This window comes from Neomonachus schauinslandi, chromosome 2, assembly GCF_002201575.2.
Source record: "Neomonachus schauinslandi chromosome 2, ASM220157v2, whole genome shotgun sequence".
NCBI lineage: Eukaryota > Metazoa > Chordata > Mammalia > Carnivora > Phocidae > Neomonachus > Neomonachus schauinslandi.
In genome coordinates, this window is record NC_058404.1 from 20,530,050 (window position 1) to 20,674,228 (window position 144,179).

Here is a 144,179-nt window from a genome sequence, read left to right on the forward strand (position 1 = left end):
GCAGGGGGAGCAGGAGAGGGAGAAGCAGGCTCCCCGCTGAGCAGGGAGCCCGACGCGGGGCTCGATCCCAGGAGCCTGTAGTCAGCAGACTACAGTATAGTGTAAACGGAAACTTTTATATGCCCTGGGAAACCACAAAAATTTACTCCGCTCACTTTATTGCAGTGGTCTGGAACCAAACCTGGAGGATCTCCGACCTGTGCCTCTATTACTTTCACACCATCGAGTTGAAAAATGGTAATTCCAGCCATCATTAGGTTGGGGACTGTCTGTACATTAATTAGGTATATAGAAGAGAACTCGAACTCAAGCTTTATAATGCAGTTCATTTCCAAAATATCCAGATCATAACTTTCTGTAATTTGCTGGCCCAGGGTGGTTCTGAGTCTGGGCAGATGAACTTAAAACTTTGTATGAATCAAAGTATTTAAAGACATAGGATTCCCCGCTGTTCCTTAATGGAAAATGAGCCAAGCAGAGACACCAGTGATGCTGAGGAAGCAACCAGATGTATAAAGACGGCCAACGTTAATGCAGTGATTAGAGCTGTCTGGCGAGAACAAGAAAGGACGGCCCCTCTGGACAAGGCAACTGGGCAGCCATGTTTGTACAGTGAGGTGTGTGATATCCAGAGCCAATTATTTCTCACGGGTCAAGAACAAACCATATTAAGTAAAATGGGAAAATAAACAAGAAACATGCCAGGCTAACTCTGGGTAAATATGAGAGTATTCTCTACATAGTATATGAAGTAGATATAATTAAGAAAGAATAGACTACAGGGGCGCCTGGGTGGCTCAGTCGCTAAGCGTCTGCCTTCGGCTCAGGTCATGATCCCAGGATCCTGGGATCGAGCCCCGCATCGGGCTCCCTGCTCCGAGGGAAGCCTGCTTCTCCCTCTCCCACTCCTCCTCTGCTTGTGTTCCCTCTCTCGCGGTCTCTCTGTCAAATAAATAAAATCTTTAAAAAAAAAAAAAATAATAGACTACAGCTACAGTGGAAGAAAAATGGGCTTGAGTTTGAGAAGTCTCCTCCCTGGCTAGTTACTATGTCACTATTTTTTATGTCTTCTATTTTTTTTTGGTTGGTTTTTTGTTCTGTTTTTTTACATTTAAAATTGTTAAATAAGCCATAATTCTGGAATAATTTCTAAGGCATAAATGATTGTCCGTTTAAATGAAAATGCAGTTCATGGTTGTACGGAGGATAGACATTTATTCACAGTGAAAACGCACGTACCCAGAGTGAATGTCACAAAATACAAAGTCTGGTGAGCTCACTGTTGTTAAGTCGCCCAGTCTGGTGAGCTCACTATTGTTAAGCATTCTCTCAACCTGCACAGGTTCTCTCTCACTCATTTTCACCTTTTCTCCCTTTTTTATCTATTACCCAAGTTTCAGCTTAAAAATTAACAAATATTAATGCTTAACCTTTGAGCAGTAGTTACTAAGGGTAAAACAAGTTATCTGATCTTCAGCCCCAGGTATTTCAAAGCGGAATTATCTTCTAAAATAGAAAACAACAGTACATGACAGCAGCTATAACGTAAGTCAGTCAGTGAGATAAGGTTCACAGGTGCTGGGAAAAGAACTCAGAAGTACAGGTCTTCCACTGGACCGAACTTTAATCTGCATGTAGAGAGACACGGCCGTACGTGTGTAAGGCTCGGCTTGAGTGCCAACATGAAATTCTCCCCTGTCTGTTCAGAGTCTAGAAAACATAGAAGTATAGAACTTGAGTATACATATAATCTAATTTATTGTTTCAGTTTCCCAGGCCAACTGGGTAAGAATTCCTGATTCTGAATGATAGTTCTCTGAATAGGTTTTCTTTTATTAATGTTGGAGATCGATACCTCACATAATTTAATTAGCAATACAGTGAATGTCCTCATAGGGAAATTCCTCATTTAACACTCCCTGATTAGGTGTTATAATTTTACACTGAAGTATAATGCAACTAAGAATTTTAAAGGAATACCAACCAACTTCTTTTCTTATGGGGTATTTCAGTAAATTGTTAATACATTTCAAATACTACTAATTGAAACTAATTCTATGTATTTTATTTAACAAAAAACCTGTAAGACTGACTTAACTGTTAACTGGCTCTGTGAAGCCTTACTTGGGTATATGGCAAGTTTGCGATCTAAAGGTAATTCACCTTTTGAAAAACTGATTTACTTGGTGATAAAGATATCCCATAGATGTTTACTACTTAATACTTCATCTGCAAATCTGCTTCTCTGTTACGATACACAGAATCAACTGCTATCTCAAAACGCAAGTTTGTCTGAAGGCATGCAGAGCCTTAATATTCTGGTACATAAAATTTAGTTCTATAATCCCTACTTGGAACGGTTTGGTTTTTCATGTAAAATTAATCACAGTGTTACTTGTTTGTGCAGGAATACTCCCTAATTATATAACACTTTTTTTTTTTTTTTAAAGAACATGGCAACAGATAGCAACTGAATTCTAGAAAATATTTATCTGATAATTATGTAAGTTCTAAGTGTTCTAAATTTACCCAATTTGAAGAGAATATTTATATTCTATAATAACTTCACCAATATCCAGGATACCTTTATAACTTGCCCTATTCTTGCACAGGAATAAGATATGCAGGTATCTAGACCCAACAGCAGTAACACTGATATTATTTGGAAGCCTGGCCTGATGGCTGGTCTTTATATTAAATTCTGTATGTCTCTAACTCTTGCTCTTCTCTAAATCTCCTAATCACATTGAACAGTGACTTATTGCATAGCATTCAACATAATTTCCAAAAAAGGTACTTTACAGGTAAGTCCAAACTTTATTTAAAACTGCATCTTAAATTTAACGATACCAAATAAAACAAAGGGAGGAAAAAAAAAAAAAAATGAAAACAAAAAAAAAAAAAAAAAAAAAAAAAGGAAAGAAAGAAGAAAAACAAACAACCCCACAGTGTATCAAGGCTTCAATCTGTCCAGAATTCAGTTTCTGATGTTTTAAACAGCCAGGGGCAGAAATTAGCACACCTATCAAGAATGCAGTGTCAAACTAATTTACATTTTTATACAGATCAAAACAGATGTTTATTTAGTGCCATGTTCATATATGCATTGACTATGTAAAGCGAGTTAGATGAGCCTCTGAAGACATCTCATACGCTTTGGGCTCCCACTGTTTCTGAAAAACAGAATAATTAATGCACTATAAATTACTGAATTTTAAGACATTACTTACTAGAATTTATTATTGTCCTCATACATTAAAACTTTTAGCATAAAGTTATAAAGTGAGGGTTTCTGTTTGAAGATGGCAGACTGAACAGATACTTCCTGTCTCTTAAAACTCCACCAGAAAAAAAAAAACTATGAAACTGACTAAATGCTGACCAAGAAGAGTAGCTATGAGGGAGAGCAGGCCCGGAGACAACAAATCCCTGGAATGCTCAAAGCAGATGGAGGTGCAAGGAAGGGGGGCGGGGCTCAGCCTGGACCCACTAGGAGGGACGCAGGTGAGGTTAGCTGAAGGTTTGATATTTAGTCTGCCCTTCTCTTCACCCATTTCTAGGAAAAACAAAAACTGATGATAAAGAATAACAAAAAGAAAATCTCTGATTTTGATGCAAGACACATTCTCCTCTGAGTGGCCCAGGGGTTGTGCTATTAGATCCATAAAGAAGGAAATCTGGGATTATCACTTGACTCTGCAGTGAGTCATGTTTACACAGAATGGTCTTCAGAAAAAGTAAAGAAGTTTTAACTATTACAGTTACAAAAAGGTGTGTTGGGTTTTATAACTTTAATGTAAGAAGATGAGTAAAACTGAATAGAGAGGGGCGCCTGGGTGGCTCAGTTGGTTAAGCGACTGCCTTCGGCTCAGGTCATGATCCTGGAGTCCCTGGATCGAGTCCCACATCGGGCTCCCTGCTCGGCAGGGAGTCTGCTTCTCCCTCTGACCCTCCTCCCTCTCATGCTCTCTGTCTCTCATTCTCTCTGTCTCAAATAAATAAACAAAATCTTAAAAAAAAAAAAAAAAAAAAACTGAATAGAGAAAGCAGAAGAAAAAGGGAGTGGCAGCTGAGTAATGACCAAAGTTGATGGAACTGTAAAACATATATATTTAAAATAACAAAGGTAGCACAGAGAAAAACCAAAAATAATAGTGAAAGGATAGGTCCAAATGCTCACTTTTCATAGGGAAGACAAGAGATGTCTGAATTTTTTAAGTTAAGAAAAATTGTATCATTTAGAGATACAGAGGGTCTCATCCAAAGGAACTAAAAACCAATAGTTAAAAGAAATGGGCTCCCGCCAGTTTATCATGAATTCTTTTGTACCTTTCCTTCTTAAAATTGTGCTTCTGTTACCTTGCTAAAACTCAAGATTTTAAAAACAGAAATAAATTACCTGATAGTATCACTTTATAAATTAGGCAACAGATCTAGACTTTTTACAGAATTATGCTTCCCTTCCAATATTTGGATTAAATCTTCCAAGTGCTAGTAGTGGATTTAAAAAACAAACTGATGGTATCAAGGTTCATTAATTTTTCACTATGATATGGTGTAACTCTTACCGGGTTCCTTTAGTGTCTGAGAATTCCCAGCTAATTCTTCAACCTGCATTTCACATAGTATTTCACCAGATAAATGGTTTTTCTGTTCTTCTTCTACCATTTTCTTTCTTAGATCTGCCTTTGGAATGAAGAAAAAACTGAAAATCAGTTTTCATCCCAGTAGTATTTGTCATATAAAGACAAGTTTAATTAAAGAGAGCAAAATACCTCTGAATATATTGTCAGTTTAAGTGGTAAATCTTCAACTTTCACAAAGTCTTCTTCATCAGATTTTTGACTTATGTTACCAGATTCTGCTTCCTGTAAGATAAATTATATTTAATGAAGGCAATCCACTCTAACTCTGGATCTAAGTCTTTAAAGTCATCCATGCCAAGGATAAAATGGATTCGTATATACAAGCATACATCAGTAATTCTGTCCTATTTGGTTTTTTTCTGTGTTCAGCTCTATGAATAAAGCAAAGCTGGAGTGCACAGGAAGGGCCATGTACTTGTAGCTGTGGGCCATACTGCTGAGCGTTTCTGTCCCCATTTGAAAAAACAAAGAGCCAGCTTATACAGGTTAAAGGAAGAAACAGTAGTTACACTGAGGGCTAAAACCATCAGAACAACAACTCTGGTTTCCTGATAATGTTTACGGAACGCATCAGCGTGTATCCAGCAGAATTTACATACAGGCTTTCAGTATCAACTCCGTGGAAGCTGAGAAAGATGAGGTATGAATCTAATAACTCACTTTTGTGATCACTTCAGTGTCTAAAACTTGAATTCTTTTATTCTCCTAGTTCTCCTTTCTGATTTTTAATAGTACCATTTTACCAATTACCCAAGTAGAAACCTTAGATTTTTCCTCCTCTTTCAACATTTCTCACCCATCTCTCTCATTAAGCTTGTACTTGGTTCCTATGGTAAGGGAGCCTCCTAATGTAGCATCCTTGACAACAGTCATCAGTCATCAGATTCATCTTCAAAAACCCTGACTTTGGCCATTTGACTTTCTTGTGCAAAGCCCTTCAGTAGTGTCCCCTGCCTAAATTTCAAATTCAAGTCCCTCTATAATCAAACTTTAAGTTAATTTCACTTGACTGCCTCCTAGAGCAACTCTATGCACTCATTAAATGACAGTAAGAATAAGTCTAACAGGTAACTTTCAGAGTTGTAAATGGTAATTTCACTGTTGGTGAAGCCATCAAAATGGTTAAATTACTCTTTCTAGTAATGGTTTTGAAATATTATAGGCTTCCTTTCTGAGAAATTAGGAAATCATAACTGTAACTCTATCTTTAGGAAGAAAACTAATGTTAATTAAAAAAAAAATGAAACACTCTATTTAGATCTAAAAGTACATTGTTATAAATTCCTCAATTTTTGCCAACAAGAGAAAGTATATAAAACACAATCCAAGATCCAAAATATAACCTACATGCTATAAAATTAAAGTGAAACAAAAACGTCAGAGTAAAACTCAGCTTACGTACCTACATCCTAAGTACAGATTTGCTACCATATATTTCCATCATTTACGGTAAGGAGTCTACTGCTGTCAAATCGTAAACTTTTAGGTTTATCAAAGATTTATGAAATGTTCTAAAATTGTTGAGATGTCAAGCCTGGGCACTGTAAGAGATTAATGATGATTCACACATCATCTGTTCAGGTCTGACCTTGAACTCTCTCAAGGTTGCCACCTAAAACTCAAAATCTGGGTCATAAACTTATAAAAAAGTAGAACAGCTTTTAGGTTTTGATATATGATCATCTTAATTCACTATCACCCTTCTGTTCAAGTGTAAACTAAGTTTAAGTAAGAAATTTTTTTTGGCAGTTTCTAAACACAAACACAAACAAACCTAAACACAGTCTGTGTTTACAGACTGAAAATGTTAACCTGAAAAGGAAGAAATCCGCATAGAAATGAAATGTAGATGATACATACATAGTCATTCACTAACACCGGAGATTCAGTATCAGGACTTCCAGCCAGAGAGCTCTCAGGAGTTTCCTGAGCAGATTTAACTTCTTTGACTGTAGGCACCAAGGTTTCAATTTCAGTTAAAGGTAAAGGCAAAGGGTTAGGCTGTTTAGATGAATCAATGGTAGTGAGAGAGTCCTTCTGGACAGCGCTATTTAAAGGTTGCTCGTTTTCCAAGATATTGAGGTAACAGGGTTTCACGGGAGTGCTATCTTGGTCATCTGTCATCAAAAGAAAGTCTCAACTTTAGTGTAATGCAACAGTTGTTAAATTTCACTATTATACCAAATAGTATGTATGAGTGAGTAATCAAGACCTTTAAGACTCAAAAGACAACTACAAATTTTCCTTATCAATGATTCCTAAAACTAGTTGATCAGATTCATCTGGGGATGTTTTAAAAATCAAATTCCTGAAATCCACCCAATTTCTAATGAAGTATGATATTCATGAGTAATACCCAGGAATGGGTATTCAAAAAAAATCCCCCATGTTTGTATCTAAAGAGGTTTTCTTTGAAGACTTTTTCTGTGTGTTTAATTATTTGTCAACTTTTCTTGAGCAGCTGTTTGCAGAAACAAAGCCCTCGTGTTTTCTATAAAGGATTTAGGGGAAGAAGAAAAGACATACCTCAGGTCCAAAATACCTTCAAACTTACATTAGCTAAGAATTTAGATTTTTTTTTTCTTTAGCTTTTAAGCACATAAAGGGCACTTTAAATAATCTTAAAATTGATTTCTTTAGATTTAGATTTCTTGCCTTTACTAGTAGTGGGTTCTTGTTCTGATGAGAAATTTTTGCTTTCTCCTGATTTTTCAAAGCCATGTTGTAGTACCTAGAAGGAAAAAGTGATGTCTTAATAGCAGGGCCTAAAATATATGGCCATTATATAGGAGATGGTTAGGAGTGTATAGTGTCTGTCCAACCTGAGACCTTCATACAAGGGAATTTAAAAATATCTTCTGAAAGTGTTTCAAGAAGGAGGCTGTAGTTGAAACTTTAAGATGGCTAAGTAAAATGTTTCATTTTCTTCTTAACCTCAAAATAATAGAGAACTAGAGTATTACGGATTCCACTATTTTTTTAAATTTTCTTTTTTTCAAATCAGACTCTATCTTGAAAGAAACTAAAAGATACCCATTTATATGTAGATGTTAAGTGAATGGAAGAAGAACTGACCAGGAGGGGAGAAAGCTAAAGCCAAGTGCCTTCAGCAGGAGGAGAAAACAAAATCAGATTCACCTCATGCTTGGAAGAGGAATACAGTGGTGGATGAAAAGAGGGTGGTGCTGGTGGTTCTCTGAAGCTGTTAAAAGAAAATGCAAACATCGAGGTTCCCTCCCCCAACTTTAACAGAAAATGGGAGATTTTGGTAAAAGTGAACTAGTGAGCCTCAGACCTGGGGGTTGCCAGGGGTAAGGGTGGGGTGCAGAAAGCACAGATGAGGACAGGATAAAATGTCATGCTGAAAACAGAAGGATTCAGCCCAAGTCTGTATAGTGATGGGACCCTCAGCACCACTCCCACATCGAGCTCCTGAACACAGGCAGCCAAGGAGGTATAAATACCTCCTCCCCGGCAAGAGGAGAATGGAAGACCCTTCTTTGGAGAAACAAACCACCCCAGAGAAAAGACCAACAGGTATTAACATTTGGGATTTTCTGTCAAAAAGCTATCTACCCAGGCGCCCTACAGTGAAACCCAGAACAACCCCAACTGGCTTTCTGGTGTATCATTTTTTAGCATTAACACTGAAGGTACCACAGACATTTGAAGAAAGCCTCCAGGTGGGTAAGAGAAGATAGTGCTTCTTTTAACTAATAGCATGCTATAAAAAAGTAATCAGAAAATAAAAGTATTTAGAAATTAAAAATATGACATTCATGTAAGTTATTAGTCAAAGAAATCTCCCAGAAAGTAAAACAAAAAGAGCAAGGGGACGATAAAAGGAAGAGAGAAGAAAATCAGAAAATCAACCCATGAGGGCTAATGATGTCTGATAATATTAATTCCAAGAGGAATGAAAGGATAAAATGGTGGGGAAGCAATACAAAAAAAGAAAATTTACCAAAATAAAGGACATGGTTATTGACTGCTTACAGACCCACTGAGTACTCAGTATAGTGAATGAAAAAAGATACACAACAATGTCTATCACTGTAACACTTCAGAACTCCAGGGGGGAGAGCTCTAGTGTGGGCAAGAAAAAAGAATACAAAGAATCAGAACTGAAAAAGGCATCAGCCTTCTCAGCAGACGCACTGAAATGTTTCAACATGGAAGAATTTAAGATTTTCTTAGACCTATAAAGTCTCAAAATATTTATCTTTCATGCACTCTTTCTCAGAGAGGTACTAGAAATGTGCTCTACCAAAATGAGGCAAAAGGAGGACAAGACTGGATTCCAGAAACAGATGGAATAAAGAATGACAAAGGGGATTCCCAGGCTGCTAGCTAGTGAGCAGGTCTAATGAAGAGCAAAGCCAGGATGGAGCAGGAAGGACAAACTGACAAACTGGTACATGCAGAAAAGTCCCCTGAGAAGTTTATACAGCTGTTGTTGGGCAGAACAAAGACTTGGGTATGTGGTCAAAGAAAATCAAGCAAATAAAAAAATGGAGACAATTATTAATTTCAAGTGAAAAAAATGTATGAGACTAAGCAATAAACAGTATTTGCTTAGTTCAACAGTTGGTAATATTTATGTAGTTTGTTTAGATCTATGGTTAAATGTAGATTTAAGCAAAAGATACAATTAAATGAGGATAGGATTAATATAATTAAATGAGGAGTAATTAAGTGACCTAAAAGTCTTCACCTACTATAATAGGAAGTCAACAGAGAATGTCATACTATTCAGAAATACAGAGTTATGTAACCAAAGAAATCATACAAAGTGCTACCTATGGGACAAGATGAGGTGGAGGTAGGAAAGGGAATGATTTTTGTTATATACTGTTTCCATGTATGACTAGGAAATACATAAAGATACATGAAAAATCCAGATCTTCTAGGTAGGTTGACCCCCCACCCCCCCCAAAAAAAAGATTAAAGTGCTTTATATATAAGCATTGCTAAATATAAAAATAAACTAGTGTTTGATTGAGATTTCAGTAAGGATATTAAAAAGATTTGTTTATTCATGAAAACGAGAATAGGGAAGCTGTAAATTCTGACATCCTTAAAAAGGATCTGCCTTCAGGAGTTAAAGAAGATTGGGGAAGATGTGCTAGTGTGGACTGGAATACCTGATCATCGTGTTCAGTTTCTTCTATAGCTTCGGTGTTAGCCTGAAGTGAAGTCTGGACGTCCACAGGTCCCTCTTCAAATTCTTCTATTTCTTCATCCTCATTCTCATCTTCTCCACTTCCATAATTAGTCAAAGCCTGAGTTTCAGCTTTGGACAAGTCTAAGTTGATTAATACACAGTTTTTAGTAAATTTTCAGCACTAAATCTTAAGAGCTGCTACCAGGTACTGCATTCCTGCATTGCCCAAGTCCTTTACATACAATATCTGAAAGCTTCCGAACAGTAGGCAGTAGAACGCTGTGGTGCAGAAAGGACAGGGCATCTGGTCAGGGCCACAACAGACCGTTCAGAGTTGTTGGACACCTAACTCTACTTCACTACAATCCACCCAAATGTTTGGATAAGTGACCTATCAAGAGCCAACGTATAAACCCAGTACAGAGCCTTTACACTTACTAATAGACACCGGACATTCTTCACTTTCTTCATCTTCCTCTTGATCAGAAACATCTGATCTCACATTTTTGGGACCGTCATCAACATACATCTCAGATGTCTGAGTCTGCTTAACTGTTTCAGTTTCATCCTTGTCCTAGCCACAAATACACGTAATGAATTCCTTAAAATACATTTTAAAAGGTATATAGTAAGCTCATCACATGATCTAATAAAAAATACAAAAAGTTGTTATTTTTAAGAGAAAATAAAATTTTGTCAGAAGAAAGGCCATTTGATGATAAAGCTTTCTCTCAAACATTAAGGTAAAAGCTATTAAAGTTATTTATCTTTTGTCCCAAAAGCATTGTTTTTAGGCACAAATTAATTAGCCACTTACTTTGTCTTCATCATCAATTTCTCCAACAGGTGAGCCATGATCTCCTTCAAGAATCCTTTTGGCCTTATGAGCAAATTAAACAGAATTCAGGGGTGACCTTTCAGCATTATACTTACTCAGTAACTTTAACAAATGCTGCAGTTTTTGACCACAGTCCAAAGAGTTGAATGCTTTTTTAGAAATGCAAATTCAACTCTTCCATTGAAATCTTTTAAATTAGCCAAACAAAAATCAACACTGCTTACCAGACATCTCCCTGAATAATGAGCATCTCAAATTCATTAATTCCAGAACAAAAACCTTGACTCCTCCCCCCCCCAAAGCCCAGCCTCCTTCAGTCTTCCCAATCTCAGTAAATGGCCCTTCATGTACCCCATGCACAAGTCAGACACCAGGAAGCAGCCTGGACTCTACCTGTATTATCCACATCTAAACCCTAAGAATGCCTCATTGCCTCAGTCGTCAAAATGGATCTGCTGGTGCGCACTCGGAGCTAAGTCACATCATTTCCTACCTGCACTACTGCCAACAGTCTTAAAACTCGTCTCTGCTTCTATCTCCTCTCCTACAATTCTTACACAACACGGTATCTAGACCAATCTTTTTACTGCACATGAGATTATGTCCCTCCTCTATTTCAAAATTTCCCATGGGTTTCCATCATGCTTAGAATAAAATCAAATAGAAGGTCCTTACCGCTGTTGCTAAGGCCCCATAGTTTGGCCTTACCTACCTAGGTGACCTCATCTCCTACACTCTCACCTCTGATGAGGTGTTCCTGCTACCCTGGCCTTCTATAGGTTCTCCAAACTGCTCAACCCTGTCTCAGAGTCTTTGAACTTACAGTTCTCTCTGCCTGGAATGTTCTTCCCTTTCATCTTCATTATAAACTCCTTTCTTGCCTTAGTTCATACTTCACCCACTCAAACAGCCTCACGAGACTGCCTATCTTAAAGTAGTCTTTCCAATCATTTATTATGGTTTTATTCTGTTTTATTTTCTTCAAGCTCTTGGCAAAGACTGAAATGATCTGAAACCTATCTATGTCTAGAGTGAAAATATTAAGAAAAGTGTGAAATGGATGGCTTGACTTTTATCTACTTTAGATTTCAGGGAGAAAGGTTACCTCTTTCTGTTTTGGGTCTTGACGTGCCTTCTCATGATTAGAGAGTCAAGAGGAGGGAAAGGTCTAAGAGAGAAACCTTCTGGTATGCCTCAAGTTGAGGGGAAGAATCCCATCCAAGTTCATATGTGATCAAACTAATTTAATAAGGTATAAGAAGCTACTGAGATGTGCAACCAAAGTCCTAACTTGTAAACAAGCTTGTGTGTTGGTTGGGGTGATAAATACACCTGGTAGATCTGAGATCTGTCAGGGTTGAAAGAGCTACTGCAGACAGCTGGTCAAGGACAGGATCCCAGTCCTCCTCTCTTCTCTGGAGACGTGAGTGACAACAATGTAAGACAGCTGATAATTCCTGTCACCAATTCCTGTGTGCATTCCTGATCTTTTAGCCACTGCTGTCACATCTGAGATTCAGTATGTGGCTAGCATATGTACTGATTTAGGTAATCTGATTAATTGCTATTACTTAGAAAATATGTTAGCTGAGGTCAAGTATGGTTTTAGTTAATAATGATCAAGCAATATATTTTAATGCTAATTATAACTAATCCTAAATTCAAAATGAATGTCATTTACCTCTTTGGCATAGGACTGTATCACTCCAGCTGCTTCTATTTTCCTTTTGCACCTCTGTTTGACAGTTATACTATTGTTATCCAAATCTTGCATGAGCTTGAAGAAAGCCAATTCATTAAACAACACTTCAGATATCTCTACGAGAAGATCTTCTCCACAGTCTTTCAGTTTTCTGCCAGCAAATTTTGCCAGTGAATCCTATTCAAAGATAAACCATGTAATTTTAAGATTATAGTAAACTTCAATGTGGGTAGAGCAATACAGAGGATTAACAAGTTTAAATTACAATACTCACCTAGGGAAAAACAATTTTATTATTTTTAGTATGAAAAAAGCTAAAACTAATGGCTAAGATTACTACACAAAGAGTAATATTTGTTTTTAAAGATTTTATTTATTTATTTGAGGGAGAAAGATTGTGAGAGAGCATGAGCAGGTAGAGGGAGAAGCAGGCTCCCCACCGAGCAGGGAACCCGATGCGGGACTTGAACCCAGGACCCTGGGATCATGACATGAGCCAAAGGCAAACGCTTAACCAACTGAGCTACCCTGGCATCCCATTCTTTTTTTTAAAGATTTATTTATTTATTTTGAGAAAGAGAGAGAATGCATGAGCAGGGGGAGGGGCAGAAGGAGAGGGAGAGAATCTCAAGCAGACTCCCCAATGAGCATAGAGCCTTACATGAGGCTTGATCTCAGGACCCTGAGACCATGACCTGAGCAGAAACCAAGAGTTGGGACGTTTAACTGACTAAGCCACCCAGGTGCCCAAGATAGTAATATTCTTTAGTGATACTAACCTAAGTAGGAATCATGCCAGTCTCCTCTAAAGAGTATACAAAATGAAAAGAACAGGGCAGGTGATCATCCGTAGATTTAGTCCCTAATTAATAGAACTGGTGGCCACAAATGAGTAAATCAGGGGATACATATTTACCACAGTGAGAAGCTGAGGTGCCCAGGAGGAAAATACGAAGTCCTCCCTTTCTCAATGTTAACATCAGAGTACTTCTCAAGTTCCCCCATTCTATATAAGCCAGGCAGTCATTCTAATTTAAACTTTTTCTTCAGAATCAATTTAAAAGCAAATGTTAGTCCTATTCAAGTTGAAATACAGCATCATCAAATAAATAAGTCAGCTATATTCTAGACATTTTTTATAAAACTGCATTTCTTTTTCTTCCTAAAAATATGAGCTATGCATTTTGAAAACCAGCAAACAACTATGTTCTGTGTCTCCTCCCTCCAAAAAACCGCCTCATCTAGCATAATTGTGGAAGAAGTGCAAATGTGGCTGCCTCATAAAAAAAAAAATTCACTGAATAGGTTTCTTAGAGAAAAAAGTAGAAGATAGTATTTTAAGCTCTACCTCATGAAAAATTTTCAGTAGTCTGGGCAAGATTTACTGTCAACTAATCTTTATTCTTCTCTAGGTCCCTTTGTGGGAAAAAAAAAAAATCAGGAATGGGATATAAGAAAAGCAGCCAGATTTTCTCAGAAAAAAATCTTATTTTCAAACTAATACTTTGGCATCTGTCTCAATTATGTAACAGTAGCCAAAACTGAGGGAGGATTGCACAGATCTTGAGAAACAAAAATATTTAATTATAAAGGATTTCTCTTTGAGCCTGATTCTAGAATGGAGTTATTTCTTTCTGTAGGAATAAACTAACTACTTAAAGTTATTATTATTTTTTTAATATTTTATTTATTTATTTATTTGACAGAGAGAGAGTGAGAGCACAAGCAAGGAGACAGAGGGAGAAGCAGGTTCCTCGCTGAGCGGGGAGCCCGACATGGGACTCAATCCCAGGACCCTGGGATCATGACCTGAGCCAAAGGCAGCCGCTTAACCAACTGAGCCACTCAGGTGCCCCTACTTAAAGTTATAAAAACATATTTATCTAAAAATTATCCTAAACATTTTTAAACTGCATAACAAGAGAGATGTCTTACAGTCCTTATAGATGTGTTAGTTACAATTAGATTAAATAGAGCCAGCATGACTTAAAACCTATTATTGAATTTATACTTTACCTTAATAAAAACAAAATGGAAAATTATAGTGATGGAAATTTGCATCAAACCTCGGGTTTTAAAAGTTATTAATAGACAAAGTGATAATACTTTCTCTAAAACCAATTTAAACACGGGAATAGGAGGAAGTAAGGAACAGTTTTATGGGAAATTTTTGTAATAAAGATGAAAAGAAAAACATATTTCCTAGTTTGGAGTAATAATACACATCACTGAACTATCTCAATGGAAAAACAAATCAGTGTACTGAACTGTAAAGATGTTTATTATATGAAGTAAGGTATCCTTACTTAACAAAGGGATCCACCTCAGCACTATTAACATGCCACAGGATGTTAGTACCACCCACTTCCTACCTGTGTGACAAATGTCTGCGGGCATTGCAAAATTGCCCCCAGTTGAGAATCATGACCTTAACATTAATTTAAAGTTACTATTACAGCCTAAGAAGTCTCTACAATCAACAGATGGTTTCTGGTTTCTAAAACTTCCCACACCGGAAAAAAATTATTTTAGAAAATATCATAGAATATCATAGAATACTTCCTAAACAACCCTGAAATGTTCTTACTGGGTAGGAGAAAAATCAAGACAAAATTTTATTATAGTTTGGCTAGGCCTTAGAGATGAGAGAGTCAAAGGAAGACATAGGCCCTAATACAATTTTTTTTTTAAAGATTTTATTTATTTGAGAGAGAGAAAGAGCAGGGGGAGAGTGAAAGGGAGAAGCAGGCTCCTCACTGAGCAGGGAGCCCGATGCGGGGCTTGATCCCAGGACCCTGAGATCATGACCTGAGCTGAATGCAGACGCTTAACGACTGAGCCACCCAGGCGCCCCATAATACAATATTTTTTAAAACCAGATAAAGGAATAACCTAAAAAGGTATTGAAATGTCATCCCCAATGGATACCAGAATGGACATTTATTTTAATAAATTGCATATTGCCAGAAAATGGCAAAAAAAAAAAAAAAAAAAAAAAAAATCCCAACTAGAGGGTATATGTTGGTAAGTCATACAAGTATAAACTCTTACCTGTAATATACTTCCCAATTGTTTATGAAAGAACTTTACAAATTCTTTGCTCTCATCATTTTGCTGGGTGAGAGTCAAAACCATACGTCTTACTGAAGTTAGAAGTTGAGAAGAGCATACTTCATCCATGTGCTCCTGAGAAAAACCCTAGTTGGTTAGGATGTAAACTTACCTATTGTTTAAAAAATATTAGTTTCACATGAGACTGTTTTTTCTTGCATAGATGCTACTCAACTTTCAGATACACATTTAGAAATATCTGTTCATAAGAGCCAAACTCCTGCACTACACATGTTAAGGGGTTTGTACCTTTTGACCCACCACAGCAGGTTAACAGCTGGTAAAAAGAAACGAGCTGATTAAATACTTTTCATTACTTCCTTCCTGTATCTTAAGGGGAACTACTCATGCCCTTGTCACCATAGTGCCTGTCTCCCCATTTGCAGTTCAGTTCATTCCAACTGCACTCTTACAACTCACCTCATGCATCTTCAACCTCCGCTTTCTCAGCCCCGTTCAGCATTATGGACATTCTGTGCAGTGCGGGAGGTTCAGCAGCACACTCGGGCCTCCACCCACTAGATGCCAAAAGCACCCTCCACTCTCCCAAGTCCTGAGAGCTAAAACTGTATGTAGACACTACAAAATGCTTTTAGGGTCAAAATTACCCCCAGTTGAGAACCACTGTCCTAACTTTCCGAACAAGCCTTTTTGGGCGTCTCCTCTTCTCCTTCATCTTCCTTTAGAAGCACGTGCAAACTACCTAATAATCCAAATCATGGTTCACTTTTGGAGGTGAGTCCATAAAACACCCACATCAAGTACCTCAAGGTTCTCATCCCTCTTCTGGGCCACTAAACTCATTTGGGCAGGTCTTCTAACCTTTACTCAGGTAAGTTCATGTTCTGATTTTTTTTCTATAGAAATGTATGAAGTGAGGTGGCTAAACTAGATGATTTCTAAGATTCCTTAAATTGAAGGAATTAAGTCGTTTTTTTAAAAAATCATGTGACAGAGCAGGCAGTTAAAAAAAAGGACAATAGTCCCTTGTCTTCAAGAGATCAAATACCAGAGGAAAAAGTCAGATACATGAACAATCAATCACTACATGCTATTCACTGTCCAACAGATGATACGTTTTAATTCCAGGGACTGTTTCTTATTTATCACCTAGCACAGTGGCCAGCTCACAGGAGACACTCATTACTTGCTGAATATACTGGTATCTTAAAAGCAGCACACACTAGGTTCTGCAAGGAGTTATGGTAGCATGTTAGAAACAACAATTATCTCTGAAGAAAGGATATTTCTGCCAAGCAGAGAAAGAGTGAAGGAATTTTATATTTTCAATGACAACTTGTACAAAGGGCTGATATATGAAAATGCAATGGCAGGAACAGGAAATGCTGAGTAACCTGAAGTGAGTGAGTGAGTGAGGGGACCAGATGGAGTGGGGAGAGATGGAGCTGGGGAAGTATACGAGGTCCAGTAGTGAAATCTCTTGAAGGCTAGGGAGTCTGCTTAGTAAACATTCATTTCATGCCTACCATGACAAGCTGTCTAGGCAAAACATGAGGATCTGAATTAAGGTTATGCTATTGGAGAGAGGAAGGAAAAGTGACTGCTCTTAAGGGGAAAATCAATTTTGACTCACTGGTGATAGAGGGTATGAGAGTCAAGAAGTCTAGCTTAGGTGACTGGATATAATGCTGACATTAACAAAGAAGTTCTATGATCCTACCAAGAAAGTCAAGATTTGAAGTGAAATGAGACATAACAAAATAGTTAAAATCAGATCATTAGTTCTACTCATTTTGTTGGCCTCAAAAGCTTTTTGAAATGCTAAATTTAGTAAGTGAATATTTATGAGGGGCTATCAATTAAATCAGACACAAAATGGTAAAAGCAATAAAATTTCCTAACTGTAGATGACTGCATTCCCTAAGCATAAACCTAAATCATTTAGATGTTTTTAAACCTTAGAAAGTAACTGTACATACTAAATAAATATTGCTAGCCGTATACGTAATTTTACCAAAAAAGACATGCTTAAAAGTATTTATTGGATCACTCATGATAAAATAAAAATGTAAAACAAAAAAGGCAACACTTATCTATGCCTAAGATGAAAGCAAGTAACCGCTTACACAGTTTAAGTCAACTCACCTGAAGGAATGGTTTCAAACTCTCAAATATATCTACCCATCTATCTACATGAACATATGCACATTCTTACAACTTACAGGAGGTGAGTACATATTTTACAAATAACGGGAAATAAATTTACAGAATAACTGATGAAACTGATGTGTTTTTAGCTTTCTTTTGTTTACCTGTTATTTTCTGAATTTACTACAGTGAAGTCTTTTGTAAGAATTAAAGAACAAAACGCAAAGTATTTATTTTAAAAAAATTACTGCTTACCTTCAAAAAAGGAATGACTTCTTTCATAATGGCTTTAATTTGCCGGTCCAGCTGCTGAGTATCAATTCTAGGACATGGGACAGTAGAAACTTCGCTTACAGGTTGTTGTGAACCAGGATTTTCAACAGGAGTTTCTATTTTTAAAAAGAAAATGATTTGTTAGCAAAATAAAGCCTGTGACATTATAAATACACATTTATTCAGAATTCTAAATATTAAAATCTGATGATTTTACGCTAATACAAAGGAGCATTTATGTAGTTTTAGCACCCTTAATGACTAAAAGAAAGTGGCAATAAAATTATTATATATCAGGTGGGGCTATACACTTTCTTTACATATGGAACTGTAGTTTCTGTACTTTTACTCAGCGGAAGAACACACCTTCTGAGTTAGTAACCGTACTCCTGGCGGCAGCACCATCCTCATCAAGAATCCTGCAGGTGCATCTTCTGTTTGGGCTACCTTCAGCCTCAGTCTTCATACGCTCGTATTCCCTCATTCTGGCTAATGCCTGATCTAAGTGAATCACAGTGTTACCTACATATGAAACAGAAACATTGAGAAAATATAAAAGCAAACTTTATCATGTATTCCTCAAAACATGTTAAAAAAAACAAAAACAAAAAAACGTCTAACTGTAGGTAAGGAAAAGTAGCTTTACCAAGTTCCAGACACTATACTAGTTTGGTGACTTGGCATACATTACTCTCTTAGACTCTGAGGTCCATATTGATTTCACTAGTCATCATACTGCTTCATGTAAAAATAAATCCCAAGATGTCACCCAAATTCTGAGGAAAAGGATCCAACTGAATATAAGCAAGTAATAAGGAAAATGCCTAAGAAAGAGATTTCCCAGTTTTCCTTTGTCCACTTCAGACAAAGCTAGTGAAGGATTTTGAGGAAAAAAATCAGTAAATGAAACAAAACAGATAGGACTCAAAACCATTTGGTAACTCAGAAAGGGGGAATAAACTCAAGGGGAAAGGGAGATCTTTCTCTAAAATGATCAGTTTAGACTTGACAGGTATTTACTCAGAAGGGAGCTAGGCTTAGAGTCCATGATAGTCAGGATAAGACAAAAGGAAGACTTACTGCTTTGGTAAAAGGTGTGTTATCTAGTAACAGGGCAAGGCTTGGCCCTTTTCTTTGTAGGCGGCCTTTGGAATTATCTAAATCTTGTTCTCATCATATGAACAAACACTAGAATAATAGGACTTAGATCCTTTTATCAACTGAGTGCCCTGGAGGTCTGAATGATTGAATCTCAGTTATCTCTTGATAGGCTACAGCCAGGAAAATGAATCGGTACCTATACATTTTTCTTTTCCCTACTCTCCTTTCCAAGTCTGGGACTCTGGGTTTTCTTCTTCCCTTTGAGTTATACAACCCTCCAAGCTTCTGTTTTACTAATGACGAAAAAAAAAAAGCACAATGCATCATGCACATTCAGTTACCTGGGTTTCTCACTAAAGATTATCTATGCTAAGAAATTTCAGTTATTGCAAATTATGAAGTGAATATTGTTATTGAAAATGTGATTGGATGAGGCCCTGATACCTCTGACTTTTTCCCATTAACTAGAAAACCTTAAAGGATGACCTTTCCCTTACAGGAAGGAAATTAACATTTCTTCAGTTCCTATTATACATGCTAGAAAATTCTATATATTTTTCAAAGAACATAGAGCAAGATAGGTAGGACTCCCATTTCCTTAGAACATGTAATCAGAATGATGAGATGATTTGCCAAAGGCTAAAGAGTTAACAGGAGATTCCTGACTTTACACTGAGAGACTTTGAAGTCCAAAGTCTTTCCACCACATCTTAGCTTTTTTGGACTTTTGTTTCTTAATCAATGTAATTCAAAGACTGTATTAAAGTCATGTTCTAAGATTATAAAAAATTCTGCTTACCTAGATCATCTGTTGCAAAAGGCTCAAAATTTGAAGATACAGACATGACGCTAGCATTATCAGCATCATTTTGCTCACTTATTTTATGTGTTTCTCTCTCAAAGTTCTTCTCAAAAGTTTCCTAAGTTATAGTTTAAAAAAACAAATAAAAATCACTAATATTTCTTTTAAAAATTTTATGATGAAGATTAAAAATTTAACATAGAAACTAGGTATTTGCATAAAACTACATACTTAAAATTGGGATATAACCGAAGTTATTAAAGGTTGAACAGTCACAGAGAACATTAAAATATTAAATAATCTTGCAGAACATATGTCATTAAGTAGATAAAAATACACAGAGCCAGCTACTAATTAAATTCTAACTTGGAAAACTAAACATTTTAAATTATTTCTACACCCTCAGGGAAATTTTCCCATCTCCAAAGCCTAACAATTACTAGGACCTTACTATATCTGGTTTTATCAGAAGAAAAACATGACAGCATCATTCGTATTTTTTTTAAATGAACTTTATTGAAACATAATTTACATACAACAGTGCACCCATTAAGTGTACAGTCTGATGTTCTAAAAATATATATATATACACCCATGTAACCACTTTCCCTAAAGATAGAGACCATTTCCATCAGCCCAGAAAGTTCCTTTGTATCCCTCTGTAGTCAGTCTCCACTACACCCCACTCGTAAGATTTCTATCACCACAAATCAGCTTTTCTGGCTCTAGGACTTGATATATAAATGGAACCATTCAGAATATACTCTTCGGTGTCTGGCTTCTTTTCTTTTGCTCAATAGGCTTCTGACATTAATCCATGTTGTCATGTGTTTCAGAAGTTCATTATTTCTGAATGGCTGAATAGTATTCCATTGTAAGGATATACCATATTTTGTTTATCCATTTATCTGCTGATGTTCCGGTTTGAGGCTATCATGACTAAAGATGCTATGAACATTAGAATACAAATGTTTTGTGGACATATGTTTTCATTTCTCTTGGATGAATACCCAGAAGAAAAATCCCTTGGTCACATGCCAAGTTTAGGTTTTTTAAGAAACGGCCAAACTGCTTTCCAAAGTGGTTTTACAATTTTGTAATCCCATAAGCAGTGTGAAAGTTCTAATCGCTCTACATTCACACCAACATTTCTTACTGTCAATCTTTTTAATTTCAGCCTTTCTGGTGCATGTGAGGAAATTTCTCATGTGGTTTTAATTTGCACATTGGCCACCATTTATAGATCTTTCTTTTATGTAGTGCCTGTTCAATCTCTTGCCCCTATCTTACCGAGTTGTTGGTCTTATAATCAAATTGTCAAAGTTCTTTATGTAGTCTGGATTTGTCATTTATATAGTCATTATCAGATATGTGTACTAAGATTATGTTCTCGTAATGGTGTCTTTTGAAAAGCAGAGGGATTTTATTTTTAATCAAGTCTAATTTATCATTTTTTTCTTTTATAGTTAAAGCTTTGTGTACCCTAAGAAATTTTTGCTTATGTTAAATCAAGAAGATTTTCTTTTAGAAGTTTTCTAAGTTTTAGCCTTTTCAGGACTTTAATTTCAAAATAATTTCTGTGTATAGTGTGATTAAGGGGAATCTCACATTCTAAAACTCATTTCACAATTGTGTTCTTTCTCCTAGCTATTAAACTTTTAAATTTTTCTCTTCAATTATGAAATGAAAGCTCTGTCTCTGATTAAAGGAAATTCAGGCATTACAGAACACATTTTAGGAAATGGAACCATTTTGTTGCTCCTTCAATTAAAACTGGAAGGTAGATGTGCCTTTGCCATTTTATGGCACATGGAACAGAAGACACAAAGTGTTTCTTCTTCTTAAATTTCAATTCTTCATCCCCCCCTTTGATTTATAATTCCTGGATGCCTACTTTTACTTCTCTCTTTCCTGGCCATGAAAGCTCTTACACACTCTGAAATGTGCCTATGCAAGCTCCATAAATGGAGCTCAAATGACCTTGGCCTGGGGCACCTGGGTGGCTCAGGCGGTTAAGTGCCTGCCTTCAACTCAGGTCATGATCCCAGGGCCCTGGGATCGAGCTCTGCATCAGGCTCCCTGCTCAGTAGGGAGTCTGCTTCTCCCCCTCCCTCTCCCTCTGTGATCTCTCTTGCTCTCTCTCTCAAATAAATAAATAAAATCTTAAAAAAAAAAAAAAAAAAAGACCTTGGCCTAGGAACACGAAGAATGAGAGTATGTATCTGTCCAATATGGAAACCACTAGCCTGTGGTTATTTATATTAAAACTTAAAATTTAGTTCCTCGGTCCCATTAGCCACATTACAGGTGCTTGATAGCCCCATGTGGCTAATGGCTACCATTATTAGACAACGCACATATAAAACATTTCCATCACTGTAGCAAGTTCTACTGGACAGCACTGCTCTAGATGTGTGGGTAGGAACACTGGATGTTGTGCTGCTGATGATTAAATAGCATTAATAAAGGGAGGATGTTAACATTAATGATGAATTTAAGTTTTGGATGAAAAATTAAAGAACTGATTTAGTTATTTAAAAATAATACTAAGTAGAGTTATTTGTGCCAAGTCTATATGGTTACAGATTGAGTCTCTGTGTAACCCCCCCACCACCACCACCACCACCAAATTCATGTTTGAAGCCTTAACTCCCAGTGTATTAGGAGGTGGGGCCTCTGGGAGGTAATCAAGGTTTTAGATGAGGTAATGAGGGTGGAAACCCCTTGGTGGCATTAGTGCCCTTTTAAAAAAAGAGACACCAGAGCCATGTGAGGACAGAGAGAGAAGGTGGCCATCTGCAAGCCAGGAAGAGGGCCTTAACCGAGTACCAAATCTGCTGGAACCATGATCTTGGACTTCCCTGCCTCCAGAACTGTGAGAAATAAATGGCTGTTGTTTAAGCCATCCAGTCTACAGTATTTTGTTGCACCAAGCCCAAATAAGACACTTCCTTATTAAGCAGGTCAGTATCTTTAAATTTTATTTAAGTCTGTAGCAGTTATAAGGAAAAACCTTTAAAATCCTGTCAGGTTAACTTTATCATATATTGTAGCTCAATTTCCAATTTGCTATTGATGGTCAAGGCCAATGTGCTCAAATATTTTAAATTAACAAAGTAATACCATCTACATGAAATCTGGATAAACAGGGAGGCAATGGAGTTACGGGAGGCAGAGAAACCATTCATGCTCTCAGCAAGTTATTTCAGGGCCTAATAAACTTTAATGTAACCGCATACCACCTATTTATCTATACAGCCGGACCACTCTCTTCATTTTCCACAAAAATTGTATGCAATTTTCAATTAATTTAGAAACAATTACTTAATTTACATTTGACATTGTAAAGTGCATTAAAACCATATCGTTTTTAGTTTGTGTTCAGAGTGATAGAGGAGTTGGAGCCTAAGGTTTTAAGCAGAAAAGATGACTTGGGGAAGTACTGTTTTAAACATGAGCATAAGTTAAAGAGCAAGAATTCAGGAAAAGTCCTCAACAGTTATAAGGAAATTACTATACGTGGAAAAAAAAAAAAAAAAAAAAACATCTTTGGGGGGAAAACTATCTTTTCAAAAAAACTTATAATGCTAGTATATCAGCAATGGGCAGAAACACAGTAATACTGCTTCCAACTCTCTACACAGAGCAGATATTTGCTTATCAGTTATAGCACTCTTATCCCTGAAAATCCACGTACTAGAGTTGGCATAGAAATGTATTTGCTATCCGAGAACCCCATAATATCTTTTATAATAGAATCAGGGTCCAAACCTTTAAGTAGTGAATTCCAAATACCTAGGCACATGACCTCCTCACTGTCCTAGCAGTCTGCCATCCAGTCATTCACTGCCTTATGTGCTACATGGGGGCTATCTGGAGAACACAGATTACTGAGAACGCACCATTTTCCTCACCACTCTTTTCCATTCCCCAAGTTCCTTTACTTTATTCAAAATTTTCGTCATAAACTTGAATACATTAAAAATTACAATTTTTTTCCTGGACGACTTTCTTTTTTGTCCAGGCTTCTCTTCTAACCCAAAGACCTGATTTATCTTGTATTTACTTATTTTAGGGCTCTGTGATCTGACTGCAGTCTGATTTACTGAATGTCTTGAACAAACACAACAAATTTTACTAAATGTCTGTTGTGAGTCAATTCCTATGATGGGCACCAGAAATATAAATACAACTATTTTACACCTTATAATCTATCATTTATACATAATTTCTGGTATTTGCTGACATATTTTAATTGAGTTTTCTACCTCACCTCAAAATAACGTGTTACACTTTTTAAGAAAGCTAAAAACCAAGTATCGGGTATATTCACAATGTATAACTACTTATTTAACTTCTGTTTACTGCACAGTGAAATTCTATCTACGTTCATTAATCATGATCAGCTTACATCATCAGTGGTAGCAAGGCTTTCACTGGGGGTAAGTTCTGAGTTTGATGCTATCCAAGTACCAGAATTTACTGACTTTGCATTTTCTCCTTCTTTTTCATGGTTCTCAGAAATATGTCTGGATACTATGTCCTAAATAAGGAAATAAGATAGTTAGTTATGTAAAACATTTATTTTTTATCACCAATTTAAACACACAAGCAGACAGAAGAGCAAATGAATGTACCTCACCTCACAGGTTAATTATGAGGAAGAAATAACATTAAAGATAAAACACTAAAAAATTGCTCAGAGAGAGACTTTATATCTAAAGGTTACTGAAGCTATACAAGAAGTTTTAAATAAAATGGCAAGAAAGCACATGAAAAACAGATCATAATACATATGGAACAGGATGTACTTCAGTCTAAGAAAGCAACCAGATACAATCATGAAGAAAATTGGTACCAGACAGAGTAGGAAAAAGAATGTTAGGTACCAGATACCTGTAATGCATATAAAGCCCTTTGTCTCAAGTAGTCTGTATTAAGTAGCTGAAGTTCATGGAAGAGTTCAATAAGAAAATGTGGACGAGATTCGTTTTGAGAAATTAATGTAGCTACTTCAGAATATATAGTATCTCGCAAAGCTTCAAACATGGAAAAATCACTCCCGGTTTCTGGAAGATATAAAAGATCAGGAAGTTAACAGTGATAAAATACATTCCTGACAATTTCTATCACCTTGAATCATTATTCAGGTTTAAATAACTTAAATATCAGAACAGACTTAATTCTATTTTAGGACTTTTAAAGTAGAAAAAGAATCTTAAAAATTACCAAGATAAAAATAATCTCAAAAATATCAAGATATATACCATATATTAGAAATACTTAAATGTATGGATAATATTACCTAGCGTTACTCAGACCATACTTATTTCTCAAAAAAATTATCTGGAAAATTTTACACATTTCATAGGAATAACCAGTAGAAATCTTTGAGCACTTGAATGAAATAAACTAACTGCAAATAATTTTTTTTTTTTTTTTGCTAATATGAACTTTGTTACAGAAAAGGAAATTCATTTAATGTTTAGAATAAACTGAATGCTGGCAATAAAAGCTACTATTTTAAGGTCTATCTAGTCAGGTCTACTAATTCTCAAATCTCAGCTATCATGCTGTATTGATGGAAAATTGAACTTTTGAATATAACACAATATAGGTCAATTTTGCTACTGTCTTACTGCCACACTCAGGATAAGTTGGACCAGGCATGACCTGATGCACGTTTTCAGTTTCATAGAATCTAGGCATCACTCAACAATTCTGCTATATATAATTGTTGATAACACAGAATTATCACTCTTAAAGGTATACAGTCATACGTTTATTTTTAAGAATGCGAATTAGAAACTGTTCCCATTTTGAGTGCTCTATTTAAAAAAAAATCTCTGGGGCACCTGGGTGGTTCAATCAGTTAAGCACCCGACTCCTGATTTAGGCTCAGGTCATGATCTCAGGATCATGAGATTGAGCCCCACATAAGGCTCCACGCTCAGTGTGGAGTCTGTTTGAATTTCTCTCCCTCAGTCCCTACCCCCCACTCCCACCCCTGCTCTTGCATGTGTGTGCACACTCTCACTCCCTAAAATAAATAAAATCTTAAAAAAAAATCTCTTAAGTAGTTCTTCTGGCTCTCAAACTCTGTACCCTTTCTAGAGCAATAGTAGAACCATGGGTAAATACTCAGGTTCCACAAATATCTGTGACAAGTTTCTAAAAAAGAAATTAAAATGTTGAAGGTTTTAATATATTGTGATTTTAAATAAATATACAAAGATCTAATTCACCTTTTGCAAGAGAGGGTAAGAATATGCAAAGGCAATGAGGCCTAATGAAAAAACTTCCTACTAACTTACATCTTGTATCTTAATATCTTCAAACCGTAATTTCTACAAGTGTAATAATAAATAAGCAATTTCCCTATCTTGCCTCATTTATGACTATAAAATAAAATAAAATACTAAATTTCTTACTAGTTTAGAAATGTTCAAATGTGATATTATAAGCAGGAACCAAAACTATCTCTAGGAAATCTCTACTTAAAGGAAAAACCCAGATAAGAAGATATGATTTAATATGCAAACTTCCAATTTATACTATAGTTTGACCAGCTAAATTAGAAAATGTTTATTATTTCAAAGAACAAAGCATATTTAATGACACCTGTCATAGCTCTATATGTGATAAAATTATCATTCTAAATTATGTATAATTCATTAAAGATGAAATTATTCCCAAATAATGAATGACGCTGAATACATGCTTTACTGCCCACCTCCCCAGCCCTGCAACAGACAGGTGGAAAGTTTTTGCCAGTTTCTCCTCCTACTAAAATGCATTAGTGTAGGCTACAAAAATCCTTGATCTCAGTCAGGTTTCTCTGAATCCATCTTATTTTTATCCTATTTTTCAGAGTTCTTTTCTTTAGGACGTGTCACAGATTCAAGTTTTGTCTGTGCTAGATCCTTGTTTTTTTCTTTAGATTCTCCTAAAGATTCATAACAAGCTTTTATTTTTCACTTATGTATAGTGCAGGAGGCATTCAAGAATATTTATAACTCTAAATCACACAGAACCATGTTTAAAGAAAATACCTAGTGTAAAGCCAAAAACAGTATTTTGGAATCTTTGTAATTTTCCATGCATTTTTATTTATCACGGTCTTTGCATGTCACTGATTTTATTCAATGGTTTACTGGCTTATTTTTTTTTTGTAGATGTTGACTAGTAATAAAAAATAAGCAAGTACAACAGAAGTTACACACAATACTTAACACTGTAAATCAAAGCTAGGAAAAAATATTTTTGTTTCAAAAAATATTAATGCTTTTATGCATTTAAGAATTACAAAATAACTTCAAATAAAACAATCAATTATAAAAAGATTTTCTATTATCCTTATGAATGTGTTGGTTATGTTACATACAGTAACTGAAAATGAAAACAAGAAAAGCAGCTAATCTTACCACCCAAGTAAAAACTACAAATGAAAGCCTTCAGAATTTTATATGAATTCTCTTTCACTTTTACAAACCAAATGACATATAAACACTAAGCTATATCTAAAAAAATAAAATAATCAGAGCAATAAAATTAAGGATATTTAAGACTAATGGAAAAAAATTAACAAAAAGTGGACACCAAAACTAAGCAGATTGTTACCTGGCGCTTCATTGCATGCATTTCTGTTAGACTGCTGAAGTATTCTCCTAGCATGTGCTGTAGGAAAGGGCAGACATAAGGATGAACAAAAAATGTGTATGAATAGTAAAGACAGGGTCCATAATATGAGTAAGTGAATTTAAAAAAAAAAAAGCAAATTTCTTTAAAATTGTTTGCCTGAACTGAAATGTTATCACAGGTATGCTTTATAATTTGTTTAAAAAATGATCTTATTAGGGAAAATATCAAAAGATTTGCTATAAACTTATATATAAACTTAATGTGACTGATGATGACTATCATAATAAACTTCTGCCATTCACTCGTAGAAGCGTACACATCAAGGTGAACCTCCCACAACTCCTGAGGGAGGAGAGGACTGTAAAATTCAATACTAGCAGTCATATATGCTACTCTCTAGTAATCATGTAACAAAAACTACTAGTCCATGCTATAGAGAATTTCAGAGTAATGATTAAAACTAAAAATAAGTCTTTTTAGAAAGTGAATATGTAAATACCCATAGGGTATATTTACACAAGGCAAGCATTTTTTAGTGCACCAAAATTCAATCATTGTATTTTTCTAAGTAACAGTAATAAGGTCTGAAGTCCTATGACCAACTATCCATTATTTAGGTAACTTGATAATCCAATTAATTAATAAGCCTTTCAATTTAGTGCCCTTCCCCAACCTCCACCAACTGTTTACTCCTTGAAGATCTCACTATTTGATAAAGACAGTGAAAGGAGATAAAAATTATAAAACTTTGGTAAAATACTGGGGTTACATCAGGAAAATTGATAGTTTTGCCAAAAAGATCCTAGACTTAAAAGAGAAGACCAGGATTAAAACTTCCACTCTGCCATTTCTTAGCAATATGACCTTGAGGAAGTCAGTTCAAAATACAAACAAATGTGATGTTTCTTTTCTGATTACAAAAGCAATAAACACTTGTTATGAAAGGTTTAGAAAATATAGAAGAGTTTAAAGATGATAAAATCACTATTAGCATTTTGATGCATTTTCTTCTAGTCTTTATTCATTCTGATTTTTTGTTTAAACATAGTTGGAATCACAGTTCAGACAACACTAAATCCCAATATTTTTTTCATTTTTGTTTCCTTAGCATAGATAAGTACAATTACTGAGATAAAGCCATGACTTTTGAAGCCTTCCAGAAAAACTACCAATTTATGTTACTAGCTCTTTATGACGCTGGGGAAAAAAAAACAGGGATACTCTCTGACCCCATTTCCTCATCTGCAGAATGGAAATAAAACCAATTCACAGCATTATGAGGCTTAAATGAGATGAGTAATTTGTTTAATTTGTAAATAGTAAAGCATAATACAAAAGGTAGCTGCTACTCTCACTTTTCACCAAGGATTTTATTGACACCTGAGAATTGAGGGTCCCTATTTCCTGCCTCCCTCCCCATGTTTCTTTGAGATGTACTTGCTCTTTATAAATTAGGAAAGTACCAGTAGTTAAAACAGTGGAAAACACAAACAACTCCATTCATTCATTCATTCATTCGTTCATTCAATTAACACTTAGTAAGTGCCTACCACGTGCCCAGTACCATGGGAACATTTAAGGCACAAACATGAGAAGGTATTTTCTGCTGCCAAGGGACTCAAAAAAGGTGACAAAGACACTTAAACAAGTAAATACTATATAATGTGATACGGGCAACAGAAGAGATTTACACAGGCTACAACAGAAACGAAAAAGGAGAAAAGGGAAATTATCTGAGCTTCGATCTGATGCAATTTCAGACTTGCAGAATTAACATTTTGTTGAAGACTCCAGTAGAGAAAAAGGCTTACAAAGAGCAGAAAGGCCTCCTGCTGAGGTGAGAAACAGCAAGATAGCTATGCGAAAACTTCAGTTCAGTGCCATGGAAAGAGGCAACTTCAAGGCAGAGAGGGTAGGGAGAAAGAGTCTAGAGATGCAAGAAAGAGCCAAATCTCTGCTGGCCAGATGTTACATTAAGGCACTTGGACTCTCCCCTGTAAGCATGGTAAAGCCAAAGATTTTAAGCAGGGAATGATAGGATTTTACATTGAATTCTTATTCAGAGAAGATTTTCAGAATTTCAAATCAGCTCCAAATTAATGTCGACTATGCTTTTTTTTTGTTTGAAATTTCATCATAAAGTGTCAAAAGCTACTATCACAATATTAAAAAATATTTCCAGTTCACATTTCTTGATATCAAAGAATGTATACTGTAATCTCTACTTATATAAAACCTTGCACATGACAGAAAAGTATGACAGACCAATGGCTTTTGAAATCTAAGATGAAGAAGTCCTTAGATTAAAGCAAACCAAAAAAGAACATACCTGAAGATATTTCTGTAGACCTACTATATTTTATTATTTTTTCCAGCTGCTCATGATTCTTTCTGCTGAATACTTTTGCTTGAACAGGCTCTTCAGTCTGGGCTGAATGTCTGTTCCTACTTTTGCAAGGTTCACATGTGCTAGACATACTGGCACTTTCATACCCTTGAGTAAAAAAAGTGACAACTGTTATCAGTTGCAACTAACTCAAACTGAAAGGGAAATTGATTTCCATAGTGCAATAATACAGGTAACTCAATTTAGAATGCTGTATAAATAGAAAACAGTAAATACAATGTCTTGCAATAACCTTTGGAAGCATGGGGTAACAGTAATAGATTCTAACACTTCATCGTCCAATTTAGACACCACCTTCATGGGTACATCCCAACTCAAACTATACTGTAAGCCTTATATGACCCAAATCCTCTACTCGTCAGTCTCCAAGTTAACCATTTTTCAATATTAGGAAATACAAGAAAGAATCACATCCAATCTACATAAAATGTCCATAAAAGAGAGAATAATGGGCATTAGTCAGATATGTCTGCCTTCTTATAACCTGTGTGTAATAGGACTTGATTTAAAAGGTCTTACCCACTCATAGGTTATCCACATATTCTACTAAATTTTCCTTGCTATATGGCACAAGTTTGGAATTCAACTTTATTTTGTTTCACATGGATACTTGGTTATACCTACCCTATTCACAATGAAAAAAAATGCAACCTTGGTCAATATATTAAGTCTCCATATTTACTGAGGTTTATTTCTGGGCATTCTATCTGTTTAATTTATCTATTCCAATGCCATCTTCATTCTTTTAGCCATAGAAGTTTTACAGAATGCTTAAACATCTGGTAAGGCAAGTCCTATGTAGGCAGCTTCCTGGCTATTCTTAGGTATTTGTCCTTCCATATAAGCTTTTTTTTTTTCAAATTTTAAAAATAGTCCACATGGATTCAAAATGGAATCACATTAAAAGCAGTTATTAATTCAAGAACTGGTATTTAATAATTTTACACAATTTTTAAAAACATCGTTATGTTTTTTACATTTGTTCAATCTTGCTTTGTGTTCTTCAAAAATATTTACAATTTTTTATAGATCTAGTCCTTTCCTTGTTAAATTTATTCCTAAGGATTTCCCCCCCCAATAGCTTTGGATACTACTATGGGAAGACTATTTCCCCCCGCTTCCATTCTACTGAGTGTTACTATGATAGAGAAAAATATTTGCATACTTATTTCATAACCAGCTGCTTTACTAATTTACTTTAGTAGCTATTTTCCACTGTTTCCTGGGCTCTCTCAGAAAAAATTAAAATATTTCCCTCCTTTTTCAGTATTTATGCCAATTATTTAATTTCTTGTCATAGTGTTTTCCAAACAATGCTAGATAATGATGCTGGTAGAGAGGGAACCCCTGTTTAATTTCTAATTTTGATACAGATTATATTTGGAGTATTTTCATTTACAATGTTGTTTGTGACTGGCATTAGCTAACTGCTTTCATTATATTAAATATTAAATAATTGCCTTCTTTGGTGCATTTTACTTATAATTTTTATTAGGAATGACTTCAAATTTTATCTCATCTACCACTAAGGTTATATGACTTCTGTCCTTCAATTTACTGACATGAAAATTATGTTGACAGACTTCCTGATAACGAACCATGGTTACATTTCTGTAATAAACCCTATTGACAACAGTCTGATATTCTTTTTGATATATTGGCAGATTAAATTGGCTAATATCTTACTTTTGAATTTATGTTAGTAACTGAGATTTATCTATTGTTTTCTTTAACTGTTCTCTCTCCCTTTCACCTTTCCCTATAAAGGTGTCTAATCTGTTTCATATGTTGTTTCTGTTGTTTTCCTCAGATATGATGCTTGACAAGTGAAGGCTCTAGTTTGAATATAGGATTCTTGAGCTGCAGTACTATTTTTTGTCTGTGTATGGACATTATTTCACTTTCTTCTACTTCTTGTGTTGTCTGATGTCAGTTTGGTTCTTTCTCATTGTATGTAACTTGTTCTTGCAGTCTGGAAGCTTATTAGATTTTTACTTTTTCCTTGGAATTAAGGAATTTTATTAGAATATACACAGGGGTATGTGTATACTTTTCTCCCTTGCCTCCTGGCTGGACAACAGTTAGCTGTTTTGATCTGCAGTCTCCAGTCTTTCTTCATTAAAGATTCCCCTTTATTATTATTTATTTAATTAGTGCCTTTCTACCTGTTTCTTCTTCCTTTAGTATTCCCTATATATGGTATCTCCAAGATTTGTCATTAAGCCTCTAATCATTTTCTTCTTGATTTTATCTTAGTACTTTCTGTTCTGTACAATGGCGTAATTCTTCCCCTCAATTTTCTAGGTCAGTAGTCTGGGACTTACTACCAGTCATCCTCTTTTCTGAACAGTCTAACAATAAATGTGAAAATCATTTTTTCTAGTTCTACAACTCAATCTGCCTAAGTGTTATGATTTTGTTCAAGCATGTATTTCCTTCAATAATAGCTTTTACTCGATTTTACCGTTCTAGTGTTCTGCTTGTCTCCTCTCTGACTGCTGGTCCCTTTTACATGCATTTTTACATTCACTGGGCTAGTCAGGACTCTTATCTACCCTTAAGGCTGGACCCAATTGCTGGATAGCTTCACTGCATGCTGACAGTACTCGGAAGTCTCATCCTATGGTGAAGCAATGTTTTCGCTAGCAAGTTGTCAGTCTCCCATCGAGACAGTAAGAAGCTGCTTCTCTTTTCAGTCTCCTCAGCTGCAAAGGCCAAATGCTCTCCCAGATGCAAGGTAGGGAGGATGCCCCCTACTCGTTCAGTGACACCCTTTCCCATTAGTACCTTGAAGTGACAAAAAACTGCTATTCTTGGAAGGAAGGAGGTGTCAAGAGGTGCATGGATGTTGGTCCTTCAACCAAGTTTTCTCCAAGAACTGTAGAACTCTGATCTTTGCCCCTGACATTCACTTAATGAGCCAACAGAACCTAAAGCCTTCCTACTGACATTCTCCAGACCACAACAGCTGCTCTGCTAATAACAAGTAGGTTCCCAATACACTGTCAATTCATTCTCTGTAATATCCAATCTGGAGTTAACCTTCCCTTTTTAAGGCCATCAATCAAGTTGGGACTTTATCATCTCTACTTAGGTTCCTGATTTCTTTATTGGTCTCTCAGACTAAAGTCTAGCCACTCTGATCCATTCTGCATGAAACTTACTGGAAAAAGAGCCCTCTTGGGTTATTTTTGACTTTCACATAAACAGGCCCAGCAATAAGGGTATACAACTGCCAAAAGTAATAGATAAAACAGAATTCATGAAGGGTAACGATACCTCTGAGTTACACTGGCTAGGCCAGCTAGTATACCACCACCACCACCACATGATGATCATTAGCGTAAGGGCGTGACCTCCTATCCCACCCATCACTCTCTGCCTGGCGCACAATCTGTTTTTCTCAGTACGAGTGGCAGGACATTTAGAAAAAATAGTACTTCTAGTTGTGTCTCCACTTTTGGGACACGGCTCAGCTGTGACCTCTGGTGGCACCCTGGAGACCTTGCATATATCCACACAGGCCACAAAGGTAAGGACTGAACTGCAGCTGAGTCTAAGTCTTGACAGAAGGCCTGATGATCCTCCTCCTGGAGCACAGAACACAAGGACATGGGAGGTCTGTGAGGAACTGCTACGTAGCCATTGTTCACCCGCCTCCCCCTCCTCCTGTAAAGCTGTCCTGAAGAGGTTCTTATCTCCTCCTGGGTTCTGATGAAAGAGGAGACCTCGGGGACCTCTCCTTCTCACCCTCTGAGGGCACACCTCCAGACTATAAAGTGGTCTGTAGCAGCAGCATAGCACCAGCCCCTCCACAACAGGGGTCCCAACACTCATGCTGTAAGTGTCACCTGGCCTCTTGTGTTGCAGTGTTCCCCTGGTGGCCTGTGGAACAAAGAACACAGGGAGCTGGGACTCCCAGCTACTCTTACTTTCTCCGCCTATGTAAATAATCATCTCTCTGAATCTAAAAAGGACTGTTTCTTTCCTGGCCACATCTGTCAGGCCTTGCCCTTCCTAACGCTTGACATCCATTTCATCTCAATCTTCATTCGTAAACGAGAGGAAAGGGAAGAGAAAAGAAATGACAAGACTCCGGGATGGTTACAGTACATTAACAGTTCTATCCAATTTTCTAAGAAAAGAATGAGGAGGATCTAGATTATATGATCCCACTGCTCTCTAATAATAACAAAAAAAGAAACGGACCTGGTAGAGTGTAGCCAAATTAGAGGTCTGATACCTGAAGCACACAGAAAGGCAAGGAAACATGCTCAACTCAGAAAGTCTGAACTGGAATCAAAGTTTAAAAGATGATTATCACTATCACATACTTTGTAAAACCTTACTTCACATGCACTGATAATTTACCCTTAATGTATATGTACATATAAAGACCTTCTAAAGATTAAAATGCAATCTAAAGATTAAAATTACCATCACTAGAAACAAAGTTAAATGAAGATTTAGCATGCCACCTCTGAAAACTGTCCCCAAGTGCAAAAACATATACGAACAGTTCAGTCTAGTAAATCTGGGACAGCGTAACTGGCTGTGCTGCGTCTCTTAGGACAGAAACTGAAGTCCCACCATGCTGGTTTATGTATCATATCCTATTGCCTTCCCCAGCTGTTCTCATCTTCTTTTCCTGCCTCTAAAATTCTTTTCATCGTTACTACAGTTTGGAATGCCTTCCAATATTCTCTCCATCCACCTACATTTAAGACAATATTCTATTTTCTAAGAAATCATGGCTATTCCTACCCCATAAAATAGCACTGGACTAGCTCAGTGCCTCTCAGACTTTAATGGGCATATTTTCATATTAAAACATCTGTAATCTTGCTAAAATACACACTGAAAAACAATGTGTATTCACTCGGTTGGTGGAAGGTGGGACCCAAGAGTGCATTTTTAATAAGTTCCCAGAGGATGCTAGTGCTGTTTGTCCATGGTTCACACTTTGGATAGCAAGGGTTTAGCTGACTAATTTGATTTGCTACATATTAGTTTGACTCTGCATCTATTAGATTCTGCTACCAAGTCTTTGATTTTTGTGTGTGTGTATTAAAGTAGGGCTCTCACTGACAGATGGTCTTGAATGCCTGTCGAACAAATAAATGTGTATTATGTTTCTGGTAGGTATTTTTATACTCAGAAGAGAGCACATAGATCAGAATGTCAATCTTTGCCCTGAATCAAAAAAGCGGAATTGTATATACAGAATCATAATTCCTCAGAATAAAGGGGTTTCAAAATTAAATATACCAATTATTTCTAGGTTTAGGTAGTTACGGCCATTAGTTGGCTTAAGAGTTCCCTAAGACCCTGCTACTTAAAGTGAAATCCAGAGATCAACGAGACATGGAAACCTGTTAGAAATACAGACCTTTGGGTCCCTACCCAGACAGAATCAATCTGCCTTTAAACAAGATTCCCAAGGAGAAACATTAAAGTTTAAGAAGCACCACCCTGGCACACTCAACTGGCTGAATGAGAAAATGATAGATAATAAGTATTAGCGTTTCTTCATTTATTCATATGACAAAAAGCATTTCTGTAGGGACAAGGTAATAGAGAAGAAGTTTGATGAGTTACCCAAGGGGCCACTCTCTAAACATGGCCATGGTTCATTATGTACTTAAATGTTCCCTGGTGGCACCAAGAGGAATCTTGGAGAAAGCAGAGTAGTTGGATTTTCAGTCATTTGAATCACTAATTTGCTACATAATATCAGCTCCTCCCAAACCTATATAAATGATCGAATATTTTCAAAGATGATAACATGTGTGCTGAGAAAACTATCATCCCTGTTCAAATTTGCTTGTTTCACCATCAAATCAGATTCTTCAGATGAGAGCAGCAGTAGCCAAAGACATGAAGGATATATGAAGAACTGAAATGAAATAAAGGAGCAGGTATTCTTTCTTACATCCACAGTTTTCATCAGATTTTTCAAGTGTTTCATTAACCAAAAATGGCTAAGATGAATGCTGCAAATGCTTACAAGTCGATTTTTTACCATAGGGTTTCCTAGGACCTTCATATCCTTGCATATATTGGGAGCTTCCAAGAGAGAGTTAGCTGGTGTGTGGTGATTTTTCAAACTTTCCTGATTATAAATCTTAAATATTTTGTCCTTAAGCACCAAGTACAACCTCCTTGAACCCAGAACAATCTCTCAAAGCCACAGCCGAAAAGCATCCCTTGCAAACTTGAAGGAGCATCCTTTAATTCTAATATTCCAGATTCTAGTTAATAAAACTATTTTTACCTAGCATTAGACTTGAGTAAATTCTTCAAAATTCAAAGAACTTTTTTTTTTTAATGGCATTCAGTTACCACTATAAAAAGAACTTCGATAGGATATCCAATGACAAGATTCAATAAAAAATTCAATGGGTTAATGTTTCACCTTATTAACTAAAGTTAATTTCCTTAAGGACTAAGAGCAAACTTGTTTTAAAAGTGATTTCATCTATGATATTCAAAGACTGCAATGTAGTTACAGACCCAAATTTCTTTGAATGAATCAACCAAGGATGTACCAGAAGTCATAACAGAAGTGTTGGATGTTAAGATTAGATGTAATATTAAGAAAGAATAACAGTAAAAATTGGACACTGGCAATTTTTAGTAACCTATAAGATTTGGAAAACATCTTCTAAGCTCACAGTAACCACACACACAGGAAATATAAGAAGTTTTAAGAACCACAAAAAGAATAAATGTCTTAAAATATCTACAACACTAAACCCTATTTGATAAATTTTGTATTAAAAAAAACTATAAAGGTGACTAAAAATAAAAATAACTTTATTCAACTAGGTCTAGAACAGTGCTTATCCATTTAGCCACAAAGAAATGAAGTATGTCAACATGCCAGAATAAAGTTACCAACATTTACACTGATCAATATTCAACAAAGTTTAACACTTACCAATATTTTTAACTCTGCTTTTCAGCTGAGTAGAATGCCTTTTCTTACTCTTTGATTTAGGAGTTTTATCTTTAGATGCCAGGCTGGCCTGTGCAGATGCTTTCCTTGTCTTGAATGTTTTGGTTACTGTTGTTGGATCCATTGGATCAGGCATACTACTAAAGCTTTCTAATGACTCTTCATCAAACTGGTGTCTTCTCCGGCTAGTATCTAATTGATTTTTGCGATTACTATTTGCAATTTTCTCTATAGACACTGGAAATCCAGTCTTGATAAATGGTTTTTCTACGTCACCTTCTTGGTCATATAACCACGGTGTCCTACTGTTTTCCACCTCCTCTTCGGGCTGTTTTTGATTCCTTACCAATGAAAATAAATTTTTATAGATATGACATAGAATTTTAGGCTTACTGGAAAACTGCAGATATAGTTAACAGATTTAGGCAAATAAAAATATCAACAGGCTATAAAAACACTTCCACAGAACTATACATCAAATATGTAAATATTATATAGCCTAATGTACTTAATTACTTTAAACTTTTTTGAGAGAGAGAAAGGGAGAGAGAGAACCTTTTTTTTTTTTTTTAAGATTTTATTTATTTGAGAGAGAGAGAGTACAAATGAGGGAAGAGACAGAGTGGACAAGCAGACTCCCCGCTGAGCGTGGAGCTGGACACAGGACTCAATCTCAGGACCCTGAGGTCATGACCTGAACTGAAGTCTGACGCTTAACTGACTGAGCCACCCAGACACCCCAGAGAGAGAATCTTAAGCAGGTTCCACACCCAGCATGGAGCCTGAAATGGGGCTCGATCTCACAACCCTGAGATCATGACCTGAGCCAAAATCAAGAGTCGGATGCTTAACCAACTGAGCCACGCAGGGGCCCCTTTAAACTTTAATCAGACCCTTCTCACTAAACCATTTTCACTGGCAAAAGTTGCAAACAAAAGATCTAGCACTCACGATGACAAAGAGTGGGAAAGAAAAATTCAAAAAAAGGATGGGACATACAAGGAAAAAACAAAACACTTGGAGGAATAGCTGAGAAAGAGTTGTATGTCGTAGATGGTTTGGGAATATACACAAATCTATGTCACTTAAAGCAGTTCAAACAGAACTGGAATTTGGTGAAAACAATCGTCCATGCAACTCGTAATTTATTCCTCCACACATTAAGTAGAGTTTAGTTGTGGTGGTCTGGTGTCATTTTCCAAATTTTATCTGCTAAACACTGACATCCTTTAATATGTTAATAGGTATTTACTGATCATCTAAGTTTGGGAAACAATAAAGTTAAACATGTCTGCAAGATTTCTCAAAATGTTAAACATGCTAATGTACTATACAAATGTCTTAGAAGAGAACACAGTGAGCAAGATGTCCAAAATTTTTATCACAGAACCAGACATGAACAATAGTGTTCTGAAGAACATGATTTAGTAGACAGTGACCTACAGGGTTCAAATTAAGACAAGATTAGCAAACCTATAGTCTGCAGGCCAAATTCAGCCTGCTATCTATTTCTGTACAGCCTGAGAGCTAAAATGATTCTTTTTTGGGGGAAAAAAAAAAGATTTCATTTATTTATATATTTTAGAGAAGGGGGGAGGGGCAGAAAGAGAGGGAGAGAAAGAATCTCAAACAGAGTCAGCACAGAGCCCAACTTGAGGCCTGCCTGATCTCACCACCATGAGATCATGACCCAAGCCAAAATCAAGAGTTGGACACTCAACTGAACGAGCCATCCAGGTGCCCCTAAAATGATTCTTACAAAATAAATAAATAAATAAGATAAAATAAAATAAAGTAAAATAAAAGTCTAGGAGGTCAACCATAGGATTCCTGGAGTCAAATACAATGTTGAATTCTTAGGTTTTGTTTAATCAAGTTAAAAAAAAAAAAATCCATGATTTAATAATTAAATAGTGCCAAAATGATTATTTAAGTGCTCCAAGACATGCCCAATCACACAACTAAAGAGAAAAGTAATGTGAATCTTATATTTGTAAAGGGCTTACAAGACAAAATCAAAGAGACACTTCTTACAGAAGAAGTACTAGGCTGAACTGACCTCTAATTTTTCATCCTTCTAAAAATTTTTTTTCTGAAGTAAATAACAGTAACAATAAAAAGACTATAGTTTTACCAGCTGGCTATCAAAATCATTTTCTGGATTAACACAATCATTAAGAATATTATTTATTTAGCTATAAAAACAGAGAATGATTGACCTGACTCGATCCAAATAGTATTTTACACTATTTGAGTCAAAAATTTCATTTGGGAAGACCATCATATTAAAAAATAATAACACTGAGGAAAAAAACACGTTAACACTAAAACAGAGAAAGAAATCCTGACTATGACTGATAGCATCTATCAATAATCTTGAACAGTGCTCAACATTACATTTAAATAGGCCTAAAGACCTTATTCTAATCAGGAGCTATGAATCAAGGAGCCATTACTTTACAACTATCATCTAGTAGTTAATATTAGTTTCTCGCCCTAAAGTGAACTTAAGGACAGATATCAAATCAAGGCAAAAGACAATATATGGGTCAGGTCTTATCCTTCCACTCTGATCAAAACACTGAACTGTTCTTGTGTCAGGGTTAGTGGCAGGTATATGCCTGAGAGAGACCTGGTAAGGTATCAGTTTAATACTCTCAATGCTATGCTAACAAGCCAAACAACAACAAGCATCCTTCCTAATTGTGTTTTCAAATTACATATAATTAGATATAATCACAAAAGTGACGTTTAAGAAAAGAATGGATTATGTTCACAATCGAGTACCTTTGTTTTTCTGCTCCAATAGAAGAACTGCTTTCAAAAGGTTTTGGAAAAGCCATATATTCTGTTTTCCCTGAAGAATTCTGTGCTAATGGTTGCTGCTGTTCAGTGGGTGTAGAAATATTCTGAGAAAAATCTCCAAAATTAGAAGGAAATAAAGGGCTGAAATTCATACCTAATAAATAAAAGCAATGGGTAAGACAACAACAAAGAAGTACCTAAAGGCCTTAATATGATATTAAAAGACAGTTTTAATTAAATGTGCCGCTCAAATCCATGAAAACAAGTTAACTGTTAAAATAAACTAACATTCATTTGTTCAATCACTGTTTACAGTTCAGCCCACTAGGTTTTTGGCATTGATGATTAAATAAAATAACAGGTAAATGCCTACAAGAGTCTGGTACCCGGTAATTTGATGAATGTCAAGTACTATTACCTCTAACTTTTAGCTCTGAAGGGATGAGGATTATTTATTTACCTGTTACTTCATGTAATGCTCAAAACAACTCTATGACATAGATATTATATTAATTTTACCAGGGAGAAAATTGGCTCAAAGATTAAACAGCTAGTAAATTGAAGAGCAGGTCAGATCCCACATCTGCACAATTCTAAAGCTTATGTTCTTTCCACTCTACTTTAACTGGGAAACTAGAATAGAACTAAATTCTTACCATACAGTGTCGTGTCAGATGTATTTGCAAGGGGCGACTAACAACTTGGTGGGGGAAAAGGGGTGAGAGAGGCTTCACAAAATTAGTTTGTGAAGAATGAATAGTCTTTGCCCAGGGCTGGCACAGGCATGAAGCATATTAGTGTAAAGGAACTGCATGTGCAATTTTTAATATTATCTGTTACCTAGAAATCTACTCAAAAAATGTGTGCTGCCAATAATCATCAGTGCTCAAGAACTAAAACACTTGTTCAATTTGTTAATGCCATTGTTTTTATAATCCTAAGAAAATACACTGCTATTTTTATTGACTTATATTCAAAAAGCCTTCCAGCCCTCCCAACCCTTTTTCTCCTCCTGTATTCCCTGACAAACACGTTCAACTCCATCTCTTTCATGACTCACCTTATCTAACTGATCACCTAATTTATTCTACCTCTAGAAAGGCTTTTGAAATACTCCTAGTTCTGTACCCCTCCTGCCAATGCCTTAGATCAAGCTGTCATTCTTTCTCTGCTATTACTACAACAGCCTTCGGTTTCCTACTCACCAGCGATACTCTTAGCTCCTCTCTCAAATCTCTGCAACACTATTAATAGTGCGATATTCCTAAAATAGAAATCTCATGCTATCCCCCGGCTCAAAATCCTTCAATGGCCCCTGTGGAAGGCAAAGAAAGTCTAAGCTTCTTTGCACTGCACAAAAGGTCTCTGCTGCTCTCCGGCCATATCAATTACTCCTCCCCTGCTAAGGCCCTGATCACTAGCCATACTTAATGACCTCTAAATTCCCTACGTGATAAACTGTTTCATTGCTTTGTAACTCTAAGCGGTCCCATTGATTGATTAGGAAGTCCTTTCTCCTCTAATATCCCTGGAAATAAATTCTGTTCATTATTTAAATAACATGCTTTCGGGGGGGGGGGAGGGGGCGGAGACTTGCTGACAATCTCTTGCCCTAAGGAAAGGCCACTCATCTCAGTTGTACCACCGCTACCGCCCCCATGGCACTGCACTGAGCACCTACTGACATGCTTAGCTTCCCCACTAGACTCCAAATGACTTTAAGCGTTCATTTTACTCATCTGAATCCCAGTCATTTATATGTCTCAGGACATAATGGGTGCAGGAAAAAAAGTCTGAATACAAGCCAAAGCTAAAGAAAATTAAATCTAAGCCTAAGCTAAGCTTTAGTCTAGTAACATCTCCCTACTGCACAGTGGCTGGTGTGCAGCAGCCATGGCAGAGGTTATGTCCCCTCTTCCTTAATAAACCGCTGCTGGATAATTCAGAGTTTGTAAGACTGAGCAATCTTTCATAAGTAGTTGACTTAATTTCATTAGCAACCATTTCAAGCTTAAGTTTTCACCATAAAGAAACTGAGCAATCTTTCATAAGTAGTTGACTTAATTTCATTAGCAACCATTTCAAGCTTAAGTTTTCACCATAAAGAATCAATGCAGAAGAGTTCGTAACTTTCTCTGCATACACCTCCTACCATTCCAGAAGAGACCCATTAAACTCCATGCAAGAGACAAACAATATTCTCAAGCATTTTGCATTTATTTATTTTCCTCTCAAGTTTTCACTTACCTGGTGCAAATGATGAAATATTAGTAAACCCGGGTAGGTTAAACAGATTTACAGGCTGTGATGGAAAGCTGAAAGGACAAAATAAACTGGGAGAAGAAGGGTGTGATGCACTGCTGCCTCTTTCCTTGCTTCCAGGTTTTTCTGGGTGATTTTGCTGGCGCATAAGTTCATCTAGCATTTGTTTCAACCTATAAATATTTAAGAAGTCAGTAACTTACAAATCAGTTATATTACCTTCTGTTTGCAGTACTTTCAGAAAAAATGATTCAAGAGCATGCAAAAGAGATGAACTGTTTTGATATTTACTACAACAAACATCTGCTTGTCCTGCAGGCTTACTTCAATAACTTGGCCTTTGGAACACGAATTGCACTTACCACTTTGACCAGATAAAAAGCATAACTATAAGAAACTCATACATTTTTGTTATTAAGAACTTTACCGAGATACAATTTACATACCATACAGTTCACCTAATGTTAAGTGTGAAGTTGAACACTGAAAATTTTTAAAAACTAAAGTCTACAGTATTAAAAGGGAACATCAGGCAAATCACTGTTTATAAAATTTTCGGGTACAGAGAAGGTTTGAATATTCAATTTTGCTCATGTCCTTTTCTCCCAGAAGATAACTATAGAACACATGCTCAGTTTTAGCATTTACTACACAGTTCTACTGCTTCTAAGAAACAGATTACCTTTGCACATTATTCTGTTGCCAGGTTAGCTGAGTGTAGCACTGGTTCAACTGGTGCATTATGAAGTGTACTTGAGGCGACGCAACATTGCTCGGCATAACACTGTAAGGACCCGTAAGAAGAGTTTGCAGCAGACAAGAGAGCGTCTACGGAAAGACAAATTGTCATAATAGTTACTGGTGACTTGAGAAAAACGTGCACTGCTTCAAAAACAAGATATAAAAATGTACTTTCTCAGTAAACTTTACCTGCTGGTCTTGCATCAAAGTCTGACAAATGTTGACACTGAAATCAAGTTGTTTCTTCAGCTGATTAATTTGTTCTTGCCATTGTTCTTTCTCCTCTACATAAGAGAGTTCTGACACCCAACGAAGGTTCTCCTGACGCTGCATGCTGATATTCTGCTGTCTTGTCTTGGCTAAAGGACGGTAATTTCCATCTGCTGAAAAAGGCCGATTGTTCTTCCACCTAACACAGATTTAAAGCATTAGGTCATCGTATGTAATTACTTGGTTTTTAAAATCTGGCAATAAATCCTGATACCATGGTTCATAGACCAGTATTTTCTTAAGATCAAAGTTTAAGTTCAAAGGAGTTCAAAAGTATGGAAATGAGGGGGAGATGGTGGGGGGAGGGAATTCCAGATTTCTAGCCTTGTGTAATTATCATTTTTAATTTTTTCCCCTCTTTTTTTTTACTTATGTCTTACACAGAAGTATCCATGTAATTCTCTATTCTAGAAAATGAAAATATATTATATCACAAGCATTTTTCCATTCTTCATGCTTTAAACTTAGCCACATGACATTCTATCATCAAGTGGAACTACTTAACCATCTTCTATTCATGAAACATTTTTCACTGTTAGAAATAACAATGGGGGCGCCTGGGTGGCTCAGTCGGTTAAGCGACTGCCTTCGGCTCAGGTCATGATCCTGGAGTCCCGGGATCGAGTCCCGCATCGGGCTCCCTGCTCGGCGAGGAGCCTGCTTCTCCCTCTGACCCTCCCCCCTCTCATGTACTCTCTCTCATTCTCGCTCTCTCAAAAAATAAATAAATCTTTAAAAAAAAAAAGAAATAACAATGTAATGAATATTCTGTTGCTACGTCTTTTTCAATACCTATGATTTTCAGTTTTGCTTAATTCCCTACAACAGAAGCCAAGATCAAAGCTTATGAATCCTGATTCAGTCTAGTTGGGATCTATCTTGACAAAACTCTTATGATACAATAAAAAATACATTTGGTCTTTGTCCCAAGTTCCCAGCACAGAGCTCGCAAAACTCTCGGCATCTCCTGAGACCTAGAAGTATCTTTTGTTATTCATAATGGACACCTTTCAACCATAGCTGAGTTTATGCTAATGACTCTTGGAGGCCCTAGACAGCTTCATGGAGGGGGACTAGTCACTAAAAAAAAAATCAACCAGGTGTTTATAGGGTTGGAACTTTCAGCCCCACCTCCAACTTCAAGAGGGGGAGGGGCTAGAGTGACTTTAATGTCAATGGCCAATGATTTAATCAGTTGTGCCTAGGGAATGAAACTTCCACAAAAACTCCTTACCAAGCTGCTTAGGAGAGCTTCTGGGTTGGTGAACACATTGAAGTGTTGGGAGGGTGGCACACCCAGAGAGAACATGGAAGCTCTGCACCGCTTCCCCAACCCATCCCTTGCCCTATCCATCTCTTCCATCTGGCCGTTGCTGAGGTGTATCCTTTATAATAATTAGAGTTCATGAGTTGTTCCAACAAATTATGAAACCTGAGGAGGACTTGTGGGAACCCCCAAATTTTTAGCAAGGTCAGACAGAAGTGTGAGCACATGGAGACTTGGGACTTGCAACTGGCATCTGAAGTGAGGGCAATCTTGTGGGACTGAGCCCTTTACTTGTGGCATCTGCCCTAATTCCAAGTACTGAGTGTCAGAACTGAATTAAATGATGACACCCAGTTGGTTCGGAGAATCAAAGAAGTGCTTAGTGTCACAAAGACCTGAGACTTCAAGAATCAAACAAAAAGTTAACACAGTGAAACTAACCTATTCTTAGTTTCTTTTACTTTGTAAGAGTTATGATTCGCACTGTTAGGAGGATACATAGAAAAGTTATCACTGGAACTGGCATCTTGCTCTTCTTCTTCCTCCTCTTCATCCGTCCGAACAACTCCTTCAGAAAGGTAACCATCTTCATCTCCTTCTTCATCCAGTGCACACTGAGTAGAACCTCCCCAAGTTGCCATTGTTCTAGAGATTAAGAGACAAAAAATAAGAGATCATTTTGGAGATGAGCTAAATACTTTACCATCTACTATATGCCAGACATTGTACCATGTACATATGTATGCATATGAAACATGTTTGCCTGCTTATAAAATTTCACTGAATTCCACTGCTGATATGTGGAATATGTTTATTCTGCCTTCCACAAAACAATTCTTCAAATAAATTAAAATAGTAATTGTATCTCCTAGAACTTTTTTCCTAAACTAAACTCCCTCAGTTTTTAACTTTACCTTGAGCAACAGTTTTCTAGATCAGAGCTGTCCAAAAGAACTTTCTGCAATAGTAGTAATGATCTATACATGTGTATCCAACACAGTAACCACTAGGTACACATGGCTAATGAGCACTTAAAATGTGGCTGGTGTGACTGAGAAAATGAGTTATTAATTTTATTTAATTTAAATAGGTACATATAGGTAATGTAACAGCTGCCGCACTGGAAAGCCCAATTCTAGATCCATGGTTCCCAAACCTAGATGCTTACTATCAAAAATACCCAAAGAACTTTTCTAAAGTTCAGATGTGTGGTACTCAGAACAGAAAAAAATATTATAAATATAATTTGATAAATAAAGTGCATTTGGGACTTCAAAGCAGAACAAGTTCTTCTATGAGGAAGAGAAGTTTGGTGCAATGTTCCATAAATGCCATCTGAGGATATCAAAAGGTAAGGTCACAACAAATTTGAATTTCAAAATATTAGCTCTGAATACTCCCATACAGATAATTAACTGACATTACAGATGGCCAATTTTTTAGAAATATTCTAAATATGGAAATTTCAAATGTAAATCCTAAAAACTAAATTTTTTAAAGCATTACTTTATTACTTTATTTTTATTTTTTGATTTTTGAGAGAAAGAGAGCAAGCATGCAAGGGGGGTGTGGGAGTTGGAAGGGCAGAGGGAGAGGGAGAGAGAATCTTAAGCAGGCTCCATGCTCAGCGTGGAGCCCGATGCGGGGCTCAATTTCACAACCCTGAGATCATGACCTGAACTGATATCAAGAGTCGGATGCTTAACCGACTGAGCCACCCAGGCACCCCAAAACTAAATTTCCTAATCCTTAGGAAATTTACAAATAGGGGATTCCTCATTTAAGTAAAAATGTGCTTCTTTCTGGCCTGGTATGTAAGTACTACAAAGTAACAAGCATTTTCACTTTTATAAGCTTAAAACTTAACTAAGAACATAAGGCTTATACACTCAAGAAAATCTGTATCACCATTTGATCAAGTGCCTTGAGAAGTTACAACAGAAAATAGCTGCATTTAGTTAAACTGAACCACGAAGGTGATGATTTAACAGCAGCCTCAGTGAAACAGCAGATTTGAGCTGAGAGGGGAAATGAAGCTGCCCACTCTACATGCCTTAGGTAGGTGACGTTAAAAAAAAAATGTAAACACCTCTCTTACTTTTCTGTTCTACTCTGTTGAGGCGTACACAGGTTCTCAGATCCATCACTTCTCAATGACACGGCCACGGGCGATGTAGTTTCAGCTAGACCCTGCCTCCTCTGATGTTCCGCCATCAGCGCTTCAAGCTGCTTTCTCCTCTGTCGTAGCTCTTCCCTTAACATCTCATGTCTTCGCATTTCTGACCACAGCTATTATTTTAAAAGTCAGAGTCGAGTTAGTATAAATATCTGGATTTGTTTTAGCCTTTAAGACTAAAATACAAAGACTTCTATTCTCACTCTATCCATTTTACACCAAGATATCCCATGGTGAAAATAGCATTTTCGTGATAAATAAGAAAAAATTAGGCATTAATACTTAATGAAAGCAGTGGCCAAATATTTAGAGAAAGGTATAATGTTTTCTACAAATCACATATGAATAAAAGGCCAAAGAACAGGTCTTTCTAACTGAAATGACTGCTGTTCGCTGCAACTATCTCTTAAATACAATTCTGCCAAATATTTCCTAATAATTTTGAAATTATTTTGAAAAGATCCCAAATTAATTACTTTTTGAAAAAATTATTTCCTCCCAACTAAAAGACACAAAACAGACTGCATTCAAAAACATGTTTCAAAGATATTCAGTTTTCCTTAAGATGTGACATAAGACTTGGGAACAACAGGTACGATATATAATACCTCGTTATCTACTACTGAAGAATCTTCAGGCTCAAAACCAGATTTGCTTGTACTGGTTTCATTTCCATTAACAGCTGGGGTTGAAGTAACAGCTGGGATATATTTTTTTGTGGGAAAATTACCCGCACTAGTGGCTGACAGCTAAAAAAGGATTAGTAAAAACCATTATGAGGAATTAGAGCAATTATGTTAATTTCATAAAAGCAGTTATTTTACCATTTCTCTGGGGGCTCTAGTACCATATTTAATTTTTTATTATCAGACCTCAATTGCCATTATGATCCAAAGAAAGCCTGACATAAGAAAACAAAGATGAAAACACAGAGTAAAGTGGATGAGGAGCAGCCAAGCCTCAAGAACAAAAGAGACAAGAGGGATAAAATGCTACTGTGGAAAATTTCATATACTCAACCCAACTCTCGTATATATTCTTCCGGACATCAGACTAGGGAGAAGGGAAAAGGATTAGACAAAGTAGAAAAGGTTAAAAGTCTAGGGGGAAAAAAAAAAAAACTGTTACAGAGAAACATCATTTGATTTGTTTCCCTTTCTTTGAAAAAACCCGAGGAATAAAGCTAACCAAAATATTTTAAGAAAAATCTCAAAAAGAATTGGGTGTTTGCTCTCTGTGTTAACTTTACTCCTACTCCTGATTACCTGATATGGTCAAAGATTACTCATTCTCTGTTCAGTCCCAAAGGGTACTACTTAATAAGCAAACTACAAATATTTTACTTAATTTCTTTAGGTAATTCATGATGGTTTAAGGGCTTTATTATGTAATTTTAGGCCAATAAAAGATGGAAGTGCTATTCCCTTAAAGGCAAAGCTGAAAACAGAATATTTTAATAGTTATGAACATTCATGTTCTGAATCTAAAGTAGCTAGCCCAACAGGTGAAAAAACAGAAGTAATCAGAGTCAATTCCTATGTGCTATCTTTCATAGTGTAAATGTACATCCCTAACCCGTTTCATTAGTTCATCCGTTTTATTAATCCTAATATTGATATGAATGTGTCACCTCAGTACTAGAAAAGGTAAGAGTACTTTCCAATGACATTAGGTTTTAAACATCTTTTTTCATACAAACGGAAAGAAAGTTCCTAATTACCTGTAAGTCAGGACATGCCTTCTGCAATGCTTGAATTTTCTCTTGAATCTCAATCAGTTTCTTTCTTTCTTCCTGCAATTGTTTGAGTTCTCTCTGTTGCTGCTGTAGTTTAGCCTCATAAAATTTCTCTCTATAATTAAATTGACATTTGCAGACTCCAATAAATCTGATAGCATTAAGCATGACCTAATATAGAACCTAGTCAAGTAAGTACCTCTCTAAAATAAGCACTAAATTTTTATTAAATGAAGCTCATGAGCTTAACATACCTTGCCTTCTCATTTATTCCAGCATCTTTCCGTGTTTTATTGGCATTTCCTCTAGTATTATTTGCATTTTGTTTGTTGTCTTCTTCTGCTGGGTAGAAATCATCCAAATTTGAAGTATTGGTAGAGATAACTCCACGATCTGCTGCATCATCATCCTAAAAAGCATCATTAAAATAATCTTGAAATCTAAAGGCATTATCCAATTCAAAGCTTAAATACCACTATTCTGTAAAATTTACATGACATAAAAATTAGAGCAGTAGATTAAGTACATGATTTTTAGAGAACACTGAAGCTCGTCCTCTACCAATGACAGGAAACGAAGTACTAAAACAACAAAAAAGTACATTTATAATCTGAGCTGCCAATTACCCACTAATGACTCATGTTAAGTTGCCTTTTCTTATCTTGACCAGATACTGAGCTATTAAAGAACAGCTTTATACAGAATACGAAAAAGATCAAAAACACATCATCAGATATGGGAATTCTTGATACTAGATAATTTTTCATAGAATGTAACTTTTTTTAAAGATTTTATTTATTTGAGAGAGAGAGAAAACACGTTAAGTGGGGGGAGGAGTGGAGGAAGAGGGACAGAATCTCAGGCAGACTCTGCACTGAGCAGAGCCTGACGCAGGGCTTGATCTCACAACCTGAGCCAAAACCAAGTCAGATGCTTAACCAACTGAGCCACCGAGGCGCCCCTTAAAATGTAACTTTTACATTAACGATTTCAAATAATCAATGTGCAGTCCACTGTCACTTGCTTACCATTTTCTATTCTCTCACTTTGGTCTTTAGTTTGCCAAACCAGTGCCAATGACTCACAATACAAAAATGAATGAGAATATCTCACATCTGTCATGACTAATGGAAAAACAACTAAAGTTCTCAGCTTCCTAAGGGTAGGTCCCCATCTACCCTTAAAGGTTAGGGGTAACCTTTAAGGTTGGGGTGAACTACTACATTTTTAAAAAAACATTTAACTCCATATAATTTTATATTTACTCATGCTTTCTCTGAAGACCTCAACTGAAACTTAAACCTTTGGAAATATCATTCTAATAAAACCTTAAAGAGTTAGAGCTGACTCAATTATAAAACTGGGTAGACAATTTTAAGTTTGTAGATGGTGTTATCTGGTATTCTTATTCATCTAAAAACTAGCCTAATTCATTCCTAATATGGGTAAGAAGATGGAAAAGAAACTGAGCTGGGATTCAGGAAGAGAGAAGCTATAATTATGAGGCCTTTTCACATAATAAAAAGTGAAAAAATTAAAGTACAAGAAAAAAATACAAAACAAATCTGCCTGATGTTTCAGAAGGCAGTGAGAAGGTACCTGAACAACTGAGTTATCAACTCTGATGTTTAAAGTAAGTGACTCAAGAATTATTGTTTGAACAGTCTTTTGAAAAAATCAAGCAGTATTTACCTGTACCATAGCAACAAGATCTTGCAACTGTCTTAGTTTCTGTTTTGCAGCCATAAGTCTATTGATCTTCTGTTCAAATTCAGCATCTTCGGGAGCCTCATCAACCAGACTGCTCCTATGACTAGTTAATGAAGCGCCACTGACTCCCTCATCTTCTGCTTCTTCCTCTTCTTCTTCATCATCTTCACCTTGTGCACCATGAATCCCCTGTTCTCCTTCTCTATTATAGTGACAATCTGCTAAAAGCAAGTATCAATGAAATCAATAATTTAATAAATTTAAGAAGAGTACTAATTAAAGAAAATCCACTTCAAAAAAACAACATGGCAAAATTATCCATCAATAGTCAATCATACCTAAAGAAGGAGGCATGTTCAGAGCCCTTATGTTGGCAGATCTGTTGTTAATTTCACAATTAGAATTAACTGATCTCCCCTCTCTATTATTAGAAACACACTGAGCATTAGAATTACTATTTACTTCATTCCAAGTGGCAGCTACTTGTGGATTTCTAAAAGAAAGAAAACAGCCTGAAGTTATTTAAAGTAAAAAATTAAAAATTAAAAATTAAAAATCAAAGTTTTAGAACTGCTGATAAAATAATTCTGAACTATGAACATCGCTGGCTATTTCTCCATTTAAATTCATACTCTGAATAACTGGCTCTTGCTTTTCAAAAACTTCTGCTCTTTGGAAATTTAAGAAGAAAAACATCCAAAAAATCAAAGTTACACCTAAAAATAAAGAGGCAGGAAAATGTTAAGTTAGATACTTCTTATGACTTACTTGCATGTGATCTTAACAAACAACAAATTTACCAAACTACTGTACTCAGTGCTTCTCTATTTGTTTTTCTTCACAGGGCCAGTAAGATTACACTGGCCAAAATAGTAGACTTACGCAGACTTACAGGAGAAAAGCTTAAATAAAAAGCAAGTAGCACTCTATTGAGGTTTTTCTGCTCCATATTAGAAGCATTTAGTTAGGAGGAACACGTTAGAAAAACGAACTTCCAAGTTCTTACCGAATGTTAGTAACAGGTTCAGAGTTTTCATGTTCAGACTCGTATTCTGACTCTTCAGTTTCTTCATCTTTTGTGTTTTCATTTACAGCATCTGTCATCATATCCGATGTTTGTTCATAATAATGAACCAATTCTCTTAGTTCATTCAATCTCTTTCGAACTTCATTTAACTTCCTGATAAACAACCAAAATGTATATATAATAACTATTTTAGCAAAATAAAGCATGCAGTATTTCCATATAAAAGCAGCCAGCATGGACAAAATTCAGACCTAGTGCAGTATCAAGGGGTGTGACTATAAAGTTAGGAATTCAATTTCAAGGATAGCTTACTCAATATCTCATCACTCCATTTTCTTATAATCTATTAGAGACAAAGGCATTAAAAAAAGCAGACTTGGTTTCTTAATAAATAGTGAAGTACTAAATATTCAATTTAAATACTACCTCTCAGGCAAATCAGGGATGCAGACACTATTAGACATTTACAGAAGGTTCCTAATCTGTAACACACAAGAGATCTATAAGGTGTATAATATGTTTACCCCAAGTATTACGTTTATTGAGTTTCTATTAAGTGCCAGGAACACTGCCAATGTTTTTTAATCTGTAAAATACCTTTATGAACAGGTATATTATCCCTATTTTGCAGATGAAGAAACAGAGGCTTAGTGAGGGTAAGTTATTTGTCCATGGTCACACAGCCTTGTAAGATAGAATATCAGGGCTTTCTGACTCTAGGGCCTGGGCTCTGAATTTAGAATCTTTTGAATATAAAAATCTTTTAATGCAATCCCACCTATTTCTAATCCTTTAGCTAGAAAATGGGAATGCATCAGCTCACAAAAATTACCTGTATTACAATGTCACATTTCTCTTGGACAACTCAAGGGATGCAGATATAACACACACACACTTCTTCTACCACCTCTTAAGAATATTTATATTACGTAAATTCAGTTTTTCCAGAATTTTCAACAAAGAAAAAAAACCATAATTTATCCCCATTATTTAATTCTATTCTATGTAAACAATATTTGTAAAAATGTTTTACTGGAGTTTTTCAGTTGGATTTAGATGTCCTTCATTTTCACTCTCATTCTGAGAAACTAGAGAAGCAGGAGGATAAGGAACAGATGATGTGAAGCTATTGGATTCTCCATTGACAACTGGTGCTAAGCCTACAGGAGCAGAGGGAGCTGAAGTTGTACTCTGATCCACACTTCTTTGTGGAGAGGCTGAAGAAGGCACAACTACCAAAAAAAAAAAAACCAGTTACCATAAACAAACAGATATGGAATCAAACAACACTTACTCAGTTTGCTTACATATAAAAATAAAAAGTAAAAATCATTAACATCTTACATTCTGCAGCTTTAAATTTCAGAAACGTAAGTGTATAATAGCCAGGCCACTTATTCAACCAAACAGACTTAGGGGGAAAAAAAAAATAAAAAGGAAAGACAAGGTGGAAATTGACAAAAACTATTATATTCTACCTTAAAAAGTAACCAGTATATTCTTTGATAAACCTGATTCTAGGTTAAGTTAAACAGGGCAAATGTGGGGCGCCTGGGTGGCTCAGTTGGTTAAGCGGCTACCTTTGGCTCAGGTAATGATCCCAGGGTCCTGGGATCAAGCCCCACAATGGGCTCCCTGCTCAGCGGGGAGTCTGCTTCTCCCTCTCCCTCTGTCTGCTGCTCCCCCTGCCTGTGCTCTCTCTCTCTCTGTCAAATAAATCAATCTTTAAAAAACAAAAACAAAAAACAAAACAAAAGAAAAAAACTTAGGGCAAATGTGTATGATGTACAGCATCTACAACTCTTTACAACCCTAGGGGTTTAGGCCCCAAAGAATGTTCTAAATCCATAGCTCAGAGTAATTTTATCTGGTCTCCAAGATGGAATTTTCCTTGTTCCAAAAGATAAAACAAACTTAAAGTAACTGTAGTACATTCATACCATGAAATACAACTCAACAACAGAATTTTCTAATTAGATGATGGCTTATCTTCTATAGTCTTTGAACTATATGTTAATTACTTTTCTGTCCACATGGATTAAAGATACCTTATGCCTTCAAGGAGAATGAATGAAGATTAAGGATCTTTGCACTTCTCAATCTCCATCACTTTAAAACTACTGTCATTTATCTCTTTCTCACAGGGACAACCATCATTTGTTGCTCACATTACAAATTGCTACAACTGGTTTCCAGCAGTCTCTTTGCTCTATTCCTTAATAAGTTCAACCTTTTGCTACTGCTTTCACAGTTTCACAGTGTGAAAAAAAATCATTTTTTAGAGTCATCAGTAGGCAAAGTGCTACTTTATCATGTATATAAAACTGACCACCGGGCCTTCAGTACAACTTTCGAATTTTAAGTTTTTCTTAGCTGTGTCCATCTGTATAACATAAGCACTGGGGGGGCATGTGGGTGGCTCAGTCGGTTAAGCGTTTGCCTTCAGCTCAGGTCATGACACCAGGGTCCTGGGATTGAGCCCCATGTTGGGCTCCCTGCTCAGTGGGGAGCCTGCTTCTCTCTCTCCCTCTGCCGCTTCCCCCTGCTTGTGCTCTCGCTCTCTAATAAGTAAATAAAATCTTAAAAAAAAAAAATAAGCACTGGGATTAGGTTATACTCTAGAGGAGGAGAGACTAGCAGAGGTCTGGGAAAAGAAAGGAGGATGTTTCAGGAAGAAATACTAAGGTTTTTTGGGGGGGGGGGATAGCAGAGAAATAGGAGATGGGTAAAGAATAAGGAACAGGGACTCCAGAGATGTTTTTCCTATCCCTTGTCTTTTCTTTAATAAGACAGCACCTGGAATGTTGAAGAATTATGACCAGCTGGAGTTGACCCTACTGATCAGTTTCCCATGCTAGAGCTCCTACCACTGTTTAGGTAAGAGGCAAAGACCAGGCTTGAGAAGGTGTGAAGACAGCAAATGAGGACTAGTAACTGGATCTCAATCAGACAGAAGCAAGTAAAACATCTTGCAGCAGAAAAGGTGGTTCCTAAAGTGCAACTAGTATGACTATGCTCTTCCTATTCCTCCTAAGTGACCATATATTTCCAAAAAGTTATAAACTTTTCAGTTTATATAGTCTACGTTATAAACTATATGTCATAAATTTTTTGCACTAAACCATACATATGTTTTTCATGTCTTTTTTTTATAAATACTTTCTAAATCTATTCGATAGTTTTTAAATCAAAGTACCAATCTGGATTAGTTTTCCTTTAAGGGAAAATGTGAATATGCTAAAAAAATCCAGGAACATATGTTCAAGTATCTAATAGTTTACCTTCTCTTTTTCTTTCCCCTGAATTAAAATCCTACCTATTTTTCAAGGCTTAAGTTTATTCTTTACCTTTACTGAATTATAGGAACAGATCTCCCATCTATTTGTTATCATCGCATATTGACTTGTTACTTAAAAACTATCCCCACGCAGGGCGCCTGGGTGGCTCAGTAGGTTAAGTGACTGCCTTCGGCTCCCGGGATCGAGTCCCACATCAGGCTCCCTGCTCGGCAGGGAGTCTGCTTCTCCCTCTGACCCTCCCCCCTTCATGCTCTCTCTCTCTCATTTTCTTTCTCTCAAATAAATAAAATCTTCAAAAAAAAAAAAAACTTTCCCCATGCAAGTCCTATCTCTCTTCAAATATTGTAATTTTCTTGAGGAAGTATGAGTTCATTCATTCATTCACCAGATATTTACTAAATTAAATATTGCATGCCAGCACATATACTCATGTGTCCTCTACCTAATACTGCTGAGCCGGCTTTACTTACATGATGAATTGTTCAGATGTTGATCTCGAAGTGTATGAAGTTCTCCAAGCAGTTTGTCCATTTTTTGTTTCTTTTCCTGTAATACTCTCATTTTGCTAAAAAGTTGTACTTTCTCATCAGGTAAGCGTTCTGAAACTGAAGGATTCCTGCTCTGGGAAACCTCCCTAGTTAATGAAAGGCTTTCCGCTTGTCTTCTATTGTCTGGAACAGTTGGAGGCTTATTTAAAATAAAAAAAAAAAGACGATCAAGGCAATGAAAGGTTTGATTCTCATTTTAAAAACACATAAATACTCTTTATAAAAAGCAATAAATATTTGCCTAGATTGTGCTAGTGGGTAAGCATACGCCTTTCCAATTCCCAAATCACATACTATTTCCTGATGTGCCACTATAACATCTATATGGTTTTATGGACACATATTACTACGCAGTGGTCTTGAATTCACTGGACTGAATTACTATCTGGATCTAAATTAAGTGCTAGAAATGTCTTTATAAGCCTTATATAAACTTATATAAACTTTCAAAAATCTCATTCTCTCTCTTGCCAGCTTTTTACAATCATCATAAACTTTTTCTTAATCTATCAGTTTTTCCTAGCACTTCTTTCCTATGATCCTCTATTAAAATTTTCAAAAATCCACTACGGCTTAGGAAATCATAAAATGAACACCACTGAGCTTAAATTTTAACACTTTGCCACATTTGCATCAATTTTTTTTAAGAGAAATATAACATTACAGATATAACTAAAGCTCTATACATACCAACCCCCAATCTCATTACTCTCTCCAGAAATAAACACAATTACCATCATCACATATGTTTATATATTATTGTACCTACATAAGATATACATCCTTCATGCATTTTTAAATATTAATCAAGCAGTATCCTTCCTAAACTCGTGTTTTTCATTTATTAACTCTGGCTCATTTACTGAACTGGCTATAAGATTTCACTCTATGCATATATCATAGTTTATTAATCCATTTTCCTGTTTATGGACATTTAGATTGTTTCTAGATTTTTGCTATTGACAAAACCTGCCATGAACATTCTTATATATATAAGAACGTGTGAAGAATTTCTCTAAGATGGGGCATTTGCAGGGTCACCAAAAAAATGTGCTAGATATTGCTAAATAATTCTACAAAGTGGTAGACCATATTCATTTATTTTTACCTGGTCAGCAGACAGGAGACATTGAATCTTCATACTCATTACAGTGAAGAGGTAATAATTCACCCTTTCTTATTCAAGGCCCATAGATTGAAATTTTGCATTTAAATCATTACTTACAGAGGTCACCAAATTGTAACACTTATTAATTCTGAAATTAAACTTAAGAACTTTCTCCAAAATTGTCAGTAAAATATTTAAGGACATAGATTCAAATATAACTTAAGCTTTAGAGGTTATGACCATAAAGAATCTTTGAGAGGAAAAAAGAACATATTATCTAGTAGCATTCAAGGAGAAAGTTTCACTTATCACTGCATTCAACTTAGATTTTCCTCTAATTAAGTGTTTCTCCAAGTATACTCCCCAGACTACCAGCAGTGGAATCACACAGTGGGGAAGCCCACCTCAAATGTATGAATCATACATACTTTGGGAGTGAGGGAATCCCAATGATCAGAACACTACATTTTTATTTTATTTTTTTTTAATATTTTATTTTTTTTAAACAAAACACCAGGTGATATTTATGCTACAGTGAAGTTCGGGAACCACTGGCTTAATTAATATGATTTTAAACTCAACTATACTAAAAAAATTAAATTACCTGAGAATCACGAAGCTGATTATGAAAACGCTGAATTAAATCATTCAGTTCTTCATTTAGTTCAGAGGTGATACTAACTCCAGATAGGCTACCTGTAGTTTCTGTTACAACTGGAAAGAAAATTAACAACTATTCATTAAAGCAAACAAATAAATACACTTTTCAATTTCTGAGAAGCTAAAAGTAAATTCGGGGGGGGGGGAAGGAATTTTAAAAAATCTTACCTAATTTAAAACTAGTTAACCCTCAGATTTACCTCCCAAACAATCATTTTAATAGAAATTTCCATCTAGGGGCACCTGGGTTGCTCAGTCATTAAGTGTCTGCCATCGGCTCAGGTCATGATCCCAGAGTCCTGGGATCGAGCCCCTCATCGGACTCCCTGCTCCGCGGGAAGCCTGCTTCTCCCTCTCCCACTCCCCCTGCTTGTGTTCCCTCTCTCGCTGTCTCTCTCTGTCAAATAAATAAGTAAAATCTTTAAAAAAAAAAAAAAAGAAAGAAAGAAATTTCCATCTAACCTGAAGACAAAGGGACACAGAAAAGTCTAATATAGTGATTCATCTTTTTCTGTCCCATCACTCGAGGAGGGATACTGCTACATTCCAATTAAGAATAATGACTCAGTGGAATAGGGAGAGGACAGGCCTATCAGGTTGGGTTGGGGGAGTGGCAAGGGAAAGTGGTTAATCTGAAAAAGTACAGCTGATACTGACAGGTCTAAATCCCCACCTCCCCCAAACAGAATCAATGCTCTAATACAGGGGCTGGCAAATTTTTTATAAAGATTCAGACAGTACATATGTTAGGCTTTGTGGAAATGGTTTTTGTCTCAACTACCCAACTCTGACATTGCAGGGAAAAAGCAACCACAAATGATACATAAACAAACAGGCATGGATATGTTCCATAAAACTTTATTTTAAACAGTGGGCCAAAGCCAGCTGGCCATAGCTTGCTGACCCTTGCAGTAGAACAGATTATTTACTGAAGTAATTGCTTGTGATACAATGCAGACTACAAGACCATAGTTTTTATCTTCCTACGGCAGTATTCCTGAGGCAGTATTCTGAGGACAATTTTGATAACGGGTTACTGCTCTACTACCCAACCACACTGTGCTTATCCTTTCCAACTCTAAAAGAGACACGGGCTATAAACTGTTTCTGTTTTAAAAGAAAATACTAGCTTTTTCAAAGAGAAATTAGAATTTCAGGGCTAAATAGAATCCCTTCAGCCCTGAGTTAAGTGCAAACTCTATTTTGAAAAGGAAGAAATTACAGTGTAGATTACTAACACACACTGCTAGTTGAGTAAAGAACAACTCTTTCCCACGACTATTACTTAGCCTCGCTTACATACCAGAATATTAAATACTATCATTCTGGTTTTTCATCAGAAATCTCATAAATACAAGAGAAAATGTTTTAAAATTACTACCCTAAAATTCTTTTTGAGATAATATAAAAAATAAATTTAATCTTAAACCTTTGTTCATTCTACTCCTGGTGTCTGCCTCATTATACTTTAAAGAAACAAGTTCATATATTCAGAAAAAGAAGACCTCTGACCTAAAATTCAAGAAATCTGATTTTACTAATATGTCATAGAAGTATAGGCAAGTCACAAACTCTGTTAGAGCTCCTTCTCTCCCAAATGAGACTAAGAAAAAGCTCTGGAGACTAACCTACAATTTTGTGATAATCAAATGAGATGATATAAACGTTAAGTATCTGAAATAACATCACCACCACAGGCATTATCTCTGAAATCTAGAACTTGAAAAATATTTAAAATACTTTAAAGTCATTAGCCATTAACTAGTATGTCATTGTTTAAACAAGTCATTAGCCATTAACTAGTATGTCATTGTTTAAACATTTTGTTTTATTCTAAATTACCTATTTCCTAAATATAAATGTAAAAGCTAATGAATTCTGGACTTTACAAGGGAAAAATGTGTTGAAAATGTATATAATTATTACTGCACATATTATATATAATATACAATTATGTAATTATTACAAAAGAATAAGTTACTTGCAAGTCATACAGTTCCATATGAAAATGCAAAATTAAATTATGTATAGCAATGATCAGAGGGCTAAGCCACTGGGCTAGGTGTGGATAGCAGCATAAATTGAAGAATAACAAGGTAACCTCAGTGAGGACCTAAAATAGAGAGCCTACAGGAAATAAATTATTATTAGACTAGGATGATAGACTAGAAAATAGACCTTAGTTTTACTGAGTTTTAATAGGTAACAAGCTGTTTTCAACTTACTGAGAAATTAAACAGGTTTGAAGTGATAAAACAAACTATAAAATTAGACTCAATACTAAAGAATTCAATACAATTTCCACCTAAATGATACATGGGTATGAAGGAAGAAAGAAAAGTGAAAAAAACGTTTCTGAGTCTCAGGAAGACTATATATAGAATATAAATACCGTTCAAAGGAACTGGTGTATACAACTGGGCACCTAATTGAAATAACAGAGCTACTACCAACATTAGAAGCTAAAGAAGCTCTACAAATTTATGCATTGTCTCCCTTAATGTTTTGACCTTTCCTTGGTAGGCAAGACAAGTATAGCAATCCCAGATGAATAAAGTACAAAAAGTGGGGGGGGAAAAAAAAGAAAGGAAAAAAAAAAAAAAAACATTAAGAGCCCTATCAGTGTGAGGTACAAAAACAGAACTACAGCCTGTCCCTTTTACCTCTTAAAGGTACTCTCTGATGAAAAGGAGAGCGAGCTGGCTGTCTGCCCGGTACAGTATGATGGCCAGGAGTTGTCCCTGCAACCTCTTCTGCATAACCAGAGAAAAGCAAAGGACAGGGTAAGCCTCATATGTAGGTTTCTAAACTAGTCAATATAATCAAGACCTGATCATATAATAACCAGCATCCACCTTGCAATACCATTATTAATTGAGCCTTACTTATAACAACAACAAGCTACACTGTGGCATACCAGAATCATCCATCACAGCAATAGCTTGCTCTGCTTTGTGCTGCAGAGCAAGAAGAGCAGCCTGTCTTCCCTGCAGAGCTCTCAGTTGCTCCTGCTGTTGTAACATCCTTTTTAATAAGTCATGTTGTTTCTTCAAATTTTCTATCTCTTCCATAGGCTCCTGCTGAGGATCTCTGGCCTGGAAAATAAGACCAACAATACTTATATCTGATTATTAAAATTCATGTTCCTGTTTCAACTACCAATGGCACAGTACAGACACAGATGATAAATTAGTATTAAATACACAACGGTAAATACAGTTTCAGTAGACTTGAAGAAAAAAAGAATAAGAATAAAACGATAACACAGAGATATCCTGCCATGTTGAGTTAGGTAGTTAGGTAATTTCACAGTAAAAGATCATAAGCAATAGCTTAGCATGAAGAGGAATTAACAAAGAAAAAAAAAAGGCATACAAAAAAGGAGGTCAAAAGGCCGAAAAGAGCTACACACACACACACACACACACACACACACACACACACACACACACACACGAGCCAGACCTGATAGAAAAGGAAGAACAGATCAGATCATACCAGGTTAATGTCCTAAAAATATCCTTGAAGAAGATCATTCTAAAAAGCATTCTGCCCCACTTCTAGAAGTGATGTTAAAAAATACTAATAAAACAAAAACGAACCCACTATTTTCTAACCAAGGACAAAAATTATAGAAACACTTTTATTTGATAATTTGATGTAAGTGGCTTTCATTTACTTACATCTCATTTCATAAGCATAAAATAAAGCAGAAAACTTTATGTTTTGTATCAAAGATATCATTATGTTTTCTTTTAAATTATGCTTATTTAGCTGAGTCTGAGAAATTAAATAGAATACTTTGAAATTCCCTCCAAAAGGTACCATTTTGCCTAGACAAACAAGATTAGATAGATGTCACTTTTAAAAAATTATAAAATGTTAAGGATTAATCTTAAAACCAGTGAAATTTAACCCAACAAGAAAAAATAAAAGTCAATCAAGCAAAGAAACCAATTTAAATACAACTTGGGAAAAATAAAGTATAAGCCAAATTACATATGAAATGTATATATATCATATTAGAATTTTTCATCATTGATCTGCCTTTTTTTTTTTTAATAAAGATTTTATTTATTTATTTGACAGAGAGAGAGACAGCGAGAGAGGGAACACAAGCAGGGGGAGTGGGAGAGGGAGAAGCAGGCTTCCCGCGGAGCAGGGAGCCCGATGCGGGGCTCGATCCCAGGACCCTGGAATCATGACCTGAGCCGAAGGCAGACGCTTAACGACTGAGCCACCCAGGCACCCCTGATCTGCCTTTTTTAAAAATCTTATATTTTAAAAGTTTAAAGATTTTACCTAATATTTACACAGAATATTTCTATTAACTTAGAAACATTTAGTCAATTTTAAACTTGCATTGCTACCAAATTTTGGTTGGGGTTATATAGATTTTAAGTGACTAATCCCAACTACCAAAGTTATTAAGAAGAATAAAGAAGTTCAATAATTTCATTTCAAAGTAAAATGCACTGATCTACTTTCTCCATGTACATGTGATTCCTGGAAAAATTATGGAAATACAGATGGCTCCACAGAGATTCCCTCCTGGGTGACATCCTTTATCGATTCTCTGCAAAAATCCCTTCTCTTTACCTTCCCAAGTGAGTAAGTATATGGCTCTAAATTAAATACTGGAAGAAAGTAAGATCAAATAAGGAAGTAGAAAGACTGTGGTTGGAATATCTGATGCACAAATCAGAGAATTCAGTCAGTGCTGCCTCTATCCTATATTGACTGACTAGACTTCATAAACAGGGAAGAGAAGCAACTATCTTGGTCAAAGCAGTACTTATTAAAGATTTTCTGTTGTCTTGAATTTCCAAAAAACTAAAGCCCTTTTCAAATTAACTACTGTGTACTCAGTTCTCTCCCCACCTATACAAGTGGAGTTAAGTTGCTAACACTGGCATTCATTCCTGTTAAAATTCATCTTCTTAGTTCTGGCTTATTTCAATTTATAATCCTCCCATGTCTCAAAAATATGCAGTTCACACTTCAAGGTAACCTTAAAGCTCTCTAATTTTAAAGAATTTACTAAATAACATTCTGGTTTTTTACCCTTTAAGCAGCAAACTTTTAAAAAGAACTTTAATCCTTGTTAGTCTTATTTTCTTTTAGACTGTATTTACTTATTTTACTTATTTGAGAGAGGAGAGAGAGAGCATTAGAGAGCACGGGGGGGGGGGCGGGGAGAGGGAGAAGCAGGCTCCCAGCTGAGCAGGGAGGCTGAAGAGGGGGAGGGGGGAGGCTGGATCCCAGGACCCCAAGATCATGACCTGAGCAGAAGGCAGAGGCTTAACCGAATGAGCCACCCAGGCGCCCCTTGTTAGTCACATTTATTTGCAAAACTCTGACACTCAAATTATAAAGAATTCTGAACTATTTATTAAAGGAAACAAAATTACCTCCAGATTTTTCACTAATCTAAAAATGAATTCCCAACAATTCTGAAATTAGTAGAGTTTATTACTGCTTAATAACTTTTGCATCCATTTAAATAACACTTCAGGGGTGCCTGGGTGGCTCAGTTGGTTAAGCGTCTACCTTCAGCTCAGGTCATGATCTTGGAGTCCTGGGATAGAGCCCCGCATCGGGCTCCCTGTTCAGCGGGGGAGTCTGCTTCTCCCTCTGACCCTCCCTCCTCTCATGCTCTCTCTCTCTCTCTCTCTCAAATAAATAAAATCTTTAAAAATAATAATAATAATTAACACTTCAAACTAATATTCAGAAAACCTGAGCTGAGGGAGGCAGGAAGGGACTACAGTCAAATATAAAAAAAGGGAAAATGAGAAAATGGAAATAAAAATACCTAGGGATTAGAACATGCCAAGCAGATGGTGCATGGAATAGGAATCCAAAAGGGAAACAAAGAATATATTAACCCTTCAAACACATAATTTCACTTAAACTTTGTGAGTCACCTCCAACAAGTACATTTTTAGTTTATGGATAAAAAAATTAACTTAGACATGAAATCCAAAGCTGCATACAGGTAACAGTTCAATTTCAGAAAACTCTGTCTTCCTTTCCTTTAGAAAAATGAGGTTCCTCCAATAATTTTTCATGGATCCAAATTTATTTTTGTAGCTGAAAAGTACTTCAGATAATATGTACTCCATTTTTTCATGTGAAAGGTGAGGAACTATAAGCCCAGAGAAGATAAAGCTGTGATTTAGCCCATATCACAGGGCAAGTTAGGTTCCCTAAGTTCTAGGTTGGTGTTTTCCACACCACACTGCCTGCTCCAAAATTATATGCTCAGTAGTTTTAAATACAAAAGTCTAAGACACCATGTCTGAGGAAACATAGTCTGGTTTGGGAGACAAAGTTAGCCCCCATGAAATAACTAGAAATGATGAAAATAATAGCAAAAAAAAGAGTAGATAATATTTTAAAAAGCTTAATAAAGTCTCTAAAAGCCACAAGTGAATGTGCGGGAAAGAGGAGTATGGGAAAATAATGAGGGCACAGGTACTTGTGGAAGGCTTCTTTTTTAAAAACTATGCAAAGTGTCATCATGTCTATAAAATATTCCATAAAATGGATTCTGTCCTTGTAAGCAGCTGGAAAATACCAACCATTTCCTATCAAGCTACCACTCACAAGGCTGCTTTAAGCTCTGAATCTCAACTTTTTTCCTACTCTCCTAACAGAATATGACATCTTGAAAAGATGTTAAGTAGGGAATGAAGGTGAGGTAGGGAGAACACAATTCTGCATAGCAGAGGAAAAATAAAGTCAGTTGGTGAGAATGAGGAGTTTTTTCTAATAAAATATTATGAATAGAGCACTGATAGAACTACCCTAGGATGGCCCTAAAAATCAAAAGATTAAAGAGAATCAATTGGAATAAACTCCAAGAAGAAAGTTCAATAGAGAGTAATATTCACTTATAAGGCTATTATTCAAGGAAAATGAAAAACAGAAAAATGTTTTTTAAAAGTAAATGTATCACCTTAGGAAAAAAAGAAAAGCTGGCAGATTTTACTGTTTGTCACTGTTCAGAAAACTTAAAGGGAACAGTAAGTTCCAAAGGATATTTACTGTGTCTCACACTTTTTCTCCAATGCTACTCATTTTAAAAATAATCAGCTTTTTAATTTACTATTCTGTTGTGTTGGGCACCTTTTGCTTAATACTTCATAGTGAGATCATCTTAGTTGATTTCAAACTGTATCCTCAAATTCTTAGGGGAGCCAAAAAAAAAAAAAAAACCTGCCAAAATGCTTAGAGGTTGTCATTTTTAAGCAGCAAAAAGAAAAAAAAAAGTGCATAACCAAATAAAGACCCTAGTATATTAATATAAGCTAATAAAACATAAGAAATTAGTCTAATCGATACTTATTAAAATAGTATTTTACTCTTGCAAATGGGTATGAGCACTTTCTTATAAATGCTTTTATTGAAACTTCTTTTAAGTGTAACTACACAAAGAGCTGTCTTTAAACCTTTCCTGAGTGCCTTTATGCAAATCATGGAAAATTCAGAGCAAACACTGGGGGGAAAAAACCAGCAGAAACATTACCAAACAAGTTAACTTTTTTGCTTAAGTATTTTTCTAAAAAAAAAAAAAAGAATGGAAGGGGTTTCCAACAAGAATCAAAATAAAAACCACAAAAGAAAAAAAAGGAAAAAAGGCACTATAAAAATACTTCATTCTTAGAAAGACAGGAAAGCTAATAGCTTACTCCATTTTCTTTCTCTTTAATGAATAACTGCAAGAATTAAGACAAAACTTAAAAGTACCACGTTCATACACGAATACAAATATCAAGAAACAAAAGGCAACTAATGGTTAAGGTTTAAGAATTTCTATTTTGAGTTCTCAATGGCAAAGAAAGAAAATGGATTAAGTCCTTTGTTAATGCAAATTAACTACAGCTGCCACATATAATCCACCAGGAGGAGTATCAGGAAGCAGAGAAAAATAAAAACACTAAGGGATAGCATTTTACTAAGGCAAATTACAGTATAATTAGCCGTGTTAATAGCTTATATATTTAAGAGCAATAGCAACAACAGAAAGGCAGATAAAGAAGAGGAAATGTGAACCAAAGAGGCGCTCATTTAGAGACTTCCCAAATTAATATTGTGAAATATACCTTTGAGGGAAATCCACGTTTTCGGCTACATTTCCTATTAGGCCTCAGTTCCCTGTCATTCTGAGGAGGTCTGTCACCTTTCCCTTTTGGACTTGTGGTAACGTCAATGTCTGAAACCTGTTCTTGTGAAGCTGAATTCCCTAGTTTGTCCTCAATGCACGGCCGAATTCTCAGACTAAAAGATGCCTCCTTTATTAAATAGTGTAGCATATTAATTTCTTAATACAAACTCCTGTTTAACATACAAGCCAGCCTTGTGAATAAATACAAAAAATTTACCAGTTCATCTCTTTAAAAATCAATCCACCCTCCCCCAAGTGGCAATAAACTTAAGACTTTTAGATTTCTGTAAGACTAGACTAATGCTTACTATAATCAAGTATCATATCATATCCCAGGCAATTTCCAAACTATACAACTGGAGCACATTTTAACATTTATTCTGCTGTTATTAATATCAATTTTCATTATGTCATTTTATGTTATCAAAAAAATTCTCATCACAGTGAACACTATATATGCTAATATATAAATCAAAATAACCAACTATACCATTTCCCACCCCTCCCCAACAGAATTCCTTTACCCACATTCCCCAATTCCTCCATTTCTGCTGGAATGAAATGTGAGGAAAAAAATTATTCCCAGCACCACTGTAAACAGAAAAACAATTTCTCCACAAAAGAATCTATTTTCAACAGTTGTTTGGATCAGGCCCTCTGAATATCTATCTCCTGGTGAAAATAATGTAGAACAAAAATTCAAATTTCCTCTTCAAATTAGGAAGGGCAGGGAAGAGAAAGGAGGCAGGTAAGAAACTACACAGGTCAACACTAAACGGAAACAAACCCTCAAATTTCTCATGCTGAATGGTATTTTGGAACGTATCTCAGAAACAAAAGATGGACATACATGGTTATCATTTCATAAGAAAAGCTTTACTGGTAACAGGTTTTCAAGTTTATTAATGCATGGTTATAGGTGCACCTGTTATAATAAAAATGCTTAAAAGCATACTAGTTTTGAAGCACACTACCTTCTATGAACTGTTTATTTTACAAAGCTTTCCTCAAAGTTCTGTAAATTCCTGATTATTTTTCCAAAAGATAGTATTTTAATAAATTTCATTTTGCAGAGTTAGAAATTTTATTTTTCTCACCACAAATAAATCATAATGTAAATAATACCCTGTCCCAATTTCATCTCGATGTTTCAGTCATCTGGTTTTGCTACAGTTCAAAGCTAGCCCGAGGTATAAAAAATCCTAGTAGCCTTCAAATGAATCCTCAACAGCAAAAGAACTTGCCAAGAGACAATATACTTGTAGTAATGATATTTTTGTACTCCTAGCTCTTATACTCATGATGAATTTTAACTTTCCTAATGCTTCTTAAAATGAGTAAAGCTGTGCCTAATGAAACCAACAGAAAAACTGTTTCTGCAAGCACATCACAAATTAGATTTTTAAATCAACCATGAAAGTGTTCAATGTTAGTAAGTAAAACTTCCATACTTCCATGTTTTAAAACAATATATACAGCATTAACAATTTGAGGGTTTCTTCCCTGAAATATACTTTTCATTAAGGAATGCCTATAAAAAATATCATCTTGAAAAATGGGGGAAAAGTTTAAATCTTCATTTCCAGCACTTTTAATTACCAAAAAGCCGCTTACCGTGGTATCTGAAGCCTCAGACTGCACATCTATGTTTAGCGATGTGCTCTCAGCTACAGAACCAGATCCCACAGCTGAATCTATAGTCCGAACATCCTCCTCCTCATTTTCTCTAGCCTGAAATATTTTAGTGGTATAAATCATACAACTATTAAAAAGGGCAATAAAATGTTATAATGGATGGCACGATTTTTTGAAAATATATTAACTCCTCTGGGGTGGAATCAGAATGTCATCAGTATATGTACACTAATATACCACAAAAATAACTCAACACATTACTGAAAAGGTCCAAAACTTACAAGGATTTTTTGGAGAAATTTCATATATGACTTTTCTTGTTCTTTAAGGTGATCTATTAGATGAGTAAGGCGCTCAACATTAGCAGATCTTTCATTTTTCTCTACAAGATCTTCCCGCATGGAACTAGCTTTAGTAATATAATCACGAATCTGAACTAGCCTGCTTACAATCTGCATGAAAAACATTTGGGGGGAAAAAAAAAAAAACATGAAAATAAACAGTATGTAAAACTAAGCCTAATGCATTCCACAGCAACACTTCTACATATTTTTTATTTCACGTATAGTCTAGGTTTATCGTTTTACGTGCAAAAGATCTGAATCAAATTTAGAATTTAACCAAAACTTAACTGACAATACTAACAACTCCAATTACTATGAATTTAAAAATTTCAAAATTAGTTTTAATTTACATTACCCAAAAAATTTCACTTACAGAACTGCATGCCTTTAAACTACAATTTATGTAAATTTTTTTAATGCTTACATACTATTTCCTTCTAAGTAAAAGTATTATACTTTTGAAGGTACTTTTCAAGAGAATTATATAACCATTTAAAAAAATTCTTACAATCTACTAATCACATTGTTTCAAACTCCTCTTTACTAAAAAATTGGTACAGAGCCTTTGGCAGGTAAACAGAAGCCTTAATTTGTAATACGCCATTTCTACAATCATTTTGGGTAAAGAGAAATTTACATGATACTGAATAAATCTGAGAGAATGAGGAGGCGTGTCCAGAAGTACTTAGCTAAAAATCCTATGTGCATAATCCAATAAAACTTTCTTAATCTTAATATTCTACTTTGAAGCTCATGAAAGCAAAGAGGAAAACAAACATTTTTCACCTGGCTGCTCTCCATTGCAGGCTCTCCTCTTCCATCTTCTTCAGAGACTTGACAGTTTTGCAAAAGGTCATTACTTAAAGCAGAGGCAAACAACTCTTTACATTGTGCTGATCCAATCATTTCTCTCTTTGGAGGACTTAGAGCAGCATCTTTGCTCTTGTTCGTATTAATCTGCATAGGCAAAAAGTTGAAGGGCTTTCGGTTTTCACTAAGCTGACGTTTGTTGTTAGCAGCTGTTGCTCTACCTTGAGAATCACTTCCAATGCTTCTCTACATATGGAAAAGAAACCAAATCCCACAAACATTAATTTTTCAATAATTAAAAAAAAAAATTCCAATGTTCTTAATCAGTTTTACCATCAGATATTGATTCAGGAAGTATACATAAACAGCTCTATCCATAAGATTCAAAAGATTCAAATCTATAAAAAGTCTTTTACTAAAATATCAAAATGTGATCAACTCGTCCTATTCCTCATTTTGTCAGACACAATTCAACTGATGAATATGAGCAAGATCAGTCTAAATGAAGTACTAGGACTACAACCCTATTTATAACTCACATTGCTAATCATACTTGTTCACCGATTTTGTATGGGCTTTGGACCCAATGAGTAGATCTTAATTAATATAAACATCAGCATTAGGATGTGTCTAGATGAAACACTGCCTGAAAAAGTGCTCAGCTCAGTGCCTGGTATATAATAAATGCTCAGTAATTATAAACAGATGACTAAATGATGTGATCACCAGCACCATCATATCAGACTTGAACATACCTTTATGCATATTTGGTAAACTGTTTATGTCTCTAAAGCACAGATGTGACAATAAAACATTTGTTAAGAGTTCATTATCATTTCCATTTACTTTTAGTTCCAAATTTTATTTCAGTGATTATAATACCAACCACAATTCTATTTTAAACTTGAGTAATCCAGAACATCCCACACTTAGCCAATGATAAATATTCTACACTGGATCTGCCCTTTTGCTTAACAGCAATCTTATTCAGTTACTAACATGTAAAATTTAGTTCCAGGATGAAATGATTTACATTAGTCATAGAGTATTAGTAATAAAGTCACAGAAGACTTGACCTTAGCAAGTCTAGAAACAGTTTTTTTTGCCCTCCACAGAACATAATACCACTGCCACTAATTAAAATTCTTTCCATATACACAGAAACTAAGAAAAAGGAAATAAAGAGCTCACTTTTTATTCTTAAGACAAATTATTTAATCCATTCCAAGTATTTCCCATAGTTCTAACTTGATTTTTGAAAGTAATTCACAAACCTGATCTAAATCACTGAAGTTTATGCGCTGTTTAAGTTTCTCTAATTCGGCCTGCTCTGGAACAGACATCTGAGTCACGTATCTACTATGTGGAAACGAATGTGGAGTCTTTGTTCTTCGCCTTCCAACTCCTGGTGAGGACTCCGGAGAAATATCATTAGTTACCCTTTTATCACTTTCTACACCAAACTTTTTCTTATTCTTTTCTGATGATTTATTTGCTTTCTTCTGTTGGCCACCCCAATCCTTTAAAAAAGTAAAGGCAAAAATTAATCTGGCCTCTATCAAACCAGGAAAGTAATTTGATATGCTTAAAAATTTTCAGTCTTAAAGTTAAAAATGACAAGACATTTTTCACGTAAACATATAGCCTTAGAGACAATTACTTACTGTTACTAATGTGTCCCCCCTGCCATTTCACCCAGCCTAAATTTCATAGACAGTCCTTCAGAAAATAGATTACTTTCTTATCATTCTTTAACAAACATAAATGCCAAACTCCAACCCTAGAGTCAGTCTGAATATTTTCAAAAGCATTTTTAAAAATGGTTCCCTACTATTTATAAATTGGAGAGTGAAATAAATTATAGATACCTTTACTGGCCTCCTTTAAAATCAGTGTGTATAAGACAGATTCAGAATCAACCTGGATTCTAAAGTAATTATTGTTATCTGAAGAAATGCTCACTGTGACCCTAGGCAATTTACTTAACTTCCCATAGTCTCAGTTTCCTAAACTCTAAAATAGTGTCACCTTTAAAACATAATTAAAAATAATATTCATAAAACATCTAGCACAGTGCCTAGCATATAGTAAGAAATAAACATAACTATACTTACTTTGCACAGGCAATAATGTATTACATAATAAGACCTTATATGAAATAACAAAAACGTTTCATGTTTTAATGGGAAAACATTCTTATTTACTGAGTTATACCCACATCACCTAAATCATTCAACAAAAAGGTCTATAAATTCCTACCTTATTCATATTGGAAGAATCATTTAGTTTTACTACAGTAAAACCTTTTGGGATATTCTCATTTATAACACAACTCCCTTCTCTACAAACTGTCCCTCCACCCCCATCCATGTGTGGGTTTTCTTGCCAACCTGTTGTTCTACTTACCCTACCCCTTCCTGGCCACAGATGATTGGAAAAGAGATGCATATCTAATCCAAATTGGGATAATCATACTTTAGAGTTTTAAATTGGAACTAAAAGATAACTAGTCAGGATATAATTGTAGCGATAACTGAAAACTTTAGAATGAAGGGTCAGCCATAGTACACCACATGAACCAGAGAAGAGAGAAAGCTGGTCTGCGAAAAGAAAGTTGTGTTAAGCAAAGGCACTCAGAAGCAAAGAGTGAGGGCAGTGAAAAAGCAATTCTTGACAATTTTCTGGTTCCTTTTTCTAGTCCCTTCCTAAAACCCAGCTACAGTATTTTAATTTGTTTAACTTATTTTCCATAAAACATCTTTATATACTTATAATAAATCTCCTTTTTGGCTTAAACTAACTCACGTTGATATCTGTTACCTGCAAAAATAAATGTCTTCAACTAATATAACAAATAGCCCAGGGTCATTTAATGTCTTGGCTAGCAAGAAAAAAATGTGTTTACAAAGAGTCTCATGAGTTTGATTTGACTAAGTCAGGGGAAAGTTTCATTTTATCATTAGTAGTTAATGGATACACCATCAATAAAAAGTTATCATACCATATTGTTGAGTCGGTCATCAACACCGTCATTGCTCCAGTTTGGTAAATCCTGATCATTCACACCTTCTTCAAAAGGACCTCCTCCTGTGGCCATCCTGGCTTTACTTAATTTTCTGCAAAACAAGTGGAAACTAACATTTTTAACACATAAAAACAAACTCTTAATCTTTAAATCATTCCAAGAAGCTTAGTGACATAAAAGAATCTCAAAAAAGTTGATTTTATGAAATAAAAAGAGGTAGTGTCAACCACACATCATAGACAAATTGATTTAGCTGCCATACACATATTATGATTAACATGAGTTAAGTAGCTGGAGTGATGGGAAAGGGAAGGAAAACTTTAAAATATCTACTGTGTGTACTGGCCTGCATGCTTTCAGGCTATTTTATTTAATTAGTTGAACACAGTCCTAAAAGGTAGAGCAATGAGGTAGTAAAAAGTTATTAATGGCTAGAACCAAAACTGCTCTTAGGAAAAAAACCTAATGTTCCCAAAGACCTGGGAATTTGTTTTGTGTCAAAGTTCCAAGGAGCGCAGAACTGCTCTGCATGGAGAAAAGTTTGGTTTTAACAGGAATGTAGTGGTAAGCAAGATAAAGAGAAGGCAGAGAGAGAAGCAGGCCTTGGTCGGTGAATGGGCAATAAAAGCCAAGAATACAGTGGCCTAAAACATTTAAGAAGAGTGATGCCTATTGCTTTACTTTAAATTACACTGCTGCTACCTCACAGTTTTCCTTAAATCTTGACTAATCTACCAAAGTCGCAAATTCTCCCCACTAAAAAAAAGAACTAAGGATTTTGTGAATATCCAGGAAGGTACTGAATTTCATACCTGGGTCAAAGAGAAGAGAAAAGAAAGAGCAATGGTAGAAGCAGATGTTCAGAAGCAGAGATGATCAGCAGAAAATGAGATTTCTACATAACCTTGTGGAGGACTCTGGCTTTCCACTAGGTGTGGAACTGCGCAAGTTGGAGAAGGACTGAGCGAAAGAGATGGGCAGATTAACTTTATCTAGAATTCAAGGGGCAGAGAAAGCCATTAGACAGTAGGGTTATATTGGTTTCTGATTTTACAAATAACACTAACATTCAAAGAAGTTAGATAATTTCTCCAAGGTCATTCAGCTAAAAATGTCAAAAAGGAATACATATCCAAGTTATCCCATTCACTAGAGCAAAAAATTAAAAGCATTATCATCCACGACAAAGTAGGAATTATCTCAGATGTGTGAATGCTAGAATATCTATTAGAATAATCTATTAATAAATTCCAAAGAGGTTAAATTTTATCATCTCAAAAAAATGGTGATAAAATTCAACCCTTAGTTTGAAAAAAATCTTAAAAAGTACAAATACACTTCCTTACAGTTGTATTTACTATTATACTATTTGGTTTTTTTTTTCAATGAGCACATATTACTTTAATAATTTTCTAAGGAGTTGAAAGAAGTATATACTTTAAATCAATAGTCAACAATATTAAAATAAGAAATGAAGGACATCCCAAATAAAGATCAAAAAAATAAATAAATAAATAAAGATCAAAACAAGAATGTCACATATCAGTTATTTAGCATTGTTTTTAAAGTTCTACAAAATGGAAAAACATGAAACAGAAATATTAACACTGAGAAGACAAAAGGTGGTATTCTTAAAAATATGCATTAAAAAACATTGAGAACTTCAAAATATCACCAACAACCACACAGAAAATATACTGGAGAAAAATGATGCCACTTAAAATAGTGACAAAAAAAGAAAACATCTAGGAATAATGTAAATTTTGCCCTAAATAAAGCAGCACCAGTAAACTATAAAACAATGTAAGAGAAAATTGTAAGAGAAAATTTGTAAGAGAAAATTTACTAAGTAGAAAAATAAACTACCTTCCCTGATGGGAAGACAAATTTTATAAACACACCATTTTTTTTCCTAAATATAGACTTAATGAATTCCCAGTGGGACTCTTCTTAGAATCTGACAAAACAAGTCAGTACAAAAAATTTAGTATCTGAAAAGTAAAAGCAGAAGTAGCAATAGAGGTTGGGAGAGTAGAAAACTAGTCCCAAGAGATATTCAATCATATTTAGTACTTATATGATTAAATTAGTATTAGCCCCCCTCCCCCCCCACAAAATCCTGAAATATACCCAATTAGAAAAATGTAATGAAGAAAATTAATCACAGCTAACATCTATTTTGTTTACTATATGCCAAGCACCATGCTAAATATTTTATAAGCATTCTATCATTTAATCCTCATAAAAATACTATGATGTAGGATGATACAGGATTATTCACTTGATGGGACAATTTGCTAATAATTTTGAAAAAGATTTAGAGATTTAACAGCACTTCTCAACTAGAATCCTTCATCTCAAATACAGAACACAGAAAAATGATGAGTAACAATTTTTTTCAATTCTCCCAAGGATGGTACATACCCAGTACCATTCCAGACACAGAAGAGAAATTAATTCACAGTAAACAATAGATGCCTTAGAGCTTAATTCTCTCCCAATTGAAAAAGGCTGCCTTATACCATAACACCAAGATAGTAAGTAGATTAAAAATAGATCAGGAAGATTAAAAAAATCAAACAACAGACAGACAAGAAAACAGGATGGGCTTTAAAAATCGAGATCTTACAAATATGGAATGCAGAAATAAAAGGGAAAAAGTTTAACAGATTTTATTCACATAAAAGTACATCCCAAGTTTATGGAGAAAAAATAATAGTAATAGTAAATGATAAATCAGAGGGAAAATCTGAAAGAAATATGAAGTATACAGTCAATATCTTTATAAAGAATTTATGGGGAAAAACAAGAAAAATAAAAACACTAAAAAAAAAAACCCAAACCCAAGAAAAGTAAGTAGAAACGGGCAATTTAAAAAGAAGTCAGTAAGCATAAAATGATAAAAATATTAACAATAAAGTTCAGCTGCAAATTAAAACAAGGGACTATTAAATTTGCTATATTACACGTATTTCCTAATCCTGATGACAGCAAAGGGAAACTGGAACTCTCAGTCACTATGGTGAGAGCATAAACTGGCATAACCTTTCCGGAAAGCATTTTGGCAATACTGTATCAAGAACTAAAATGGAGTTTTGACCCAGTAATTCTATCTCTCCAGAGCTAATATAAGAAAACAAACTTAAATAGGGGGCAGGGGGAAACTATAATGCAGGAAATAGTTTATTATGCTATAATTGTGATAAATTGAAAACAAACTAAATGTTAAACCACAGGCTGGATGCTATTAGGAAACAGTACCCTTCAAAACATATATAATTATGAAGGCTGAACAATATTGCCTGTGTTTATATCATAGAGTATAAAAGAGGAAAAAAAGCAATATGTAAAATTGCATGTAGATTTTAAAAAACTAAGAATATATACTAAAATGCTTGCATGAAAGCAACTGTTGGTTGTGGGGGGTAGGAATGTGATACTTTTTCCCATCTTCTCATATATTTTTAGCAATACTTTGCATTGTTTTTTACACTAGAAATATATTTAAGAACTTTACAAAATAATTGATACCCACAGAGAGGCATGTCCAATGAGCTGAGATGACGTTTAGATGAATCATTTTGCACCTGCTATTTCCTAGATGTACCAATATAATTTATAATATTAAGGAACAGGCACTCCAAAAACTACATATGCAATAGAGGCAATACCATCTTCAAAAGTACTAGAAGCTAACTGTAAAACATAACTTAGAGTGGGAAGTTATTAAGGTATTCAAATAGAAACTCTTATATGCCATTTTTTCCTAAAATAGTATATACTATGCTTTCTATTAGTAGAGTAATAAAATTTACTTTAAAATAAATTAAAAATATATTTGGAGAGATAATGTTTTATATTTTATGTTTATATTATGATAAATTCCTCCTAAAATGAAGAACTTCTTCTAAGAACCTATTTATAGGCTATATGACTTTGAACACTATTAAGGTAAGTTTTTAAAACAATTTAAAAACTATTAAAATTAGTTTGGGAAAAATAGGTCAAATCTTTAAAAAAAGTCTTTTTAAAGACCACTTACTATATAAAGTCTATTGAATTTACAGAATAAACAACTTTGTCTATAGTTACATTGTGATGAGATAAACACCCATATGAGGACAGAATATTTAGTAACTTAATAATGATATCAAATGTGTTTAAAAGGCACACTCCTATACAAGTATTACTACGAAGCTAAAGAAATAATTCAATGTAGATCAATTCTCAAAATAGTAACAGCTGATTTATCTAAGAGGGTAAAAATCTCCCCCCATAAAATGTAGAAAATACAGGCAAGTATTTTCCTCTCCTTCATGCCAACCTCTCTAACCACCTCCAAGTCACCTTTAGAAATAGGTGCCTGCCTTCCAAATTTTGTTCTGTAGACACATTGTTATTATTCATATAGTTTTTATTATTATTATTTTAAACTATTATATGGAAAGACTTCTAATAATAAAATACTAGGTATGTGACAAGAAGACCAATTCAAGTAGGCTTCCAATGGCAGAATCAATAGGACTTGGTGACTACTATGATATGGCAGTGAGAAAGCTGTTCAAGGATGAGTCCTAGGTTTTGAGCTTGAACAATGGGGTGTAGGGTGATACATTCACAGTGACTGGAAAAGAAACAGATTTTTGTTGAGAGAATATGACTAATTCAGTTTTAGCAATGCTGGGTTTGAGGTGAAATCTAGGCTGGAGATTTGTAAGTCATCTGCTCAGAAAAGTACTTGAAGTGGCACAGAAGGCATTGGGAGAAGAGGAAGAGAGTAAGACTGAGCCTGGAGGAACATTTAAGAGACAGGAAAAGAACACTGAAGAAGGTAGAAAAAGACAGGAGGGAAACCAGGAGTATGTGCTAGAAAAAGCGAAGGTGTATAAAGAAGGAAGAGATCAGTAAGAATGCCAGATGTTACTCTGTCACATAAAAAAAAAAGTACTAAGGAAGTGTCCACTTGGATATAGCAACAAAGAGGTTACTGATGACCTTGGTACGAGCAATTACAGCAGGCTGGGGAGGGTCAATCCCATAACTGTAATGAGTTTATTGATAGGAAGAAGCAAAAATAAAAGAAGTCAGTAGGTAATTTTTTCAAGGAATTAGTCTATGAAGGGAAGCAGACAGAGATGGGCATGAGGAAAGTTTTGTTAAAAGCATGTTTAAAATTTGCTGGCCAAGAGCTAGTAAAGGAAGATCTTGAAGATGCAGAAAAGAAAGGAGATAGTGTGTGGTCTCTGAAAAAGCAGTAGCAACTGGGACCCAGGGTGTTAAGAAAAATGATGGACTTGGGGCGCCTGGGTGGCTCAGTCATTAAGCGTCTGCCTTTGGCTCAGGTCATGATCCCAGGGTCCTGGGATAGAGCCCTCCATCGGGCTCCCTGCTCAGCGGGAAAGCCTGCTTCTCCCTCTCCCACTCCCCCTGCTTGCGTTCCCTCTCTCGCACTGTGTCTCTCTCTGTCAAATAAATAAATAAAATCTTCAAAAAGAAAAATGATGGGCTTTAGACAGAGGAACACCTCTCTCTTTGAACAAAGGGAAAGGAGGGAAGGATGGAAGCAGATGGAAGCTAGTTAGATCTGTTGGTAGGAAGCTGAGGGAGTCTGTAAGTGATGTGAAGTAGAAAGGATTGATCCTTAAATGTGAGGGTGAGACAGCAGTGTCTGAGAGATGTGAGAAAAGTAAAGGAGAATGACTGTGGGCAGCACTAAGGACTCAGGTGAGAGCAGAGAATATTCACAGATATCACTAATCTGCAATGTGAATTTTTTTTCCCAGCAGTGCTCATCAGCCCTGGTAGAATACTCCACTGAATCCATCCAAGGTGCGGGATTTTGCCAGGCAGGTTTAGTAGAAAAACAATAAAATGGAAAAGCTGAAGCCACTGGAAAACAAACAGCACAAGTCATAGATGATGATATGGGAAGAACAGGGATAGAAGTAAAATTCTTCTACTTTAACCAAGCACTTCTACCCATGCTATGACCTACTAAACTAAGTTGAAACTAATTAGAAGTTTCACTTAGCTATTTCTGACAGCCCTATCTGGCTCCCTTATCTCGCAAAGATACAAAATGCAAAAGTACTATGGCAATTTATAAACTTTCTGTGACTGATCTTTTTGAAGAAAATCCTGTCATAGGATCCTTACCATAGAAAAGTATTTATATATATATAAATATGTACATATAGTTATATACATATACTTTCCTATTACCACAGAAATACCTATGATTGACCCAAGGTTAATTTTCGAAATAAGAATATAAAGAAAAAACTAGTCAAGTTAAGAAAAAACACTATTTTTCTAGAATCTTTAAAGTCAGATATTATCTCTGAAACGGCATTAAATTACTCCTAACCACCTCTGGAAATACCATCTTGACAACTGTAAATGAAGGTTTTAGAAATTACTCATCATAATAAAAGTATGTAGGAAGTACAGTTTTTTTCTAAATATTTACTTAGAGTCACAAAATAACCAAAGGTGGTACTTAAATACCTGTACAAGTTTTCTAAAGGTTGCTTTACTTAGGGCATTTCTTTTACTAACTATAAAAATACCTGGTACACTGTTTTGAAAGTCTTCATACAGTGTCCAAATGTACTAAACACTTTTAATGGAAACTGAGAAGAAAATGCATAAGTATTTGGTTTTATGTGTTGTTTAGCCAGTGTCATTTGAGGAACTTCTCAATTTCTTCTCTGTGCTTAAGATGGTCAAGTACCTTAAAAAAAAAAAACAAAAAAAAACACATAGGATCTTTTCCATAGCACTTTCAATTTGAGACTTTCTAAAAATTTCAATTAATTTTTTAGAACGTAAGGTATCTCTGTAAATACCCTCTTCTAATTAAAAAAACAAAAACTGTTAAGACATTGGGGGGGATAGGGGCGCCTGGGTGGCTCAGTCCACCCAGATTCATGAGGCAAGGATCACATTTATAGACCATTCTTATTTAACTAATGCTTATTAACCTTCCTCTTCTGAACAAATTAGTCATCAAAAATATCACTCTCCCTACCATGGGCACCACTTCCTATTGTCCTCCCCAAGACAGTCTTGCACTTTTCTTGGTAATAACTGTCTCACGGTTTCACCCTCCACATCATTCCCTACTTTCCTGATTTTTCTGAGACTGTGAATTGAGATCCAACATCCCTCTCATCTTCTCTATTCCAATACTGTTTCACTCTGGACTGGTAATTTGTTCAAGATCCCGAAGTTCTGAAATCCCTTCTTCTGATCATAAGTCCCTGCTTCCTACTTCTCTCACTTCGTCATTCCTGCTGAACCTGCTCTTGACCCTACTGCAAACTTCCAGTCCCTTGGTCATTCTTCTTTCCAGGAATCCATTAATCCCTTGCTTCCTTACTCAACCCCAAACACAAACCCAAGTAAGTCATTCCAAAAATGCCTTACAATCAGCCTTGACTTCCTCACCTACTTGCCCATTCTACCAATTCAATTCTGGATAAACCCTACTACCTGCTCTCTTTGCATCTACTCACAAACTGTCAAAGAGCAGGGAAATAATTATAAAATATCATTAGCTATGTTCACTATTAAGGTATATTATACTGTACACACATAATTACACACTTTCAAAACACAGGTTTGCTCCATGAGATAAGGCACCTTGTCTGTTTTGCTCACCTCCATATCTCCAGTACTTTACAGTCATTAAGTCACCCACTGTAGGCACTCAATTAAATCTGTAAGATGAATGTATTGCTAGGCACTCTGCTGGCTTCTAAATGAATTCCTTAGTGCGATTATTCCAAATGCTTTCTATTTTTCCCAAGTGTCAAATACACTTGTCTCCTTTACAAATGGCCAAATCCTCTCATGAGAAAATCAAAGTCTTCTAAGGTGAGTTAACATAATTGCCCTATATTTTTATTCCATCTCATCCATCCTTCCTAACGTGTTAAAAAGAAAATTACTTTATAACTGGTTTTATGGTTCTTTTTATTTTACTAAATGCCAGCTACATCACTCTAGTGTTAAGAACTCTACTACACACTCACATTTGACATTCCCTGATTCGATTTTTCTTGTCCTATTCGTCTTCCAACTTAAAAACATACTAAAAAGTATAATAAAGATATCAATCAACTGCCAATCTGTATTTTCTCATGACAGATGGCTTAGTTCATAAAGGAACTAAGGACCTATCTGCTTTCCTGGAAAGCGAGGACATATTAGACTATATTCTGAAAATAGGTTGTCTTAAAATTTTAACAGTGGAATTAAATTCAGACTCTGACACTCTTCCTAAAAAAGCAATTATTTCTAAAACACTTTTTAACAAAAATTTCTTCTGATCCTCATCCTTTAGTCATTTAATTTCTAAATTGTCCCTTAGCAAATAATTATTTAACTTTTCCCCAATAAACTTTCCTTGACTTTTTTTGCTGGTCAGAGAGCAACTGTACATAACCAGCATTTGACAATGCACTGTGCATAAAAACTAATGTTTAACTTCAGACACCTAAAAGAAAAAAAGCATAACTTCAGTCAACAGTATATGTAACAAGCTCAAAAAGAAGAGAAATTTGTGAATAAAAATTTTGCAAAATCAATTAATAGAAAAGTTGTAGGAAATGACTTAAAATTAAATAGATTTGGAAAGAGAGGCATATCCAGAAGCTGTTATAGGACAAATTCAAACTCAAATGGGCTGAAGAAATTCTGTGACAAAAAAAACATTTCAAAGGCATTGTTTAAATTATTCTAGTATTTAATAATTAGGAATGACATGGCTCTTTTCTAGCAAAAGTATGAAAGCAGACCAAAGTGACATGCCAAAAAGCAAGGCACACAGGGCAGCAAACCCAGAAGGTCTGTTTACTAAATACAGTGGGCCCTCAACCATGCACTGCTATGCTGATAGCAGTCTCTATAACGTTATAAAGTCTTCCAACTATGATACAAAGAACAATAACATGGGGCACCTGGGTGGCTCAGTCTGTTAAGCGTCTGCCTTGGGCTCAGGTCATGATCCCAGGGTCCTAGGATGGAGCCCCACATTGGGCTCCTTGCTCAGTGGGGAACCTGCTTCTCCCTCTCCCTCTGCCTGCCGCTCCCCCTTCTTGTACTCTCTCTGTCAAATAAATAAATAAAATCTTAAAAAAAAAAATAAAAACCAAAAGCCAGAAAACAAAACCCCCAGAAAGAACAATAACATATATAATGACAAATTACCTGTTTAAAAACTAATTTTACAGCTCAGAAATGGCGCCTTCCCTGCTTCACACTTCAAAGCTGTTGCCTGCTTGTGATTTAAAAAAAAAAAAATCACTTTAGTGAATTCTTTACTTACACTATGAAGTATAAATAACAAATACTATATATATATAACTTAAAATGTTTAGAAAAATGAACAAAAAAGGAAACATCCAACTTATCAATATTTTAGACTGGTTACTTTAATCCTTTTGGAAAACAATGTGATATACTTAAATGTTTAAATCCTCCAAACTTGTAAGATTCTACCAAACCACAACGTGATCGATCAGTTAATATAGCTACTTTGGTAGGTAATAAAAATCGTTAAGCGTCTGCCTTCGGCTCAGGTCATGATCCCAGGGTCCTGGGATCGAGCCCCGCATCGGGCTCCCTGCTCCGCGGGAAGCCTGCTTCTCCCTCTCCCTCTCCCACTCCGCCTGCTTGTGTTCCCTCTCTCGCTGTGTCTCTCTCCGTCAAAATAAATAAAATCTTTAAAAAAAAAAAAAATCGTTAACCCTAATTACCACGTAAAGATCCATGCCAAAGTTTACTCCTCATATTGTCATTAACTTTCTGCCACTCAAACTATCCAAGAACTTTGTATATTCAATGATTAAAAAACAGATTTACTTGAAAGCTAGCTACTTAAAAAATTTTAGTAACCTTGTCACTATATACACACAAGGTTTACCTTCAGTTCAAAAACTCAGTATTGTAATGGTTTCCAGGACTCTCACCAATAAGGTAAGAGGCAAAGAAAAGAGCAGGTGCACCCGAAGCTCTGCAACACCCACTCCAGTAACCAGAGAATACCAGAAGGCGGAGTCTGGAAAGCAGTTATGGGGCGGGGGTGATAGGGGAGCCCAGAAAGCCCGCTTCTTCCACCGCCAAAATACGTTACTCATAGGGCACAAGACGCAAACCTCAAACCGGTCAAAAAAGAAGAAAAAAAGAAAAAAAAATCGAACAAGGTGAGATCTTCAGGAGTGGGCCGCAGGATGAAAAGTTTGGATGACCCGCCTCCCTAGCAGGGCCTACTATCCAATCCCCAAACACCAGCTTCTGCAAAGCAAGCAGTGTTTCCCGAATCCCACTTGGCATTTAGTTTTCCCCGTCTTAGGCCCTTTCTTACAGGACCTACAGCAGTAGGACATGGAGAAGGGGAGCAATGGGAGGGGGGAGGGAAGAGCTGTTAAATTATCATTCCTCTCGCAAGTATAAGCCACCTCTTCGCCAAAGTCAGGAACGCCTCACACACACACACACACACACCCCGCCTTTCTGCTCTAAGAATACCCGAGACAGCAAAATCCGCCGCTCGCAGCCCAACGCAAAAGTCCTGTCGCTCCTCACCTGGCCTTCTCCACCCAAAATTCTGGGCATCGAGAGCCCCACAGAATGGAATTTGGGAGGGGGGGTGGGAGCGGGCGCAGTCACGTACACTAAGGCCACTAAGGCCCCTTGCTATGGAGAACTACAGCCCTGTCCCTGGCGACCAAACCACAGCCCCCGCTCCGCTTCCTCCACTCGCAAGGCACATTCCCCTGGAGCACCCGAGACGCAGGGCGGCCTCCCCCTCCGGGCCAGAAAATGAGAGGGGCGGGGAGGCAACAAGAGGGTTCTGCAGTCGCTAACGCGTCCCTGGATGCTCACCCGGAGATCGCGTCGTTCGGCCCGAGGTAAGGGGCGGGCTGTCTGCCTAGGGGACCTGAAGCTGGCAGCAAGAAGACCCAGAAGCCCACGGAGAAGCGTGGGCCCGAGGCCAAGCCCGACAGGGTCAAGCGTCCCAGAGACGTTGCTCTCCCGCCCCTGCGCCGCGCTGCCCTCGGTTGCCAAGGGCTGGGGACGCGCAGCATTACCTGTAAACGAAGCAGCCGCTCCTGCCAACGGTGGAGTAGCGGTCAGGCCCTACGACCCGCCACCGGCAGCGGTCCTCCCTTAGAGACCGCAGCAGCGAGCGCCCACAAGTTCCCTGGCTGCCTAGGGCCCAATGGCCGCCTTCTCTACCTTAGCGCCAACCGCCGCAACCACCGCCATCTTAGAATCTCATTGTGGTGGGAGAAGAGGGGCGGGGGGACTGCAGAGGGGGCAACGCGCCGAGAGACTGCGCCGTCTCCTCGGCAACGGCCGCGCGGGGGCGAGAACTCGCCGGGGCGGGAGCCGCAGTGCGATCAACGCTCTAGGCTGGAGTCATGTGACCGCCGGAGTCTGTGGTGTCACCTCGGGCCCTTCAGCCTGGCGCCGCTTACACGAACGACCAACCAGAGACTACATATCCCAGAATGCCAATTCGACCCTGGTTTATAAGCTCCGCGCGTCGGCCACGAGAGGGTTAACTACAAATCCCGGCATGCTGTGAACATCGCGGCGCTGCTCTGCGAGCTGGTGGCTCCGGAAGTAAGATTGAGCCTCCTCCTTAGCTGGAAAAACTGAGGAGACTCTCGTTCGAGTTTACTGTGTGGCTGTCAGCTCCAGGTCCTGCCGGAGGGAGGGGAGAAAGACCTAAGTCGCTCCTCTGGTTCTTGCCCACCCACATCCGGGTTACGAAGAGATGGAAACAGAAGGGCCTTTACGGTCTAGTCCTGATTTTACACGGTGGAGATTAATCACGGGAAGTTAATTGGCTAAACCAATTAATCATATAGGTAGTCAGTGGGAGAATCCTAAATGTTAATAATGAACACCACCTTGGATTAATGTCCTACTTTTTGCTTGGAAGAACCAGATGATTTTAATCAAAATCTAGTATAGGGAAATTTTCTCTTAAAACTAGTCTCTGAATTCTCTTTTGATTTATGCTCCCATCTCCGCGGTGGCTCTATCAGGGATGGTAAATTGACAGGTTCTCTCTTGGTTAAAAAAAAAAAAAAAAATCAACAGTGAATCCTGAGATCTAATTGGCTTTATTCGACAATTCATGAATTGAGCAGCATTCCATCCAGCAAAGAGAAAGGAGATCCTTAGAGCTGTAGAAAGAATGTTTTTAAAAGCAGGAAGAGCTGGAAAAAGGAAATTATTAGCAAAGAATGCATTGTTTCTGGTAAGGTTGTCTTCCTAAGTGGAAAGGAAAGCCCTGCCAGATGGATTACTGACCTACTGATGACCAAGTCATTTCAGGGTGACTAGTTAAAGGTTATATTACTGGGGTGTTGAAACTGCAGTTAGGTTAGGTATTAAACCTTAGTTGGCTAATGTGGGGTTTAGCACACATGACTCCATTTGGGGCCTATTTCCTTTTTAACACTCCTAACACACTGGGGAAAAAAAAGTGATCCATGACTTTTAAGGCCTTTAGTGTGACTCCCTGAAAAGTTAAAACACCTTCAATTTTACTTGAGTGCAAGAGTATTCTATTTTTAGAAAGTTTGTAAGGTGACTTTGTTTTAAGCAAAATAAGAGTAGAATGAATAATGGACATTTAGGTTCCAAAGCAAATTGTTCTCAGTCACCAACAGATATTATTCAAAAAAGCAAGTAAAAGAATCCTATCTCAATACATAATTCAGGTAAATAAAACTCTTCCTGAGACTATTCAGATTCAGTCTCATTGCGATGATCTTTGACACTATCATATATTTTTTAGTGCATTCTGTGTGTCTAACGTTGGTAATTACTTAGGTAACAAAAACATAGTCCCTGCCCTTGAAGGGCTAATATTTTAGTGAAGGACTGAGAAATAGAATGTGATGTAAATAAATTCTGTTTTGTAAGAATACAAAGTGCTGTGGGAATCCACAGCACAGAGTGCTCTAGGCTCCCTTCTAATTCTACCACTCGATAGCTCTACAATCTTGGGCAAGTTTCTTAACCTTTCTGAGTCTCAGTTGCCCCATCTATAAAATGAGGGGAGGGAATAATATTGCCTACCTTGCAGGGATTTTCTTTCAAGTAGTATTTATTTTGTAGAAGGCAGAAGTTAAGCATTTTATTTGTTGTGATTTTCTTAATTCTCCCAACTATCCTGAAGAGATTGATCCCGCATTTGTTCCATTTTAGAAACGAAAGGTTAAATAAATCACCAAAATTCTGACAGCTCCAAGTGGTGGAGCCCAGGTGAAACTGAGGTCTACTGAACTCGTTGGAGGGATTTTTGATTAAATAAGAGAATGAGTGGAAAAAATTACTAGCATATGGGAAGGCCCCAAAATATTAGCTATCTTTATTATCATCACCATAATCATCATTTTGTTTATATATATATATTATTTTTAAATATGTAGAGGCTATTGTCATTAAAACAACTCAAATGATTCAAAATCATTACTTAATATGGCCATTATGCTTTTTAAATTTATGGTCTCTAAAAAATGTCAATACTATTATATCTGTTTAGTGGGGGGGAGGAGCCTGAGGAATGTTTATATTAAAAAGAGATCCTCAAACTCAAATATGAGCATTACTGATCTTAGCAGAGAACAAGGGAAAGAAAAAACCTGAAAAACTATAAAATTATTTCAGATCTCCCAAACCTTAACATCTAACTCAGAAAATAAACCTTAAGCAAACGAATCCATTTAGTATCAGCAGTGTATGAATATGGCAAATAAATGATACCAACAGTATGCTTTAGGAATTCAGAGAAAGAATATTGATATATTGCCTCAAAAATAATGATGGCACAGTTTCTGTGCAGAACGAAATTAGGGGCAACAGTATAGTGGAAATGTAGATGGGGAATGAGTGGTCTCTCAGAGATACATGTTGAAACTCTCAGTTTCCCATATTTAAGAACTTAATACATGTATTAAACAAGGGAGAGGAGGCCCAAATGGAAAGAAGCACACTTAAAACACATAGTACATCCAGAATTAGTGACAGATAATGCAAAAACCAGATGGGGTGAAGTAGAGGATTCATGTGGGATGGGGAACGGGGAGGCAAGAGAAGAAAGCAGGACTGATGAACACGTTTCTATGTGTTTTGTACAAACTGTAGAAAATCTTAAATGTTGATCCTGAAGAGATTGAGCTTTGTTCTGTGGATAGTGTAAAATCACACTGAGTCTTTAGAAGAAGCAATGATATAATGAAGTAGTTATTTTAAGACTTTAATCTAGTAGCAATGTTTAGAACAAGCTAGGGAGAGCGGGAGATGAGAACAGGTGGTAACTGGCATGAAGTAATTAAGGCCTGGCCTAAGGTAGTAGCAGAGTGAATCGAGTCAAGGAGTTGGATTCTGATTGGTTGTCACGCTGCATAAAATAGCATTTTTATATTTAAGATGACACTGACCAGGGGGGTGCTTACAGTAGAACATTTTGTGCTATATTATTTATTTATTTAATGTGTTCTGTGTTCTTTCTGCACAGGGCTTAAGTAGAGTGAGAGCAGAAACCCTGCCTTTTGTAGTTCTTTGTTATCACAAATGCCTCGCAGAGTTCATTTACTGTATCTTGATACTCACAAATTTGGTCTTTGAATAAACAGTTTTTCGCAGTACCTAGTTTTAACCTGAAGGTGGTGATAGAACTTAAAGGAAAAATCTTTAGTGACCACTATACTATTATAACTGAATTTTATGATTGTTTTTATATATGATTTTTATACACCCAAGAGAAAATTTGACATTTGTGTAAATTATAAAACACAATAATAAAAGAAACACTCAATAACCCACCACCTAAGCTAAAACATAGAATATAATCAATCTACTTAAGGACACCTCGTGCTTTTCTCCAAGCACATTCCCTTTTGCAAACATAAATACTATCCTGTATGATCTTGGTGCTATCATTCTTTCATTTTTCTCATATAACTATATGTGTATATATCCCAAAATAATGTATTGTTTGGTTTCATTTATTTTCAAGCTTTATATAAATGGCATCATACTGAATATATTCTTGCTTGACTTGCTTTTTCATTCAGCATTGTTTCTGAAATTCATCCGTGTTGATGGGTGGAAACACAAAGTCTTAAGGGCAGAATGTAAAATTAATTTTGGAACATTTCTAGAGTTGAATATAAATGACATTATCTTTATTCTTCATATTAGCTTTGTGAGTAATTTGATGGAGGAAGGAACTGATTATATAAACAAGGGATCAGTTGAAGAACTCTGACCTAGTTCTTATATTTTTTTGGTTAAATTTAAACACTTCTCTCCCTTCTTCATCTAGCCCAGAGTTTCTCAATCGCGGCATGACTGACATCTTGGGCTGGATGATTCTTTGTTGTAGGGGGCTGTCCTGTGTGTTACAACGTATTTATCTGCATGCCTGACCTCCTTCCATTAGATGCCAGTAACACCCTACCTCCCGAGTTACGACAACCTAAAGTGTCTTCTGACATTGCCAAATACCACCCACGCAAGGAGGGTAGGGTAGGGGGTGAGGGCAAAATCACTCCTGAGAAACACTGATCTAATCTTTGCATTGAGAAAATCATGTTACTGTGGATTTTTCTTATGTGCCTCTTTTGCTCAAAAACCTAAACTTTTGAATAATCAAATCAATTACTATATATAATTGTAACAACTAATTATATCAAATCTACATACATAAGTAATGTTTCAAGGCTCTTCTTACCTTCCTCCATTTTCCCCATATCTAATTACCTTGACATCTCTCATTACTTCCTAGTTCAGAATTTTTATGACTAGATTCCAAATACCTAATTGCTGCTCTCTAGACGTACAATGTTAATGTTTATACCACTCTGAACTGGCCTTTCCTCCATAACCAGTTTGTGTCCTTTTCTTTCAAAAATCACTCATTCAATAAATGTACCCTTGTGGTTCTGACAATTCTAACCGTATTTGCATTTCATCAGTCTTAACATGGCTCAGCTCCTATAATTGCGATACACTATTTCTTATATATGCGTCTGTATATATTCTTGAGGGTCTATATATTTTTACCCCACTTTCTCTATTCATCATAAGCCAGATCAGAGCCACCATAGTGTAATCCTGTGTGGAATGCTTGCTTCCCAGGACAGCAAATTAGAGGGGCTTAAATAAAGGGATATAATAAAAAACTACAAAGAAAATCATCTATACCTTACTTCCTAGCCTCCTATCACCCCTACATTATATGATATTGAAAGTATTAAATATACACAGATTAGGTTAATTAAGTAGACACATCAGACAATTAGGGGGAGGGTTCCCAAAATATGAAAGTATAGGCTGATACAGATTTTGTTTTCTAATTCATATGAAAAATATTAGAAAATTATGAAAATTAGGGGCATAGTCGGTTAAGCGTCTGACTCTTGGTTTCAGCTCAGGTCATGATCTCAGGGTCCTGGGATCGAGCCCCATATTGGGCCCAACACTAAGTGGGGAATCTGCTTGAGATTCTCTCTCTCTCCCTATCCCTGTGTCCTATCCCCGCCCCGCTCTCTGTGTCTCTCTCAAATAAATAAATAAATCTTTAAAATATGAAAAGTATGAAAATTAGTCCTCAGCTTTTACTTTAAAAACCCTGTTATTGAAAATAAAATTATGTGAAATGAAAACTCAACAATTGCCATAGTTATAAGGGAGTAAAGTCTGGAATGACTTTATAAAAGATGAACTGTGAGTCAGAAAAGTATCTTTTCTCACATAAATAAGGAGATCTGCAGGTGACAACTAGATTTGGTATATGCTTGCAAATAAGCATGGGCTAGTGAAGAAGTAGCCAATGTGATTGGGGTACAGTGATCTATATTAAATCCATTGTATTATATAGGGAAGCAACAGCTATATATGTTATAATTTTTGCTCTTTTAGCATATAAAAAGGCTCCCCACACTGTATTTTTCCTTCTGTAAGAAAGAGTCTAAGGTAAGGGAAAAAAATGGCAAAAACATGTGTGAATTCAGACTAACCAGGAAAGAGGTTAGAATGCCTTTCTTTACCACCAGAACACTAAATAATTTCCAGGGTTAAAAACTGGAGGATGTTGGGTGGCAGGATGGACAATCCAATCTAGAAAAGGAAAAATGTAAATCCCTGAAAACAGGTCCAACAGAATGGTATAGGGCAGGGATTGACAAACATTTTCTATAAAAGGCCAGATATTAAATATTTTAAGTTTTGTGGGCCACACAGTCTCTGTCCCAACTACTTAGTTGTGTGATTGTCAAGTGAAAGCAGCCAGGTGATATGTAATGGATGAGCATGGCTATGTTGCAATAAAACGTTATTTTTGAATACTGAAATTTAAATTGTATATGATTTTCCCATAGCACAAAATATTAATCATCTTCTGGGTTTTTCCAACTATTTAAAAATATTAAAACAGGCAGTGGGCCCAATTTAACCCATGGGCCATAGTTTGCTGACACCTGATGTAGAGTACTCAACATGGAAAGTTTTTAGATAATTAATGAAAGATCGAAGGAGAAATTAACAATGAAAGAAAATGCAGTTTCATTACTTTGCAGGAGGGTTATTTTACAAAGAATAGTTTGAACTAATAAGAAAGGGAGTATATAAAGCAAATGTAACTGAACAACATTTGCAGGTATTTTCTTATATATTCTGTTTCGCCATCCCATCCCCCCCTCCCCCGTCCTGGCTAATTGCAGCTGTGTGTTGCCTCCACAAAGGATTGTCACAGCCACTAATACCAGGAACAAAGGATACAACTTGCAGACATAAGAGAAAAGATGAAAATCAGTCAGAACAGTTCTCACCCCTCATAATTTGCCTGTGTGGAAAAAGGAAGAACTGATGGGAAAATCAAAGAATTTTATGTTTTTCCCTGCATCTCTGAAAGGGAAGAGGAGGAAGGTGCAATCTGTGGGGATCGATGATTGAGGAGAGCCTAGAAGGCTCCATGGCTGCAGCAGGGATAGGTGGTTTACAGTAACACTCTGCAGACTCACCCATCACAAGCCCAGGAAGTCACATGGCGCCCTGCAAGGAGAGAGACTCTAACCATCTGACACAATGGACCAAGAGTGAGATTAGGTCTCTCCAAGCCTATCAAATATAGTCTTGAAATCCAATCAGAAAAACAAGAGTTACGTTCATCTTCCACATGTAAGTTTGTGGTATAAGAAACATACCCACTTTACTTACATAGTTCAAATGTTAGCTACCTGAGTGTTCCCAAGTCCTCAAAGCTGCTGGGGTAGCCATATCTCCGTCACATATGGAGCAGGAAACTTAATTTCATATGCCGACATCTAGAATGCTTCAAGCTAATGTTTTTCTATTATTTCCTGCTTCTGCTGAATTCTTGATTTCTCTCAAGTCTAGCTTCTTTTGGCTGTCGTTTTTCTCCATCCCACATCATTCCCAAGGTGGAACACAACCTCTTTCCCTTTATTTTCTCAAAATACCATGGAAACAAGGCACCCCTGTGTGGTTTACTGCTTTCCACTGAAAATTCGCAGTTAACGGTATAAGATGGGGGAGGAGGAAGAAGAATTTATACTGCAGCAATTCGGACACCCCTGTTCTTTAAAGATCTTTGGACACAACGTGGCACTTCTCTCTGGCTGCCTCTTACCCAACTACCTGTCATTTGGATGCATTCTTTCTTCACATCCTACTCCCATTCTCATCTCGTTCACTCCTCCCCTTTTACCCTTTTCCTTTTGGGTTACCCATGGAAACTCTAAATTCTTCATTAATTCTTCATTAACAGAACAATTTTGTTCTCTTAGTCTTGCCTCTAGCTTATCCCGGCTAGACCCACTATTAAAATTATGCTCTTCCTCTGCTATGCTGATTAATATGACCCATTTCCTCAGCATGGAGCTCTAAGAGAGTTATGTCTTCTTTGAATGCTAAAATCAATTGCATAAGACTCTTCTCTCTCCTGATTAGCAGAAATTATAGGAAGAAACACCTCCATTCCCCTGACATCTCCAACCCCCAGTCATCAGGAATGGGTGGGGGGAGGGGTGCCGGTGTCGGTTAGGCATCTGCCTTAGGCTCAGGTCATATCAGGGTCCTGGGATCAAGGCCCATGTTGGGCTCCCTGCTCAGCAGGGAGTCTGCTTCTCCCTTTCCCTCTGCCCCTCCTGCCTCCCATTCATACGCTGGCTCTCTCTCTCTCTCTCTCTGTCTCAAATAAATAAATAATAAATAGAAAGAATGGAGGGGGGATGGCTTAGTGCTTAGGAGCCAGTCTTTAGTCCAATCCCATAGTGGAGAGAGGTACAGAGACCCTATCCAGTTTTACAGATAGGTCCTGTTTGTTGTTGTTCTTGTTCCTGTTCTTTGTTAAACTGCCCTCATCTTGTCATTTTTGAAAACATTCCCACATGATCTGGGGCCATCATTGTCCTCTGCAGCAGTGATTCTGTTTCTGGTCTCTCAGAAGCTTCTCATGGACTCTGTGTGCGTGCGCGCGCGCGCGCGCGCGTGCGTGCGTGCGTGCGTGCGTGTGTGTGTGTGTGTGTGTGTGTGTGTGTTGGGTGGAGGAGTTGTAGGGCACTGAGAAGATGTGGAGACAAGGATTCTCCTTATAATGTTATGGTCCAGGTTTAGGTTATCCTCAGCCACCGCTGGCTTGGGCTTCCACTCTCTGTCTCTGATTAGCGAAATCCCTGCACAGGCTGTAATCCTGTTGTAAGGCTGGGCAAACCCACTGCCTCTTATAAAGCTAGTGAAACACTGTAGCAAATGGATAAGAGCATGTTTCTAGGGCCAGATACTTCAGGTCAAATCCTGTTGTATGTGACCGTGAGCAAGTGGTCACCCTCTTTATATCCCACTTACCTCGTTGACAAAATGGAAATAAAAATACTACATAACTCAAAGTGCTGTTATGAGGATTAAATGAATTAATACATGGCTCAGATAGAACCTGGCTCACAGTAAGTGATTTATAAATGTTTATACTTACTAAGTTTACAAAGAAGGCTTTGTGCTAGTATTAACTTGGGCCTCCATGTTTTCAGAATCCCATCCTGCACTCCCATTTTAGCATAGATTTCAAAACATTCACACCATACTCAATTGGCTTTAAACACGGGGACTACATGCCTGCCTCTGGAAACCTACACTGAGGCTGGATCACCACAGGAAAGAAATTGGATTTTATCTTGTTGACTATGGAGCACCACCAAACACTTTTTTTTTTTTTTTACTGTGTAGGAGATGGTCTGCATGTAAAGAAACTGGAAGCAGATTGATCAACCAGAAGTTACCAGTGAATTACACTAAGGTGATGAGGACATGAATTAAGGTGTCAGTGGCGATGGGGCTGATGAAGAGAGTTTGGCATTTAGAAGGTAGAATCAATAGGATTTATTGAAGAAGGAAATGAAGGATGAGAGAGAGGAATGATGTCTGATAATGCCAAGCTTTGAAACTGGGTAAATGAATAAATAGTGGTTTTACAAACTCCTTATATTCTCTCCAAGGGAAGAGGGGAAGGGAAGGGGAAGACACCGTAATGACTTCAGTTGGAAGCTAGTGGGCTCTTGGACGAACACTTTCTGGAGTTACAGAGAGTTGGAGTTGGAGTTAAATATTTGGGAATTGGTAAACACTAACATTAAATGGACTAGCAGAGGAAGAACAGTCCACAAAAGAAAGATGAAAAACTTGGGAGGAAACCCAGAGAACTAAGAGAGGGGTTTTATGAAAGCATATGAAAGAATAAGTTTTGAGGAAGAAGGAGCAGTCTGAGAATCAGTGAGAAACTACTATGAGGAAACATGCAGCCTTATTATGAGCAGTTGCAGTCAAAGGAAGGGGTCAGGAGTCACTGGCTTTGGCTGAGAAGTTAATAGGAAGTGAGACCCTAGAGTCCGTGAGTGTAGATCGCCCTCTTTACAAAGCTTGGTGGAAAGGGAAAGAAAGAAATTGGAGGGTAGGTAGAGGCAGGAATAAGGGAAGTTTTCATTTTCTAGGGTTTAAAAGCATTAAGCTTGTTTACCGGTGAAAGGGGCAAGACTCTGGAAGGAAAGGGTGATGTTAAAAGTGAGAAAGGGGAAAGTAATTAAAGAAATGCAGTTCTCGAAAAGAAAGGAGGAGCTGGGATTCAGAGCCCAGGTGGAAGGAACATACTAAAACATGAGGAGTTAATACCTAAGAAGCAACTCTCCAGCAATGGGGGGCTGGCATTGGTAGATATATACCCCAGGGCTCTGGTCACAGGAGGGGGAAATTCTGACGTGGGTTTCTCAGAAGCCCAGTTGTCTAAGGCTATAGCCCACTCACGAGGCACCCTTTATTGGCCTTTCTTCCTGTTCCAAGTCACTTCACTACTCCTTCACTTATGCTTCCTGGAATCACCACTCAAATAAACTACTTGCATCCAAATCTTTGTGTCATCCTCTGTTTCTGAGGAACCCCAATTTCAATAGATTGTGAGTTAGAACATTATCTCAGGCTTTCTGATTCCAGGTCTTGGGCTTTTTCAGTCAAATCCTAATTTATCATTGCCCAAATTCAAGTTGTAGCATTTTGCTTCTCTGTTTTTTGCTTCTATAGTTGTGCTATATCATCGGATGAGTAGTCTAGCATAAGGACCTTCTCAGGAGAGATCGGTGGAAAATGTAGGAACTAACTGTCAACATGTGTCACTCTCCTTCACTTCCATTGTTTCTGAATCTGACCCTTCATTTTGGGGGATAGGTAGATACACTATATCTAGGTCTACTCCTTCATCTATGTCTAAAGTGACATCTACATTTTCATCTACATATATGTCTATATCGAAATCTATATATATATCCACATTTAATGAAAATAGATATCAGCCAGGGCAGGACAGGGAGTTGAGATAGGAATAGGAACAAGGAGGTAGTAATGTATCAGAGTTCTTTATTGGTTTCTGGCTGGCTAATTTAGGCAAAAGTGAATTTGTTGGAATTTACTGGAGAATGTGGGACTCACAGAATCAAAAGACATCTGGGACATTGGGCTTCAGAATGAACAGGAATTAAGGGAGCCGTGGAAAGCCAAGTAACAGAAAGCAAGGAACAGAGCTATCATGTCATATCCTGAAGTGTCTGGCCAATATGCTGCTGGCTCTGCTCTTGCTGGGATGAATGGCCTTCCTTCGGTCTCTCCTTAAAGATGTAAATTCTCTGGAGAAAGCACTGACCTTCCTTTTCCCACTGCCCACCAGTGTCTCTGATGGGCTGAAAAAAGATCTAGCCATTTTGGCTCCTGCTATGGAAGTGCTGAATTATTCTCCCCAAAGGTTATGGAAAAGGCTCGGCTAGAAATAGAGCTGCTATTGGAAAGGAGAACTAGAAGCCGGGAGACAAAAGAACAATAAATGTCAACTGCAAATCTCATCAGGTAACCAGACAGGGCTATTGGCTGGGGCTGCTTACTGACTGCAGATGATATAGGACTGGTCATTGATAAGTGAATAACCATAAGAACCTTATAATCTAGAATGCACAAGAATCCTTGGCTGTAATATGTATAATATAATATTTAAAAGACAAACTGAGAAATATGGGAAAAAATGAAATAGGCTTTAGTAGTGGAATAAAATGATGCTAAATAAAATTACCTTAGAACAGGAAAATGATTATTGACATTTTGCTGTGTTTGGACCTATAGGTCAAAGTTGACTACCACAGACCTTCTGCAAAAAGCTTTCTGCAGGCTGAATGACCACCATGGGCAAAGGCACAGAAGCAGAAAGTACAACTTGTGTTTGGGAAATGGCAAGTATCTGGTCTGGCTGAGGTGCAGGGAATATGAGATTGTTCAGATATTTTCTTGTGGAATTTAATTCTTTTAAAAGCTGAACAAATCTTTTTAAGACAATTACCTGCTTTGCAAAACAGTTTTTAATTCTCACTTAGCCTAAATGACCAGATACTCAAAATTTGACTCTGGATCTCACCGATCGAAGTTCATAGCTCATATTTTGGCCTCTTGTTCTCTTTTATTTTTTAGTAGTCACTAAAAGGAATTAAAGAGCAACTGCCATATTCGTACACCAATGTTCATAGGCATTATTAACAATAGCTAAAAGGTGGAAACAACTCAAACATCCACAGATAGATGAATAGACCAAATGCAGTCTCTACATGTAATGGGATATTATTCATCCTTAAAAGGAAGGAAATTCTGACACGTGCAACAACATCAACAAACCTGGAAGAAATTGTGCAAAGTAAAATTAAGCACAAGAGGACATATACTAAGTAATTCTTCTTGCATGCGGTAGCTAGTGTAGTCAAATTCATAAAGACAGAGAGTCAGATGTGGTTGCCAGCATTTGTGGGCGAGGAGAAGGGGAGTTAATATTTAATGCGGACAGACTTTCAGTTTGGGAAGATGAAAAAATTCTAGAAATGGATGGTGGTGATGGTGGTGCAGCAATTTAAATGTACTAATGCCACTGACCTATACACTTAAAAATGATTAAAATGGAAAAGAAATGGTTAGAACGGTAAATTTTACACTGTGTATATTTTATCACAACTTTTTAAAAAGGCAACCAATAGTCTTTCTCACTGTGTCACCAAAAAGGTTCAGCAATAGGCACTCCTTATGGTATCTGGACTCTGCTTTCCTCCCCAAAGCCAATGGGGAAATGGTGAAATACCACCTCCAGATCTGCCCTTCATGGGAGAATTTGTTGCCCTGTTACTTGGTGTGTGTGGTCAGCAGTCAGGCCCTTTCGGGATCCTCTCCGCTGGGGTCAGCCACCTCCTGCCAAGGTCTCTCCCTTTCCTTGAGCAACGCACACATAATGATCTTGGGGTAAGGCCCAGCCCTTTTGGCCCAAAGCAGGATACCTCTGATGGACCATTTTAGTTCTGACTGACCATTTTAACTCCACATAGGTTCTCCCTATCTCCAGTCCTTTCTCCTTCCTCTCCCTCCCACTGGGAGTGATCACAGACCACTCCCTCATAAACATCCTGTGCACAAAACTCTATCTCAGAGTCAGCTTCCTGGAGAACATAACCTGAATGGACAGACTTAAGTTCCTTTAAAAACAGAAAGAAAAAGATGTACAAAGGAACAAGGATGACAGCGGATTTCTTGTTTGAAACAACGTAAGCAAGAGGACAGTGGAGTAACCAAGATGCTACCCGCAACAAAACCCCTTTCAGAATCTCAGGCACAAATATTTTCAGATAGACAAAAACTAAAAAAAATCAATCACCAGCATGTCCACACTACAGAAAAAGTTAGTTTGAGAAAATTCATGAAACTGTATGCTGATGATTTGTCCACTTTTCCATATTTTTTGCTTTGAGGCATAGTTTATTTTAAAAAAAAAAAAGAGGCAGGAAGAGTAATTTACATTTGTTGTGTTATGAGTAAGGGTAGCTTTCTTCTCTACGCAATCTGACCCCTCAAGTCCTGGCTGCCTTAGTAACTCCTTGATGCTTTCATTCAGATGGCAGTTCAGTATCCCTCTAATCAATCCAATTATTTTTTTAAATTTTATCTAACTTCTCAAGATTTTCTTGTTCGCAGTGTTATGCTGCTACAAGTTCTTTCATGATAGATTAAAGCAGAGATTTCTGTTACCTTTCTTTATTGGAATGTGAAATTCTTGTTCTGCTAAAAGTGTGAATGAGTTTGGCAATGTTAGAAAATGATTTTAGGAGCAGGGTATTGTTTCCATCTATACTCACTGCTTCTCTATCTCACAAATAATTATAGATTATTAAAAATCACTTTCCTCCTTCCCATCTAAATTAGCAATATCTTTATAAAACTATTAATTATCTGTGTGTATCTATCACTGCCTCACTCTCTATCAATAAAATCACAGTGCTGATCTTGTTTCAAGACAGAGGGAAACTAAAATTCATTGCATGTCTTCTGTGTATTAGGCCCCATAGTAAGCACTGCATGTAAAGTTACCACGTTTGATCAGATTATCAAGTTTGAATATTTATAGTATATGCCACTACAGATATGGAATTTTATTGTTCCATGAATAATAAATGTTCCTGAGCTGCTATTGTATGGTATGTATATGCTGGGTGCTGTGGGTATAGAAATAAGAAAACAAGTCCCTGATCTCTCCCAGCACAGAGAGAAACTTCAGTACACAATATAGTGATGCACAATGTAAGTAAGACAAACATATAGGAGAACATGTAGTCTAGGTGGACAGGGCTGGGCATGGACAGGTCCCCAGGGGAGGCCTATGTCATTCCAAGAAGGTACATAGAAATTATTGGAATAGGCAAATAGAGTCCTGGAATATACATATACATACATATATATACATACACATTTACATACATGCATACATACATATATATACTCTCAATAATAACAAAAGGGCACATATAATGTGGTTAATTCATTGGTGAAAATAGTCAAGGGACATGAGATACTAGGCTTGTCAGGCATCTTCACTGAACAAGACAATCTTCTACTAAACTGGATGGATTCTCCTTTCTTTATTCTTTAAATTCCCATTCTATTACCCAATAAAAGAATGGTGCATACTGGGAGCTTTCTTTACTTGTGAAAGTTACTGCAACAGTCATGTTTGGCAAGAATCTTTACCCCTGGATCCATCGTCTGTGGGCAAGAGAGTAGAGGTGTAGCCTGGACGTGTGGGTGCTATATGTCTATGTGTACTCTGAAATATAGGTGACTGGGCTAATCGGATTCTTTCTCCCAGGGATGTGGAATTTGTATGGAAAGACACAGGGGCTAAATTTCCATTGAAACTAAAACATTTTAAGGGCTGCCTGCTACGGAGTAAATTGAAGAATTCCTCTTGCTGAGGTTTTTAGAGCTGTTCTTATTCTGCCTTGCCTTGGCTTGTTTGCAGCAGCCTGTTACTGATTCTGTTACTTACCTCAGCATCCCTCCAATAAATCCAATTTTTTTTTTTTTTTGCTCAAAATGGCTGGATAAAGTTTATTTCTTTAGCTTGAAAGCAAAAACAAAACAAAAACCAGTGTAAGTGAATTACTCTGAAATTGACCCTTAATATTTCATAACCTTTCATTGCTGGAGGTAGGGACAAGGGGCCTACTCTAAAAGTTCTAGAATTTTCCCTCAATATCTCTAAGAGGGAAGCAGGAAAAAAGCACTTCAATCTTAGAAGATCACTGTAGTGTATATACTCTTGTGTCATGCACATGTGAATCAGATCCCTGTCCTTTGTTTTTGATGTAGTCCTAGTGATTGGTAAAGTAATCCAAGTATAAAATGTAAACTTTTTAAATGTAAAATTTTAAAAGTTTAATATGCCAGCTTCCGGTCTCAAATATACATGCAGAAACATAAGTTCATCATAATGAGCCATGTGTGGGCTAGCCAAAAAACGAAATCAGAATGTGTGTGTAATTGGGCACAATGAACTTTTCTTTTTCCTCAGCAGATGTACAGTTATTTTGAAGTGAAAGCAAGGAGCTATATCTCAGGGCATTATATTTAGGTGGTCTTATTTTTTCTAAGAAAAAATAATAAAAGGTGAATAAAAAATAAGAACAAATTTTAAATTCAAATATGCAAATGCATTTTTGTCAAATGTATATTTTTAAATTCTCTGCCAGTGTCCAGAAATTTTGTCAGAATAGTTAACAACCCTGGGAATTCTACTTTTAGATGTGGTCATAAAAGTATGAATCATCATGTGTTTTCCAATTAGTTGGAGAATGTTTTAAGAGGAGATAATATTTAAAGAATCTAAAACCTGGGGGATTAAAAAAAGCACACGTCGAGATTGGATTTATGTGGATGAGTGAAAGAGATTTACACCAAATTTATCAAAGAAAGCAGAGAAGTCATACTGTGAAGCAGAATGAAAAAAGACATCTTGTGTTACTGCCCATCTCTCCTATGTGTAAAGGCATATTTTAAAATGTGACTTTACTTAACATGAACTTCTCTTTTCTTTTTTCTCCTGCATATTTTTCACAGTATAGTTGAATTTCTTCTTCATGTGTTAAGTGTAAAAAATCTGTTTTCTGTTAGAATTTAACATTTATTTGGTTGCAATTCTTTAATGACATGTGATCTTACAGGGAGATTCTTCTTTAATAAGAAAGATGTTATTTTTTTCCAAGGCATATAATATATGCAATTCTGAAGTTCTTGCATACACATTGAAAGAAAAACAAACATTCCCTAGCCAGAACTCTTTTTATTCTTTGCAGGGGGAAAAAAAGAAATGAATAAGAAAACGTCTTTTGCACTTTTCTGTGTTAGGGAACCAATTTAAACTTGGTTAGAGAGGGGAGGGGGTGGGGGGATGGGTTATCCTGGTGATGGGTATTAAGGAGGGCACGTACTGCATGGAGCACTGGGTGTTATATGAAAACAATGAATCATGGATCACTACATCAAAAACTAATGATGTATTGTACGGTGACTAACATAAGAAAATAAAATTTAAAAAAATCATCCTTAAAAAATAAATAAATAAATAAATAAATAAATAAAAATTAAAAAAAAATAATGCTAAACTTGGTTAGATACCAGAGGGAAAAAAAATCAGATAGACAAGAAACCTCTGAAAAGAAGAGTAGTGCATAAGCATTTCATTTTTTATCTTAACTAGTATGCAAGGAAGGATACTGTGCAATCTGAAGCTACACATTTTTGGGGATCTGTCAAATGTCTGCCAATATTACTTTTTATATGCTTCGAGTAGCAGGCCTAGGGAGCGAGCAGTCCAGATCTGAGCAAAAGAACACAGGATTCTGGGTCAGAGTTCTCCAGGAAACAACTGCATTTGGAAAATTCCTTCTCAGGGATTTGGTTTTCCTATCTGGGATCCTGTAACAGCTGGAGTTCAATCAGAAAAGCAGAGCCTCTAGAATATATCAGGGATGACCTTATGCATTTGTGGGGGCTGGTGAAGCAGTCTCTAGATGCTGGAGCTTCAAGTATGCAGGGTAGGTAAGTGAGAAGGACAGATGGCCGCTGTAAGGGCAGCAGGAGCTGAAGTCCAAGAGGATGGACTGAAACCTACACCAGTTGCCTCTGACCTTGGTGATGCTGGTGTCCCGTGGGAGCCAAACCCTTTGTCATGAACCGAAGGAAGACCCAGGGGAAGGCAGAGCACTGGTAGGCCTGACCGAAATCTTTTGCCAACAGGTAGGCAACAGCATGGGAGAGCCACAAAGACGGCTGCCTTCGTTTCTGCCCTCCGGATCTACCATGAGAATCTCAAGCATGGCTGCCCCTAGGGAAACAAAGGAAAAGGAGTTCTGGGAAATGTAGTTTAGCCTAGCCAAGTTGACATGTTACAAAGCCTCCCCCACTTTTTTCTTGGTTCCTTTCCTTGTCTTGCTCTTGATCTTTGCCCTTATTTTTCTAGATATTGTCAGTCTTTCTCAGAAAGGCTATGTAAAGGTAGTTTTTTTGTTCGTTTGTTTTACTTCTTGCTTGTCTGACTTGTCTTTATTCTATCTTCACACTTGATTGCTAGCTTGGCCGTGTGGGGGTCCTGATTCGGAAAATATAAATTCTTAAGGCATTCTTTCTGTGGAAAAGCATGATGCTACTATGAGTCTCAGTTCTTTCTATGTGATTTCATTCCTTCTGGAAGCTTTTTGTAACTTTTCACTATCACTGTTCAAATTTCCATCATGATGTGCCCAAGGATTGGGTGCTTTTTTGTCATTTTTTAAGATTCATTGTGCTGGACACTAAATAGGCTCTTTCAGCTTCATCTCTTTCATTTCTGGGAATTATTTTTCTATTGTTTCTTTGACAATTTTCTCTCCATTGTTTCCTGTGTCCTTTTTGAAAGTTCTATTAGGTGCATGCTTGACTCCCTAAATTAAACCTCTAATATTCTTATCTGTGCTCTCCTATTTTTCATATTCTTGTCTTTTTATTCTACTTTCTGGAAGATTTCCTTAAGTACATATTCAAATCCATTCAGTTAAGTTTTTGGTTTTGGTTTTTAATTTCAACAATTTAATTTCTTTGGTGTGTCTCCCATCTCAACAAAACAAAACCTGTTCTTTACCCCACTTCCCCTTATAACAATAATACCCCTATTGCTCAGTGCCCCTCATACCCTTTGCACTAGCTGGTCTCTGCCTGGACTGCTTCCTTCCTCTCCTGTTCTAGGTATCCCCATTCCTCACTTTCAAGCCTTTGTTCAAATGCCATCTCAGTGGAGCCTTTCTTTTTTTAAAAGATTTTATTTATTTGACAGAGAGAGACACAACGAGAGAAGGAATACAAGCAGGGGGAGTGGGAGAGGGAGAAGCAGGCTTCCCACCAAGCAGAGAGCCCAATGCGGGGCTCGATCCCAGGACCCTGGGATCATGACCTGAGCCGAAGGCAGGCGCTTAACAACTGAGCCACCCAGGCGCCCCTCAGTGGAGGCTTTCTTGACCCACTCTATTTAAATTTGCTTCTCCTTCCCCCACCCACTCCTTAGTCCTCTCCCCTGACTTATTTTTCTTCACAGAATATGATAGACGTCACTTTCTAACATATTGTATGATCTGTTTATTTTGTTAAATGTTTACTTCCCCATCTCCCCTAGAATGTAAGCTCTATGAGGGTAGAGACTTGTCTATTTTGTTCATTGCAGTTTCTCCAGCATCTAGAACACTGCCTGGCACATAATAGACCCTCAGTATTCCATTCCTTGGTTCCTTCTTCCCGCTACCCTTGTTCTTAATATCTGTTTTTCATATTGGAGTAATTCTTCAAATGTCTGGTGATCCTTGGTTGTCTCTATGTGAAGCACCAAAAAAGTTTACCAAAAGCTAGCTTTATGTTCATGGGTGGAGTTTGTGGACTGCTGAGTTTTAATATATAATTAATTGGTGAGCTGGCATATCTGTAGAAGGAACCACTCTATTTTAGTATCATTAGTTTTTTTCTATGGGGCCACTCCATTTCTCCCAAGAAGAATTCTTGTCTCCTGTTAAGAAATATAAGGGTGTCTGACAGCAATCTGTTTGAAAAAGGTGGTTGGGCACAGGATTTCTATCCATATTTTCATTTAACTTCTCTGCTTATGGCTCCTACCTTCCAATATTCCTGATATCCCCAAATGAAGTGACTTTCCGAATCAGATTCTTGTGGGAATAAATTGTAATAAATTGTAATTTCCTTCCATTGTCCCCAACTTTCAGAACAGTTTTGCAGACATCACAGCCTATTAAAGTCTTGTGTTGGGGTTTCAGAAAGGGGCTTATGACCAAGTCTAGGGTAGATTAGGGAAGGAGGAGAAAGTAGCCTTTTTCCACAACCACCACCTCCATTTTAAAATCTACCTGGTGGTGGGCACCTGGGTGGCTCAGTTGGTTAAGCGACTGCCTTCGGCTCAGGTCATGATCCTGGAGTCCCGGGATTGAGTCCCTCATCGGGCTCCCTGCTCGGCGGGGAGTCTGCTTCTCCCTCTGACCCTCCCCTCTCTCATGTGCTCTCTCTCTCTCATTCTCACTCTCTCAAATGAATAAATAATAAAAAATAAATAAATAAATAAATAAATAAAATAAAATCTACCTGGTGGCAATAGCAGTATTTCAAGACACCACCATGGTCCCAGAACTTTAGGAGCTGGCCAGAAACAGAGCAACAGTTTTTTACATAATAATATGGGTCTTCCCTTATATAATGTTATGTATCAATTATATCTCAATTTTTAAAAAAGTTTTACTAGATAAAAAAAATACTAATACTACAGGTTTTCCGACTTGATAATTACAGTAGCTTTGTCACTGTCTGCTTAGAGCAGCAGGGGTCCCTAACTTACAGGACTCTGTATTCAAGTCTCAAGTCCAACCTAGTTGACTCATCTATTACATATATTTATCAATATTGCCTAGTTATCCATGAAATCCCCTAACTTTGATATAGAATTTTATTCCTCATTATCTTCTAGGGAGGTTCCTTGTAGATAATAACAAATGAGCAAAGGAGAAGAATTCAGGGGCGTCTGGGTGGTGCAGTTAAGCTTCCGACTCTTGATTTTGGCTCAGGTCATGATCTCAGGGTTGTGGGATCAAGCCCACCTCTGAGCTCAGTGTGAGTCAGCTGGTCCCTCTCCCTATGCTTTCCCCCCTCCCCCCTCTCCCGCTTGCTCGCACATGTGCTCTCTCGCTCTCAAATAAATAAATAAACAAAATCTTAAAAGAGAGAGAGAAGAATTTAAAAGTGGGAGTGGGTTTTAGGGACTATTTGATCTGATAGCTTTATTTTATAAATGAGAAAATTGAGGTTGAGAGAGCCATGACAGAGCATGAATAGCAATGCAGTTCTCTCAATTTTTAGTAAATTGTTTCCACTCCTTCGACTATACCATTCATACTGACATGGCATGGATTAATTAATTCAGGAGCTATTTACTCAGCATCCATTAATTTTAAGTTTTCACTAGTTATATAGACAATAGAAATAGGGTGATTCACTATAACATTGGCTTAGTTTTACTAATTTTAACATGCTTTTCTACAGAAATTTCTCAAACCTATGCTCTGTGAGAACAAGTTTTGTATTCTTTGAGCACTCTATCTGAGATGATATCTAAACCCACATTTTAGGAAGTTTTATTACCTTCTCCAGAGGAGGCTGTGTTAGTTGCCTGAATGAAGACGGTTCTTGATGACCTCTTTGCTTGATATGCTCCACTCTAAATATTTCAGTAAAAGACATGTTTTGAGTTTAAGACATGATCAATGTATTGAGAGCACAGGGTTTTGAAAGTTCCATAAAGGGTACATCTCCCTGAGTTGGGAGTAAGGTTGGAAAATATAACCGTCAGAAATATATGCTGGTAGTATACATGAAAGGATGTAAGATCAGTTGTCTGAGTCTAGCTCACAATGGGGCTGGGAACAGACATGTTTTCTGCTCCAGACTTGAGTGGACTGGAGATGGGTAGAGCTGGAATTAAATCTTCCCACTAGGACTGGATCAGGTATCAGATAATGAGCAGGTGTCCAATCCAGCAGACACAATCCAGGGTTCAGAGGGTTTGGATGACAATTGTGCTGTAACTGATGTATGAATTGAGAGAGTTCTCTGAATAAGGTCCTCCAAAAGAAGAAGGAGAGAACTTGTCAGCAGTCATCTAATCCTGTCCAGGAGCCAGAGTGACCTGATCTTGGTGCAACTGTACCTGTTGTCCAGTGGAAATATTCTCAGGCCAGAGAAGAAAAGTATATCTAATTACTTTGAAAAACAAAAAAAGCCTCTAAGATTACCCAATAGCCTTTATTCATGTTCTTTGTGCACCCAAGCTGCTTTTGACTTGCTCTCCAGGGTGATTTTGCCCGTCCATGAGGAATCTTCTATGCAAATTATTAAACAGATCATCTTACTAAACAATTCTCTTTTTCTAAATTAATGTGTTGGTTTTTCTGTTTTATATATCCCTTGAGAAACTGTTGACTGTAAGTTGGTTCCCAGGAAACTAATCACACTTAGGGTAAGTGCATAAAATCCAACTTCTAGACAAGCTAATTTAAGATGTCAGCCTTAATAATCTCACTATTCTGTTCAGTGGAGCTGTGTTAAAAAAAAAAAAAAAAATACTGTGCCTTAAAGTATGCATCCCAACCCTTCCGTTTCTGGTCCATCTCCTCCAACGCTGAATCCAACCTGCTCTTCTTACAGCGTTTTCTCAAACTTCTTTCAGCCAGTGATCTCAGGTCCCATCCTCATTTTATAGGTTTAGTACAGTTGTGCAAGTTCACAAATTTGACCTTTCTTGTTGACAATTCTTCGCCCATGTTCCATCAATGCATCTGTGGTCTAAAGGAATAATATTTCTCCTAGCAATCTCTGTATCTGTCATGCTTTCAGGGAACATTGACCCTAGATTCTGTCCTTACTGACTGATTAGATTTTTTCCAGGTTCTTCTTGAGGCAGTGAAGTCTGGTCAAGTCCTCAATAGACCACATTATCCATCTTTAATGGTGGGGAGCACAGATTCTCAGCCTGACCGTCTTTGAATCCTGGCTCTCCCTCTTGCTACTTGTGTGACCTTGGGCAAGTTACTTAAACCTTTGTGCCTTGGTTTCCTCATTTGCAAAATGGAGATGGTAACAATATCTGCCCATAAGGCTGCTGTGGCTGAATGAGTTTCTGTATTTACCATGTCTGGCACATAAGTGTGCCACATGTGACAGGGGTCGTTATGGCTGTTGCTGTCCCTTCTCTGAGGAAGCGAGCACAGGGCTTATTAAATGCCTGACTGGGGAGAAGGCAAAAGGGATACAAGCAAGAAAAAATAGGTTTGTATTTCAAAATATTTCCATTTACCACCGAGGTAATTATCAAATCAACCAAATAATCCCATACTTTTGTTTTTGACATCTAATACCAGCAGCCTGAATTCTCTATAATTGTGAATGTATAATTTCCACTCCCGTGTGTGTAAATCACTTTGTCAGGGAGGAAGACTTTTCCCTCCAATCCCTTTATGTTCTTTGACTAGTCTAATAATTAAATTAACAGAAGACAGATGAGCAGGAGAGAAACAAATTTTGTGTGTATGAGACCCAAAGACAGAGACCCCAAAGGCAGTCAGGCAGTTGAAGCCTATATGCCATGATGAGCTAAGGAGAAGCAGGTAATGGTTTGGGGCTTCAAAGGGGAGGACGAGAAGTCACAGGGAGATGAGTAGGGCAAACGTTGGATAAACAAATGTTTGCCGTGCCATGCAGATATGTCTTTCTTTTCTTTTCTTTTAAAAGATTTTATTTATTTATTTGAGAGAGAGAATGCGTGCACAGGCTGGGGGCGGTGGGGGTAGGGGGGAGTGGAGAGGAGGGACAGAGGCTGGGAGAAGAAGACACCCGGCTGAGCAGGGAGCCTGGGATCATGACCCGAGCTGAAGGCAGATGCTCAACCAACTGAGCTACCGAGGTGCCCCCAGATATGTCTTTCTGACAAAAAGTTCTCTTTGGTATTAGCTCCCTCCTGGTACAGACCCTCCATCTAAATTCTTTTAAGCAGTTAAAGGGAAGGTAAACAGCTCTTATTGAGTCTGTTGAGCCTTGATTGTCTTTCAGCTCAAAATAATCCACACGTCAAAGTGGCATATTTGGGGGACATGTATTCTGCTTCCCCCTCAACTTCAACCTGTTTTTCTTTCCAGTAAATCATCAGGATTAGCTTTTCCTTCATAAACTTAAAATTTGTGAGTGAATGGCAGGAAAATGTTTAATGGGAAGGTCAAACACTGGCAATACTTGAGTGCAGAAAACAGCAAACAACAGAAAGAAAACACAACTTCCGTATTTTACTGGAATCTGAGTTAATAAATAGAGATCACAGAACAAATAGCAAACAAAAGCTTCAATTACATCAGAACGAAAAAAGAAACGATAAACCTGGATTTCCAGTCTGAAACTGTTACTCAATCAGTGGAGGTAACAAGTCGAGTGTTACACATTGGAAATTCCTCTAGAATTTAAAACAAAAGGAACAGTTCGTTCAGGGTATAATTGATGCGTACAGATAAATTTCGTAATTGCACCTCAGGGAATTTTTGTTTTTCTTAGATTAACTAAACTGACCATTTCATCCTGGCAATTATTAGCTTGCCACATTTTTTATAACTAAGAAAAATTAGGCTTCTCTCCATATTGTAGTTGAAATGACATTTTAACCCATATCTTTATGGTAAACTTTATTATCATTAGTACTATAAAACAAACCTTCAACTGAACTTTGGTTTTACTTAGTCTTCAAGTGAGCATTACTAAAGTTCAAGTACCAAAATTCTCCGGATGAGCACAAAAATAAGAGTTAAAAAAAAATCAGAGATGTATTTTCATGAAGATACATTATTAGATATTTCGTAAAAATTCATACAAATAGGAGAAAAAAAGAAAAATATCTGAGTACTGTGATTTGTCATTCAATCTCCTTTTTTAGCTTTCCTTCCAGTTAAACTGATTTCCTCATTTATTTGTTTCCAGATTAAAGCCAAAATCAACATTGTCCCTATTTCTAATCAAATAACAGAGAAGCAATGACAAATTCTGGATGCAGTTAGAAGATCCTGAGAGGCAGAGTTGCAGGACTTAGTCTGAGCTGTGTCTCTGACTCATTTTTGACTTCAGGCAAGGTATTTAACATCTCTGTACTTTTGACATAATTGTAATAATGCTAATAGATGTCATAGGTATGATATTAAGCATAACTCAGGAAACAACCATGAGCGCTTAGGAGAAGTCAGGTTAACTAGATAGAAGACCACCTCTGCAACGTAGAAAATAAACTTAGAATTATATCTCCTTTCCACTCCTAGCACATTTTGAATGAATTGGATGGGAATTTGATGTACATAATAGGATTTGCACCTTTAATATACAAGATAGAAAATAAAATGGGCAATGTTAAAAAATTTCCATTTCAGAAGTAAAATCTTCAGAAATGCTTTTCTTTATTTCTATCTTTTGGGAATCAAATTTATTTAGCTTTTTAAGGCTTTCACTGAGTGTAAATGCTTAAGATAAATAACAAAGATATTGTTATATTCCATTTTCAGAAAAATGATAAAAAATTTGGAAGAAAATGCCTAAAAGGAGTCTCTAAGTCGGTGTTTATGGGTAAATTTTTAAGTAACTAGTCTTACATTAATGGTGTAGTCCACTCGTGAATGCTAACTTACTAAACATGCTTCTTTCAATAGCTCTTTCTTCTTATTTCTTTTATCTTGTATTCTTTCATGATAGCTTGCTTAAAACACCATTTTTAAAAATTTTTACAATAACATATAATTTTGTTTTGTAATTGTTTTTTGTGGTTTTTTTGTTTTGTTTTTTTTATTTGAGACAGAGAGAATGAGAGACAGAGAGCATGAGAGGGAGGAGGGTCAGAGGGAGAAGCAGACTCCCTGCCGAGCAGGGAGCCCGATGCGGGACTCGATCCAGGGACTCGATCCAGGGACTCGATCCAGGGACTCCAGGATCATGACCTGAGCCGAAGGCAGTCGCTTAACCAACTGAGCCACCCAGGCGCCCCTTGTAATTGTATTTAAAAGTTATATACCATCTGTACAACTTTTCAGTTTAAAACTTAATATTTTTGCCTTTAAGTTTCTCTATCAACTAACTTAAAAAATTTTTTAGTGGGGAAGAAATTGGACTTAAGAGACTTAGAATAATTTATATCAAATAATATGGTACACCAAAGAATAGCCATTTGAAAACTATTTTAGTTTTACAAAAATTGAAAGTTTTGAAACAGCCTAAAGCAAAAACATTATAAAAGAAATACAACTGTATAGTAAGAATTAAATAATCTGATACCACTTTATCATAAACCAGATTTGCAAAATAATAATGGTTTACTATGATGAATGATAGAGACCAGACTTTCAAAGCATTTGAAAAGCCCAATACCTAAACATTTCTTCAACATTATAGAAGATGTTTAGAATTACAATTACAATGGGTGGGCGGTTGCCTGTGGGGTTTAAGCCATGATTTCAGCTCAGGTCATGATCTCAGAGTCCTGGGATGGAGGCCTGTGCTGGCCCTGGGCTCAGCATGGAGTCTGCTTAAGATTCTCTCTTTCCCTCTCCCTCTTCCTCTACTCCTCTCCCACCTCCCCACCCCCCGCCTCACGTTTACTATGAATTACTACACGCACTCTCTCCGCCTCTCTCTCTCAAATACATAAATAAATCTTAAAAAAAAAAAGAATTACAATTGGTCACTGAGGAATTTTAGATGACTTGAGATATTCTCAGGAATTATTCTAAAGATTATCAAATTAATATAATGACTTTAAAATATATATTTGTAATCACATTTTGAAATGCCTTATTACTGAAGGAGCTGCCAGACTAGAGGCTCCCTCCTTTCTCTGGGAAAGATCAGATTTGATTATTTTAATGGCAATGAGATGGAAATTTCAGGACACCAGGAGACAGAGCCTGCCAAAACATTTTATTGGCCCTTTATTTTCTACCAAGCCTCATGTAAAGTACTATGTATACATGTTATATAATCTCCCAGCATCTCCCAGAGCTCTTTCAACATACGCTGTCTCTTAGACAAGAGCCAGAATCAGACATAGATATAAGACCATAATTTGTTTTTAAAGCTCTTTAAGTTTTTAAGCTAGTTTATTCATTTCTGAAATAAAGTACTTGACCCCACAAATACAGAAGGGAAATTGATGAACCAAACAAAATATACTAATTTCAACAGACAGCATAAAAGCAAAGTCTAGAAGGCACAAAAATTTCAAGACTTTGATTCTTGACTCCCAAATATTTCATCTGATAGCTGGAAGTGGATTAAAACAATGAAGATCTGGTTACTATCACATAAGAAAAATGAGACGTTATTTTCACTACTGGAACAAAAAAGGAAAAATCCCAATCAATAATCTGGCAGAAAAATAATCTTAGTCAGAAGAACAATTTGAATCAGAGTCACAAATAAATGGTATTATATCATACTGTTATACTCATCTCCCAGATTAATGTGAATATACTTAGTGAAAGTTTATTTTATTCCTTTAGCTAAATAATTTTCCCTCTCTGAGCCTTGTTTCCTGAAGTGTTGATGATGTTTGGATGATCTCACTTCCTTTTATTATAGTTTGACCATGTGTTACTAGTCTCACGGGATAATGCTTCCTACTTCCAAAATCTCTTTACGTGTTTTTAAAAAAATATTTTTATTTTCCATCTTCATTTTCTTTTGCTTGCTTATAATAAAACAAATATTCTTGCTTATTTCCTGTAACATTAAAAAACTTCACATTTATGACTCTGCCATTAATTACATGTTAAGAAATTTCCATCGTGTGGAGGGGTAATTTTTACTTTGTATGACTTGACTTTATGACAAATTTAAAAGTTAAATGACAAATAACCATAAAGGTACAAATGAGGTTTTTAAAAAATAGCAGCAGAGCTGTTTTAGTTCTGCTTGGGAAATATATTTATTACCAACTGAAAAGTATGAGTCAAACTTATAATTTATTATGAGATAGGTATGATAATAGTTGTAGCCCATTAAGATAGCCTAAGTTTAAATATGTTAGGTTTTAAGTTTTTCATTATTTATTTGCTCTTGGGATTTTATAAATTCAAATATCTCTTTAAAACCAATATAAGCTAGCACACACCACATGTCATATTTGCAAATCAATACAAACTTTACAAAAGCCATAGTTTATTAAATATTCTCAGTCATTGCTGAAGGAGGGGAGATGATGAAGGGAATCTGAAAGGGACGTCTAATAAATTAAGCAGACAAAAAGAATTTGGTGTTGGGTACCTGGGTGGCTCAGTTGGTCAAGCGTCTGCCTTCAGCTCCGGTCATGATCCCAAGGTCCCAGGGATCGCGTCCCGTGTCAGGCTCCCTGCTCACCCGGGAGTCTGCTTTTCCCTCTCCCGCTACCCCTCCCCTTGCTTGTGCTCTCTCTGTTGCTCTCTCTCTCAAATAAATAAAATCTTAAAAAAAAAAAAAAGAATTTTGTCTCTAATAAACAACTGTAAAATTATAACAGATGCTGGGAAGTTCTAAAATTCTAACTTCGATTCATAAATTTTCTTCTCATCAATTCACCAGATATTTTGTTGAGTACCTGAATCAAGTTGAATTGTGCCCATAAAGTGATACGTTCAGTGCTAACTCCCATTACCTGTGAATGTAACCTTATTTGGAAATAGGGTCTTTGTAGATGGAATCAAGTTAAGATAAGGTCATATTGAATTAGGATGAGCCCCAATCCAATGGGCTGGTGTCCTTGTCTGAAGAGGGAAATTAGGCACAGGGACACTCAGAGGGAAGACAGCCATGTGAACGTGCAAGCTGAGAGTAGAGTGTTGCAGACGCACGCCAAGGGATGCCAGTGATGGCTGGCAGCCAGCAGATTCTAGAAAAGGCAAGGAAGCATTCTTCCCTAGAGGCTTTCAGAGGGAGCATAGCTATAGTGACTCCTTAATTTCACACTCCTATCCCCCAGAAATGTGACAGAATCAACTTCTGTTGCTTTAAGCCGCCCGCGGTGTGGTAATTTATAACAGCTGTATGAAACTGATACAGTACCTAAGTATCTACCAAGCATGGAGATATAGCAGAAATAAAAAGGATCAAGTCCTTCATTTCATGGCACTTATGTAACATAAACATATATAGGGTCGCCTGGGTGGCTCGGTCGCTAAGCGTCTGCCTTCGGCTCAGGTCATGGTCCCAGGGTCCTGGGATCGAGCCCCGCATCGGGCTCCCTGCTCCGCGGGAAGCCTGCTTCTCCCTCTCCCACCCCCCCTGCTTGTGTTCCCTCTCTCGCTCTGTCTCTCTCTCTCAAATAAATAAATGAAATCTTAAAATATATATATAAAATATTTCATTATATTTGAATATATTTTTCAATTTCCTTAATGACTAGCTCTTCTTTTCTTAATATATTAGGTTGAACTGTAAGAAATGGCATACGTTTGAATGGTTTTGACCTAACAAAATGGCAATTTCATATACTTCAAATTAATACACATAATACATCTCGAGGCATTTGATTACTCTAGGTACTTTGTATGAGGGGAGACATACAACATTTGTCCTTTTGTGTCTGGCTTGTTTCACTTGGCATAAGGTCTTCAAGGTTAATATTTCATTGTGTGTATATATCTCATTCTGATGATCCATTCATCTGTGGATGGACATTTGGATTGTTGTTCACACACTTTTTGTCTGTTGTGAATAATGCTGCTATAAACATTGGTGTACAAATAACTGTTCCTATCCCTATTTTCAATTATATCTGTTTTTTACAGTATGGAGTTTTATTTTTCTTTTTAAAATGAGAATTTAAAAAAAATATTTACTTATATAAGTAATCTCTACACCCAACGCAGGGGTCGAACTCATGACCCTGAAGTCAAGAGTCACATACTCTTCTGAATGAGCCAGCCGGGCAACCCTCAAATTAGAATTTTTCAATCATAATTTTTTTTAATAAACAATAGAAATTTATTTCTGACAGTTGTGGGGGTGGGAAGTCAAGATAAGTGTACCAGTATTGTTGGGTTCTGGTGAGAACCTTCTTCCAGGTTGCACACAGCCATTTTCTCCACTTATTTTTATTAATTTTTTAATTTATTTTTATTATGATGTTACTATATGTTGGCTAACTGAACATAATTAAATCATAATTTTATCACAGTCTTATATAGTACTGAAAAATATGTTAACTGAGAGAATTAGCAATAGTGTTAAAGTCTAGGGACAGTTGCCTCTTCTATTTTGCAAAAAGGTAACTCAGAAGATGGGCAGTGTAGCAGAAAACACTGCCCTTGAAGTATTTATGATTCAATTACGGAAATACTACATATATTTTATAAACAACTAAGACAAGCTCAACTCTTGCATAGAGAGCTTTTCCTTTTTGATGACCTTGAGAGAGCACCACTCACCATCTCAGCTTTTCTTAGGAAAGATCAGTCTTGTTTCTAATGAATTATTAGAGAGAGAATCTTAAGCAGATTCGACACCAGTGCTGTGCCACATGGGGCTCAATATCACCACCCTGAGACCATGACCTGACCCGAAATCGAGAGTCGAACACTTAACCAACTGAGCTAGTATTTTAAATGTAATTCAATATATTTAATATAAGCTATATATAAAAGCATCTAGTGTACATAGCACCTGGCATTAAACAGTCACCCCATGTTTGAATTTAAAATGGTTACTAAGATCACAGAGTAAAATATCCGTTTTCCTAAACTAAGTTGCTATAAATGGTATCACATGAATGTATAAAAGGATGACTCACTGAAAAAACTGGATCTCCAAGGGCTTAGGAGAGCTTTTCTGCAATGAGTTATTGAATGTGTTCTTGTATTTTGTCTGACTTCTTTGCCCATTTAGTTGTGTGATTTACACAGCACTCCACTTCTTTCTGTACATTTTGGTTATTTTGTTTACAGTGTTAGATGAAAGGATTAAGTTGTAACAGATAAATTATACAACTTCATGATAAATTGCTTGCTATTGTTTCTCTCTGTCTCTCTCTTTTTTTAATTTGAGAGAGAGAGAAAATGAACAGGGGGCAGGGAGTGGAGAGGGTAGAGAGAGACAGAATCTTTTTTTTTTTTAATGTTTCATTTGTTTATTCATGAGAGTCAGGGGGGCGGCAGAGGCAGGCTCCCCGCCTAGCAGGGAGCCCAATGCGGGACTCAATCCCAGGACCGTGGGATCATGACCTGAGCTGAAGGCAGAGGCTTAACCATCTGAGCCACCCAGGTGTCCCAAGAGAGACAGAATCTTTTTTTTTTTTAAAGATTTATTTATTTATTTGAGAGAGAGAGAGAATGAGAGAGCACGTGAGAGGGGGGAGGGTCAGAGGGAGAAGCAGACCCCCTGCTGAGCAGGGAGCCCGATGCGGCACTCGATCCTGGGACTCCAGGGTCATGACCTGAGCTGAAGGCAGTCACTTAACCAACTGAGCCATCCAGGCGCCCCAAGAGAGACAGAATCTTAAGCAGGCTCCACACTCGGTGCAGAGCTGGACGCAGGGCTTGATCTCGTGACCCTGAGATCATGACCTGAGCCGAAATCAAGAGTTGGATGCTTAACCGACTGAGCCACCCAGGCAACCCCTTTAAGTGTTTCTCTTTAGACTGTTAGGTAAATGCAGATGCAGAAAGAAACTTAATATATACCTCCCTTCAGAGAGAACTCCTTTGAAAGACACGTGCCAAATTTAAGTTTATACCTCTCCTGTGTACACGAATGAGGCTCGCCAACTGGTGGGCTTCTTTGGAGAAGGATCAGGCAAGGACAAGGCGCTTCTGTTGGAGAACCGCCCAGTGCAAGCCTCTGATGATCTTTTCTGTGAGCCTATTCATTCCTCCAGAGAGGAATCCCATGCTCTCTGGCCTGGAAAGCAGTGGGAGGAGTAGAGAGAGGGCTGCCTGGCTGCCAGGACAGAATATCCTGGTGGGGGGTGTGTGTGTGTGGAGGTGGGGGGGTGGGTGTTTCAACCTGTAGAACAAAGTACTCTCCCCTGACCTCCTTTGTGCCTGTGGTCATGCTACCCAGAGCCTCTCTGGTTCAACCTTAGTGGAAAGCAAGGCTTGTTGTCTGATGGGGTGAGAGAAACAGTATTCATGACATGAATTGACAAGGTCAAAGAGAAAGGGAGGGGAGAAAACACCTGGCATGCAATGTTTCGGTGAGGTTTCGGTGAGAATCTGAGTGTCAGCCCATCGCCTCGAACCCTGCCTTCGAAGCCAGCTGATGCCTTTAGCCCTGCACCTGGCTGGGGCATTGCAGTGCAACTTAGTCTCCTTCTTGTGATGGTCCCCTTTGCTGCTGCTGGTTCCCCAGTTTTAGCAGCCCTGCCAGCTCCCCAACGTGCTTCTTACATCCTACAAACATGTTGACATTGCATGCCAGGTGTTTTCTCCCCGCCCTTTCTCTTTGACCTTGTCAATTCATGTCTTCTCCCTTTTTCTTTACTCCTTTTCTAGTGGGGTTTTATGAGAAAGAAAAAATAAATGCATGTGTTCAATCCAACCAAAAGCCTCGACCCCCTTCCTAACGCTTACTTTCAAAAATACACTTAGCCCATTGTTTTCCCCTTGACCAGGATAAACATAGAGAAGGAAGGAGGAAGTATTGCCACTGCAAACAGACTAGTTTTATGGCAAGGAAAGGACATTTTCCCCTCTGAGAAAGAATTTTCCTTCCCAGGGGAAAATTTTCTGCAGAGACAACTAACCTTTTATCGGCATCGCTGTAACAAATTAGGTGCTGGGGATACAACAATTAGCAAGGTGGGGCCTTTGCCTTCAAAAATCTTATTCTAAGCAGTTAGAGAAAGACATGCAAAAAACTGACCACTTGATAATTCCATTGCTTGGCACAGTACCTGGAACAGAGCAGGCATGCAAACAATGTTTATTGAGTGGATAACTGCTATTTTGGTCTGCAAATATAGTATGGGGGGGGTCACAGTGGAGGAAGGAATTAATTTTGTCTTGAGAGGTGGTCTGGGAAAGTTCAATTTTTATATGTAATTACATATGGTTTCACATCTACTTAATTTATATTGTCCTTAATTTCCATTTTCATGGTTATTTTCATTTCTTGCTTGAGACGCCGCCTCGCCGAGGCTGCCATGTTGATTCTTCCACAGCGCGTAGCACAGTGCTGAGCAGAGAGCTGATAATCAGTAAGGGCTTGCTAATGTGGCCATTCCCTCAGTTTGCCTCTGCTTCAATGTAGCTGTCTCCTCTCCTGCCAGATTCACCTGATGTTCGTTTGGAGAAGTGCATGACTCAGGAACAAATGAGTCACAGCCATGTTCATGAGTGAGGCCAATGTTTACAGGAGAAGGCCAAGCGGGAGGGCCCCCATTCGTCCATGCAGCCTGTTTCCCTGTGTGTTTCAGTCATATGTGGATCACGAGGCAGGCCGTGTGGAGTTCAGGTTAAGGGCATGGGCCGTCAAGGTGGAAAGCCCTCAGCTCAATTGCTGGGTCTTCCATAAACCGGCTGTGTGATCTTAGGGAAATGACTTAACCTCTCTGATCTATTCATTTGTAGGATGAGGATAATAGTACTTGCCTTAGTTATTTGAGAATTAAAGTAGATGCTTATAAAATACACAGCACAGTTCTAGACTTGTAGTAAAAAAATAAAAGTCAGTCAAGTAAAATTATATAGTTATATGTAGCAGACTCTTTATTACTCTCTGTAATGCACAAATTTCACATACTCTAAAAACTCACATTCTATTTTACAGTGCTTCCCAAGGTGGCCATGCACGGTATTTGTCACTGAATTTAAGTGTCTTTCCCATTCTATAACTGTTTTTGTTGGCCTCAGAAGGACTGAGAACTAACTACTTTGTTATAATAGACTTAAAAATTTTTGTATATTAAGTCCTTAAATCATTGCTTCCCAAACTTTGCTGAACATTGGAATCAACAATGTTTTAAAAATTCCATGTACCTGACTGCCACCTTTAGACATTCAATTGAATTCCTGGGCATGGAGATTTTTTTAAAGCTCCCCAAGTGATTCTAATGGGCAGTAAAGTTAGGAACCACCTTTTTAATTATATAAAAATTGAGAAAGAGGGGTGCCTGGGTGGCTCAGTCGTTAAGCATCTGCCTTAGGCTCAGGTCATGATCCCAGGGTCCTGGGATCGAGCCCCGCATCGGGCTCCCTGCTCAGTGGGGAGCCTGCTTCTCCTTCTCCCATTCCCCCTGCTTGTGTTCCCTCTCTCGCTGTGTCTCTCTCTGTCAAATAAATAAATAAAAATCTTAAAAAAAAAAATTGAGAAAGAGATACCTGAAAAGACCTAGTGGTCACAGGTTCTATAAGAATAAAAATAGGCTAACAAATAATTCAGTTGATTCCAGTTCTTTTCTGGAAACCATAGGTATAAAATCTGTTTGAAGATTATGCAAATATCTCTGCTCTTCTAGGCTCCTTAGCGTCTAAAATTTATGAAAAATCATCTCTGGCAGCACACAGAAGTTATTTGAGGATGAACAAAATTTTTCATCAAGACTCATTACTTCAAGAGTGATTTCATTTTATTTCATTTTATTTTGAGAGAAAGAGAGCATGTGCACAAGCAGGGTAGGAGGGCAGGGGGGAGCGTTGAGGGGAGGGGAGGGAAAGAGAGAGAATCTCAAGCAGGCTCCACACTCAGCGCAGAACCCAAACATGGGGCTTGATCTCATGACCCTGAGATCATGACCTGAGCTGAAATCAAGAGTCAGACTCTTAACCGACTGAGCCACACAGGCGCCCCTCAAGAGTGATTTTAAAAATAATCTCAAGAAGTGGTAAAGTGAATTTTCCTCTACAACTTTAAACAGAGCTTAAAGATTTATATCACCTTGGTAGCTTGCCTATCCATTAAGACATCAAGAAAAACAATGCATATCACATCCTATAGTTGTCATTTTTTCCTTTCTTCTTTTAAAAATAAAAGCAGTCTTCCATATACAAAATAAGTTATTGTTCCTTAGGCACTTATCCTATGACAGGGTAGCTAAAGCATTAGGTCAAAATTGCCACAGTCCTGTCAAGTAGAAATTATGATTTCCATTTACAAATCAGGAGCATTTTAGTAGGTTGCCTGAGGGCACACAACTAGGAAGTGGCTCAGCCAAAACATGGAGCCAGGTCTTTGTTTTTACAGAACCTTTGCTTTGTCTGCACAAGCAGCACATTACAATTAGGACACTCAAAGAGAGGCAGAGTCCCTTTATTTCTGCAATTGAACAGGTTCAATCCTACTTAAGGTAACAGAGAGCATCATTCTGTGTGAGGGAAGCATGGGAAAATCCAGGGGAATTTCCTTGAAGACTCTCAGACTAGAGATGGAGCTGCATCCGACATCCTGGATCACATTGAACCTGAACCCAACTCATCTCGTGAAAAAATCACAGTAAAGAAGTTTATGAAATTTCTTTTGTTCTTGTAGTTGTTTCAGTGGGGAAAATGGTGAAGATGTTCAGTTTCATCCTTGTCACCACCATTCTGGTAATGGGCAGGGAAAGCTGGGTAAGCTCATTTATTTATGTATTTATAATACCTGCTATGACCTGAATTTTCTTTTATTTTGCAGAAAACTTTTAGTAATTTGTCACTGAAAAAAAAATAACTAAGGGGAAAATATGAAAAAGTTTTGTGGACGCACCTGCCACATAATAGGCACTTACAAGAGACGTAATTTTTCTTTCTCAAAGTAAAAACTAGTCTTCACAATCAATAAGTAAAATCTTTTTGAATTTACTGGGGCCTATTTGGGTAGTTAAATAATGTTAGAAACTTAAAACTACCCATGGTAATTAAAATTGACCTAGGGTCTTTCCCAATATTGAGTTTTCCAATATTGAACACTGTTAGTGTAAACTGAACAAATTATTTGAAGTAATTACAATGAACTCATGCCTTCCTCCATTCATAAATAAATAAAAGGGAGAAAATACTCATTTATTCAAAGTTCTGGGAGAGTGAAAACTCCTAAATTTTAAATAAGCTCACTAAAACTGTGCATGTGGTCTCATAATGATTGAAGATAGTTGCCCTGTACTTTCAGCTATTTTTAAATCGCACACTGCAATTTATATTTAACTATATTTAACACTATCGCAACCAATTTCCACCTATTAGAAAGGAGCACAGGATTCCAGACACCATGAAATGTTCTTGCTGTTCATTTTTTAGACTGGTGGGAATCAGAGAGCTAAGCAAATAATTCAGAGTAGAAAAATCAAGGAGTGTTGAGGAGAGAGCACCAAGAGCAAATAAGAAGTGGTCCTCGAGAAATAGCCAGGGGAGATTCAGTGACTCGGACTTGGAAATAGGAGAAGACCTGGACCACCACTTCCCCGTTCTCTTGCTATGGGACTTCCAGTTTGGGGGCTGAATTTCTATGTTCACAGTACAGGTCTTCATAGGAAGGGAGTGTACCTCTTTGTCCCAAATAGGGTGTCTAGCTGTGCTGTTCTGACCACCTAGCAGAGGGCCTGGAATGTAGCAGGTCCTCCTATTTATCGAATGAATATAAGGCAGTACATAAAGATAGGAACCGAAAGGCAATTGTAAATTGAGAAATCTGTCTGATGGCTGTTTTAGGAAATGATGTGTATAAAGGTAGTAGTGTAAAGCAATCACTCATGAAAATTTAGAATTTCTCAGAAGTGAACATTTACACTTATCATGGGAGATCATGACATAATTTGCAAATAGAGATGTCAAGGTAAAAGTGGAAAAATGGCAAAAATTAGTCTTTTGTCCTTTTTTCCTTTTTTCCCCACTCTACCTCCAGTAACTCTTCCCACATCAAGTACTCAAAGCCTTTATTGAAGCTTCTAGTCTCAATACCTCTTCCAGAAGCCCCATCCCTGCAGCTCATCTTCCCAATTAATTCCCTACCATGTTTCCTTTCTCTTTGGAAAGTTATCAAACGCCAGCTTAGAAAGGAGCTGATAAATTCTCTTACATCCAATATTCTTGGGTTTTTTGCTCTTTTAGAGAAGATAAATGACCTAACTAGAAAACTCAGCCTCCTCCCATCCCTTTCTGAAGTAATTGAGGGAAAAACAAAACAATAAGCAAAAAGTTAAAGTGACTTCACTAGAATTTGCACAGGTAAGTGGGGGAGATATTCAGGGATATGAGAGTCTAAACTAGCATCCCTTATAAAGGTGAACACATGTCATCAGATTATAAGTATTCCATTAAATTTTTAAGACATTAATGCCAGAAGGTCATTCCAAAGCCTTGTTTATTTTAAGGATTGACACACTAACAATGCAATGATGCCATTAAAACTTTACTGTCAGGAAAGCATTTGATGGCATCACGAAGAGACTGAGAGTAGGGATTTCTAACCAGATTTGAATCCTGACTCCTCCTACTTGCTGGAAAAATCCCTGAGCAAGTTGCCTCACTAGGGTTGAGACAATTCCTCCCTCCTGGAATCATTATGAAGATTGAATGAGACGAATTTAAGGCTCTTCGCTTAGTCATTCAGATTATTTTATATTAATATATAATTTTTTAGTTCAAGCACTTTACCGTAGCCATAATTACTTATTCTTCAAACAACAAATAGTACCAGAGTTTTCAAACCACTTTCTGGTTAGAATAATATTCGGAAATGGGAGTTGGGGACAAATTTTTTTTTTTAAAGATTTTATTTATTTGACAGAGACACAGCGAGAGAGGGAACACAAGCAGGGGGAGTGGGAGAGGGAGAAGCAGGCTTCCCGCTGAGCAGGGAGCCCGATGCGGGGCAGGGACAAAATTGAATCATTAATTTGTCCAACTTGTTAGGAGCTTTTATTTCCCAGTGAGAATGAGATGCACATCACTTTGCAGGCTCTTGAGAACTGTCTCCAGGAGCAGGCACGGCTCAGAGCCCAGGTGCACTTGCTTGAGACGCGGGTCAAACAGCAACAGGTCAAGATCACACAGCTTTTGCATGAGAAGGAAATCCAGTTCCTTGATAAAGGAGAGGAGAATAATGTCATTGACCTTGGAGGCAAGAGGCAATATGCAGGTCAGAACCTATTTTTCTTATGGGCTTCAGGAATTTATAATATACACCCATGTGCAATGGGGTTGCTCATTATTTGGTACTTCGGATTTTGCTAAAGAGCTTTTCCTATTCCAATAACAATCAACATGAAGCATTATACCAAATTTAAATGTCTTCTACCACATTTTATCCTTTTCTCTCACTAATCTCTGCAGGGGATATTTAAAACCAATGCTAAATATCTCAGAATTTCTATAGTTTAATGAGAGATCAAAGACAATAGATTGTTTACATACTGGTGTGCAAATAACAGATGATACTTGTGAAATTTTACAGTTGAGTTTTGTTTTTATTTGTGTATCATTTCTTGTTACACTTACACAGTTTTCCCTTCTGAAACCGTTATGTGCTTTAGGGTAGTAAATAAGGTAATAGAATAAAAGGACAGGGAAAGAAAAAGGATCACAATTATTTAGGGAAATACAAGAGTTGTGTTTACATGTATATTTTATGGTTTGGTAATTTTCCTTTTGATTGGGTCAGTGTTCCCACCCGGAAACTAAATGATCTTAGACTGTCAACACATTGCGCTTATCACTGCACATAGCATTATTCCTTATAGAAAACTATTCACTCGCCTTCCTCCAGGCATCTTTTAAAGTAAACAAACCAGAGTTGTCAGAAATGAGGATGCCATCTAGAGCACTGTGTTCCTATGTCTGTTCTAGCTTCTCCCATGATGTATTATAATTTCTTTGTCTATGCATCTGTCCTGATCAATTAACCAGGCACTTTGTAAGGTCTGGGATGACGTTTCATCATTCTTTCTTCCCTCTTGCCTATTCGAGTACCTGGATATAATAGAGCCTCACATTTATGAATGAAAGCAAGGGAGTACATAGAGATAGGAAGCGCTAGATAAGCAAATATAAGTTGGAAAATAGATCTGACTGTAACTGAAAAACTGTAAAGGCTGAAGAGATTCCAGGCTGATAGAATAAAGACATCTTTATTTTGTGTTTCTAAATATACTCATCAGTGTAGGATATAAGGATTGTTAGAATTTTAGAAACTAGGCTGCAACAAAATGCTTCCTTTCTTTACCAAGAACCTAATCTCTTTCTGGTCAGACTTTTGTCTAGGGGCTCCTGACATGCTGTTGTCCCACCACGTGATCCCTTACCCTTGATTCTTGGAGTCCAACTTCCCCTCCCCTGTTTAGGGATCAGAAGGAGGCCTGTGGTAGAGGGATTGGAGGTAGCGTGAGGATGGCCCATGGCTCTGTGGCATGGAACAAAAGCCAGCTCTGGCAAAAATAGGCTTGGGAAACAAAGGCCCTGTCTGAGGCAATCTTGGGGGCCAAGAACCAGGAACAAGAACCTAAGGAGAGAACCACAGTGATGATTAGGCAAGACAGTGAAAGAAGGCTCAGGAAAGCAATCAAACAAAAAGCAAAATCAGTAGAAATTCCTTGAAGACTGATTCTGAGCCAGGGCTTCCCACTAGAATCACCTGGTGACCTTGTAAAATGCCGAAGCGAATAAAAGAGCCATGAAGGGTCTGAGGTTTTACTCTCTTCGCAGTCTAACAAGTTAGCCTGCCACCGTTTCATGGATGCCGGCAGAAGAAAAGAGACTCCCGGGTCAGGAGTCTTCATGTTTGTACCGATATCCCTTGCTTGCAAATACTGAAGGAGCAAAATGGAGTAATCCAGGTGGAGAATGTGCAGGCAGTGGGCTGTGTCACAGCTGAGGAATGCTGAGCTTAGGAAACATCAATCTTTTATTTATTATGGGTTACAAGCAAATTGGCCCAGTTTTTTCTCCTTTGCAAGAGACATTATTGTTATGAAAGTGGACAGAAACTAACCTGTCATCCGTCTCTATCTTCTAAGGCTGTTTACTATACAAACATCCCTGAAAAAATTAGTCCAGAACATGAACTCTGCTTACAAAATGTGCAGAAAGGCAATGACCCCTGGGAAACTGTATACATATAGTGCCTAGGTTCCACTCCAATTAAATGAGAATTTAGGCTGCAATTAAATGAGAACCCCTACAGGACTGAAAAGGGCTTGTGCTTTTGCTGATGCATGTGGATGAGATTGTTCAAGACCAGAATCAGGTCAGGCTTCTCCCCAGATTTCTTCTCACAGGCTGAGGTCACCTAGTAGAAGGCTTTGCTTCTTTTCAGGTAGGAGGTAGGGTATTGTGGCAATTCAATACCCTTTTCATTCGATGACGTTTGGGGCCTAATTATAATGTGGTCAGTTATCCACTTAGCAGGCTTTAGCTACCTCTCCCGAGACTGTGGAAAATTTAAGATACAGATGTCAGAGTAGGATCTCAGTAAGTTAATTAGGCCAATCATTGTTGATAACAGGGTTGATTCAGAGAAGGGGGTAACCAGAATGGCCAAATGACCATTTGATTGATGACTTTGTCTTATGGGCTGAGTTGTACCCTCCCCATTCGTATGTTGAAGCTCTAACCTCTAAAGTCTATGAATACGACTAAGAGATTAAGTTAAAATAAGGCCATTAGGATGGGCCCCACCAATCTGAGTATCCTTATAAGAAGAGACGCCAGGGAGACTGGTGCCAGAGGAAAGACCATATGAGGACACAGCAAGAAGGCAGCTCTCTGTAAGCCAAGGACAGAGGGTTCAGAAGAAGCCAACCCTGCTGGCACCTTCTATGATTCCAAAAGGGGTACACAGCTAATCTCAAGGTCAAGGAACTTGTGGATATAAGAGAAGTATCATTATTCCAAATTCCAAAGTAAGTTCAAAACCCAAGGTATGTATTCAGATACGATCTGAGCAGGTTGTGAACACAGATTCAAGTGTCCAGTCATGTCAGGAGGCAGGTGATTGGATGTTTGTTACAAGCACTATGCAACCAGTCATGGGAAGAATGAGGTTGAGGAGCTAAAACTCCAATCCCTATGTCAGGAGTGCTGGGTGGGGACCTCGGGAAGCAAGAAGTCACCAAGGAATAAGGCAGAAATCAGTTACTAGGAAATGGAAATACGAAGGTCAGAGGAGGACTGACTGTATAAGCAGGAGTTGGATGGAAGAGTCACATGGACAGTGTCTAGACGAACCATTATAGTGTGTGTATGTGTCTGTCTTATAACATTATAGCACATACAATAGGATAGATGATAGATATTTTCTTGTTTTGGATATAACATTAAAAAAAACCCAGAAGTTAATAGATCTGTGTCATATTCTTCATATACAATAGACGCATTGAAGCGTGGTTTCAAATTCCCACTGCCCATCTTGCTAGCTGTAGCCTTTGGGCAAGTGACTTAACCTTTATGGCCCGCATATTCCTCGTCTGTAAAATGAGAATGATAAGAATGTTTCTTTGTTGTAAAGATTAAGAGTTAACACATGTAACATGAGTACAATAGCATTTCGTACAAAAGAAGCACTCAATGAATGTCAGCCATCTATCCACATTATTATATACTCTCCCCCTTGTTTGCACAGGAGCAAGCCTCTTCACCCTACCCCTCAAGAATCCTGCCCTCTCCAAGGGACCAACATCCTTTCTTCTTTTAAGTTTCCTTCTTAATGTTGCCTGGTGGGGAGAATGACTATAGCAGGGTGAGCTCTTACATTTCCCAGCATGCTCCTGAGTGGCTGCTGAGCTCATGCTGGCTTTTCTTTGAGCTTAGAATGACTTTGGTTCTCAGCTTTGAGCTCAGCCACCATTCTGGGACAAGAGGGAAGTCCATGTGGCAGGCTGTCATGTCACTTTGTGAAGCTTAAACATTCAGCCTTCCAACATGGCTTGCTTTCTGCATGATCAGAGAAAGTATTCACCTCATCCAGTTTAGTGCAGTATTTGTCAGAGGGCAGGAAATCTTGGCCTCACTCTAGTATTATGTAAGTATCCAGAAATCCCTTTTTGTTTTTTAAACTCCCATGAGCACAGAGCTTTCTAACCTTGCCCTTGCCTGCCTATTCTCCAGAGACTTGAGTGGGTCGAAATATTTTGAAAACATTATAAATACCTAGTTAATGTTTTATACCCTACATTGCTTGAACTTCCTGCTATCATAGTATAAGTTACATTTCCCCAAGGCAGGCTCCTTATTTCTAACTTATTTTTTATGAGCAATTTTGCTACTGGTGCTTTTTGATGGTTTTTTTTTTTTTTTACTTGTTGGGTGTTTTTTGTTTTTGTTTTTTGCTTTTTTTTTTTTTAAGTTGAAAGCTTTCCTCTGGATTTGTGTTTGGTTTTTTCCTCTAGGAAGAAGGAAAAAAATTTTAAAAACACAAACTTGCAGTTGGCATAAAATAGAAACAAATAGAAAATGTTGGCTGCAAATGCTATATTCACAAAGTTTTCCAGAGGAAAAAGTTATAGCTAATCATTTCCATATTTGCCTGGAAAATAGTCTGAATCTTTGGAGTTTTTACTATTCAGCTCTTTGGTAGGAGATTATACGTAAGCAAAGTGCTCCTTCCTTAACAAGGTTAAAATCTGCTTACTTTAATGAAAAGTGTTGTACAACTTACTTGACCACAAAATGTAAGCTTTTGAACAACACTGAACTAATTTTAGGTAATACTTTTTTTCTTATTTAATTGCCAAAAAGGATTTTTTTTTTAAGAATCCATCATGCATAAAGAATGGGCTTTTGAGGGGTGACTGGGTGGCTCAGTCGTTAAGCGTCTGCCTTCAGCTCAAGTCATGATCCCAGGGTCCTGGGATCGAGCCCCACATCAGGCTTCCTGCTCCACGGGAAGCCTGCTTCTCCCTCTCCCACTCCCCCTGCTTGTGTTTCTGCTCTCGCTATCTTTCTCTGTCAAATAAATAAATAAAAGAATAGGCTTCTGAATCTCAGAAATAAATATACAAATAAAGCCTCAATCATTACACAGATGAACAACTCACCAAAGCTGTAGTACATGATTGGTCTCAACTTGGTGAGAGCTTTTGAAAGCGACAAAGGTTCTTTATTTTCTTTTCTAATTCGTATTGCCTATTCTACCAATTTAATGCACAGTGTATTTTACTTGTAACAAAACAGAGTTGTAGAAAATTGGGCATCAAAACAATGAAAATGAAGAAAGAACTTTAAAATATCCAACCAGGAACAGAATTTTTTTTTTTTTTTAAAAAAGGAAGGAAATTAACAAAATGATAAGGGTAAAACATGAAAGTTAGCTATAATGTTAAGTTATAGTATTTTTACTCAAAAGTCTGTAACTAGGTATTCTTCAGATCATCTCTTTCTAGTGGCCACTACTTCAACCAACCTTTAAACAGCTTCCTAGGCATCGAAACAAGAGTGAAGTCCATACTTGCCGTATATTCTCTAAGTGTGTACGTATCAGCCTAGATGAGACCCAGTGGCTATTAATTTATCCTACCCTCAAGTAATTTAAGAAATAGATATTACTTTTTGATGACAAATTGGTACCTCTGTTTGCTCCAATAGTTAAAGAAATATCATGGTGAAGAACATAGGGATAAAAGGAATAGCAGAAGCTTGCAGTTTTTAGCAAAAACATCTAAGAATGCATGGACTGTTAGAAATTTCAGTGGGCTAGTAAAAAAGTCTGTTGAGACTGGGAGGTTATAAGACTCTAACAAGAAGATTACTATTTTGAATTAATCTCCAGATGTTCAGAATGATTTTTAATGCTCTAAGTCAAGATAACCCATATTAAATTATTTGTTCGAGGTTATATTTCTACTTTCATTTTAGCTTCCTAGGAGAGATAAGTTCTACTATTCTGTCAGATTAGGTTATAAATTCCAATTAAATATACTGTAATTAACTGAACATATGTAATTTTTTGATTGTTTTCCACAAAAATGAGAAAGGAGAAACCAAATACCTCTTTTATTTTCATGATCATGTCAAGGAGTCAGATGATAATTAAATACTAGGAAAGGAAATAAGACTTTCCTAATATCTACTGGAAGATGGCCAAGATGCAATTTTAAAAAGCTGATTATCTGCACCATGTGTTTATCTGTCTCATTAGTATTGAGTAATCTTATCCAGAGGCTCTCATGTGGGGCGGGGGGGAGAGGGGGGAGACATAAGACATATAACAAATGTTACATTACCTTGTTTTGCAAACAGACTGTTCAGAGATTTTTAATGATGGGCATAAGCGCAGTGGATTTTACAAAATCAAACCTCTCCGGAGCCCAACAATATTCTCCGTTTACTGTGACATGTCTGATGGAGGAGGATGGACTGTAATTCAGAGACGATCTGATGGCAGTGAGAACTTTAACAGGTATGCTAATTATGACATAAGGATTTATTTGGAGTAGCATGTGTGAGATTCATAACAAGTTAAGCCTTTTTTTATTATATCCTGAGGTCTATAATTATTTTTTTTTTAATTTTTAAAGATTTTTTTTTTATTTTTTTGAGAGAGAGAGAGATTGAGAGACAGAGAGCACGAGAGGGAAGAGGGTCAGAGGGAGAAGCAGACCCCCCGCTGAGCAGGGAGCCCGATGTGGGACTCGATCCCAGGACTCCAGGATCATGACCTGAGCCGAAGGCAGTCGCTTAACCAACTGAGCCACCCAGGCGCCCCTGAGGTCTATAATTAGAATTTCACTCTCTAAGTATGACTACTGAAAGTGCATTTACTAATAAAGAAAATGACAAAAGAATTGAGAAAAGGGTGGGGGTGGTAGTTGGGAGGGGTGGGCACCTTGGTTACTACAAAGGTCCTTTTGGGTTTTGCTAAAATCAGCTTTCACTTTGTATTTTTTAGAGGCTGGAATGACTATGAAAATGGCTTTGGAAATTTTGTTCGGGAAAATGGTGACTATTGGCTGGGGAATAAAAATCTCCACTTACTGACCACACAAGGTAAGGTTTGCCTGTTATCAAATTCACCTGAAGTACAATTAAAAAAAAAAACACTAAAATGTTTTTCACTAAACCATAGGCAGTGGAACCAGTTCAGTAACTGCTGTGTTTTGCAGATGGCAAGGATCCCTTTGGGGCAATAATCCCCTTTATAAAATGTGGCCACTTAAAACTAGGACCAGAGGCAAAGAAACTAGATCTTCACTGGGGGTGGGAGATTTCTCATATATTTATTTTCTATTTCCGGAAAGGAAATGGAATGTCATCATCCTTCTTTTTTTAATGCCTCAAGTTCCTCGAAATATCTATACTGGGTCAGCCATCCGTTGCCACAATAATAGTATGTAACAAACCACTTCAAGATTTACTAGTTTAAAGTCAGAACCATTTATTGTGGCTCACAAATGTACAAGCTGGGGGGGTGGGGGCAGTTTTGCTCACCAGGGCTGCTGATCTCGGCTGGGCTTGCTCATGGCTCTGTGACCAACTTCCTGGTCTGCGGGAGGCTGGCTGCTGTAGGTTGGCCTCAGATGGAACGATTGGGCTCTGCTCTATACCGTCTCTCGTCTTCCAGGTAGCCAGCCTGGACTTGTTCTTGTAGCTCAGGCAGAGTTCCAAAAAAGATAGGGCAAGCACGAAAGTTGCTTGAGACCTAGCCTTAGAACTGGCACATGGTCATTTTCACTGCCTTCTCCTGGTAAAAACAAGTCACTGGGGCGCCTGGGTGGCTCAGTTGGTTAAGCGACTGCCTTCAGCTCAGGTCATGATCCTGGAGTCCCGGGATCGAGTCCCGCATCGGGCTCCCTGCTCCGCAGGGAGTCTGCTTCTCCCTCTGACCCTCCTCCCTCTCATGCTCTCTGTCTCTCATTCTCTCTCTCTCAAATAAATAAATAAAATCTTTAAAAAAAAAAACACACACACACAAAAAACAAGTCACTGGACCAGCACATTTTAAGGGGAGAGAAAGGGACTTAATGGAAGGAGTTACAAAGTCGTATGGCAAAGGTTGAGACAAACAATCGGGGCATTGGGGTTGTTTTTGCAATCAAATACCATAATAAATGTCCTTGTCTCCATCCCCCTCAGCTTTTATTTTGAGAAATTTCAAAGATACAGCAAAACTAAAAGAAGAGTCAACCTCCCCCTAGATTCCAGACTAACATTTTACTGTTTTTATTATTTTAACCACGTTCCTATCCATCCACTGAGCCATTTTATTGACACATTTCAGATTGAAGACATCTGTACAATTTCCCCTGTGTGTTATGTACTGGCTGGGTATCTTCTACTAGGGTTCAATAATTGTCTAAAATATCATTAGTTTGATGAATTTTCCAAGCTTCTCTTTCCCATGTTCATTTACTCCAGCTCATTGCCTTCCTTGACTCAAATGTACGCCTGAGAATGTAGACAATCCCACTCAGATCTGATTCAGAATGTTTTATAAAAGGCAATTGTATTGCTCAAGAAGGCATGCTATATCCCACTGGCAATGCGTTAAACATAAAAGCAAGGCTTTGCTTCTTTCATCCAAGTTAAGGAAAGTGATTAGTGTTTCTATATTCATAATTCATAAGTTGGATTATAACTATTGGGATCTTTGAGACACCAGAATAATAGCTAGAGAGGATAGATAATCCTTTAAGCCTGATACTTTCTTTGCTCGTCCTTCTTGTGATCAATGCTCTCTAAATTTACATAAGATTTCCCTTCCTTCAGTGTACTTATTTTCCTACTTTGGAGTGTTTTATGATAGATATATAACACTTACCATACCTGCTTTTTTTTTGCACATTAATATTTAACTGGTTTCTTATTCAAACTATGAAAACTCTAAGAAGTAACCCTTGGCTCCTTCTAAATACACAAAGTTCAAAATTATTTGTCAGATTATTATTAAATGCTTATTTACCCAGATGCACGTTGCCAACACATCTCCTTCCCCTTCATGTTTTAATTGGTGTTCAGGCTCCTACTCTCATGACAGCTGAAAGTTCCAGGCTTCACAATCACATATCACATCATCCACAGGAAAACCCATGCCTTTGCAATTCTTTAATTGTGAGAGCTTAAGGCTAGTGAATTTCCTCTGAAAATAGCCTTGTCCCCGTTATGTAAGTTTTGACTGGAAATTTTGCAATAACATTAATTTAGAAATGGTCTGTAATTTCATTTTTATTTACTTATTGACCATAAAGATAATAAGATGGTTACCTGAAACATTGAGTCTGACTTTGTATCTCTTCGACAATGCAAAGTATTTTATAGGAGAGTTAACTCAGCCTACCTTACCGTTCTCATCCACTTCACCATCTTGGCTCAAATAAACTTTATGGCCTTTTGATAAGATTAGAGGGGTCTCTCCCAGAATCCCACAGTAAAGAGCTCCCTGGGAGGAAGAGTCTGTGGGGCTAGAGCGCCAAAGCCAAAAGAAGCCCACACTCCTCCCCACTCAGTAAGGACCAGTCCAGCATTCCCTGTCCGAAACAGTCCTGAGCTTGCTTCCAGGACCTGTTCATGCCTCTTTTCATCTATCGCCTTTGAGAAGATTGTGCTGCTGGTGTGCACACCCCTAGGCCTGAAGGGAGGTAAAGCAACAGCTTTTAGCGTGGGTATAAACAGAGCTTGGATGTGCAGCCTGCAATGTCCACAAATGCGGACAAGGCCCCTTTCTGTGCATGATGGAGATAAGAGATAGGGATAGGAAAAGAGGAGGCAGACCATACACGAGACCTGTCTGGTGGGGTCCAGAGCATCTCTCTCCCTGGGCCTCCATGTTCTGGCTTGGAACCCCAAGGAGACTCAGATACTAAATTCAAACCCGGTCTTATAGGTCATTGTGAAGTTTTATTTATCAAAGTAGGAGGATAGAACATACATTATCTAATGGTTTGATGTATAACTTTCTGGTTCCTGATAATAGTTCTGTTTTTCAAAAAAGAATAGTCTTTGTGATTTACAAGTGATGGGACAATGGAGAAAAGAAGATCACTTGAAGATACCAACTAGTGCGATTATTGTTTACTTTTAAGATCAACATTCTTACTGAAAGTAAGAAAAAGAAGATAAATGTTTAAACTTCTTAAAACTTCTATTTATTCTTTCATTGTTAGATTTTTTTTTTCCCCCGAGAGAGAGAGATTGAGACAGAGCATGTGTGTGAGCAGGGGGAGGGACAAAAGGAGAGGGAGAGCGAAAATCCTAGGCAGGCTCCATACCCAGTGTGGATCCCAATGCAGGTCTTGATCTCATGAGCCCGAGATCATGACCTGAACTGAAATCAAGAGTCAGACGTTTAACCCACTGAGCCACCAAGGCGCCCCTCATTGTTAGATTTCTTAATCTATTAACTAAATAATGACTTATTTTCTGTTGTTTTTTGTCAAGTAAATTGCACTAGCTTTTACCTGCGATAGATCTGTAGAAAATTTCCACCTTCAATATTGTGTCTCTAGCTATTTTCAAGTAAAATACACAATAAAATGTTCATGTTGTAAATACAATGGAGTCACTGTTTATTCTTTGAAAACTGACTCATGGCAGAAGGAAATGGTTTAAGTAAAATAGAACCATGAGTTGTTTTTAAACTTCAATAAATCAATGTCATCCCACACATCAGGAATATCCTATAATTTCTTGCTTGTTTTTTTTTTTTTTTTCAGGAGACTACACTTTAAAAATCGACCTTGCAGATTTTGAAAAAAATAGCCGATACGCACAATATAAACTTTTCAGAGTTGGAGATGAAAAGGTACTCAAATTTTCAAATAAGTAACATCATGAATTAATGTGTAAAATATAAACCCTAAGGTCAGTGGAAACAAAGATAGACAGTAGGACCTGTTCTTTTGTTTATTAAACATATTATTAACATTACCATTAATTATTAACACTAAATTAACACATTAGAGTGACAACTGATAGTGGAAGTTGCCTCTTTTCCTTTAGAATTCCTATGAGCTGAATATCGGGGAATATTCTGGAACAGCTGGAGACTCCCTTGCAGGGAATCTTCATCCTGAGGTGCAATGGTGGGGTAGTCACCAAAGAATGAAATTCAGCACATGGGACAGAGATAATGACAACTATGAAGGAAACTGTGCAGAAGAAGATCAGTCTGGCTGGTGGTTTAACAGGTTTGTGTTTTATAAACATAGTTGTGATGGCGTTGATGATATCTCACTAGTGGGTATTAATTATAACATGTGAGGTAATGTTGTCTTCTTTGTAGTATTGGTATTATTAAGTAATCATGCTTATTAGAATTCTTCAGGGATGAAGTATTTTTGAGGATTTGTTCATTGTGTGCATTAATAAAGCTTGAAAGGTGTTATAGAAATAAATCAAATTACTACTTATGCAAAGATTGCTTGCAAACTGAATGATGGGTGAGTTATCATAAACAGTTGGCCACAAATTGATATGAAGATATAGGGAGGATTTATATAGGAGAAATATTTTCAGCGTTCTAATAACCAGTTTGGTCTTCACTTTCTCCTATTATATGAAATGGCCATGTTCTTTTTGTAAATTTTTTCTATGTAAAACTACTTTTCGATCACTGTGACTTCCCTTAAATCATTGAATCCAAGCTCCTCCCAATACAGAAATTCCCTCTACAATATTCCTGACACCTAATTCCACCCTCTGGCTGAATACTTCCATGTTACTTTATCAGCTAGCTCATTCCATTTTTTCAATTGTACTCAGTTTTTCCTTTTATTATCTTGAAATCTGCCTTCTTATATCTTGCCAGATTTTTTTCTCAGTAGTTAATAGAGCAACTGTAATTCCCTTTCAACAAAACCCCGCAGGCAATGGGTGAGAAGATATTTATTGTATTCCTCAACATTTTCTCTTCTCTGGGCCAGATAGTCTTGACTCATTTAACTGTTCTCCACCCAAGATGGTTTCCAGATAGCTCCCTTTGTTGTAATTACAAAGTTTAGGCAAGAATGGAAACTTCACACAGTCTTCCTTAAAAATAACCTGATGGGTCTGCTGTGTCTGCAAAGCAGATGTGCTCCAACTGCTAGGTAGTGCACAGGTTTTGAATGGCTTTTCTCTTTAGAAAACAAGGACCACCTCAAAATGTCTGGACATTTAGATTTTCCATTATGGAATCTTTAGTAAGTGAGTGTATCTGGAGCGTCAGATTTTCCATATTATTGAAGATTATCCATTAAGTTCCGCAATCCAAATTTTAACCTTATTTTTGTGATGTAAGTACTTTCAAGGCATTTTGCAATCCTCTATCTTATTAAGTGGAGGTAGACAAGGCATATGTTAATTTTCCCTAAAAGCATGAGAGTCCTCCCTAGGAACATCAGCTATTGTGATGTGCTGATTTTAGAGTTGTAGATTTTATGGAGAGACAGCTAGTTGTAGGTAGTGTGGTGTGTCAAGTTGACACTAAGTGGTTGTAAAAACAGGCCATCTTTGTCACTTTCTCTTCCTCCTCCTTTTTCTTCCCCTGTCCTTCTAAGTTAGCATTATGTAAAAATTATCAGCATTATGTAAAACTTATCCATAATTCACTAAGTTGCAGGATCCCTTAATGTTTGATTTTGAACAGAAGGCCATATATAGAAATAACATCGCTTCTCGGCCTTTTGGCTAAGATCAAGTGTAGAAATAACAATCATTATCAGTTAACATTACCATGAACCTACCCCGTTGACTGGTTGCTATTGTGTCTAAAGGACAACCAGCAACATATTAACATGGGCAAATAAATGATTTACTTGACTTTTGATATAGGGGTTCAGAGATGACAAAGAAAGGCAATTCAGTAGCTGGGGCTGCCAAAGAACCCTTCATTATCCTTGAAGCCAAAGGAGATGATAAGTCTGTACAGGTGGAAAATCAGTAACGCTGGAGGAAAAGTCAATTGTTCCAGAAGCTTGGTGCTATTTCTACCAGGCCTCCTATTCCTCTTGTTTAAACCTATCATCCTCTTCCTCCTTACCCTCTTTGTTTTCATCCTAAAGTTCTAACTTACATGAAATGTTGGCACTTCAATTATCCCTCACCTGCAAGATGTTCTTTCTCCACATAGCAAACCAGTCGCTGAGTGTGGCTGTCTTCTGTCTTCTCTGCTTTGCTCATGCAAATGCTCACAGCTACTTCTTCACCGATGGAATCCCAGCCATCTCCCTCCCCATCCAGTTACAAGTTCAGGCAGTTTCTGAAACAGAAAGGTGCTGGAAAATCGGTTTCAGAACAGCTAAGATTTTGTATGCTGACCATGCAGTCAGTTTTCTTAATGGGATTCAAATCACAGAACCAATAAAAATTGTATATGTAGTAGATGCCTCTAGGAAAACAGAGATAGGCCAAAATATATATTCCGGAGGCTCAGTGGGGAGTATTTTTTTTCTAACATTACTTTCCACACAGTTTTAAAACCACAGTAGGTTTTTGATACTTGCCGAGTTAGCATACATGGTTTCAGTTACATACAGTTAAATTAGGAGACTGTCCGGATGGTGAGCAAGAGCAAATCACTAAGCTGGTTAAGTGATCCACGCCAAAACTCAGCATCTATGGATAAATTATATGCTTTTTTGATTCAATAATCTGGGTACTTTCCATAGATTTTTCAGAACTATCCCTTGTGAATGTTCTCCTTATATCCTATTATCTGCCATCTGTTCATTTCAATCAAGAAATATGTAGCGACTCATTCTTAACATACACAGTAAATTATCACATAAGCTTAGTTATCCATATCGGGGCAAAATTTACGGGTTTTAAAGGAGGAAGTGGGACATTTTAAAATTTATGATAAGCCAACCAACTTATCTAGATTGGAATGATATGTGTTAAAAAAATAACTCGGCATAATCGGACAAACGATTATTGGTTAATTGCTGGGAAAATTTTAAATGGTGGTTTAGGTTTTGTTTTCCTACCCTTGAGGTTAAAATAATGGACATGTTGGCGATTTTTAAAAAAAGGGGAGGAAGGGAGTTTGCAGTGCAAAAGCTAAGTCCTGGCAGCGGATGGATGAACACATACGAGCAAATGATCCAGGGAAGATGGCAAGAGAGCGCCCTGCCCCACCTGGTTTTGTTGACACCACTTGCAAAGGCCCACGGTGATGAGGTCATGTTTTTGTTTGCTTGCTTTCCCTTTTTCTGTGTAAAAGCGATTAAGAACAGAAATGCTTTTTTTACAGGACACTACAGGTGAGCTGGGCTGTATCCTGAGACTGGGTACAGCACTAAAATCCATCAGTTGAAAAAACCCATCTATTGTAGAAATCTCCTGGCTTTTGGAAATTAATCAAGATTCTCTTGTCTGAAAAATGGCAGGATTCATAGTCAAAATGTTTTTTGTTTTTTGTTTTCTGTTTTTTATCATCTGCTAGCCAATAAAAGAGTGTCAGAGGAAGGCGATTTTTCTGGTCTGACTGTTTTGTGTTTATTTTTCTTCCCACTAGGTGTCACTCCGCAAACCTGAATGGCTTATACTACCTGGGTCCCTACAAGGCTAAAACGGACAATGGGATTGTCTGGCATACCTGGCATGGATGGTGGTACTCGCTGCAATCTGTGGTTATGAAAATTAGGCCAAATGATTTTATTCCAAATATTGTTTAATTTTTCCCTGGTGGGCTTTCGTTCTGTAATTCATCTAGGTTTAACATGATTTGAAAAATAGCTCTTCTGCACATACACGTGCTTATAGATGGTAATTGTAATGTGTACTACTTTTCATTCCTACTTACCTTGATTACGTAATGAACTGTCAGTGCAGCAAATATGTGTATTCTTCAAATAAATATAGATTATTGGATTCCTATGTGCAGAACATTATGAGAAGCGCTTATGTTGAACAACACATAAAAAGCACAGAATATATAACATGTCTTGGGTAAATACATGTTAAATTAAGTATACATGCAGTTGAAAACACACATGGAAAAATATGGTAAATGACGGATTGCCAAATCAACTGCATAGACAACAAATATGAGTTAGGATTTGAACTTAGATCTCTGACTACAGAGCTGGAACTCATAAACACAGTTTAGGGTCTTAATCACTATAAAACATTACCCTGTATTTTTAGGATGTTTGTGTAGGTTCACACTTCTTTCAGAAGCCTCATTTTAATCTGTACACCAGTCCTCTGAGGATTGTTACCTGCCCCCCCAATAACAGAGCTGAACATTTGTCGATCTGAGATTTTGTGACTGCTCAAAGTTACAAAGCTAGGAAGCCAGGGAACAAGGATTCAACTCCAATTTCAGAGTCAAATTCTGATCCCAAATCCAATCTTTTGCTACCATGTTACAGCTTCTTATGGATAGGACTTGGATAGGTGAGGTGGAGGGAGAGAACCTTTCAAGTGAAAGCAAAAGTATGAATAAAGGGAAGAGAGTCTAAAAAATATTTGAGTGCCCACTGTTCAAGCCCAAGTGAAGCTCATTTTTTTAAATCAAGACATGAACTAATCAGAAAAATATAAATAATTTTAAAAGCTGGTAAGTATAAAGGAAAAATATGTTCCTGGGGAAGGTACAGCAGGGGACCTGACCTGGCTTGGTGGGAGGGGATCAAAAACTCCTCCTGGAAGAACTAAATTTTTGAGTGAGATTTTTAACTGGGTGTATGTGGAAGATCATTGCAGGCTAAGGGAAACCTTGTATAAAGTACACAAAGTAGGAAAGTATGGAAAAACAAAACAGGTTAGAGAGGCAATGGAGTTTAGTGATCTTTAAATCCTTAAACCAAGCATTCTGCCACCTGATAGCTGTGGGACCTTGGGTAAGCTACTTAACTTCTCTGAGCCTCAGCTATCTCATCTGTAAGATGAAGATTATGATAGTATCTGCCTCACAGGGTTAGGTTGGGGATTATACAAGTATTTCAAATAATGCCTTGCGCAAAGTCAGCAGTGAATGAGAACTATGTGATTATGAAGTGAAGTAGGCATTCAGGGACAATACTAACAGATATCTTGAATAATAGGTCACATAAAAATCTTAAGTTTAGTTGTACTTTATCCTCTAACCAGTGTTTCCTGAAGCAGTGCTTCTCAACCTTTAATGTCACACGTATTACCTGGAGTCTTATGAAAATGTAGACTTTGATTTGGGGCTGGGGCTTAAGGTTCTGGTTTTTAAACAAGTTTTCAGATGGTGCAGTTGTTGCTGGTCTCGATGTTGCTGCCCACTTTGAAGCAACGATGTAGGAAACTGAGTTCTATGGGATCGTTATAATACAGGGAGAAAAGGGCTCCTTGATCAAGTGACTTTAGGAGATGATCTATTGAACAAAATTAGATTTCTTCTTTTTAATATTCTACTCTGCCTTCTGAAGTTCTAAGAGGAACATACTGTAGTTTGCAATTTTATATCTAGGTCTAGTATGGTCAGCTGCTAGGTATAAATCACCTGATTATGGCAGTCCAAACAAATAGGGATTCGTTCATCTTACTTAAGAATTCAGAAGGTAGAACATTCAGTGCTCTGCAATGTGGAGGCTGGCATCTCTGCAAATCACTTTGCTTTTCCCTCAAAATCACAGGTTGTCCACTGCAGTTCCTGCTTCAAGTCCGTGTCAAAAACAGGAAGAAGGGTGAAGGGTCAACAGACTTTAATTTATGCCTTATTGGCCAGACTTGTGTTACATGGTCACTCCATCTGGAAGTAAGATCATGAAAGAGAATACTGAATTTTATAGCCTTTAGAACACACAGGCAAGAAGAGTGTCTGCCGTGCCTCCCGGATGTTCGTTTCTTTAACGCAGTCTTGTGGGAACACTGTTTCATACATCAGACTTTGGGAAGGTATAAATAATGGGGCACCAGTGACAATTTTAAATATGGGTATTATTTGCTCAAGTAGTAGCCTGAAGAATTCACACAATTAGGAGATCAAAAGAAGAAAAGTTTTTAAAGGAGGAAAAAAAAATGATTCCCCAGAGAGGTGGGAGGGTAGCCAAGCAAGTATAGTGTTACATAAATCTCAGGAGAATAGTTTTTCAATGCAAAAGGAATGATAAAAAAAAATTAATGCCATAAAAAGATGAAAGAGAAAGCATTTGAATGAAAGACTACTGGATTTAGTGATAATGTTTTTTGTGTTTTTAATTTCAGTGGACTAGGGGAAGAATAGCCAGAAGCCAGAAAATAAAAGCAGTTAGAATAAAATAGATCATTTGAGGAGTTGAGATATAGAAGAGGGAAATTGGATGGACTGGTTTACCTGAAGCCAAGATATGAGGAAGACCCCAGTCTAAAATAATGTCCTCTGAAATTTCACCACTAAGGAGTTACTTATTAGGCTTTATGACTTTTTAAAATGCAAATATGCGGGGCGCCTGGGTGGCTCAGTTGGTTAAGCAACTGCCTTAGGCTCAGGTCATGATCCTGGAGTCCCAGGATCAAGTCCCGCATCGGACTCCCTGCTCAGCGGGGAGTCTGCTTCTCCTTCTGACCCTCCCCCCTCTCATGCTCTCTGTCTCCCATTCTCTCTCAGATAAATAAATAAAAAATCTTTAAAAAAAATGCAAATATGCTTCTAATTTATAGCAGCTGATTACACGTTAGGGCCAATAAACTCATGAGTGCTTTTTGTGTTTTTTGTTTTTGTTTTTAATAGAGCAAAGTATAGAGAAAATGCAAGAAGGCTGATTGCCTGACATGGGCAGAGGGGTTTCTACCAAGAAACAAAAAAAAAAGTTTTGTTTTGTTTTGTTTTTTAAAGAGAGGGGCTACGTTCCTGAAACCTGAAAGTACCAACTTCACAAATTTGCCCAATACCTAGAATTTCAGAAAGGCTGTGGATCATAAAATCAAGATCCATCCACAAAGCCCATAATCTATCCTTTGGCCAGGACAAAATTAGTTGGGGAGAAAGACAAGTCAACCTCTAGGAATTACACCAACCGATAAACAAGATGGTTTAGCCTTTGGCTATTGCCCAAGGAGATTACAGTCAGACTGTCAGGAACTTAAATTTCACCTTTGCCATTTTTCAGGTGGCAAATTACATCTCTGTGCTGAGTATTCTCATCTCTAAAATGTGAATAATAGGGCGCCTGGGTGGCTCAGTTGGTTAAGCGACTGCCTTCGGCTCAGGTCATGATCCTGGAGTCCCTGGATCGAGTCCCGCATCGGGCTCCCTGCTCAGCGGGGAGTCTGCTTCTCCCTCTCCCTTTGCCCCTTCCCCTGGCTTGTGCTCTCTCTCAAATAAATAAATAAAATCTTTAAAAAAAAATTTAAAAAATAAAAATAAAAAAATAAACTGTGAATAATAATATAGCTATCTCACAATAATATAGCTATATCTCTTCTCATGTCTAAAATGTGAATAATAATACAGCTGTCGTGTTGCGAGGATTAAATGAGCTAATACTGCACTGGTCACATACAATAGTCCCCCCTTCTCCACCGTTTCCATGGCTTCAGTTACCTGCGGTCAACCACCGTCCGCAAGCAGACGGTCCTCCTCCCGAAGGATCGTCAGGTCACTAGCTGCCTAACAGACATCACAACAACTAATCTCATCATGTGGGCATTTTATCATCTGACAGCATCTCAGGAAGAAGGCTGAGTACAGTGCAACAAGCTATGTTGAGAGACTACATTCATACAACTTGTATTAAACTCTATTGTTATAATTGTTCCATGTTATTAATAATTGTTGTTAAGCTCCTACTTTGCCTAATTTACAAATTAAACTTTATCCTAGGTATGTACGTATCAGAAAAAACATAGTCTGCCTAAGGCTGGGTACTGTCCACAGTTTCAGGCATCCAGTGGGGGTCTTGGAACTCACGTATACCCCATGGATTAGGGGGAAACAACTGTACTAGGTGCTCTGTAAATATTTACTATGATGATGATGATGATGATGATGGTAATGCTAATAAAGAAGAGGAAGGTAAAAAGGAATATGGCAATGGTGAATTGGAGTGTTCTGTGACCTTCACCGAGGGTTGTAGGTGTAAGAAGAGAGGAGATGGTCAGAGATTTTCCAGATAAGATAGATAAGAGAGCATATAAAATGAATTACGACTCTGGGTAAATTCTTCTTTACAAGCTCAGCAGTTCAGGTTCTTAATATTACTGGGATTTAAAATCCTCGAACAACAACAACAAACAAACCAAAAACTAGGTGCCTGGATGGCTCAGTCGAGTAAGCATCTGACTCTTGATTTCAGCTCAGGTCATGATCTCAGAGTCGTGAGATGGAGCCCTGTGTCAAGCTCCGTGCTCAGCGGGGAGTCTGCTTGAGATTCTCTCTCTCCCTTGGCTTCTGCCCCTCCCCCGTGCTCTCTCTCTCTCAAGTAAATAAATAAATCTTTAAAATCCTCATAAATTAGGGGCGCCTGGGTGGCTCAGTCGTTAAGCGCCTGCCTTCGGCTCAGGTCATGATCCCAGGGTCCTGGGATCAAGCCCCGCGTCGGGCTACCTGCTCCGCCGGAAGCCTGCTTCTCCCTCTCCCACTCCCCCTGCTTGTGTTCCCTTTCTCGCGCTCTCTCTCTCTGTCAAATAAATAAATAAAATCTTTTTTAAAAATCCTCATAAATTGGAGGTTGACACCTGTTGTAGAAATTGTCTGGTCCCATGGTCTCTAGAATGAGCCCAGGGGAGCCTTAGATTTTGACAACATGCCTCAAGTTCCTTGCAGGGACCAGGAAAGTCTCCCCTTTTCTCCTTTCATTTGGATGTGGCTCAGTTTTTATCTATCGTATATATTTGTGTTCCACGTAATACTCTGTGATTCTTTTTTTGTTTGGAAAAAAGAAGAAAGCTTTCAACTCTAAAAAAGGGTTTGGACTTCTCCCTTCATTTTATAGATCAAGAAATCTCCTGCATTTTTCCGATGACAGGTATTTCTGGGAAGGACTCTGTTACTCCCCTGATTCAGATGAATTAACAAGCATTGTAAACCCAAGGCTGTACTCTGTGTTCTCACGAATGTTGGCACTTCATTTAGAATACCGCCTTAAAAAGCATATACACCCAGTAAAAACTATGCTCTCTGGTGGGCAAGCCCAAGACAAGCTGCAACTTTTCAAAGAGGATAAAAGAGGGAATTAAGCCTTCAGTCATAAGAAGCCAACCTCCCGGAGAAAATGACATAGGGTATTGTCTCCTTAACTCCTGGGGTGTCGGAGCGTTTGCAGTTTCTAGGCCTTTCTAATTATAGATGTGCCCTGTAACGTGGCCTCCACCTGGACCTATAACACTGGCAATGTTCAGCACTTAACATTATTGAAGACTTTCCCGGCTTGAACTGATTAATTCATACAGTTCCAACCATCTGGGACAGATAGTGTTATTGCTCAGCTTTAGAGACACAGAAAATTCCAAAAGAGGTTTCTCCAAGGTCACATAGCAATTGGAACGGGACCGGGAGTGTATTTTACAAGTACGAGCTTTTTATGTTCATTAGAAGGCGACAACATTACACAGTTTAGATTCAGGGGTGATTTGATTTTTTTGTCTTCAGGGTGCTAAACAGTTACTGCTCTGTTCGATACTAGCTCACTCTGGTTTCTTTTGCAGCTTGTCTCCCGAATGGAATGGTTAGACCCTTAGGAATTACCATGCACGTCAAAATTCTTTGGAATACCAGGTAGTTTGGGAGCAATTAAAGGTAGCTAACATGAACCAGCTGTTCAGCTCTCTTCCTTTCTTCCTCTATTACACCTGTCATATCTCTTTTCAGTTGAGTGATATTAGAACACAGAGCTCTTGAAACGTAAAATGAAACCTCTGAAAAGTCAGTTATAAAGGCTTTTCTGTCCTCTTCTGGGAGCCAACCAACTAATTCAGATTCTTGGGAAATCACACATTCCTCAAAGAAGGTCCTTTAGAGATAATACAAGCTTTTTCATCACTGGTTTTAGAAAGATTAAAAATAGACCATGTTTCCCTAGTTATGCGAAAGTTAAATTTGAAACAAAGCACTAAGTAACTCATGGGTGGAAAATCACCACCATTCCCTTGCAGCTTTTCTGCTGGTCTAATAGTTTGATTTGAAAGCGTATTGTATCCTCATGTATTTATACTCATGGTGAAGAGGCAGGAAATCACATACTTGGAAAATACATATATATGTATACCTTTCCAAAAGGTCAAAAGCTGTTAAACTTTTATATAGGCAATGATTATGCAAAGTAAGCAATGTCAAGTGAAAATAGTATCTTAACAAGAGTTCCATGTTGACTCAGACCAGTAGGACCAGCAAAGAAATTATTCTGAAAGTTTCCAGACCAGCATAGAAATTATTCTGAAAGTTTTCAGAATATGTAAGGAAATTTATCACGTTCGCCTCACACAGAATATGTAAGGAATTTGGTGAATATGATTAAGAACTTTTTCTAAATAGGGATCTTTTGAAACCCAAGTTCAAAGAACATCTGCATATTGTTTGTATGTGAGTCAGCGTGTAGTAGGATGTGTAACTCAGAGGAACTTGGAGTTTGGAAGGATAATGTGTTTTACTTTCAAGGCTGTTTTCAATATCAAGTTGTAGGTCTGACCCACTTAATTTTTAACAAGTTCCATAAATAAGTCTGATTCACCCCAAACTTTAAAGGTCCTTGGTGTCATTCCTCAGCACTCTTGTCCTTCAGAGAAGCTGAGCAGTTTGATATATTAGTTTCAGTTGAAGGATAATCTTCCAGGATAAACTTAAATGTGAGAAAAGTTTATGTGAAAAGTTCAGATCTATATTCTCATACAGTTTTCTGAAACGGAGCAAGAAAACAGCTATGCCGTGGTGATCACAGTATGCAGATGGCTCTCAGGTGTGCTACCCAAATTCTTGAGCAACTCCTGAGGATCAGGTGGCCTAAGGCAGGATGCTGAGACAGCTGGGAAGCTCCCCACGCTCATTCCTTCAGTCAGCGCACCGGGATCGGTCAGCCTGCCAAGGGGCACGATGTCAGCTATCCCTCTCCTTGTTTCATAATTTAACAAAATACTCATTCCTGGAGCTCACTGATGACTTTATTTTTTCATAAGAAAACATTTATCAAAGCTGAAACAGGGGTGACACACCACTTTTCTTTATACCGTCTTCTCCATCATCCAAAACTTCCTGAAAGAGCCTATTTAGAGACTCAAACTTTTCCATGCTGGATGCAGGCCCAAAGAGATTTTTTTTTTTTTTTTGTTAAGAGTGGGGCAGTCTATTTGGCCATTTTCAGTTACGCTTTTTTTCCCCCTTATATCCGTAAATAAAACCTGTCCAAACACACGCTTCCATGCCAAGATGTGACAAGTCCTCAATAAATAATTCTTTCTGGGCCAGACAGGGCTTTAAAAGATAAATATTTAAATGTTTAAAAATAAATATTTGTTCATTTTACCTAAAAAATATTTTGTTCAAATTTCCTAAAGTAACAGAAAGAAAACATAAGGAGCCTTCTTACATATTAGGAGGGGATTTTACACAGTGGTTGATGGAGAAAGTTTCCAGAGGTGGCAGGATATTAGGACACTCTTCTTGGCTTTTTTTTTTAAGATTTTATTTATTTATTTGACAGAGACACAGCGCGAGAGGGAACACAAGCAGGGGGAGTGGGAGAGGGAGAAGCCCGTCTCCCGCTGAGCAGGGAGCCTGATGTGGGGCTCCATCCCAAGAACCCAGGATTGTGACCTGAGCCGAAGGTAGACGCTTAACAACTGAGCCACCCAGGCACCCCTTTTTGCTTTTTTTTTTTTTACCACTGGTTTTTATTGGCAGGAAAGGGGGTACCAGACCTGAGGTCCTTCCTAGGGTGGCTGTGAGCTGGGTTCTGTCATCTCGGTAAGACACTGCAGCCACTGTTTCCAGAATCGAGTACAGTTGAGGCCTCTTCTCCCTGCCTGCACAATGTGGGTTCTAGCAGGGAGATGGCCGTAATGGCCCAAGGACAGCTTTATGGGTCTGCTCCTGCTCCCTCCTGGATGGGAAGTTAGAGTGGCAAAGGACACCATCCATAGTCAAATTTCTTCACAGGTCACACCCTACGAGAATCCAGGCTTTTTCCTCTCCTTTGTCCCTTCCTTGGTAGGGGCCCAGCCTGGTGAGCTCCCTAGACATTGGCTGAGGGGGCCTTCATGTTCCACCACAGCTTGACATTCTCTGCCACAGCCGCTCAGTCTTCAGAATGGCTCCACGCGTGGGCCTGGGGACAAGTTCAGTCACTAGGAGCTGGTCTTGGGCCTTTGTCCTTCAGGCAGATTCTCTCTTCTACCTTCTCACATGTTGATTCACCAATGCCTCATAAGGTAATAGTAGGGAAGGGCTGGAATGTCTTCCCTTCCTTTTCAGGTAATGAAAATGCCCTTCAAGCAACAGCTTTATTTATTTTGGTTCTAACTTTACTGTTGGGAATTTCTGGACAGAAAGGAAGGGAGCTTTGACTAGATGCACCCTGTAAATCATATCAAAGACACGGATGCCTCCTTTTTCAGTGTTCCATATCACTTCAGTGCACACGAGAGCTCATTGTCAGAACTTGTTGCAACATTTTCTATTAATTATCACTTGAAAGTATTGCTCTCAAAACTAAGCCAGAAATTGAATGTCAACTTTGCAAAATTGAATAGAATTTAAGGTCTTGAGTAGCTGTCCCTCTGTGTTCAGTATAGCAGTTGTTACCGAAGAATATTTATTGACCGGGACGCCTGGGTGGCTCAGTCAGTTAAGCGTCTGCCTTTGGCTCAGGTCATGATCCCGGAGTCCTGGGATCAAGCCCCGCATAGGGCTCCCTGCTCAGCGGGGAGTCTGCTTCTCCCTTTCCTGCTCTCTCTGGTTGTCTCTCTCTCTCTCTGACAAATAAATAAATAAAATCTTTTTTTAAAAATATGTATTGACCAAATAGAATAAAATAACTGAGAAAAAGTATGAGGTAACAAAAAAAACCACGAACAACATAAATATAGATAGAAATAATCTTCTAGGCCCCCAGTGTTTAGTTTAAGGTCAGATTCATTGCAATCTCCTGAAAGGCATGCTTGTTCTCTAAATAAGTTTTCTTGGTCCAAACTGTTGGATGACATGTAACTGCCAAGGCGGCAGAATTCCCTGAAAGTTTCCAGTATCAGGTTTCCTTGGAACGGGCCCATACATGACTCAGTCTTCTAAAGCTGATGACTTTGCCATGGTGGGTGCTGACCATCCACTGTAAGCCATCCACACTCTTACATAATGTTTCTAATGGTTGTACAGTTGGAAATATACATAGGGCATACCCTTGACAAACATTTGGGTTTAATAATCCCTTATCTTGATGTTGATTAGATCTAAGTTATACAACCTTCCAGCTGGATGGTTTGGTATAAGCAGAACTCTAAGAAAGAAGATAGGCGTATTCATCTCTGTGCACCTCTTCTATCAAAATTTTCATGTGACATTATGGGACAGTGATCTTTGTTAACTACAGTTACCTTTAAAAAGCAGTTTATAAAGGGATTGATTCAACATTTATTTGGCAATGTGTTTTGAGTAACAGATATGTTATTAGTCACCACAACAAAATAATGAAAAATTAACCTATGCAGAGTGCATAGTCGAATGCAATAACACAATAAAATAATTAGACTAAAGTAGAATCAAAACACAATAAAATAATTAGAATGCTTTTGTACTTTGTCTTACAACAGTAGTCTGCACAAAATGCTAGGGAACTTCCAAAGGATGAGCTACTAATTAGACCTGAATTGGGACCGTGAGTTAGATAGAATTAATATATGTTATTCACAAAGATGATGTAGCTACCAAAAATAAGCAAATATGATCTTGGGGTCCGTAATAGAAGTATAATATTTAGAATTAGAATAGTATATATAGATAGTAACTACTTTGGACTTATCCAACTATTTATGGAATATTGTGTTCAATTGAGGGCCAAAATGAAAGGATATTAATAAACCATAAGCTGATTCAGAAGAAATCATCCACAGTGAATAAGATGAGTAATATTTAGCTCAACTGGTATATCCAGAGAAAACTTTAGGAGAAACATGCTAGCAGTCGGCAAATATGTAAAGGATTTTTATGAAAAGATGTGTTATGTTTATTGCACAAGACCTCAAGGGTAAAATAAATAAATTGATTAAAATATATGATGGATGGAAAATGAAAATATGCCAATTTTGGCTAAAGTTAAAAGAATATCCCAAAATCAGAGCTATATAAAAGATAAAGTAATCTGTCTCTTGAGTTCATAAGATTACCATCATCATAGGGTTTACTTAATTGAGGCTAGACCTTCTGTCGACAATATTGCAAATGCACCCAAGCATTAGTTGGGTAGTTAAACCAAGGGACCTTTTTTGTCTCTCCCAAATCTTAGATTTTATGATTTGGAGTTGTGGTTTTAATAGTACACATTATTTCCAAGGCATAACAAAGTAGATGAGTGTTCTTTTAATCTCTGCCTTTTGATTGTCTTATGACCAATGCAAGACAGTAGTGGGTGATAAATGAATCACTTAGCAAGTGACAGTCTTTTTTTTTTTTCTGTGTATGTTTTCGTTCTTTCTTTTTTTTAATTTAATTTTATTATGTTATGTTCGTCACCATACATCATTAGTTTTTGATGTAGTGATCCACGATTCATTGTTTTCGTATAATACCCAGTGCTCCATGCAGTACGTGCCCTCCTAAATACCCATCACTGAGCAAGTGACAGTCTTAACATACTATGCTAAGGTCTTGGTGGTTAATAATAAGGTCATTCTCTACTACCCAGAGTATCTTATGATTCAAAACTATTGGGGGAAAATGTACACCAAGAAACAAACAAATGAAGTCAGCATGTTGACGTTGAGCAAAGGCTGAGAGAGAAATAGCACCAAGAGGGGCAAATCATGGAGCAAAAAGTATAAGAATCCTTCAGCAAGAACAGGAATACAGCCGACACTTAACACAGTGTTTACTAAGTTCCAGATGCTGTTCCTGGTGCTTCA

General features: G+C 37.4%; 2 protein-coding genes across 5 annotated transcripts; one reads left to right on the forward strand and one right to left on the reverse strand.

Annotated features, from left to right (window-relative positions):
• Positions 1–1,220: 1,220 nt before the first annotated feature.
• PCM1 (pericentriolar material 1) lies at positions 1,221–81,623 on the reverse strand. Of its 3 annotated transcripts, XM_044912825.1 has the most exons (40): positions 81,441–81,623; positions 79,558–79,624; positions 70,321–70,435; positions 68,594–68,839; positions 67,296–67,565; positions 66,447–66,617; positions 66,145–66,261; positions 59,278–59,455; positions 56,305–56,414; positions 54,515–54,731; positions 51,779–51,962; positions 50,725–50,898; positions 50,057–50,211; positions 49,701–49,936; positions 48,263–48,417; positions 47,994–48,123; positions 46,882–47,022; positions 46,196–46,386; positions 44,539–44,742; positions 42,750–42,969; positions 42,502–42,647; positions 41,805–41,992; positions 39,540–39,711; positions 36,735–37,093; positions 29,717–29,881; positions 24,643–24,815; positions 24,158–24,289; positions 19,744–19,864; positions 18,210–18,365; positions 17,826–17,959; positions 15,402–15,536; positions 12,330–12,527; positions 10,628–10,690; positions 10,249–10,384; positions 9,791–9,951; positions 7,302–7,377; positions 6,507–6,763; positions 4,776–4,868; positions 4,569–4,686; positions 2,446–3,173 (listed from the first exon to the last, which is right to left on the reverse strand). In XM_044912825.1, exons 3-40 carry the CDS (start codon positions 70,414–70,416, stop codon positions 3,148–3,150), a joined length of 6,204 nt encoding a protein of 2,067 aa, XP_044768760.1. In that variant the 5' UTR covers positions 70,417–70,435; positions 79,558–79,624; positions 81,441–81,623; the 3' UTR covers positions 2,446–3,147. The 3 variants fall into 3 exon arrangements, with proteins under 3 accessions (XP_021549881.2, XP_021549884.2, XP_044768760.1); XM_021694206.2 differs by lacking the exons at positions 2,446–3,173; positions 66,145–66,261; positions 68,594–68,839; ... (1 more) ...; positions 79,558–79,624; positions 81,441–81,623 and adding exons at positions 1,221–1,710; positions 27,367–27,423 and having other exon boundaries at positions 51,779–51,977; positions 67,296–67,382; XM_021694209.2 differs by lacking the exons at positions 2,446–3,173; positions 29,717–29,881; positions 66,145–66,261; ... (2 more) ...; positions 79,558–79,624; positions 81,441–81,623 and adding exons at positions 1,221–1,710; positions 27,367–27,423 and having other exon boundaries at positions 51,779–51,977; positions 67,296–67,382.
• Positions 81,624–105,390: 23,767 nt separating this feature from the next.
• FGL1 (fibrinogen like 1) lies at positions 105,391–133,117 on the forward strand. 2 transcript variants are annotated; one of them, XM_021694186.1, is made up of 8 exons: positions 105,391–105,482; positions 115,828–115,907; positions 118,233–118,413; positions 124,506–124,665; positions 125,155–125,252; positions 128,915–129,003; positions 129,201–129,388; positions 132,697–133,117. In XM_021694186.1, the coding sequence occupies exons 2-8, from the start codon at positions 115,845–115,847 to the stop codon at positions 132,854–132,856; spliced, it is 939 nt and encodes a 312-aa protein (XP_021549861.1). In that variant the 5' UTR covers positions 105,391–105,482; positions 115,828–115,844; the 3' UTR covers positions 132,857–133,117. The 2 variants fall into 2 exon arrangements, with proteins under 2 accessions (XP_021549861.1, XP_044767739.1); XM_044911804.1 differs by lacking the exon at positions 105,391–105,482 and having other exon boundaries at positions 115,123–115,907; positions 132,697–133,046.
• Positions 133,118–144,179: the final 11,062 nt, after the last annotated feature.

Coding starts and splice junctions, on each gene's coding strand:
- PCM1 (XM_044912825.1), bottom strand. CDS start 70,416: ATGGCCACAGGAGGAGGTCCTTTTGAAGAAGGTGTGAATGATCAGGAT. Junction 67,566..68,593: donor ACTTCAGTGATTTAGATCAG/GTTTGTGAATTA, acceptor TTCCATATGTAG/AGAAGCATTGGAAGTGATTC. Junction 49,937..50,056: donor GAACATGCCTCCTTCTTTAG/GTATGATTGACT, acceptor TGCTTTTAGCAG/ATTGTCACTATAATAGAGAA.
- FGL1 (XM_021694186.1), top strand. CDS start 115,845: ATGGTGAAGATGTTCAGTTTCATCCTTGTCACCACCATTCTGGTAATG. Junction 129,004..129,200: donor TCAGAGTTGGAGATGAAAAG/GTACTCAAATTT, acceptor CTTTTCCTTTAG/AATTCCTATGAGCTGAATAT. Junction 129,389..132,696: donor TCTGGCTGGTGGTTTAACAG/GTTTGTGTTTTA, acceptor TCTTCCCACTAG/GTGTCACTCCGCAAACCTGA.